This window comes from Anomaloglossus baeobatrachus, chromosome 2 (assembly GCF_048569485.1).
Source record: "Anomaloglossus baeobatrachus isolate aAnoBae1 chromosome 2, aAnoBae1.hap1, whole genome shotgun sequence".
Lineage (NCBI taxonomy): Eukaryota > Metazoa > Chordata > Amphibia > Anura > Aromobatidae > Anomaloglossus > Anomaloglossus baeobatrachus.
Window position 1 is genome coordinate 795,757,806 of NC_134354.1, and position 144,179 is coordinate 795,901,984.

At 50.9% G+C, this 144,179-nt stretch overlaps 4 protein-coding genes across 7 annotated transcripts; all 4 read right to left on the reverse strand.

Moving 5' to 3' along the window:
• Positions 1-19,131: 19,131 nt before the first annotated feature.
• Positions 19,132-65,075, reverse strand: LOC142290775 (olfactory receptor 51E1-like). 2 transcript variants are annotated; one of them, XM_075334772.1, is made up of 2 exons: positions 64,967-65,075; positions 19,132-22,585 (listed from the first exon to the last, which is right to left on the reverse strand). In XM_075334772.1, exon 2 carries the CDS (start codon positions 22,552-22,554, stop codon positions 21,586-21,588), a length of 969 nt encoding a protein of 322 aa, XP_075190887.1. In that variant the 5' UTR covers positions 22,555-22,585; positions 64,967-65,075; the 3' UTR covers positions 19,132-21,585. The 2 variants fall into 2 exon arrangements, with proteins under 2 accessions (XP_075190887.1, XP_075190886.1); XM_075334771.1 differs by lacking the exon at positions 64,967-65,075 and adding an exon at positions 25,437-25,846 and having other exon boundaries at positions 19,133-22,585.
• Positions 65,076-91,024: 25,949 nt separating this feature from the next.
• LOC142290112 (olfactory receptor 52Z1P-like) lies at positions 91,025-94,491 on the reverse strand. Its single transcript, XM_075334045.1, has 2 exons — positions 94,478-94,491; positions 91,025-91,967 (listed from the first exon to the last, which is right to left on the reverse strand). The coding sequence occupies exons 1-2, from the start codon at positions 94,489-94,491 to the stop codon at positions 91,025-91,027; spliced, it is 957 nt and encodes a 318-aa protein (XP_075190160.1).
• Positions 94,492-107,373: 12,882 nt separating this feature from the next.
• On the reverse strand, positions 107,374-108,315 carry LOC142290776 (olfactory receptor 52Z1P-like). Its single transcript, XM_075334773.1, has one exon. The coding sequence runs from the start codon at positions 108,313-108,315 to the stop codon at positions 107,374-107,376; it is 942 nt and encodes a 313-aa protein (XP_075190888.1).
• A 23,265-nt stretch (positions 108,316-131,580) lies between these two features.
• Positions 131,581-134,843, reverse strand: LOC142290777 (olfactory receptor 52Z1P-like). Of its 3 annotated transcripts, none has more exons than XM_075334777.1 (2): positions 134,596-134,843; positions 131,581-132,390 (listed from the first exon to the last, which is right to left on the reverse strand). In XM_075334777.1, the coding sequence occupies exons 1-2, from the start codon at positions 134,841-134,843 to the stop codon at positions 131,685-131,687; spliced, it is 954 nt and encodes a 317-aa protein (XP_075190892.1). In that variant the 3' UTR covers positions 131,581-131,684. The 3 variants fall into 3 exon arrangements, with proteins under 3 accessions (XP_075190892.1, XP_075190890.1, XP_075190889.1); XM_075334775.1 differs by having other exon boundaries at positions 131,581-132,382; positions 134,588-134,843; XM_075334774.1 differs by having other exon boundaries at positions 131,581-132,379; positions 134,585-134,843.
• Between the last annotated feature and the right edge of the window lie 9,336 nt (positions 134,844-144,179).

Consider the following 144,179-nt stretch of genomic DNA (forward strand, 5'->3'; position numbering starts at 1 on the left):
AGAAAGATGTATAGCAGAGTATGGGGAAGGTGGATGCTGAGGGTAAGATATCAGAACATAGGAAAGCTGGGTGCTGATAGAAAAAGGAATTTCAGATCATGGGAAACATGGGTGCTGAGGGAAAGAACCCAGTGTCAGCCTCATTATCCTGTACCCCGAGGGTCAGTGTACAGTTGGGGGGGGGGGGGGATCCAGTTCCAAACTTTGCATCGGGGCCCATTGAACTTAGTTATGCCACTGGCTGGAAGCTTTAGTAGGGTGTGGTCACCCCTCCAATAGGCTGAAGCCAGGAGCTGACGACTTCATCTGGACAGCACACACACCCATTCTGTCAGACTGTAAAGTACTACAGGTCCCAGACACCCCGACCCTAGTACAAACAGAGAGAAGGGAGCCAGCACGATCTGATCATATAAAAAGTGCAAATTCACGGATTATTCCAACTTTACTATAATACAAAATGAGATTTTTAGCAAATAATTGATGAATTCTTTGAGCCGCCCCGGCCAACGTCACGGCAAATCTCAATACGGGGGTCCTACTCTAAATTCTGTATTTCATGTGCCATGTGGCCTTCTAGATAAAAAAAATTAAAAGCACAACCATAATGGCGCACACATACCTGTAACCTGTATATACCGCTTCCATGTCGCAAAGAGAGGCCGCTGCGGATAAACGGCAGCCCAGGTCCCAGTGTGCGCAGCAGCCGCCACACGCCAGGACTATATCAGAACTGACCTTCTCAGTGCCAGACCAGCAACCATAAATAAAGGCGGAACAGGCCCAAGGATGGTGCTTAATTAACATTGCCTGTGGAAAAGGGCGAGGCAACTGAATGTGAACAGCTACCAACAGGAGTAATATACACATAGCAAAGTCAGGCGTGCATAGCATGGTGGTGGTCAGCCACCAGACCAATGTACCATAACTACAACCAGAGAGAAGGGACCCCCACCCTAGTGGCTGGACAGAGCCTGGTTCTGACATGTCCTCTATCACCAGCACCTCCCGCAGGGTGAACACGGCAGCATCTGATGACAGAATCAGACGTCGCAGGAGCAGGTTCTGGTGGAGATGTGACACCTTCTGACTGGACCCGGCCATGTGAAAGTCCCTTCAATGAATGATGTCTCCCGTATTGTTTTGGCCTCTTCCTTTCTTGATGGAGTACGAGCCCTTTATGGGCAAGTAGTCCCTGACTGAGGGCCTAGGTTGGAGGAGAAGGAATGGAGCGGTGCCCGGCAGCTGTTTTGTACCAAGGGGCACATGATTAAAGTTTGTTTAAAAAAAAAAAAAAAAAAAAAAAGAGGGATTGTGGAATGTGGCAGGGGGCGCCCTGGTTTTAATGGGCTGGTTAGGGCTTGGGCCCCTCCCCCTCCCCTGCATGGTGCTCACCCTATAGTTGGTGGGTTTATGGTTTAGCCCTTGGGCTTATAGGTTCCCCCACCCCCGTTATCTTCCTCTTCCGGCATCGGCTGACGAGAGCTCCCCACCCACCGTCCCTGTTTGTGGTTTCAATTTGCTAACGATTATGCTACAAGTCACAGCAGGCGGTATTTTCAACAGTTAAGGGACTGAGGACGCACATGCCCTCCAGGAGCTGGAGGTGCAACCATTTCGGTTCAAAGAGAGATGTCACTCACGTTTTGAGTGGAAGTTGGTTAAAACAAGTTTAAGGTTAAAATAAAGCTGTGGCCGACCCCGTCCACTAAAGGTTATGAAGTTGTAGTTTTTATTTCTGCGCCGGGACACATGGATACGGGTTGTGAGCTTGTTCATGTCATCAGTCTTGTGGATTATCTGTCTCCGGCCACAGAGCCGATGTTTATCTCAGATTATTCCAGAACGCGGGGATTTCCTGGCTCTTACGCTTTTATGGCTTCTCATGTAGAACATGGGACAGGATCTGCATCATTAAGGGCAAATGAGGAAACTGAAGAGATGCAATGTTTATGGCGTCATTACACAATGTCCCGATCCCCTGAACTCTGGAGCCCGTCCAGAGGAATCAGCAGCCGCCGCTCCGGGACTTTCCATAGTCAGGGGTCGGATGATCACTGCTCGAGCCCGTCCTTCCTATAGAAATATACAGACACCTCTGTTCTCCATGCCTCTCCTCACCCCGGCCATCCATGATGGGACATCCCTCTCCTAAAATACTCTGTGCTGCTTCAGGCTCTGCTCCTAGCTGCTGATTTAACATTACATAGTACAAATCATTATCCATAGGAAACTTAACAGGAGGATGTCCTGGAGGGGATGACTCAGCTCTGAGAGGGGCAGACATGCCAACAGGAAAGCCGGGGGGTCTGAGGGGCAAATAGTCACGAAAACTGAGACTTTGCTGCTACTGGAGATTATCCACAAATCTGCCGAAACTGTAATTCTGGCCAAAACCTCTCCAGATCCCAGAACATAACAAAAGTAGGGTGATAATGAAAATCTACTCAGCTCTCCCCGGCCCTGACCTGTCCCTCCACGCAACTTCCACCACCATCATTGGTCCTCTTCTGGGGCCTCTTGTCCTCTTCCATTTTTATTGATCATTTTCATCTTCGACATCAGTAAATAAGTATCACGTAAATGTGACGCCCTGGGCAAGCCAGGGGTCACAGGTCACAACATCACATGCACCCCACATTCCCTGCAGGTACACCTAGGCTAACCTAAAATCCTTGTTGCCTTCCTCCAGGGGCTGATGTCCACACCAGGGGGTGGGCCAGGCGGTCGGCTCCGCCCACCGAGGAGTTCACAGCCCTGGAGGCGGGAGAACCAGGCAGATAAGAAAAGATAGAGTTTGGAGGAGTGAAGTAGAAGGAAGTGGTAAAGGAGGACAGTAAGAGTGGCGACAGAAAAGGAACAGTTAAGAAAGCCTGAAGTTGGTCCGGGTGTGTGCCCCGGACAGTGACAGCAAGGTCAGCAGACGGCGGTGATAGTCTGCAGGGGGACTGCTTGGAGGTTGCTGGAAGGACCGCGGACGGGTGGTGACCCGGCGGTACCGGAGCAGTATACAAAGGACAGTCGGCACCAGGGCAGGGGCCTTTCGGATCCCGGCAAGGCTAGGAGTCGCCATAATTTGCCAAATCTGTCAGTGAAGGGGACCTCTGTCTCCTAACAACCAAGTCCCGATTGAAGGCAACAGTCCGACCGTTAAAGGGAGACACCGCCACCGCCAGGGCACCAGTTTCCCAGGGCCAGCGCCTGCGGGCAAGAGAGGGGCTCCTCCGGCCCATGTCCAGGTCGGGGAGCGGGTAACCGGTGGGAACCCATCGCTACCAAAAAGACTTTACATAGGTGCAGGGAAGGGATACCATCACTCCCGGGCCCCCATACAGAGCAGCGGTGGTGTTAACAAATCACCACAACCGTGGGTGGCATCACGGACAATAAACAATATCCCAACACCCAATCCCCTTTCACTCACGGGCGAGGAGCGCCGCTCGAGTCCCCGGGATCCGGCCCATCGCTCGAGCCACCGAGCAGCAGCAGCAGGCCGCAGCAGCAGCGGCAGCCGGACCCGAGCAGAGGGAGAGCGCGGCGTCCCCTCCTCCGCCCGCGACATAATGTCATGACCTTACGCCCACTGAGGCCTGGGGCCGAGAAGACCAATGTGAAGATGGAAAAGGACTGGAAGGGCCTAGAAGAGCCCCCAAGAACAGGACAGAAGCTGCATAGAGGGACAGGTGAGGAGATAGAGAGAAGTGGGCATAATATCTATATCTTTAATTCTTAACTTTTATGTTTAAGAAATTCAAAGTGAATCAGTTCACTCTTCTCTGGCCACTATGGCCTCCTCTGAGACACTTTCATGTGTCCTACCCCAGCAGCAGTCAAACTGATCGGATTCGGGGCTGCTGTGGCTCGAGGGTCTTTGGAACCGGGGGCTTGCGGCCACTCAAATCTAAAGGGGTATTTACAGGGGATGAATGTTCGTGACGCCACCTGCGGGTTGTAGTAAAGGGGAGTACCGCCGCTGCCGAAGTGAGTACCGGAGCAAATGATGCAGGGCAGCCAGGTGTCAGTCAATCCGCACGTAGGGAAGGCCCCGGATGGTGGGGGGAAGGAGGTATGGTGAACGGGTGCCTTGGCCTTGGGAAGCAGGGTGCAAGGGTCAGGTTACTCACTGCGGTAGTCTTGGTGTTGGATCATGTGGAATAAGCAGACACTCACAGATGGTAAACCAAAGTCACTAGGCACCGCAGTCTCTACGGGGGGAGCCCGTCCAGGTCCCGCTCCCACCAGTGTCACTTGGTAAGTCCGGAGCCCTGCCGCCATGCACAAATTGATTGACAGTTGTGGTCCTTTGGTTTGAAGCTTTCGGGGCCCCGCTACCCGTGTGTATGGTAGCTGTGCTCTTGGTGGCTGGCACTTGGGATTTCAGTGGGTTGTGTATTTTGGAGAACCCTATCCCCCCGCGTTGTGCTGATGCCTCCAATCTCTGAGCTCTTGGGGTAAGTTCATAAAGAGACTATCCTCCACAGGTGAATATCAGGTTACTTGAAGGTACTCCCCAATCTAGGGTCCTGTACCCCGCCGTGCTCGGTACCGGTATGGTGGCTGGGCTTTCTGATGCCAACAGTCCTCCTAGACTGCGTCTGTTACACTCATCTCCAGTGTTCCTAATACCGATCCCCGACTCCTGTGGTCCCGGACCACCGTTTTCGACCCAACCTGTCGCCTCCCTTGGAGCTCCAACTTTCCAGCTCCTCACTCTTTGAGGGCTACAACTCGACTCCTTGTCTCCCCTCCCACCAGTCTGCCTGATCCTAGGTGGGCGGACATGCTCCAATTTGACCAACCCACTGGTGTGTCTGTCCAGCCCTGGTGTGAGGTGTGGTTGGGATTTGTAGTGCGGATGTCAGTGACACTGTTGTTGGGAACCTGGAACCATGGGGGGTAGGCCCTGCACCCTTGGTGACAGGATGCAATTCCCTGTAGCACCCTGATGTATTCAGGGGCGCTACACATGCACTTGTATTTGCAGATGATCAAAGTGGAGTCTAATCTCCCCTCCTCTGGTGTCCAGTGATACAACCCGCCATGAATGGAGGAAACTGGGGCCTAACATAGAACAAAGCCATGGCCTAAAGGTAGAGAAGAGTGCTGGGAAGTGATTCAGGAGGAAAGGTGCAACCTCTGCATCCCGTATCAGACTTCACAAATGCCCTCAATGCTGCCTCATCCCAATGTGGAACATTTACATAGACGCCAGAAAAACACTAAAAACAGAGACTGTTTAGGCAACTAGTGAATCTAGGATGTCGTGACTGCGCATGTGTGGCACCCCTGAAGCTTCAGTCGCCACAGGGTACTGCACCTCACCAGAGGTTCAGTATTCATCCCGGGTAAGGAGGGGGTCATTGTCGGTAACCACCACAATCCACACAAGATGCAGTTAGTTCCCCTCCCACTGGGACTGGGTTAGGGTGCTAGGGGGTGGCCATCACGAGATATGGGTCCTCCTGCCCACTAGTTCAGCAACCCGGGGGTGGAACATGATAACAGGGGAGTAAGGCGACACACACGGACACTCAGACAGATAGACATGGACAGTCAGTCAGTGACGGGGAACAAGTGAGGTGTGGAGAGAAGACGGTCTCTGAGGAGAGAGCTGCGCCATAGCTCCCTCAGGACCAAGCGCATTGAACCAGGTGCGGAGCCCTAGGCTGGGTGGGTATGACGCTCCCCAGGGCTTTGGGGTACTCAGTCCCGAGCTGTATATTAGTGGGACAGATAACGGGGTAGCCGTTGCCCAACTTGCTCGGTTCCATGACCCCGGGGGTTGCTTAAAAGGGGTTTTGTACAAGGGAAGAATAAAATTAAAATGTTTTTCGTGACGCCACTTGCGGTATGCGGCTATATGGGGGAAGCCGCTGCTGCAAAGTCTCTCACTGCTGGGGCTGGTGGTATTGGGCAGCTTAGGTGTGATGGCTCTCCGCAAGTAGAGCTAGGCCCCAGAGGAGGATGATGGTGGTTGTAGTATATATGTACCACTCCACTCTCAGCAGCCAACACTGCTCGGATCCGTACCTTCAGGAGTGGTGGCTTGAGGGTCTCCAGACCCGGGGTTCTCATGGTCACTTCAATTGAAAAGGGGGTTGGACGTATATGTACGTTGTAAGTTCGTGACGCCACCCACGGTGTGTGGTGAGGTGGGACACCACCGCTGCTGTTATGGGGCACCCGGGGGAGATGTTGTGCAGCAAGCTGTTAACCCCTCCGTGGGCAGGGATGGTGACCCCGGGACCCGATGGCTCCAATGCAGGGGGAATGACGGCCGCAGGGGGGTGTTGGTGTACTCACTGTTGGAAACAAACACACGAGTCTCTGGTAAACTAAGATGATGGTGGCCGGTGCCACGGCCGGTTGTACTCAGGGTCCCCCAACCAGCTGGTGGTCTCTATCCTTTTCCTGCACTGTTTACGTAGAAAAGACTTCCCACTATAAAACGTAGGAGTCTGCTCCCGGCTGGATGTGGCCTAAGGAGCCGTGCCCGCAGACGCTGGACCATGGGATCTATGGACCTTGGCGGTGACCTCTTATCCGGAATCGGTGGGCTGTTGTCTTCTATGAGGGACTTTGGGTGGGACAGAACCTCTAGTCCTGGCCTCAATCGGTTAATTAACCAGCTCCAGTCGATTCTGGTTTCTGGCTTCAGGGTCCAAGTACCCCCTTTGTGCTACGGCTTCTGTCGGTTCCCTGTGTCGGTACCGGCAGGCTACAACCCTGGCCCGGTCCACCTCGGTTCCACCAAGCCGTCTTCCCGTCTCCTGCTGACGGAGACCACCGTCTGCCTCCTAGCTAATGGTACCAGGGCTCCAACCCTGGCACCGTTCAACTTGAACTCTCTCTCCTGCTGCTGGGACTACACCTAGCCCCAGCTACTCTCAACTTGAACTTCAACAGAATCTGTCTACTTTCCCGCCCTAGGCTGTCTAATCCCCTGGGTGAGTGTGCACCAACTGCCTGGCCACGCCCACTGGTGTGTCTATCTGTCCCTAAGGGGGTGACTAGGGTTTAATGGTTGGCTGAATGTTTCCTAGGTGTGGGAAGATGTTATGCAGGGGCCTAACTGTGACCACCTGGATTCTCCAGGGCGTCACATATAGATGCAGAGGTGTAGGAAGAATTCAGACAACACAGGGGCTGTGGTGTAACTTGCACTTTACTCACTGGTTTGGAGTTGCTGCTACCCGGCTGGTGCTGGTCTTTACCAATCTGGTATTCCCTTTGTTCCAGTGCCGGTGTAATGAACTGGTGAGCGTTACTTCCATGCACCCTGTTGTAGTTGGTGGGTCCCCGAGGTCTGGAGCGTTTTTGCGGTCCCCTCTTGTTGTCTCCGTCCTGGCCCGTACGTCAGGTAGCTTGAACCTCTCTTGTGTCGGACCTCTGTCCCATTCCCAGGTTCCCTCTCTGCTGCTGTGCCCCGGACACTAACTTCAGTGAGGTCCTTGATGGTCCCCTTACCGGGCAGATTGTTATCAGGTGAGCCAGAAGCGTCTTCCTGAACTAGGGCTCTGTACCCTGTCGGTGCTCAGTCCTATGAATACTCTCGCCGTACTCTCCCTGGCAACCGCACTCTTTATTACTCAGTAGTCACTTCACACTTTCCTGTCAGCACGTCAACTTCTGACTGTTTGTCTGTCTTTTCACTATCTATCTGACAAGATGTCTGTCGTCCGTCCATTCCACTGACTAGCCCCTCCTCCTCCCAGGTTTCTGACAAGTGGATTGGATGAGTCCCAACCAATAGGTGACCATCCATCAGCTCCATCTCTAGCCTGTTACCCAGTCTGGGGAAAAGGGCGTGGATTTGTGTGTGTTGTGGTGTTTACCGGCACTGGTCTTCCAGGAATCCGGGGTTAGATGTAGTACCCTGTGGCACCTGACGCTCAGGGGCGCCACATTTACTTCAAGTCCCACCAGCAGAATCTGTAGGGAAGAAGATTACAAGTCTTCTGGCCCACACAGAGTGCCCGGGGCACAGCAGCATGTAGAGCCAGGAGCTGTGACAAAAGAGCGGCACCAGTAAAGGCATACCTCCCAACTTTTCAAGAAAGGAAAGAGGGACAAAGTATGCGGCGCGTGCAGTGCGCCGCGGCAAATTTTGACCACGCCCCTAGCCACACCCCTAGCCACACCCATTTGGCAGTAAGGGTCATTCAGCAGATGCCCCGGACTGTTCATTCACATTCATAGCAGTCAGAATTTTTGTATATTTCTGTGTCACTATATGACATGTTGCTTATTTGTGCCTATCAATCCGTGGTCACACGTTGCATAAATTCTGTGTCTTTTTGTTTCTGTCTGCACCAAACTACACAATAACAATCTTCTCTGGTTTTTCCATTTTTGCTGCATTTTTTCTGCCTTTTCTCCATTATTTAATGTGTTTTTGGTTCAGATGTGAATCTGCGTTTTTAAGTGTTTTTATGTACAGAGAAGCTTTTTCCTGCACTTTTTTAAACTCCACATAGAAACCTCCAGAGAAACCCAGCGGCGTCTTTTCATGGAATCACATCCACTTTACTTGGACAATTAAACACAGCAGAATAAATGTGCAAAGAAACAGCAGAAAAAAATGCAGCATTTACACTACATGTGAACACGGACTAAATGTCCAAGCAAAGTGGATGAGACGTCCTGAAATCTCCGCCCCTGGTGCGTGGAAAGACGTCGCTGAACTGTGCGGATTTGGTGTTTTTTTCTTTATAAGCTTCAGGATTCACATCAGCAACAAACATGTATCAAATAAGGGGGACAATGTATAAAAAGTACCGCAGACACGCAATAATCAGAGAACATTGTTATTGCACTCGTGGCGCGGACACCTGCAGAAAAAAATGCAGCATTTACGCTATGTGTGAACACGGCCTCAGTGATACAGTTTTATTACATTTTATATGGGTTTTAATAAAGAAAAATAATAAATTGCGCCTTTTTTTTCCCGCCATTTACCGATCCCCATAATAATCTGATCGCTGTGTTGTTCAGGTCATTACGATTACAGGGACACCAAATATGTCCATGTTATTTGCTGATTTGTAATGTTTATTATTTTATAAAAAAGTGCAATAAAATTACATTATTCTATTTTTTTTATTATTTTTAGTAACTTTATTAGAAGAAAAAAAAATCCTCTTTTCCTCTCCCTGCAGAATACAGGAGATAGAGACGCTGCTGTGTACAATGGAGCTGTGTCCTGTGTAATCTGCTGTGTAAGAGGCTGCATTGTAGGTTCATTTATGTGAAATCCTCCCTCTGACATCATCAATCCTAGTGGCTCAACAGCTAGAGCAGCTAGGAAAGCAGGAGGCTGCAGGAGACAAGTTTTGAATGTTGCTGGTTTGAATCCAAGGTGGTGAAGATAAAAAAAAATTGTATTTGTATTTTTTTCCTCATTTCTTTATAGTAGTTTTATGGGAACAAATGAATCTGACTCTTTCACCAACATTGAGATACAGTATTTATCTATCTATCCCTCTATCTATCTATCCCTCTATCTATCTATCTATCCCTCTATCTATCTATCCCTCTATCTATCTATCTATCTATCTATCCCTCTATCTATCTATCTATCTCTATCCCTCTATCTATCTATCTATGATTCTATCTCTCTATCTATCTATCCCTCTATCTATCCCTCTATCTATCTATCCCTCTATCTATCTATCCCTCTATCTATCAATCTATCTATCCCTCTATCTATCTATCTATCTATCTATCTATCTATCTCTATCCCTCTATCTATCTATCTATCTATCTATCTATCTATCTATCCCTCTATCTATGATTCTATCTCTCTATCTATCTATCTATCCCTCTATCTATCCCTCTATCTATCTATCTATCTATCTATGATTCTATATATGATTCTATCTATCTATGATTCTATCTATCTATGATTCTATCTATCTATGATTCTATCCCTGTATCAATCTATTATCTGTCGTGTATCTATATATCCCTCTATCATCCATCCCTCTATCATCCATCCATCCCTCCCTCTATCCCTCCCTCTATCTCTCCATTCATCCCTCCATTCATCCCTCCATTCATCCCTCTATCCCTCCCTCTATCCCTCCATTCATCCATCCATCCCTCCCTCTATCCCTCCATTCATCCCTCCATTCATCCCTCTATCATCCATCCATCCCTCCCTCTATCCCTCCTTTCATCCCTCTATCCCTCCATTCATCCCTCCTTCTATCCCTCCATTCATCCCTCTATCATCCATCCATCCCTCCCTCTATCCCTCCATTCATCCCTCTATCATCCATCCATCCCTGCCTCTATCCCTCCATTCATCCCTCCCTCTATCCCTCCATTCATCCCTCCATTCATCCCTCCATTCATCCCTCTATCATTCATCCATCCATCCCTCTATCCCTCCATTCATCCATCCCTCCATCCATCCCTGCCTCTATCCCTCCATTCATCCCTCCCTCTATCCCTCCATTCATCCCTCCATTCATCCCTCTATCATTCATCCATCCATCCCTCTATCCCTCCATTCATCCATCCCTCCATCCATCCCTGCCTCTATCCCTCCATTCATCCCTCCCTCTATCCCTCCATTCATCCCTCCATTCATCCCTCTATCATTCATCCATCCATCCCTCTATCCCTCCATTCATCCATCCCTCCATCCATCTTTGCAGCTGAATAACCTGCTTCTGGTGTCTGCAGTATAGAGGTCAAGATAACAAAATCTTCCTATTGCTTTCAATACAGGCAGTAGCTCAGTGGTAAAGCTGCTGCCTTTGAAAAAATGAACTCACAGTTCCATGGGTTTGAGTCCCGGCCGCCCCGAAAATACAGAGCCGATGATAATTTAATATAATTTATTCACTCTACTGAGGGGAGGAGCCAGGACATCAGCTGTGAGCCGCGGGAGTGTGGGACAGCCCTGATAAATCGTGGCAGTCCCGCAGAATCCGGGATGGTTGGGAGGTATGGTAAAGGACTCGCGCTGCCTGCCATACGGGACAGGACCGGAGCCAATGCAAGGAAGAGGGACCCAGCGTAGCTTCAAGTCGCAGAGACCCACACAACACAGCGCAAGTAGGAAGGACTCACAGAGAAAAGCACCGTCTCTGACCTCTGAACTATCCGGGATCGACTGAAGCCCATGACAGCGGAGTCTGGCACTCCAGAGATGGTGACACTTCAGTGAGTAAAGAACTTTGACTGGAACCCATAGTCGTCCAATCCTTCTCGCGCCCTACCCTCGCTTTAGCTGCACAGCAGCAGGAGACTACTACGCCTGACCACCCTGGGGCCTGCGCTCTGCCTGTGGAGAGCTGCACCAACTGAGCTGCGCTACCATCTTCCCCAGAGGACACCTCCAGTGGTGGTTCTTATGTTAGCCGCAAACCACAGGTGGCATCACGAATACATACTCTATTCTCCCCTGTAAATAACCCCTCCGTCTTTATTAACACTGCCTGGGTCACAGAACCGGGCCTGGCTGCTGTGACATCACAAACCTCCCTACACCGGCCGGTAAAGAGTAAACTCCCAGACTCCCATGGGCGCGTCACATGCTGGATGCAAAATGGGAAAGTCTAACATCATAGAATGGTAGAGATGGAAGGTTCCTCCTGGGCCGTCATGTCCAACAGATATCTGTCCCCGCTCTGCTTGAAGACTTCCATTGATGGAGACCTCACCACCTCTCGTAGCCGTCTGTTCCACTCATTGATCTCCTCACTGTCAAAACGTTTTTCCTAATATCTAATCTGTGTCTCCTCCCTTTCAGTATCATCCCACTACTTTTTATCTTTCCTTTTGCACATGAGAATAGTGTCATGGGCGGCGGGGCGCGGCGCTCGCTAACGCTCGGGTCCGGCGCTGCTGCTGCTTGGTGGCTCGAGCGGTGGGCCGGATCCGGGGACCCGAGCGGCGCTCCTCGCCCGTGAGTGAAAAGGGGGTGGTTTGTTTGGGGATTTAGTCCGTGACGCCACCCACGGGTTGTGGTGAAGATGGGCACCACCGCTGCTGGTGACGGGGATCCCGAGAGCGATGGTAGGGAGCAGCTGGGATGTTGTTTTCCCCCTCCGTGGGTAGGGGTTGGTGGTCCCGGGGCCCGGTGGTGTGACGGGGAGGCAGGGTTGGTGAGGTGCAGGGTTGCAGGGACAGCGCGGCGTGGTGCCGGATGGCACTGTTGTACTCACTCAGACAGAAAGTCACAAAGTCTCCGGTAAACCAAACGGCTGGATGGACGGGTCCTGCAGCCGGTTGCAGTGTCTCTCCCCGAACAGGTGGTGGCGGCTGTCTTTCCCTGCACCTTTGTGTACTGTCTTGACTACGATGGATTCCCAACGGTAGTCCGCTCCCCGGTGTATGGATGCCGGAGGAGCCCGTTTTGCCTGCAGGCGCTGGCCCTTGGGTCTCTAGCCTGTGGTGGTGGCTGTAAACCCTCACGGTGTGGACGGTTGCCTTCTGACGGGACTTGGGTAGTTAGGAAACCCCTGGGATTCCTGTCACACTCGGATTTGACTGTTACGGCGGCTCTAAGCCTAGTCGGGGTCCCATGGCCCTGCCTGTGTGCTAGCTTCACTTTGCTCACCGGTTCGGTACCGGCGGGCCACCGCCCGACCCCGTTCCTATGGCTCCGCGTTGATCCACCACTCCTGCAGACGGCCACCACCATCTGCCAACCTTGCTGTCAGTGCCTGGGCTCCTACCCAGGCAAACGCAGACCTCTTCCTCCTCTCACTTTCACCTCCTGAACTCATCTGCTCCTTTTCCCGCCTCCAGGCCCGTGAACTCCTCGGTGGGCGGGGCCAACCGCCTGGCTCCGCCCCACCTGGTGTGGAAATCAGACCCTGGAGGGAGGCAACAAGGATTTTGTGTCTGACTAATGTAACTCTGGCACACTGAAGTAATTCAAGACATATGAAACCTTTCTTTTGAATGCTGAATCAATTTATTAGTGCAAAAAGTTGAGGATAATTCATCCAACGTTTCGACCGTATCTTATGGCCGTTATCAAGGACAAAATTATCTATATCAACAATGCGAAGATGTGCGCTCAATGATAAATGGACATCGCCATTAGGTATAATGGGATCAAAAAAATCGATCCTCACGTACTTATCAGTTGAAAATAAGAAAGATGGCTGAGACCTTTATTGCAGGACTGGGAGTAGCGCAAGTTTATAGTTGTTTCTGGTTTATTGGGCAGAAACCATAACAAGAGACACTAGTGGGAGTAATGTGATTCCCACACTAAGTGATTCTTAGTTACCTCCAAGTGAACAAATGCTTATTGCAGTGTTTCTGGACAATAGTTATCGGGTACTGCTATCATAGGAAATAGAGAACACATGTCCCTTTAAGACTCTGGAGAGATAAATAGGAACTCAAAAGCAAAGAATTGCTAGGTAGATTATGGAGGAACGAATCTTATAATGCTGATGTAGGGTATAGGCCCCTCCTCCAGCGGCTCCGTGGCGCAGACATCTTGTTTCCGCCCCCCCTTGGTACTTTCTCGACACTCCCTCTTTTGGGGCGGGGCTTTGCTTTTCGTGCCTCCTCTGCTTGGAGGAGACGCTCGAGCGGGAAAATCTTTGCGCCCAAGATGGCGGCACTTCAAATTTCTCGGCCGGATGCCGCCGGCGGGGACTGCAAGGCGCACTTCTACCGGTAGGTAGATGGGTAGGATCCTGTTCGTGACGCCAAGTTGTCGCAGGCGGCGGGGCGCTGCGCTCGCTAACGCTCGGGTCCGGCGCTGCTACTGCTGCTCGGTGGCTCGAGCGGTGGGCCGGATCCGGAAACCCGAGTGGCGCTCCTCGCCCGTGAGTGAAAAGGGGGTGGTTTGTTTGGGGATTTAGTCCGTGACGCCACCCACGGGTTGTGGTGAAGATGGGCACCACCGCTGCTGGTGACGGGGATCCCGAGAGCGATGGTAGGGAGCAGCTGGGATGTTGTTTTCCCCCTCCGTGGGTAGGGGTTGGTGGTCCCGGGGCCCGGTGGTGTGACGGGGAGGCAGGGTTGGTGAGGTGCAGGGTTGCAGGGACAGCGCGGCGCGGTGCCGGATGGCACTGTTGTACTCACTCATGCAGAAAGTCACAAAGTCTCCGATAAACCAAACGGCTGGATGGACGGGTCCCCCAGCCGGCTGCAGTGTCTCTCCCCGGACAAGTGATGGCGGCTGTCTTTCCCTGCACCTTTGTATACCCTCACGGTGCGGACGGTTGCCTTCTCACAGGACTTGGGTAGTTAGGAAACCCCTGGGGTTCCTGTCACACTCGGATTTGACTGTTACGGCGGCTCCAAGCCTAGTCGGGGTCCGATGGCCCTGCCTGTGTGTGCTAGCTTCACTTCGCTCCCCGGTTCGGTACCGGCGGGCCACCGCCCGACCCCGGTCCTACGGTTCCGCGTTGATCCACCACTCCTGCAGACGGCCACCACCGTCTGCCAACCTTGCTGTCAGTGCCTGGGCTCCTACCCAGGCACACGCAGACCTCTTCCTCCTCTCACTTTCACCTCCTGAACTCATCTGCTCCTTTTCCCGCCTCCAGGCCTGTGAACTCCTCGGTGGGCGGGGCCAACCGCCTGGCTCCGCCCCACCTGGTGTGGACATCAGACCCTGGAGGGAGGCAACAAGGGTTTTGTGTCTGACTAATGTAACTGTCTAGGGGTGGGTGTGGGCGTGGCCAACCGCCTGGCTCCGCCCCACCTGGTGTGGACATCAGACCCTGGAGGGAGGCAACAAGGGTTTTGTGTCTGACTAATGTAACTGTCTAGGGGTGGGTGTGTGTGTGTGTTGTCTGTGGCTACCTGGCTAGTCCAGGGAGCCAAAATAGCGCTGATCCCTCTACGGTGTGACAGCCCCTCGGGTATTTGTAGACCGCTATTAAGTCTCCTCTCACGCTTCTTTTTTGCAGCTAAACCTTCCCAGATCCTGTAACCGTTCTTCGTAGGACAAAGATTACAGTCCATGGATATAATATGATTATTTCTTTATAGTAGACACAAGGGAGCATCGGGATTCCACATATGGTGGATTCAGATCCTCATCAAGTGACATAAGAGTCAATCTATATATATAATTGCCTTATTCTGTCTCTCTTGCTCCAAAATTGTGTCACAGTGACAGTGTTGTTACAGTGACAACTGTCGGATTGGCCGCTGGGCTCGGCCTGGCCCCGCTCCCCCACGGATAGGCCGCTCTCCTCGGCCTGGCCCCGCCTCCCGCATGGATTATCCGTTCGCCCCGGCCCTCTGCACGCATCGCCCGCTCCAGCGTACACCGGCTCCCGGTACACATGTGCAGGGACCCGGCATACGCTGACACCTCGCTCTCTCGGCCCCGCCCCCGGCACACGTTGGCACGCTCGGCCCCGCCCCCGGCGGACATAACTTTGCGATGCTGGGATCGTGACTGAGCCGGTGTACGCTGGTAACCATGATACACATCGGGTAACTATAGGAAGCGCTTCCCTTAGTTACCCGATGTGTATCATGGTTACCAGCGTACACCGGCTCCCGGTACACATGTGCAGGGAGCCGGCATACGCTGACGCCTCGCCCGCTCACCCCCGCCCCCGGCACATGTTGGCACGCTTGGCCCCGCCCCCGGCGGCCCCAGCATGGGGGATGGAGCACGATGGGGGGTGCGCAGCATGGAGGATGGAGCATGATAGGGGGTGCGCAGCATGGGAGATGGAGCACGATGGGGGGTGTGCAGCATGGGAGATGGAGCACGATGGGGGGTACGCAGCATGGGGGATGGAGCACGATGGGGGGTGCGCAGTATGGAGGATGGAGCACAATGAGGAGGTTGCAGCATGGAGGATGGAGCACGAGGGGGGGTGTGCAGCATGGGAGATGGAGCACGATGGGGGGTGTGCAGCATGGGAGATGGAGCACGATGGGGGGTACGCAGCATGGGGGATGGAGCACGATGGGGGGTGCGCAGCATGGAGGATGGAGCACAATGGGGGGGTTGCAGCATGGGGGATGGAACACGATGGGGGGTGCGCAGCATGGGAGATGGAGCACGATGGGGGGTGTGCAGCATGGGAGATGGAGCACGATGGGGGGTGCGCAGCATGGGGGATGGAGCACGATGGGGGTGCGCAGCATGGAGGATGGAGCACAATGGGGGGGTTGCAGCATGGGGGATGGAACACGATGGGGGGTGCGCAGCATGGGAGATGGAGCACGATGGGGGGTGTGCAGCATGGGGGATGGAGCACGATGGGGGGTGCACAGCATGGGGGATGGAGCACGATGGGGGTGCACAGCATGGGGGATGGAGCACGATGGGGGATGCGCAGCATGGGGGATGGAGCACGTTGGGGGGTGTGCAGCATGGGGGATGGAACACGATGGGAGGTGCGCAGCATGGGGGATGGAGCACAATGGGGGTGCGCAGCATGGGGGACGGAGCACGATGGGGGTGCACACCTCCCCCCAAAACACACACACACCGCACAACACACCACACACACACACACTGGGAATCACAAACACCGCCCTACACAGACACCCACACGCACACAGACAACGCCACACACACAACAGCCAACACACAAACACCGCGGCATACACAAATATATGCACACACCGCGCAACACACACTGCATAAAACATACCTGCCCCCAAAACACACACACGCACTCCACACCCACACAAACCGCGCAACACACACAGCACCACACACACAGAACGCTGCAGACACACAGCGCTCCACAAAAACGCAACACACACAACGCAACACACATACAACACCACTCTCACACACCCCCACACCCAGACAACACCCAGAACATTTACAGCGCCCTACACAAACACTGGCAACTACACACAACATCTATATATATATAACATAAACCATACATTAACTACACAATAAATTCTAGAATACCCGATGCGTTAGAATCCGGCCACCTTCTAGTATATTAATAAGTGTCGTGACAACTGATTAATAATGATTCAGTGCTCTGGGTATATTTTAACATAGGGGTGAATAAAGGCCCCGCTCCATCCAGTTCCCCTTCCTCCACCAATTATACACTTCATCCAGGGCCGCCATCAGGGCATTACTACTGTGAAGAGAGGAGGCCAGGCCCGGGGTAAGTACTTAGCTTTATTAAGCCCCAGGCAGGCGGGCCCCTTTTCTTCACCAGGCCCCAGTCACCGCAGCAGCAGAGGGGCCCCACAGTGTCGCTTCACTACCAGACATGACTAATTTGCATGTGAAGGGGCGGAGCATGCAAATTAGCCATGTGCTGGAGTGGTGGCAGGGTCATTGGACCAGAGCAGGGCGTCAGGGTGGCGAGGACTCACTAAATCATCTACAATCGACAATGTTGTGTAGTGAGGAATCCTCCGCCCTGATATAAAGCTGTTATAGTGTCTGCCATTACTACCTCTTGTGGTGGCATTCCACAGTCTGACTGCTCTAACTGTAAAGAACCCTTTCCTATTTAGCTGCTGGAATTGCTTTCCTTTCCCCGCAGTGAGTGCCCCCTGGTCCTTATTCTTCTCTTTTGAAGGAATATGGGATATGGGATCCTGCGCCGTCCTTTATATTCACCACACATGTATTTATACATATAATGAGATCTCCTCTGAGACTTCTTTATTCTCCTCTCATCATACAGGCGGCCTCCATTCCTCATCACACAGGCGGCCTCCATTCCTCATCATACGGGCGGCCTCCATTCCTCATCACACGGGTGGCCTCCATTCCTCATCATAAGGGGCGGCCTCCATTCCTCATCATACGGGCAGCCTCCATTCCTCATCATAGGGGCGGCCTCCATTCCTCATCATAGGGGCGGCCTCCATTCCTCATTATACGGGCGGCCTCCATTACTCGACATACGGGTGGCCTCCATTCCTCATCACACGGGCGGCCTCCATTCCTCATCATACGGGCAGCCTCCATTACTCATCATACGAGCAGCCTCCATTACTCATCATACGAGCAGCCTCCATTACTCGACATACGGGTGGCCTCCATTCCTCATCATACGGGCGGCCTCCATTCCTCATCATACGGGCAGCCTCCATTACTCATCATACGAGCAGCCTCCATTACTCATCATACAGGCGGCCTCCATTACTCATCATACGAGCGGCCTCCATTACTCATCATACGGGCAGCCTCCATTACTCATCATACGGGCGGCCTCCATTACTCATCATACGGGCGGCCTCCATTATTCATCATACGGGCGGCCTCCATTACTCATCATACGGGCGGCCTCCATTCCTCATCTTACAGGCGGCCTCCATTACACATCATACAGGCGGCCTCCATTACTCATCATACGGGCGGCCTCCATTACTCATCATACGGGCGGCCTCCATTCCTCTTCTTACGGGCGGCCTCCATTACTCATCATACAGGCGGCCTTCATTACTCATCATACCGGCGGCATCCATTACTCATCATACGAGCGGCCTCCATTACTCCTCATACGGGCAGCCTCCATTACTCATCATACGAGCGGCCTCCATTACTCATAATACGGGCGGCCTCCATTACTCATCATACGGGCGGCCTCCATTCCTCATCATACGGGCGGCCTCCATTCCTCATCATACGGGCGGCCTCCATTCCTCATCATACGGGCGGCCTCCATTACTCATCATACGAGCGGCCTCCATTACTCATCATACGGGCGGCCTCCATTATTCATCATACGGGCGTCCTCCATTACTCATCATACGGGTGGCCTCCATTCCTCATCATGCGGGCGGCCTCCATTCCTCATCATACGGGCGGCCTCCATTACTCATCATACGGGCGGCCTCCATTCCTTGTAATCTAGTTGCCGCCTCTGAACTGACTCTAACTTCTGAATATCGTTTTTAAAATGTGGAGCTCAAAACTGGATCCCATATTCCAGATGTGGCCTTACAAGGTATTTTAAATTAGATGCACCACTTTGGTGGCGGCTGTGGGCTGTTATTGGAAGGCTAGGAGAAGCCCAATAACCATGGGATGTCCCAGCGTGAGAATACCAGCCCCCAGCTGTTTGGTTTATCTTGGCCGGTTATCGAAAATGAGGGGGACCGCACGCCATTTTTTGAAATAATTAATTTAAACAATCTTGAAAAAGGGAGTGAGTTCCCCTCTATTTTTGATAACCAGCAAAGGTAAAGCTGCCAGGTGAGGGTTATAGCCCCCAGCTGTGTGTTTTACCTGCATTGGTTATCAAAAATAGGGTGGGAGCCCACGTCATTTTTTTTTTTTTTTCAAGTGGTGCACTGGCCAATCACAGCCATGGTAATACTTGACATGGCTATGATAAGGCCAGACATGCCCACACCAGAGAAGCTTCCTAATCGACTGCTCTGCAACCTTTCTACAAGCTTTATTTGGATGGCAAGCCTGACCAGAAACCACATGTACAAGGAAAAGGATGTGTTTGTGGTTCAGCGCCGGACACTAGGTGTTCAGTGCAAACCCCAAACTTTACAGTTCGGGTTCACTCATCCCTACTGACAGCAGATAACACAGGCTTCACCATTCACAATAAGTGATGTCAAAGCTCACCTCCTCCTCCTTTCGCGTCAGGCTGTGTTCTCACTGCAGAGCCAGACAGGCAACCTGATGTCTCTTAGTTGTTCAGTCAGAGCTGGGCGTCGGCTGTTTAATGTGCCCAGCTCCTTTTTCCTGCAGGAGTTAATTCCTGCTGACCTCGGGTCCTCTGCTAGGAGCTCAGGCTGTCAATTGCCAATCAAAGTCATCTACTTCCTATATAAGATCCTGGATCTCACTACTCAGTGCCAATTATAGCTTCAGCATAAGCTCCAGCGATTCCGGTCTTGTTGGTGAACCTGTTTATGGTGATCTTTGTTGTGATATTGAGTGGTGTGAACCTTCCCCTGTTGTGCGTTACTTCATTCCCTTTTTTATTGTTCCCCTGTACACATATTGTCTCTCCTGTGTGTTTTAAGTACAGTGTACAAGTTTCCATTATCCTTTGTCCATGTCGTTTTGTGGTGTTTTGTTATTGTGTTTTCCATGCTGCCACAATAGTGGGGGAGATGAGGAGTAAGGTCAGGGCTCCAAAAGGAGTTAGGGTCATGCTGGGGGCTCAGACCTGGTTACCATCAAGCCTACCTCCAAGATAAGATTTTGTCTCTTTTGCGATCATTTAAGGTCGCTCCTGCCTGTCACATGCTGCGATGTCACTATCGGCGCCGGATGTGCGTCACAAAACCCGTGACCCCGACGATATATTGTTAGCGATGTCGCAGCGTGTAAATGGCCCTTTAGACCATCCGTGCAACCACCGTGTTTTTCAAAAAAATGTCTTGATAAACCAGACATATGTTTTTTACAGCACCTGTACCCGGATTGCAATCAATCTATGTGCTCTGATATACGGATCTTAAGTTTACGTTTGAAAAACATCTTCCAATATTGTATCAGGATGAGATATTATCAGATATTTTGGACAAAGGAGTTAAATTTGTCCCCAAGAGGGCTAGCAGTCTTGGTCATTTACTATCACCTAGTGTATATATAATTTGTTTACTTACGTTATGCTATGAGTAAGAACCCTTGTTCAGCTTGAAACGCGTAAACGCAATGATTTTAATTATTTGTACTTTTGTACACCAATAAAATTAATAATTATTTTATCAAGTCCGTGAATTTCGTGGAATTGGGATACTATATCTTCAAGTGCTGGATGAAACGTTTTTTCTTTGCTACAAGCTAGAGGTCTGAAGCCAGAAAGTCACATAAAGTATACTGGGGAAAAGCGGAGCCGAGGTCAGGGTACAAGGCAGAGGTCAGGAGCCTGGGAACAACGTCAGAGTCAGGGTCCTGGGAGGAGAGTGGTAACAACAACAGGTCCGGGGTACGAGGACAAGATCAAAGCACAAACGGGAGCCAGAGCACTTATTGCAGGCAGGAACAACAACTAGCGTCGTTCTGGTAGAGGTTGCTTCCTAATGAAGCAGAGAAATCAACCGGAACAAGGGACCTGGAGACAGGCCCCTCCTAACACCAGTACAGGAACCAAGGATGGGAAACCACCCATCCACCGGCACAAAATACAAAACAGAACACTGGCTCTGCTGGAGAGCAGAGCACCATGGGTCAGAACCATGACAGGAAGATTTCAGAATGGTGTAAGAAATCAGATCTTCTGACGTCAGTTTTGGTTTTGTGATGCAATTCAAGAGCTATAATTTTTTTTCCAAATTAAACAAAATATTGTCCATAAATTTTTCCATGACAAGACCACTTGTCCTGCACACCGCACTGAGGACTCCTGTAGAAGAGCGGTGATCTTTATGACTTAAGGTGCCCCTACAAATAAGAACAAAGTTGGCCAAACCTGATAGATTCTTTGGAACCATCTGTATACATTCTGACTGTACTCCAACAAATGACAAGAGTTGGGAAACAGCTAGTAAAGGTGGTGGGACATTTATGGAGAAAACAAGAGCCATTTTTTGGAAGACTTTCCTTTTCCAATTCTATCATTATTGGACTACAAAAACATCTCTAACATAACAAGTGACCACTGGGTCTATTATCCGCCTCTCGATATTGCTAAGTCTTCTCTGGAGGTCCATGATTTGGTCTCTTCCTCGATTAGATCAGATGTTCATGCCATTTTTCTCTTGGTGGATAATTTTACTATAAATCTTCTTTAGTCCATTGCGAATCTGTTTGGTTTTAATCCCATAAATTAAGGGGTTAATCACTGGTGGGAGGAGGAGATAGACATTCCCAAACAGAATATGAAGGTTTGGCGTTGTGCTGGTTTTGAACCTGTGTACGACGGACAGACCGATCAAGGGGATGTAGTAAATGAGGACGGCGCATATGTGGGCGGCACACGTGCTGAAGGCCTTCGTACTGGCCTCTTCCACCAGACCAAGTACTGCCTTAATGATCAACAAGTACGAAAAGGAGATGAACAGCGAGTCTATGCCCATGACCGAAAGGATGACAAGGAGCCCATAGATGACATTGACCCTGATGTCTCCACAAGCCAGGTTCATCACCTCTTGGTGCAGACAGTAGGAATGAGTCAAGACGTTATCCTTCCACTGTGGAAGCCTCTTGATGATGAGAGGGATGGGAACCATGAGCAGAGTTCCTCTCACCACAATCATTGCTGACATCTTACAGATTTTCTCAAGGGTTAGAATAGACGAGTATCGTAGAGGGTGACAGATGGCCACATAGCGATCTACAGCCATGGCCACCAAGATCCCTGACTCCAGTGCAGACAAGAAATGAATGAAGAACATCTGGGTAAGACACTTATCGAAACCAATCACCCTGTCATCCATCCAGAAGATCCCCAACATTCTCGGCATGGTTGTGGTGGCAATCAAAAGGTCTATCATTGACAACATGAAGAGGAAGATGTGCATGGGCTCATGGAGCTCTGGCTCCACCTTGATGATGTAGAGAATCGAGAGGTTCCCCATAACAGCAACGATGTACATAGAGATGAGAGGAAAACCCAACCAGAAGTTCAAGTGCTCCAGAGACGGGATCCCGCTGAGGAGGAAATCACTGGAGTTGCTGCAGTTGGCCGGAGCGATGGGCGACATGTCCTGTGTGCGGTTATAGAAGACGCATCTTCTGCAAGAGAGGAGAAAGTGCGACACAGATCAGTAGAAGGTCCTGGCAGTTGGTGTGACCTACAGGATGGTCCTCTGTGACATTGTAGACCACCAGGAACCAACGATGGCTTTAGGGACAATGATCACGTGTCACAAACATACATCGGGAGGCAATGGAATATTTCACATTTATTAATATATTGATAGAGAAGCCCATGTGATGCCAGCATTGTTCATAATTGGCATAAACAAACTGATACATCCACTGCTATAACCTGGGCATCTCCTGTATATAATTATATATGTACAGCCGGTATAACCTGGGCATCTCCTGTATATAATTATATATGTACAGCTGGTATAACCTGGGCATCTCCTGTATATAACTATATATGTACAGCCGGTATAACCTGGGCATGTCCTGTATATAATTATATATGTACAGCCGGTATAACCTGGGCATCTCCTGTATATAATTATATATGTACAGCCGGTATAACCTGGGCATCTCCTGTATATAATTATATATGTACAGCCGGTATAACCTGGGCATCTCCTGTATATAATTATATATGTACAGCCGGTATAACCTGGGTATCTCCTGTATATAATTACATATGTACAGCCGGTATAACCTGGGCATCTCCTGTATATAATTATATATGTACAGCTGGTATAACCTGGGCATCTCCTGTATATAATTATATATGTACAGCCGGTATAACCTGGACATCTCCTGTATATAATTATATATGTACAGCCGGTATAACCTGGTCATCTCCTGTATATAATTATATATGTACAGCCGGTATAACCTGGGCATCTCCTGTATATAATTATATATGTACAGCTGGTATAACCTGGGCATCTCCTGTATATAATTATATATGTACAGCCGGTATAACCTGGGTATCGCCTGTATATAATTATATATGTACAGCCGGTATAACCTGGGTATCGCCTGTATATAATTATATATGTACAGCCGGTATAACCTGGGTATCTCCTGTATATAATTATATATGTACAGCTGGTATAACCTGGGCATCTCCTGTATATAATTATATATGTACAGCCGGTATAACCTGGGTATCGCCTGTATATAATTATATATGTACAGCCGGTATAACCTGGGCATGTCCTGTATATAATTATATATGTACAGCCGGTATAACCCGGGCATCTCGTGTATATAATTATACATGTACAGCCGGTATAACCTGGGCATCTCCTGTATATAATTATATATGTACAGCCGGTATAACCTGGGCATCTCCTGTATATAATTATATATGTACAGCCGGTATAACCTGGGCATCTCCTGTATATAATTATACATGTACAGCTGGTATAACCCGGGCATCGTCTGTATATAATTATATATCTACAGCTGGTATAACCCGGGCATCTCCTGTATATAATTATATATGTACAGCCGGTATAACCTGGGCATCTCCTGTATATAATTATATATGTACAGCCGGTATAACCTGGGCATCTCCTGTATATAATTATACATGTACAGCTGGTATAACCTGGGTATCGCCTGTATATAATTATATATGTACAGCAGGTATAACCTGGGTATCTCCTGTATATAATTATATATGTACAGCCGGTATAACCTGGGTATCTCCTGTATATAATTATATATGTACAGCCAGTATAACCCGGGCATCTCCTGTATATAATTATATATGTACAGCCGGTATAACCTGGGTATCTCCTGTATATAATTATATATGTACAGCCGGTATAATCTGGGCATCTCCTGTATATAATTATACATGTACAGCCGGTATAACCTGGGCATCTCCTGTATATAATTATATATGTACAGCCAGTATAACCTGGGCATCTCCTGTATATAATTATATATGTACAGCCGGTATAACCCGGGCATCTCCTGTATATAATTATATATGTACAGCCGGTATAACCTGGGCATCTCCTGTATATAATTATATATGTACAGCCGGTATAATCTGGGCATCTCCTGTATATAATTATACATGTACAGCCGGTATAACGTGGGTATCGCCTGTATATAATTATATATGTACAGCCGGTATAACCTGGGTATCTCCTGTATATAATTATATATGTACAGCCGGTATAACCTGGGCATCTCCTGTATATAATTATATATGTACAGCCGGTATAACCCGGGCATCTCCTGTATATAATTATATATGTACAGCTGGTATAACCCGGGCATCTCCTGTATATAATTATATATGTACAGCCGGTATAACCTGGGCATCTCCTGTATATAATTATATATGTACAGCCGGTATAACCTGGGCATCTCCTGTATATAATTATATATGTACAGCCGGTATAACATGGGCATCTCCTGTATATAATTATATATGTACAGCCGGTATAACCTGGGTATCTCCTGTATATAATTATATATGTACAGCCGGTATAACCTGGCATCTCCTGTATATAATTATATATGTACAGCCGGTATAACCTGGACATCTCCTGTATATAATTATATATGTACAGCCGGTATAACCTGGACATCTCCTGTATATAATTATATATGTACAGCCGGTATAACCTGGGTATCTTCTGTATAAAATAATACACAGTGCCTTGAAAAGTATTTATACCCCATGAACTTTTCCACATTTTTTCGCGTTACAGCCACAAACGTAGATGGATTTTCTGTACACTAGCACTAAGTACAGGTATAGTACTTATCAAGTATCAAGTGTACAAGAGATGATACCGGGTTTCTCTAGTAATTTAAAAATATTAATCTGAAAATTGTGACGTGCATTTGTATTCACCCCCTAATCCTGTGTAATATCCTTACTGTGCAGAGGCAGCTAGTACACATCTCTCACAATACTTCATACCTATACAATTGTTGGGTTCTCCATCACTTCTTCACTTCGCTCTTCCCTCTCCATCAGGTCACCGGTGGTCCTCAGCCATCTCTCCGAAGTGTTGAGTAGACTTTTGGTTGTTTGGACATCAGACCTCCGAAGATGCCCAGTGCTGAAGATGCCCAGTTCAGAAGACGCTCAGTGCTGAAGACGCCCAGTGCTGAAGACGCTCAGTGCTGAAGACGCCCAGTTCAGAAGATGCCCAGTTCAGAAGACGCCCAGTTCAGAAGACGCTCAGTGCTGAAGACGCTCAGTGCTGAAGACGCCCAGTGCTGAAGATGCTCAGTGCTGAAGACGCCCAGTGCTGAAGACGCCCAGTGCTGAAGACGCTCAGTGCTGAAGACGCTCAGTGCTGAAGACGCCCAGTGCTGAAGACGCTCAGTGCTGAAGATGCTCAGTGCTGAAGACGCCCAGTGCTGAAGACGCTCAGTGCTGAAGATGCTCAGTGCTGAAGACGCCCAGTGCTGAAGACGCTCAGTGCTGAAGATGCTCAGTGCTGAAGACACCCAGTGCTGAAGACGCTCAGTGCTGAAGATGCTCAGTGCTGAAGACGCTCAGTGCTGAAGACGCCCAGTGCTGAAGACGCTCAGTGCTGAAGACGCTCAGTGCTGAAGACGCTCAGTGCTGAAGACGCCCAGTGCTGAAGACGCTCAGTGCTGAAGACGCCCAGTGCTGAAGACGCCCAGTGCTGAAGACGCTCAGTGCTGAAGATGTCCAGTGCTGAAGACGCTCAGTGCAGAAGATGTCAAGTGCTGGATCCACAGTGACGGCACAATGACATGAGCTCGGCACAAGATTGTGGGCGACTCAGGGGTCTGTACGGAGAACAATAGACTGTGAGATGTGCGGAGCTCGATGATAGAGAAAGAGGAAGTGGCTGAATATTATCTGATGGGAACGGACATTACAGCCAATCACTATGAGGAAACTGACCCTGTGCCAGCTGAGTGCCAGCCAAGAGCCCACACACCCCACACCCCCCCGCCGACAGGCACAGTGTGCTGTACAGAATGCCAACATTTTCACAAATGGCATATCTATTACTGCTGACTACCCACTGGTTTCTAAATCATATGTGACAGGTTGTCAGCCCCACTCCCTGGTCAAGACATCAGTGATCCCGTACTGGCTGATTGATCTATTGATCTCTATGTCCTCTCCAGACTCCTATGTTCCCTCCATACTCATCTGTACCACTTGGTCTACTCCTGTTTCCTTTTTCCTTTTCATAACTCCTCTTTACCTGTAAGACCTTTCTGTCTCCTTCCTACTCCTCTGTCCCACTTCATATTCCTCTGTCATCCACCATAGCTCTCTATCCTACTCCATATTCCTCTGTCGTGCACCAGACCTCTCTGTCCCACTCCATATAAGTCTGTCGTCCACCATAGCTCTCTATCCTACTCCATATTCCTCTGTCGTGCACCAGACCTCTCTGTCCCACTCCATAGTTCTCTGTTGTCCACCAGACCTCTCTGTCCCACTCCATATAAGTCTGTCGTCCACCAGACATTTCTATCCCACTCCATATTCCTCTGTTGTCCACCAGACCTCTCTGTCCCACTCCATATTCTTTTGTCATGCACCAGACCTCTTTGTCCCACTCCACATTCCTCTGTTGTCTACCAGACCTCTCTGTCCCACTCCATATTCCTCTGTTGACTACCAGACATCTCTGTCCCACTCCATATAAGTCTGTTGTCCACTAAACCTCTCTGTTCCACTCCATATTCCTCTGTCATCCTCCAGACCTCCCTAATCTACTCCATATTATTCTGTCATCCTCCAGACCTCTCTGTACCACTTCCCCTGTACCACTTCAAATTCCTCTGTTGTCCTCCAAACCTCTCTCCCCCTGTCCATATTTTCTGTCCTCCTCCAGACCTTTCCGTTCAACTCCATGTTCATCTGTTGTCCTCCAGATCCATCGGTATCACCCCATATTCCTCTGTCCTTCTCCATACCTCCCTGTGCCACCCCATAGCCCTCTGTCCTCCTCTAGACCTCTCTGCTCTTCTGCATATTTCTCTGTCATCCTCCAGACCTCTCTAATCCACTCCATATTTCTCTGTCCTCCCCCAGACCTCTTTATATGATTCAAAATTCCTCTGTCCTTCTCCAGACCCCTCTCTACTACTTCAAATTCCTCTATTGCCCTCCAAACCTCTCTTTTCCACTTCATATTGCGCTGTCCTCTTCCTCCTCTGTCCTCTTTTCAACTCCATATTAATTTGTTGTCCTCCAGACCCCTCTGTACCACTGCCTATTCCTTTGTCCTCCTCCAGACTTTTTTGTACCATTTCAGAGAGGTCTGGAGGAGGACAGAGGAATATGATCCACTCCACATTGCTTTGTCTTCCTTCAGACCCTCTCTATCCCAGGCCATATTCCTCTGTCATCCTCCAGACCTCTCTGCTCCAGTCCATATTGCTCTGTACTTCTCTAGACGCCTTAGTCATACACTATATTTCTCAGTCCTCCTCCAGACCTCCCTTTTTAACTCCATATTCCTCTGTCCTCCTCCAAACCCGTCTGTACCTCTCCATCTTGCTTTGTCCTCCTCCAGACTCCTCTGTCTGTGACGCCCTGGCAAAACCAGGTAGCCACAAAAGTGTCCACCCTCCTTGTCACCACCATAAACCCACACCCAGGTACAACACACAGCCATTAAAGCCTAGCCACCCCCTCATGATAATAAGGACACACCAGTGGGATGAGAACGCCCACCTAGGGGTCCTGAGGTGTCAGGGGTGCGAACACAACAGAACAGTTTTGACAACAGTCAAAGACAGTTGTAGTGGAGTTTGGTAGTGAAGCTGACTGAGAAGTGTAGTCAGGGGTAGGGGCCCTTGGACAACCCGGCTAGGTGGCAGACAGTGAACAGGGCCCGCCGGTGCCGACAGCGGGAATCCGGTCCGGAGGCCGTGCACAGACAGGGTACATGGACCCTAGGACGAGGAAGGTTGCATGCCCCTTGTTAATCAACCAGCAGAGGACGAGGTTTCAGGTCTTGTTCTCCAGAAGCCCAGAGAGCGAAACAGAAGCCCAACGCGGGGGATAGGGTGTCTATCAGAACCCACAGAGATCCCAAGGGTCAGATTTCGCGGGCCACAGCTCCCAAACATACACGGTACCGGGACTGGACTTCTCTGTTCCATGCGAAGTCGTCCGACAGAAGAGACAAACACAGAGTGCAGGAGGAAGGGACACCTGTTTACTAACCCGGGTGTGGGCCCCGAATAGACCCTCCTAAGGCAGCCGGTCACTGTCAACTTGGTTTATCTCTGGACTTGTGTGTGATTACTGAACTGTGAGTACACCATTTGTGACGCCCTGGCCAGCCAGGTGGTCACAAATAGAGCCCCTGCATTACACCAGTCCCTAACTAGGTAGCACCAGCCAACCACATAAAACCCTAGTCACCTCCCTCAGTGCTGGATGGACACACCAGGGGCCGAAGTCAGGCGGTTGGCCACGCCCACCGAGCAGTTCGGAGAGCGTGAGGCGGGAAAAGACGAGAGATCAGTATGAGAGTTGAGTGGAGGAGGTCAGGCCTGTGTGACAGGCCTGTGACTGACTGACAGGTGCCGGGGTAGGAGCCTGGGCACCTTTGGCTAGGAGGCATATGGAGGCCTCTGTCTGCAGGAGCCGGGAAGACGGCTCGGTGGAACCGTGGTGGATCGGGGCAGGGTAGTGGCCTGCCGGTACCGACCCGGGGAGCCGACTCAGAAACCGGAGCACAAGGGGGGTACTCAGACCCTGAAACGAGGTCCAGAAGCTACCGGACTGAGTTAATTAACTGATTGCGGGCTGGACTTGAGGTCCTTTCCCACCCAAAGTTCCTCATAGAAGACAACAGCCCAACGAGGAGGATAAGCAGCCACCGCCAAGGCTCAGAGATCCCACGGGCCAGCATCTGTGGGCAAATGGGCTCTTTCGGCCACATCAAGCCGGGGAGCGGACTCCTGAAAGTTGCAAGCGCAGGTAGTCCAATACTACAAAACAGGTGCAAGAGAAAGGCAGAGACCACCAACCGGGTGGAGGACCAGACTGCAGCCGGCTGCAGGCACCGACCACTTTCATCTTGGTTTACCAGAGACTCGAGTGTTTCATTCTAATAGTAAGTACACCAGTGCCCTCTGGCCGCCCATCTCCCTGCACCACCAAAGCACCCCCAATGGGTCCCGGGGCCACCATCGCTGCCCACGGAGGGGTTAACAACTTGCTGCATACCATCTTCCCTGGGTGACCCGGAACAGCAGCGGTGGTGTCCAACCTCACCACATCCCGTGGGTGGCGTCACGAACTTAACACGGCTCCGGCCGTACAACTGCGTCCCCAAACCACAAACAATTCCCTTTTTGATTGGAGTGACCGCAGGACCCCTGGGTCCGGAGACCTTCGAGCCACCCACTGAAGGTCCGGACCGAGCGGCTCGGCTGCCGCCGAGCACGGGGCAGTACACATTGACCCCCGGTCCAACCCGGCACACCACCTTCAGCAGCCATTACTCCCGTGTACCGACCATGGCTCCCGGGACTACGCCTCCCCTACCCGTGGAGGGGATCCCATCCTGCTGCCCCGCTACACCAGCCCCGGACGCCCCATCAACAGGCAGCGGCGGTATCACCATCCCTCACCGCAACCCACAGTTGGCGTCACCGACACAACAAAACCCCCAGTAAATATACCCCTTTCCGACGGTTGTGATGACGGACGGCCGTGCGAGTGACTCGCCCACCCCAGGGCTATGGGACACTCGGTGCCGGGCCGGACTAGTCCGGTGGTAGTCAGTGGTGGCTGGGCCCGGCTCCGTGGCCCTGGTGGGTGTCAGTAGGATATGTGGCTTGCTTGTTAATGGTTGTGTTCGTGACGCCACCTGTGGTATGCGGCTAATAAGCCGCCGCTGCTGTGTGAGGCCTCCGGGATGATATTATGGCAGCAATGGTAGTACTGCTCCCCACAGGTGGAGCAATGCCCGGGGCACAGTTGGTGCTTGTGAATGTCTATGCAGCGGAAATAACAGAGACCACTTCAAGGGTGCAGCTCAAGTTCTTTACTCACAGTTCTTGTCACAGCTGTAGGGACCCTCAGACTGCTGGAACCACTGTCAGGGACCTCCGCCGTTTCTGGGTGATTCAGAGAGTGGAAGCCAGTGCCCTTCTCTTAGTGTCTCTTTCCTCTGCTGTCTTCCTTAGCCTTGCCTTTGTTAGGATGGACCTGGCTTGGCCTCCACTACAGCCTCCAGGCTGGGGGGTCACCTGTCGGCTGATTACCCCTTTTCTGGAAGTCTGCTATGGGTTCTGGCCCTGGGAGTTTACAACGTTCCCTGGTCCTCGGTTTTTACTGTTTGGAGATGATTTTGCACTCCTCCAGTCTCTAGGGACCGTCCCCTGTCACAGCTTAGTCTCTCCACCGATGTGACTGTGGAACAGGCCACCGCAGCCTACAACTACCCGTGGCAGTTCTAGGGCCCTCTCCTTGGTACCTCTAGGCCTGCTCGTCATACTTCCAGGACTACCCGTGGCCCTGCGACTCCTTCTGTCTCCTACGTGGTGTCACCTGGACCTCTGGGTCCCAGGGTCTTCACCAGGAAGCGTCTCCTTCTTTCCTTCTTTCTTTCTTTCTTTCCTCCTTGCCTGCCTCCAGCAGGCCTCCTCCTCCCTCCTTTCTCTCGTTCTTCTCCTCCAACTACATGCTCACTCTCTCACTCCCTGAGGTAGACTGAAACTAACTTGACCTTCCTTTCTCTATCTGCTCTCTGTTGGCTCCTCCCACCTCCCCAGTTGCTAAGCTACCTCCCTATGGAAGCAGGGATGGGTCTTATGGCCCCTCCCACCATGCAGCATGGGGGTGTAAATGCCACTTTCCCTGGTCCCAGTATGTACCTAACAATGGGTGTAGTGTGGATTTACCAGGGGACCGGAGTTCACTCTCTTCCTCTCCCAGAATGGGGCATCACACCGCTGGTGGGGTGCAATGACCTGTGGCGACGGAAGCCTCAGGGGCGCCACACGAGCACGGATCTGGTCACCACTCGAGCCGCAGCAGCGAATCCGGATCCGAGCGGGCCTAGAGAAGCGGCACCGGCCCCCGCCCGCAACATGTCACTCTCCATATTGCACTGTCCTCCTCCAGACCCCTTCTGATTCTTATTCTGGGGTCTCAGTGATCAGTGACTTATATGTAAAAATATCCCCATTTACAAGGCTAAAGTGAGAATGAGTGGCCGGTAAGATCGGCGTGTCCGGTGTCTCATAGTCGCCGCCGTCACATGGACCCTCACAAGACTCTGCTCTCTGCTTTGTTTAGAGCTTGGTTTCCTCCAGATTTGTGACGAGAGCCCAGAGGTCACCACCGAGCTGTGGTGCCGCAGTCACATCATGGAGGATGAAGAGGATCCAGCAGCTCCTGAGAAGATCTAGTGACCTCCAGGCCCAAGGGAAGTAAGAGGCTGGAAAATATTGGCGGCCACACAAAATATTCACACCAAGGGCACAATGTGGCCATTCTCACTTAGGGGTGTACTCACTTTTGTTGCCAGTGGTTTAGACATTAATGACTGAGATGAGTTATTTACACTGCTATACAAGCTGCGCACTGACACTGCACATTGTATACAAGCTGCACACTGACACTCTACATTATATACAAGTTGCACACTGACACTGCATATTGTATACAAGCTGCACACTGAGACTGCGCATTGTATACAAGCTGCGCACTGACACTGCACATTGTATACAAGCTGCGCACTGACACTGCACATTGTATACAAGCTGCACACTGACACTGCACATTGTATACAAGCTGCACACTGACACTGCACATTGTATACAAGCTGCATACTGACACTGTACATTGTATACAAGCTGCACACTGACACTGCACATTGTATACAAGCTGCACACTGACACTGTACATGGTATATAATCTACACATTGTATCACAGGGTCAGTTCTGCAGCACTCTCCAAGGAAGAGATAGAGATAAATATTTACAGAAATGTGAGGGTGTACTGACTCTTGTGATATAGAGTGTGTGTGACAACATGGCCTCTGTCAGTGCTTAGCAGGGGTTACATTTCTTATAATTCAGCCAGACATGAAGACAGTTTGTTTATAGACGGGGATAAGCCCTCATTGTTCTACAAGACTCTTGTTGACGCATGTAATTGGCCTGGCTAATGAAGGCCAGACACACAGATAAATCAATTATGCGAACTTCCCATTGTATTACTTAGGGTACCTTCACACTTTAGCGATGCAGCAGCGATCCGACCAGCGATCTGACCTGGTCAGGATCGCTGCTGCATCGCTACATGGTCGCTGGTGAGCTGTCAAACAGGCAGATCTCACCAGCGACCAGTGACCAGCCCCCAGCCAGCAGCGACGTGCAAGCGACGCTGCGCTTGCACGGAGCCGGTGTCTGGAAGCTGCGGACACTGGTAACTAAGGTAAACATCGGGTATGGTTACCCGATGTTTACCTTAGTTACCAGCGTGTGTCGCCCTGGGCAAGCCAGGGGACACAGATAACAACACCACTACACCCCACACTCCAGGTAGGCACACCTGCTTAAAAGAAATCCTTGTTGCCTCCCTCCAGGAGTCTGTGATGCACACCAGGGGGTGGGCCAGGCGGTTGGCTCCGCCCACCAAGGAGCTCACAACTCTGGAGGCAGGAAGTTATCAGGCAGAACTGTCAGGGACATGAAGGAGTGAACAGCAGATTAGCCCAGGCAGGGCTTAAGTAAAGAAGCAGAGTAGCCCAGGCAGGGGCTAGAGGAAACAACCAGAAGTGAAAGTGAAGGAAAGGAAAGTGGAAAAGGAGGAAAGCAAGAAGTGGTGACAGAGCCGAGAGAAGGAGAAGCCTGAGAGCCCAGCTGTGTGTAGGGCTAGAACAGCAAGGTCAGCGACGGCGGTGACTGTCCGGAGGGGGACCGTTTGGAAGTTCCTGGAAGGACCCCGTTGGCTGTGTGCCCGGTGGTCTGGAGCAGTGTTCCGAAGGACAGTCAGCACCAGGGCAGGGGCCTCTCGGACCCCGGCAAGGCTAGGAGTCGCCCAATTTGCCGAATCCGTCAGTGAAGGGGACGCAGATCCCCCAGCAACAAAGTCCCGATTGACGGCAACAGCCCGACCATTACCGGGGAGACACCGCCACCGCCAAGGCACCAGTTTCCCCAGGGCCAGCGCCTGCGGGCAAAGTGTAGAGCTCCTCCGGCCCAGATTGCAGTCGGGGAGCGGGTAACCGGAGGGAATCCACCGCTACCATCAGTCAAACAGGTGCAAGGAAGAGAGACGTCACCGTCACCTACCGGGAGTGCAGGTGCAACCGTCTGTGGGACCGTCCTACCAGCCGTTGGTTTACCGTACAAACTGTGTCCGTGTCTCAGGCTGAGTGAGTACCACAGTGCCGCAAGGCATAGCGCTGCCCCCGCGTCCCTGCGCCCTCCAGGCCCTACACTTCACATCTCTTCACCGGGCCCCGGGATCACCAACCCCTACCCACGGAGGGGCAACACAACACCTGGCTGCTCCCATCACCATCCCCGGGACCCTCACACTGAGCAGCGGTGGTGCCATCACCACAACCGTGGGTGGCGTCACGAACTATAATCCCAACAAACACCCCCCTTTTCACTCACGGGCGAGGAGTGTCGCTCGAGACACCCCGGGATCCGGCCCGCAGCTCGAGCCACCAGGAGCAACTGCCGGACCCGAGCAGAAGGGGTGAGCGCGGTGTGCTGACACCCTCCTCCCCGCCCGCGACAAGCGCACACCACTTCCTTGCTTTCCTAGCTACAGTACACATCAAGTTAATTAACCCGATGTGTACAGCAGCTACATGTGCAGAGAGCCGGAGCCGGCAGCACAGGCAGCGTGAGAGCTGCGGAGGCTGGTAACTAAGGTAAATATCGGGTAACCACCTTGGTTACCCGATGTTTATCTTGGTTACAAGCTTACCTCAGCTGCCAGACGCCGGCTCCTGCTCCCTGCTCGCTTCATTTGTCGCTCTCTCGCTGTCACACACAGCGATCTGTGCGTCACAGTGGGAGAGCGCCTTTGAAGAAAACGAACCAGGGCTGTGTGTAACGAGCAGCGATCTCGCAGCAGGGGCCAGATCCAGTGTCATACACAGCGAGATCGCTAATGAGGTCACTGCTGCGTCACAAAAAGCGTGACTCAGCAGCGATCTCGGCAGCGATCTCGCTATGTGTGAAGCACCCCTAAGTGAATTGCTAGATGTGATGTAACTTACCTGTCTATCCTGTCTCTGGATATTTGAATATGGCTTGAAATTCATCCAATAAGAGCTCCGTCTTATCCACCAATCGTGAAGACCCCAATGGTCTGAATGGAGAGCTCAGGGGTATAAGAAGGACTGTCCATTGTCCGGGTAGACTTTTGCTACATGATACAATCTAGGCTCTGCGGATCTGATTGGAAAGCCATAACTGAACCTGGATTATAAAACTACATGGACCTCAGCATCGAATGCAAGGATTCGGCTGAGATATCAAGGACTACCTAAGGAAGGAATCCAGCTTGTGACAATCCAGTTACCTGTTACAGACTTTGCGGTCCTCAGCCAGCTTCCTAAATCTGGCGTTATTCCAGTCTCGATGGGTGCCCGCTGAAAGCGGGGTGCTGCTGGATTGGAGTAAATAGCCCTGGAAGCTCTGAGGCACGGACATTCTAATCCCTGGTGAGCCAGCGGAAGGGGGAGACTCTGTTGCCTGTTACATTTGTGAGTTTTGCTGGTTATGTGTTCTGTGCCGTTAATTGTTTGGGGATCCAATAAAGTCTAACTATTGTGGTTCCCTCATCCTGTGTTGTCTGAGTAGTGTTACGCCCACGGTTAAGGAGGCCGGCGTTCAGTTGGGATGAGCCCTGGGCCATTCTGTCTTTCTAAAGGCGGCCGGGCCAGCGGACGAGAGCACCCACTGAGCCCCGTGTCTCCACAGGAGAGCACCCACTGACCCCGGTGTCTCCACAGGAGAGCACCCACTGACCCCCATGTCTCCACAGGAGAACACCCACTGACCCCCGTGTCTCCACAGGAGAGCACCCACTGACCCCGTGTCTCCACAGGAGAGCACCCACTGACCCCCATGTCTCCACAGGAGAGCACCCACTGACCCCCGTGTCTCCACAGTGTGTGTTATGAGTTTATTAAGGGTAAACATGTATGAGTAATGTATATATTTGTAGGTGTATGTGTGGCGCCCCTGACCTGGTCAGGCACCACTGAGTACTGCACCTATGTTGGGTCAGTACAAAACAAGTAATCCCAGAGGCTGATTAGGGTGTGGATACACACAGACACTCAGTAACCAGGAACACACTGTCAGGGCCGGGCGGTCGGGCAGACCCAGGAGGTGGATCCACTGGGCCGAACTCTAAGATGGTGGTAGGGAGTCCGGTAGCTGAAGCACTGATGGGCAGCAGAACAGTCCGTGCAAGTGAAGGTAGCGGAGGAGTCCCTGGGACCACGGAGTCACAGATGGCAGTCCGGGTGACGTAGCTCAGGTTCGGAAGCCAAGATGATGTCAGGCGGGGTCCGGAACCTTTGGAGCAAGATGACGGGTCACCGCAGGGATCCGAGATGGTACGGACTGTCAGATGGCAGACGGACAGCGTGCGGGGCTCGGGATTCAGCAGGACTGGATGGCATGGCGGGATCAGCTCTAGAAGAGAGATACGTAAGTATGGCAGGAAAACACAAGGAGACCTGACTCCTAGCTCAGAAAACACGAAGATCAGGCCCCGCCCCCTTGGACAAGAACCCCCTTTATACCCCGTACCTGTCTAACCTCATTTCCTGTTAATGGGCGCTGGCCCTTTAAGAAAGGGTCAGTGACCGCGCGCGCGCCCTAATGCGCATGCGCGCGGCCCGGGTGCCAGAAGCCAGGGAAGGAGGCTGAGAGGAGGACGCAGGGGAGCCGGCCAGGGCCTGGGAGGACGTCGGGCGCCGGGATCGGCGGCCAGGGAGCCTAGGAAGGACGGGCACAAGAGGCTGGGACGCGGGGAGCGTGGCAGGTGAGCCGGGGAGCGGGACAGGAGACCCGGGAAGGGGAGCCGAGGACCCGGGGAGCGTGACAGTACCCCCCTCCCCACGCCCCCCTCCCCGCAACCGGGACATGAAGGCACGGATCAGAGGAGAGCCCACGTTCTCCCTGGGTTCCCAGGATCTATCCTCAGGACCATACCCCTCCCAGTCCACCAGGAAGAACTGCCGGCCACGAACAGTCTTCATGGCCACGATATCCCTTACCGCATAGATGTCGTCCTCAGCAATAGGAGGAGGAGCCGGACTGGCAGCAGCGGAGAAGGGACCAAGGAACACCGGCTTGAGTAGAGAGACGTGGAAGGAGTTGGGTATTTTCATCGTGGTCGGAAGCCTCAGTTTGTAGGAGACCTCATTGATCTTGCTGAGGATCTTAAACGGCCCGATGTAGCGAGGACCCAGCTTGTAGGAAGGTATCTTCAGTCGGATGTACTGGGAAGCAAGCCAGACCAGGTCACCAGGAGAGAAACACGGAGGGTCTAGACGCCTTTTGTCAGCGTGTTTCTTCATCCGCTGGGAAGCGCGCCCAAGGGACGCCTTGACAGAGTCCCAAATAGTAGCGAAGTCACGGGCTACAGTATCAGCAGCAGGGACATCCGAAGAAGGGGATATAGGCAACGGGACGGAAGGCTGCAGTCCGTAAACGACATGGAAGGGAGATTTGGAGGACGACTCACTGACGTGGTGGTTATGGGAGAATTCAGCCCAAGGCAGAAGCGTGGACCAGTCGTCGTGATGGGCGTTGACATAGTGACGTAAGAAGGAGGTCAAGATTTGATTGACCCTTTCCACTTGGCCATTAGACTGAGGATGGTAAGCGGAAGAAAAGTCCAGAGTCACTCCCAGATGTTTGCAGAGAGCCCTCCAGAAGCGGGAGGTGAACTGAGTTCCTCTGTCGGACACGATGTGGGAAGGAAAGCCATGCAAGCGGAAGATATGTTGTATATAGGCTTCCGCGAGTTCCTGAGCAGAGGGCAGTCCGGGCATAGGGACGAAGTGAGCCATTTTGGAGAACCGATCCACCACGACCCATATGACTGTGTGTCCGGATGATACTGGCAAGTCCGTAATAAAGTCCATCGCTATGTGTTGCCATGGAACTGAGGGTATCGGCAGAGGCAGAAGACGGCCATAGGGCAGGTGTTTGGGCGTCTTGTTCCTGGCACAAGAGGGGCAGGCAGAGACAAAGGCGGCAACGTCCGTGCGAAGGGATGGCCACCAGTAATGGCGTACAATCGCACCCCATGTTCTCTTCTGGCCTGCATGGCCGGCTGTTTTCGAGGCATGACCCCAGTGTAACACTTTTTGCCTGTCGGTCTCAGAGACATAGGTCTTCCCGGGTGGTATCTGGGCCAGAGTGACAGGGGCCACCGGAACAATCTTGCTAGGAGAGATGATAGGTTGGGTAGTCTCTTCCTCCTGCTCCAGAGGCATGAGAGACCTAGACAAGGCATCAGCGCGTATATTCTTGTCTGCGGGTCGGAAGTGAAGCTGGAAGTCAAACCTGGCAAAGAATAAGGACCACCTGGCTTGTCGTGGGTTCAGTCGCTGAGCGGACCGCAGGTATTCCAGGTTCTTGTGGTCCGTGTAGATAATCACAGGGTACACTGCTCCTTCCAGGAGGTAGCGCCACTCCTCCAGAGCCAGTTTGACCGCCAATAGTTCTCGGTCACCGATGGTGTAATTACGTTCAGGTGCTGAGAAGCTTTTAGAGAAGAAACCGCAAGTCACCATCTTCCCGGAGGAGGATTTTTGCATGAGCACTGCTCCGGCTCCTGAGGAGGAGGCATCCACCTCTAAGGTGAACTGGCGGTTTAACTCCGGTCGGTGGAGTACAGGAGAGGAGGCGAATGCTCGCTTCAGGGAGCAAAACGCGGCGTCGGCCGCAGGTGACCAGTCCTTTGGATTAGCCTCCTTTTTGGTCAGAGCGGAGAGAGGGGCAGTCAGGGCGGAGAAGTGAGGGATAAACTGGCGGTAGTAGTTGGCAAATCCCAGGAACCGTTGGATTGCCTTCAGTCCAGACGGGGGAGGCCAGTGGAGGATGGAGGAGACCTTCTTTGGATCCATCTGCAGCCCAGTACCCGAGATGATGTATCCCAGGAAAGGAAGAGAAGACTGCTCAAAGACGCACTTTTCATATTTGGCGTAGAGATGATTCTCTCTCAGTCTCTGTAGAACCAGCTTTACGTTCTCTCTGTGGGTCTGGAGGTCCGGAGAGAAGACAAGGATGTCATCCAGATACACTACTACACATACGTAGAGGAGGTCCCGGAAAATGTCGTTCACCAGTTCTTGGAATACGGCAGGAGCGTTACACAGACCGAAGGGCATCACGCAGTATTCATAGTGCCCATCGCGAGTATTAAACGCGGTCTTCCATTCGTCTCCAGAGCGGATACGAACTAGGTTGTAGGCACCCCGAAGATCCAGTTTGGTGAACACACGGGCTCCTCTGAGCCGATCGAATAATTCGGGGATGAGCGGTAGAGGGTACTTGTTTTTTATGGTAATCTGATTCAAGCCCCGGTAGTCAATGCATGGGCGTAGGTCACCCTCTTTCTTCTTAACGAAGAAGAAGCCTGCTCCCGCAGGAGAGGAGGATCTCCGGATGAATCCCTTTGCCAGGCTTTCCGTGATGTAGGTGGACATGGCCCTGGTTTCGGCTGGAGACAACGGATATATCCGTCCTCGAGGTGGTGTTGTTCCTGGGAGCAGGTCGATGGCGCAATCGTAGGGACGGTGTGGCGGAAGTACCTCGGACTCCTTCTTGTCAAAAACGTCCGCGAAGGACCAATAGGCCGAGGGCAGACCCGGTAGGTACTCAGGAACCGGAGGTCGTCGGACTGGTTGTATAGACTTTATACATCTTTCATGACAGGCAGAGCCCCAACGGGTGATTTCGCCAGTACCCCAGCTGACTGATGGTTCGTGTGTTCGCAACCAAGGAAGTCCCAGCAGGATTTGATGGGACATGTGTGGAAGAACGTAGAGAGAGATGTTCTCGGTGTGCAGAGCACCGATACGCAGTTCCACCGGCTTGGTGATCCAGGAGATGGTATCAGAGAGGGGTCTCCCATCCACCGAGGCAATCAGTAGGGGCTTCTCGAGTAGAGTAACAGGCAGCTGGTATTTGTCCACCGTGGCCTGCTGGATAAAATTGCCTGCTGCTCCGGAGTCGAGGTATGCCTCAGCCGTGAAGCGCGTCTCTCCTGTTGATACTTGTACCGTCCACATAACTGGGTCTGAGAGAGTCCCAGCACCTAGGGTGGCCTCTCCTACCAACCCTAGGCTTTGGAGTTTCCCGGCCTTTCCGGACAGGAGTGTAGGAGATGTGTGCCCTCTCCGCAGTAAAAGCAGAGGCCCTTGGCGAGCCGCTCTGCTCGACGTTGGTCAGACTGTCTTACTCGGTCAACCTGCATGGGTTCGTGGACAGGAATCCCAGCTGTTGATGACTGTGGCACAGAGGATTTCTGTGGCGGGGAGGAGTGCCGTACCGCACGTCGCTCACGAACCAGCTCCTTGGAGCGCTCCTGAAAACGAATGTCCACTCGAGTGGCTAGGGCAATCAGGGCATCTAGGGTGGAGGGCACGTCACGACCCGCCAACTCATCTTTGATGCGACTCGAAAGTCCTTCCCAGAAGGCGGCTGTCAGGGCCTCATTATTCCACCCGAGTTCAGAAGCCAAAGTGCGGAAACGGATGGCGTATTGGCCCACCGTCAGTGTTCCTTGACGTAGGCGGAGAAGTGATGAAGCAGACGCAGAGGCGCGTCCCGGCTCGTCAAAGGTACTGCGAAAGGCCTGCAGGAACTCTTGAAGATCCTTGGTCATGGGGTCCTCCTTCTCCCACAAGGGGTTCATCCACGCCAGTGCCTCGCCCTCCAGGTGAGACATGATGAAGGCGACCTTGGCTTGGTCGGAGGCAAACAGATGTGGCAGCTGCGTGAAATGAAGGGAACATTGGTTTATGAAGCCCCTGCAGGTCTTGGGATCTCCAGCATAACGAGGTGGTGACGCCAAACGGAGTCGGGAGGCATCCGACGCGGCTGCCACTGGTGCGGGAGCCGTGGATTGCCTAGTGGGGGACCTGGTTGCCGCAGGCGTCATTGATGCTTGTAACGTGTACAGGCGGGTGTCCACGGAGGTCATAAATTGCAGCATGCGGGTCTGGACTTCACGCTGGCGTTGGAGTTCCTCTTGCAGGGCCAATAGTGCTGCAGCGGGATCCATGGCCTGATCTTACTGTCAGGGCCGGGCGGTCGGGCAGACCCAGGAGGTGGATCCACTGGGCCGAACTCTAAGATGGTGGTAGGGAGTCCGGTAGCTGAAGCACTGATGGGCAGCAGAACAGTCCGTGCAAGTGAAGGTAGCGGAGGAGTCCCTGGGACCACGGAGTCACAGATGGCAGTCCGGGTGACGTAGCTCAGGTTCGGAAGCCAAGATGATGTCAGGCGGGGTCCGGAACCTTTGGAGCAAGATGACGGGTCACCGCAGGGATCCGAGATGGTACGGACTGTCAGATGGCAGACGGACAGCGTGCGGGGCTCGGGATTCAGCAGGACTGGATGGCGTGGCGGGATCAGCTCTAGAAGAGAGATACGTAAGTATGGCAGGAAAACACAAGGAGACCTGACTCCTAGCTCAGAAAACACGAAGATCAGGCCCCGCCCCCTTGGACAAGAACCCCCTTTATACCCCGTACCTGTCTAACCTCATTTCCTGTTAATGGGCGCTGGCCCTTTAAGAAAGGGTCAGTGACCGCGCGCGCGCCCTAATGCGCATGCGCGCGGCCCGGGTGACAGAAGCCAGGGAAGGAGGCTGAGAGGAGGACGCAGGGGAGCCGGCCAGGGCCTGGGAGGCCGTCGGGCGCCGGGATCGGCGGCCAGGGAGCCTAGGAAGGACGGGCACAAGAGGCTGGGACGCGGGGAGCGTGGCAGGTGAGCCGGGGAGCGGGACAGGAGACCCGGGAAGGGGAGCCGAGGACCCGGGGAGCGTGACACACACACAGCTTAGAGGGGACCCCTGGGCAGTCCCAGGGAGGGGGCATGGCCCTCGCATCCCAGCTAGTGGTGGGTGTGGGACTGGAGACAGGGAGTTGTGCAGTGGCAGCCGAAGGAGTAGAAGTGGAGTAACCGCGTCGGGAGGCTAGAGCAGAGGAGCAGGGCCCTGCCAGACACTGCACCAGTCAGTGGCTGCTGGCGGGGGTGAAAGGCTACCCTGTGGTGCCGCCTGAAAACCTCCTAGGGCAGTAGCAAGAGGTGGCTGAGTAAGGAGACTGCCGGTAGTCCAAGCCCGCACGGGGATACAGGTCCCCAGAGCAGTGAACCCATCTACTCGGCCTGCCAAACCTGCTGGTGAGGGCCCTTTATGTGCCTCACCAACCTACACAGAGTTTGCAGCTACAGCATCGACGAGGGGGCCCATAAGGAGGATTGAGCCAGGAGCCGTCTTACCTTGGTCTACGCTGCCAGCAAACGGGCCAGAAAGGGGAGAACGGCAGAAGCGACTTCCCTGGGTGATTCCAGCAATACTACAAGTAGGAGTCACCCCAAACAAGAAGGGCAAGGAAGGCGAGTCAGCAGTCACCCCTACATCAGCCGAAGGGATATCTGGTTCCACCTGGTTCATCATAGCATCGCCCGGGTTAACCCCTACCACCTGAAAGTGAGTAAAAACCCTGAAAGACTTTGCTGCTTGTGTGTGAGTTCTTCTGCGACCTGTGGTGCTACACACTTACACTGGGCCCTGGGGCCAGCCTCACTCTCGGGAGGCCACAACAACTGACTGCATCTACCATCAGCTCCAGGCGTTCCCTAAACTGCAGTGGCGGTCACTCCCCTGACCGCAATTACCGAGCGTGGCGTCACGATTCCCATAGAAGTTAACTTGACCTACCTGTGGCCAGAAGAATCCCAACACGTGGAGTCCCTGAGGCGACCTGAAGGTAATGCGGGGGCTCCACATCTGGCGTCACGAACAATATCAGGACTAGACCTGTTAAGACAGGTGACCATGTGCCTTGGTGGTCCGTTTGAAAAACGTTTGAAGCGCCGCCATATTGCCACCGCAGAAAGCGCGCCAAGAAACAACAGCAGCCCGCGCAAGAAGTAACCGCCCACGAAGAGGTGTGGCTACCCAGTGAACCCCTTCAGCGTTCTGACCTCGCGAGTGATGGGGGTGGATCTGACTTTACCCGGCGGAGATGTTCAAGGGTGGGGGAAAAGGAAGGAGAAGGTTCTAGTCTGCTGCAGGAAGTTAAGCTGAGAGGTTGCAGAAGGAACCTGGTGAGCAGCGACGACGCAGAGAGAATGGCGTCTGCACACGGTGAACCAGAACCAGGCTCCGCTGCCTGGTGGGACTGGGAGCTTGCCCAGTTCTGCGACCGTCTGCAAGCAAGAGTGATGCAGCAAGTAATGGAAGGGCGCTCAGAGCTCCGGGAGCTGGCTGTGGCGGTTCGGGCCTACAAGAGGTGCACCGCGCGACAAGTGTCACACCGGGAGGTGACCACCCAGACCCCGATGCTGATGCCTTTGGGTGAGTCCCACGTTGCCCCCGCCTGTTCGTGTAAGCTGACCCCGCCGGCGTTGCTACAACCTGAGGCCCCTGCGATGCCCGCCACAATCCCTGCTGCGACGTCCGGTGCAGAGATGTCCCGTCCGGCCAGACCAAACCAGGCCACAGCCACGCCACGTCCAGCCAGACCAGACCAGGCCGCAGCCACGTCCGGACAGACCAGACCAGGCCGCAGCCACGCCACGTCCGGCCAGCCCAGACCAGGCCGCAGCAGCGTCCCGTCCGGCCAGACCAGACCAGGGCGCAACGCCGTCTACCCCAGCCTGCAAAGCAGAGGCAGCCACCGCACCCCAGCCGCCGACTGAAAAATCGGGTCCTGCGTCCCCACCAAGAGAAGACCCTGTGTTCCTACAGCTTAAAGAAGAGCTGAATGCCCGCTACCCCAAAGACCTGGTGGACAGATACATAGTCTCCAGGCAGTTACCTGGACATGGAGTGGTCCAAGCAGCTGCCGTGGCTAGGAAGAGCCAACCACCCTGGCCCTCCGATGAATGTCCATCTCCAGGTCTGCTGCCGGAGCAACCAGAGGAGTGCTGCAGATTACTAAGGGGGAGAATAGACCTGGAGGCTGAAGTGCCGATCCCTGAACAGCCGGAGGAGGACGCAGCACCCTTTAAAATTGAGGGAGGCCCGGAGGTCGAGATGTTTCCCTACTCCCTCTGGGGAGAGGTCCCAACACCCCCTGCTGAGGAAGAGCTGACTATCTACATGCCCAGCCTGCACGTGACCTGGGAGCCTGCAGACAGCAAGGTGGCGGTAATTCGGAGGCCAGCCAGCAGACTACGGCGCCGAGGGAGAGCAAGACCACCCCCTGTGCAGCATTCCCCAGACAAGCAGAAGGAAGAAGTGATAGCCCGAGATCTGCAGGAAAAACAGTCCCTCAGAAAAGCCCAGCACCAGGTTAGAGGTCCTCTCCACTGTGGAGTGGTTGAGGAATTCAACCTGAAGACCGGCTATGGCTTCATAGTGGCGCCTGGCATGAAGGTGGGCATTTTTGTAAGTTGAAGGGATGTCCGGTCCCATCTGCCTAGAGTAAACCCTGGCCGTGATCTACACATGGGAGACCTTATAGAGTTTACCAGACACCAAGGCGAACGAGGCTGGTATGGACTGGATGTAGTGCCATGCCCAACGAGCTCCAGCTACAGCCCAGCAGCTTCTACCAAGTCCCCAAGGGTAACACCACAAGAAAAAGAAAAAGAACAAGACAAAGAACAAGACACAGATAAAGACAAAGAAAAAGATAAAGACACAGCAAGCACTACAGATGAAGACACAGAAACCTCCAGGTGTCAAAGCCCTACAGGCAAGAGCCCTGGTTGTGAGAGGAGGAGGTCCGTGTAAGCCAAGTAAAGTAAAGAAAGTTAAAGTTACCAGTTAAAGCAACGTTAAAAAGTTCAAGATGATGTGCCCACATGAACTGATGTGACAACTCGTTTACAAAATCTTTGCACCTGGTTTGTGCAATTTCTAAAGGACCATTAGGCTATGAACTGGCTATAGCCACAAACTCTCGCAGTTTATGAAAGTTTACCTTTTTGGTACCAACACCAGAGCACGCCTGTTTATGGGGCCTGGCTCTGCACCACCTGGAAGCATGCCTGTGATGGCGCTTGCTACCCTGAAGCTAAGAGCATGCCTGTTTATGGGGCCTGGCTCACCTACGACAAGGGAGCATGCCTGTTTATGGGGCCTGTCTCTCCACCACAAAGTGGGTACCCTGTCTGGACTGACCAAGAATGCCGCCTCTATACCCTGCCAGAAGTGGCCGAAGGCACGGCTCGACAAGGGAGGCTTACCCGTTAACCACCATACCAGGAAAGAAGATCAGAGGGTTTTGGGTGGGTTAATGGACTTGTGGGTGGAGGGTGGTGATGTATGGTACCTGGTGTGTTTTTAATGTTTTAAATATTTTCCAAGTTTGCACTTTAAATGTTATTGTCTTTACAGCCCGAGGACGTGCTCTTGGTAACTAAGGGGGAATGTGGCGCCCCTGACCTGGTCAGGCACAACTGAGTACTGCACCCATGTTGGGTCAGTACAAAACAGGTAATCCCAGAGGCTGACTAGGGTGTGGACAAACACAGACACTCAGTAACCAGGAACACACACAGCTTAGAGGGGACCACTGGGCAGTCCCAGGGAGGGGGCGTGGCCCTCGCATCCCAGCTAGTGGTGGGTGTGGGACTGCAGACAGGGAGTTGTGCAGATGCAGCCGAAGGAGTAGGAGTGGAGGAGCCGCGTCTGGAGGGTAGAGCAGAGGAGCAGGGCCCTGCCAGACACTGCACCAGCCAGTTGGTGCTGGCGGGGTAGAAAGGCCCTGTGGTGCCGCCTGAAAACCACCTAGGGCAGTAGCAAGAGGTGGCTGAGTAAGGGGACCACCGGTAGTCCAAGCCCGCACGGGGATACAGGTCCCCAGAGCAGGGGCCCATTCAGTTGACCTGCCAAACCTGCTGGTGAGGGCACTTTATGCACCTCACCAACCACACAGAGTCTGCAGCTACAGCAGCAACGAGGGGGCCCATAAGGAGGATTGAGCCAGGAGCCATCTTACCTTGGTCCATGCTGCCCGCAAACGGGCCAGAAAAAGGAGAATGGCAGATGCGACTTCCCTGGGTGATTCCAGCAATACTACACAAGTAGGAGTTCACCCCAAACAAGAAGGGCTAGGAAGGTGAGTCAGCAGTCACCCCTACATCAGCCGAAGGGATATCTGGTTCCACCTTGTTCATCATAGCATCGCCCGGGTTAACTCACCCCTGCCACCTGAAAGTGAGTAAAAACCCTGAAAGACTTTGCTGCTTGTGTGTGAGTTCTTCTGCGATCTGTGGTGCCACTGTACCGCCCCGCAGCCTCGGCTGCGGCCGCCGAGCCGCTCGGGTCCGTGCTCGTGTACTGCAGGTGGTGGCTTGAGCCTCTCACGGACCCGGGGATCACGTCGCTCTGAAAGGGGTAGTGGCGGTGCACGCAGGGGTTTGGGTGGTTGTTTGGTGGAATTGATAAAGTTCGTGACGCCACCCACGGGTTGTGGTGATTGTATGGTGGACACCAACGCTGCCGTTGACTAGGCCTCCCGGGGATGGTGTTATGCAGCTTAGTGTTAACCCCTCCATGGGCAGGGGGCGATGGTCCCGGGGGCCCGCGGGAAGGTGAGAACCGGGGTGCAGGGCGCAGGGTTGCGGTGCAGCGCGGTGCGGTGCCTGACGGCACTGGTGTACTCACTCTGACTTAAGATAACGGAGTCTCTGGTAAACCAAACGGTAGAATGGACAGGGCCCACAGCCGGCTGCGGTGTTCTCCCTGGATGGGTTGGTGGCGGCTGACGTTCCCCTTGCACCGATGTTATGTTGTGAATGACTCCTGTGCCTGGACACTGGTAGTCCGCTCCCCGGCGTGTAAGTGTCGTGGGAGCCTATTTGCCCGCAGGCGCTGGCCCCTTGGATCGCTTGCCTTTGGCGGTGGCACTTATCCGGGATGGTTGAGCTGTTGCCGTCAATTGGGACTTGGGTGGGAATGAACCCCTGAGGTCCAGACCGCAATCAGTAAATTTGACTATCCGGGCGGCCTCTAGCCTAGTTGGGGTCTGAGTACCCTGCCTGGTGCTTGGCTCCAATCGGCTCCCTGGTTCGGTACCGACGGGCCACCGCCCGATCCCGGTCCTATGGTTCCACTGACTGTACACCAACTCCTGCAGACGGCCACCACCGTCTGCCGAGGTGCCTGGGCTCCGACCCAGACACCTAAACAGTCCGTGGCAGGCCTGGTCCCAGGTCTGCCCTTGACTTTCCCTCCTCACTCCTTCACTGTCTGCTCACTGACTCTCTGTCTCTCCTACTGTCTATTGTGTTTTCCCGCCTCCAGGCCTGTGAACTCCTTGGTGGGTGGAGTCAACCGCCTGGCTCCGCCCCACCTGGTGTGGACATCAGACCCTGGAGGGTGGCAACAAGGATTTTTTGTGTGACTGGTGTCACCTATCCGGGATAGGGGTGTGTGTGATGTTGTGTCTGTGACTACATGACTAGTCCAGGGTATCACACTGTTGAGGAGGACCTTTTTATCAAATGCTTAATTAACCTCTTGACAAGGGATTGTGGGAAATATGTCGATTTGCCTTACATAATTCAGGTTTCAGATCATACACATGACACAGATTTAAAGATGGCTGCCATTTCCTGTTCTCCACACCTTGCTTGGAATGCAAGGAATGTCCAGATGAAAGAAGACCACCATATAAGGGAAGACCCCTGGTCAAGCTACAGGACCAACCCACAGATCAGATGACATCACAGACCAAACCATCAGCATGGATCCACTAAATGACGTCCCTCCCATCGTCATGGTTTCATCCACTGGTCAGACCCGCCCAGCAACAGCAACACGGATCTCCCCATTCGCTAGCCCATGAACTGTCCCACTAAATGTGCATATCTGAACTTGTGTACGCCCCTAGTCTATATCAAGAGGACGCATGAGTCTCCTCAGTCTGTTCGGTGCCATCTTTACTGTGACCAAGAAGAGACTTCATATCCGACTGTGTCTGGCGTGAATTCTTTTACGCATGCACTTGGTATATACCAATTCGGCCAGGCAGTAGGCAACTAGTGATCTCTGGTTAAGAGTTCACCTTAACAACACTACACACTTACACTGGGCCCTGGGGCCAGCCTCACTCTCGGGAGGCCACAACAACTGACTGCACCTAACATCAGCCCCAGACGTTCCCTAAACTGCAGTGGCGGTCACCCCCTGACCGCAAATACCGAGAATGGCGGCACGATTCCCATAGAAGTTAACCTGACTAACCTGTGGCCAGAAGAGTCCCAACACGTGGAGTCCCTGAAGACCCTGAGGCGACCTGAAGGTAATGCGGGGGCTCCACATATAATGTATGTGAGTGTATATTAGATGAGATGTCAGTAGATGGGGAGCAGTGACTGACCCATGCTCAGTATTGGGGATTGCACAGTGTGATCACTCACATATAGCAGCATTATAGTCTCTACTGGAGGTATCATCAGAGTATAATCCATTCTGGGATTTTCTAATCCTCCCCTTCCTATGTGAGGGGAGAGTCGCAGCTGTATCCTCGTATGTCCCCCTGTGTCACTTCTGATGAAATCTGCCGAGAATCCACCGGGAATGTTTCCAGTGATAGAGAATAGAAGAAATGGAGACTGCGAAGGGGGAGATATCATCAAGGCCCAAGGTTTGCTCCATGCCCAGAGGGCTCCATAACCCCACTGCATAGAGGTCCATATGTCATATCCTGCTGGTTACTAGCCACCATGTGTATCCCTGTGTATTACACCCCTGTATACAGACACTGTCGTCACCGCGCTCATTACCCCACTATATAGAGGTCCATATGTCATATCCTGCTGGTTACTAGCCACCATGTGTATCCCCGTGTATTACACCCCTGTATACAGACACTGTCGTCACCGCGCTCATTACCCCACTATATAGAGGTCACCTATGTCATATCCTGCTGGTTACTAGCCTCCATGTGTATCCCTGTGTATTACACCCCTGTATACAGACACTATCATCCCCGCGCTCATTACCCCACTATATAGAGGTCACCTATGTCATATCCTGCTGGTTACTAGCCTCCATGTGTATCCCTGTGTATTACACCCCTGTATACAGACACTGTCGTCACCGCGCTCATTACCCCACTATATAGAGGTCACCTATGTCATATCCTGCTGGTTACTAGCCTCCATGTGTATCCCTGTGTATTACACCCCTGTATACAGACACTGTCGTCACCGCGCTCATTACCCCACTATATAGAGGTCACCTATGTCATATCCTGCTGGTTACTAGCCTCCATGTGTATCCCTGTGTATTACACCCCTGTATACAGACACTATCATCCCCGTGCTCATTACCCCACTATATAGAGGTCACCTATGTCATATCCTGCTGGTTACTAGCCTCCATGTGTATCCCTGTGTATTACACCCCTGTATACAGACACTGTCATCACCGCGCTCATTACCCCACTATATAGAGGTCACCTATGTCATGTCATATCCTGCTGGTTACTAGCCTCCATGTGTATCCCCGTGTATTACACCCCTGTATACAGACACTGTCATCCCCGCGCTCATTACCCCACTATATAGAGGTCACCTATGTCATATCCTGCTGGTTACTAGCCTCCATGTGTATCCCTGTGTATTACACCCCAGTATACAGACACTATCATCACCGCGCTCATTACCCCACTATATAGAGGTCACCTATGTCATATCCTGCTGGTTACTAGCCTCCATGTGTATCCCTGTGTATTACACCCCTGTATACAGACACTATCATCCCCGTGCTCATTACCCCACTATATAGAGGTCACCTATGTCATATCCTGCTGGTTACTAGCCTCCATGTGTATCCCTGTGTATTACACCCCTGTATACAGACACTATCATCCCCGTGCTCATTACCCCACTATATAGAGGTCACCTATGTCATATCCTGCTGGTTACTAGCCTCCATGTGTATCCCTGTGTATTACACCCCAGTATACAGACACTATCATCACCGCGCTCATTACCCCACTATATAGAGGTCACCTATGTCATATCCTGCTGGTTACTAGCCTCCATGTGTATCCCTGTGTATTACACCCCTGTATACAGACACCGTCATCACCGCGCTCATTACCCCACTATATAGAGGTCACCTATGTCATATCCTGCTGGTTACTAGCCTCCATGTGTATCCCTGTGTATTACACCCCTGTATACAGACACTGTCGTCACCGCGCTCATTACCCCACTATATAGAGGTCACCTATGTCATATCCTGCTGGTTACTAGCCACCATGTGTATCCCTGTGTATTACACCCCTGTATACAGACACTGTCGTCACCGCGCTCATTACCCCACTATATAGAGGTCACCTATGTCATATCCTGCTGGTTACTAGCCTCCATGTGTATCCCTGTGTATTACACCCCTGTATACAGACACTGTCATCACCGCGCTCATTACCCCACTATATAGAGGTCACCTATGTCATATCCTGCTGGTTACTAGCCTCCATGTGTATCCCCGTGTATTACACCCCTGTATACAGACACTGTCATCCCCGCGCTCATTACCCCACTATATAGAGGTCACCTATGTCATATCCTGCTGGTTACTAGCCTCCATGTGTATCCCTGTGTATTACACCCCTGTATACAGACACTATCATCCCCGCGCTCATTACCCCACTATATAGAGGTCACCTATGTCATATCCTGCTGGTTACTAGCCTCCATGTGTATCCCTGTGTATTACACCCCTGTATACAGACACTATCATCCCCGTGCTCATTACCCCACTATATAGAGGTCACCTATGTCATATCCTGCTGGTTACTAGCCTCCATGTGTATCCCTGTGTATTACACCCCTGTATACAGACACTGTCGTCACCGCGCTCATTACCCCACTATATAGAGGTCACCTATGTCATATCCTGCTGGTTACTAGCCTCCATGTGTATCCCTGTGTATTACACCCCTGTATACAGACACTATCATCCCCGCGCTCATTACCCCACTATATAGAGGTCACCTATGTCATATCCTGCTGGTTACTAGCCTCCATGTGTATCTCTGTGTATTACACCCCTGTATACAGACACCGTCATCACCGCGCTCATTACCCCACTATATAGAGGTCCATATGTCATATCCTGCTGGTTACTAGCCTCCATGTGTATCCCTGTGTATTACACCCCTGTATACAGACACTGTCATCCCCGCGCTCATTACCCCACTATATAGAGGTCACCTATGTCATATCCTGCTGGTTACTAGCCTCCATGTGTATCCCCGTGTATTACACCCCTGTATACAGACACCGTCATCACCGCGCTCATTACCCCACTATATAGAGGTCACCTATGTCATATCCTGCTGGTTACTAGCCTCCATGTGTATCCCCGTGTATTACACCCCTGTATACAGACACTGTCATCCCCGCGCTCATTACCCCACTATATAGAGGTCACCTATGTCATATCCTGCTGGTTACTAGCCTCCATGTGTATCCCCGTGTATTACACCCCTGTATACAGACACTGTCATCCCCGCGCTCATTACCCCACTATATAGAGGTCACCTATGTCATATCCTGCTGGTTACTAGCCTCCATGTGTATCCCCGTGTATTACACCCCTGTATACAGACACCGTCATCACCGCGCTCATTACCCCACTATATAGAGGTCACCTATGTCATATCCTGCTGGTTACTAGCCTCCATGTGTATCCCCGTGTATTACACCCCTGTATACAGACACCGTCATCACCGCGCTCATTACCCCACTATATAGAGGTCACCTATGTCATATCCTGCTGGTTACTAGCCTCCATGTGTATCCCCGTGTATTACACCCCTGTATACAGACACCGTCATCACCGCGCTCATTACCCCACTATATAGAGGTCACCTATGTCATATCCTGCTGGTTACTAGCCTCCATGTGTATCCCCGTGTATTACACCCCTGTATACAGACACTGTCATCACCGCACTCATTACCCCACTATATAGAGGTCACCTATGTCATATCCTGCTGGTTACTAGCCTCCATGTGTATCCCTGTGTATTACACCCCCGTATACAGACACTGTCATCCCCGCACTCATTACCCCACTATATAGAGGTCACCTATGTCATATCCTGCTGGTTACTAGCCTCCATGTGTATCCCTGTGTATTACACCCCTGTATACAGACACCGTCATCACCGCGCTCATTACCCCACTATATAGAGGTCACCTATGTCATATCCTGCTGGTTACTAGCCACCATGTGTATCCCCGTGTATTACACCCCTGTATACAGACACTGTCATCCCCGCGCTCATTACCCCACTATATAGAGGTCACCTATGTCATATCCTGCTGGTTACTAGCCTCCATGTGTATCCCTGTGTATTACACCCCTGTATACAGACACTGTCATCCCCGCGCTCATTACCCCACTATATAGAGGTCACCTATGTCATATCCTGCTGGTTACTAGCCTCCATGTGTATCCCTGTGTATTACACCCCTGTATACAGACACCGTCATCACCGCGCTCATTACCCCACTATATAGAGGTCCATATGTCATATCCTGCTGGTTACTAGCCTCCATGTGTATCCCCGTGTATTACACCCCTGTATACAGACACCGTCATCACCGCGCTCATTACCCCACTATATAGAGGTCACCTATGTCATATCCTGCTGGTTACTAGCCTCCATGTGTATCCCTGTGTATTACACCCCTGTATACAGACACCGTCATCACCGCGCTCATTACCCCACTATATAGAGGTCACCTATGTCATATCCTGCTGGTTACTAGCCTCCATGTGTATCCCTGTGTATTACACCCCTGTATACAGACACTGTCGTCACCGCGCTCATTACCCCACTATATAGAGGTCACCTATGTCATATCCTGCTGGTTACTAGCCACCATGTGTATCCCTGTGTATTACACCCCTGTATACAGACACTGTCGTCACCGCGCTCATTACCCCACTATATAGAGGTCACCTATGTCATATCCTGCTGGTTACTAGCCTCCATGTGTATCCCTGTGTATTACACCCCTGTATACAGACACCGTCATCACCGCGCTCATTACCCCACTATATAGAGGTCCATATGTCATATCCTGCTGGTTACTAGCCTCCATGTGTATCCCTGTGTATTACACCCCTGTATACAGACACTGTCATCCCCGCGCTCATTACCCCACTATATAGAGGTCACCTATGTCATATCCTGCTGGTTACTAGCCTCCATGTGTATCCCCGTGTATTACACCCCTGTATACAGACACCGTCATCACCGCGCTCATTACCCCACTATATAGAGGTCACCTATGTCATATCCTGCTGGTTACTAGCCTCCATGTGTATCCCCGTGTATTACACCCCTGTATACAGACACTGTCATCCCCGCGCTCATTACCCCACTATATAGAGGTCACCTATGTCATATCCTGCTGGTTACTAGCCTCCATGTGTATCCCCGTGTATTACACCCCTGTATACAGACACTGTCATCCCCGCGCTCATTACCCCACTATATAGAGGTCACCTATGTCATATCCTGCTGGTTACTAGCCTCCATGTGTATCCCCGTGTATTACACCCCTGTATACAGACACTGTCATCCCCGCGCTCATTACCCCAGTATATAGAGGTCACCTATGTCATATCCTGCTGGTTACTAGCCTCCATGTGTATCCCCGTGTATTACACCCCTGTATACAGACACCGTCATCACCGCGCTCATTACCCCACTATATAGAGGTCACCTATGTCATATCCTGCTGGTTACTAGCCTCCATGTGTATCCCCGTGTATTACACCCCTGTATACAGACACCGTCATCACCGCGCTCATTACCCCACTATATAGAGGTCACCTATGTCATATCCTGCTGGTTACTAGCCTCCATGTGTATCCCCGTGTATTACACCCCTGTATACAGACACTGTCATCACCGCACTCATTACCCCACTATATAGAGGTCACCTATGTCATATCCTGCTGGTTACTAGCCTCCATGTGTATCCCTGTGTATTACACCCCCGTATACAGACACTGTCATCCCCGCACTCATTACCCCACTATATAGAGGTCACCTATGTCATATCCTGCTGGTTACTAGCCTCCATGTGTATCCCTGTGTATTACACCCCTGTATACAGACACCGTCATCACCGCGCTCATTACCCCACTATATAGAGGTCACCTATGTCATATCCTGCTGGTTACTAGCCACCATGTGTATCCCCGTGTATTACACCCCTGTATACAGACACTGTCATCCCCGCGCTCATTACCCCACTATATAGAGGTCACCTATGTCATATCCTGCTGGTTACTAGCCTCCATGTGTATCCCTGTGTATTACACCCCTGTATACAGACACCGTCATCACCGCGCTCATTACCCCACTATATAGAGGTCACCTATGTCATATCCTGCTGGTTACTAGCCTCCATGTGTATCCCCGTGTATTACACCCCTGTATACAGACACTGTCATCCCCGCGCTCATTACCCCACTATATAGAGGTCACCTATGTCATATCCTGCTGGTTACTAGCCTCCATGTGTATCCCCGTGTATTACACCCCTGTATACAGACACTATCATCCCCGCGCTCATTACCCCACTATATAGAGGTCACCTATGTCATATCCTGCTGGTTACTAGCCTCCATGTGTATCCCCGTGTATTACACCCCTGTATACAGACACTATCATCCCCGCGCTCCATTACCCCACTATATAGAGGTCACCTATGTCATATCCTGCTGGTTACTAGCCTCCATGTGTATCCCTGTGTATTACACCCCTGTATACAGACACTGTCATCCCCGCGCTCATTACCCCACTATATAGAGGTCACCTATGTCATATCCTGCTGGTTACTAGCCTCCATGTGTATCCCCGTGTATTACACCCCTGTATACAGACACCGTCATCACCGCGCTCATTACCCCACTATATAGAGGTCACCTATGTCATATCCTGCTGGTTACTAGCCTCCATGTGTATCCCTGTGTATTACACCCCTGTATACAGACACTGTCATCCCCGCGCTCATTACCCCACTATATAGAGGTCCATATGTCATATCCTGCTGGTTACTAGCCTCCATGTGTATCCCCGTGTATTACACCCCTGTATACAGACACTGTCATCCCCGCGCTCATTACCCCACTATATAGAGGTCACCTATGTCATATCCTGCTGGTTACTAGCCTCCATGTGTATCCCTGTGTATTACACCCCTGTATACAGACACTGTCATCCCCGCGCTCATTACCCCACTATATAGAGGTCACCTATGTCATATCCTGCTGGTTACTAGCCTCCATGTGTATCCCTGTGTATTACACCCCTGTATACAGACACTGTCATCACCGCGCTCATTACCCCACTATATAGAGGTCACCTATGTCATATCCTGCTGGTTACTAGCCTCCATGTGTATCCCCGTGTATTACACCCCTGTATACAGACACTGTCATCACCGCGCTCATTACCCCACTATATAGAGGTCACCTATGTCATATCCTGCTGGTTACTAGCCTCCATGTGTATCCCTGTGTATTACACCCCTGTATACAGACACCGTCATCACCGCGCTCATTACCCCACTATATAGAGGTCACCTATGTCATATCCTGCTGGTTACTAGCCTCCATGTGTATCCCTGTGTATTACACCCCTGTATACAGACACCGTCATCCCCGCGCTCATTACCCCACTATATAGAGGTCACCTATGTCATATCCTGCTGGTTACTAGCCTCCATGTGTATCCCCGTGTATTACACCCCTGTATACAGACACTGTCATCCCCGCGCTCATTACCCCACTATATAGAGGTCACCTATGTCATATCCTGCTGGTTACTAGCCTCCATGTGTATCCCTGTGTATTACACCCCTGTATACAGACACTGTCATCCCCGCGCTCATTACCCCACTATATAGAGGTCACCTATGTCATATCCTGCTGGTTACTAGCCTCCATGTGTATCCCTGTGTATTACACCCCTGTATACAGACACTGTCGTCACCGCGCTCATTACCCCACTATATAGAGGTCACCTATGTCATATCCTGCTGGTTACTAGCCTCCATGTGTATCCCCGTGTATTACACCCCTGTATACAGACACTGTCATCCCCGCGCTCATTACCCCACTATATAGAGGTCACCTATGTCATATCCTGCTGGTTACTAGCCTCCATGTGTATCCCTGTGTATTACACCCCTGTATACAGACACCGTCATCACCGCGCTCATTACCCCACTATATAGAGGTCCATATGTCATATCCTGCTGGTTACTAGCCTCCATGTGTATCCCCGTGTATTACACCCCTGTATACAGACACTGTCATCCCCGCGCTCATTACCCCACTATATAGAGGTCACCTATGTCATATCCTGCTGGTTACTAGCCTCCATGTGTATCCCCGTGTATTACACCCCTGTATACAGACACTGTCATCCCCGCGCTCATTACCCCACTATATAGAGGTCACCTATGTCATATCCTGCTGGTTACTAGCCTCCATGTGTATCCCTGTGTATTACACCCCTGTATACAGACACCGTCATCACCGCGCTCATTACCCCACTATATAGAGGTCCATATGTCATATCCTGCTGGTTACTAGCCACCATGTGTATCCCCGTGTATTACACCCCTGTATACAGACACTGTCATCCCCGTGCTCATTACCCCACTATATAGAGGTCCATATGTCATATCCTGCTGGTTACTAGCCTCCATGTGTATCCCCGTGTATTACACCCCTGTATACAGACACTGTCATCCCCGCGCTCATTACCCCACTATATAGAGGTCACCTATGTCATATCCTGCTGGTTACTAGCCTCCATGTGTATCCCTGTGTATTACACCCCTGTATACAGACACCGTCATCACCGCGCTCATTACCCCACTATATAGAGGTCCATATGTCATATCCTGCTGGTTACTAGCCACCATGTGTATCCCCGTGTATTACACCCCTGTATACAGACACTGTCATCACCGCGCTCATTACCCCACTATATAGAGGTCCATATGTCATATCCTGCTGGTTACTAGCCACCATGTGTATCCCCGTGTATTACACCCCTGTATACAGACACCGTCATCACCGCGCTCATTACCCCACTATATAGAGGTCCATATGTCATATCCTGCTGGTTACTAGCCACCATGTGTATCCCCGTGTATTACACCCCTGTATACAGACACCGTCATCACCGCGCTCATTACCCCACTATATAGAGGTCCATATGTCATATCCTGCTGGTTACTAGCCACCATGTGTATCCCCGTGTATTACACCCCTGTATACAGACACCGTCATCACCGCGCTCATTACCCCACTATATAGAGGTCCATATGTCATATCCTGCTGGTTACTAGCCACCATGTGTATCCCCGTGTATTACACCCCTGTATACAGACACCGTCATCACCGCGCTCATTACCCCACTATATAGAGGTCCATATGTCATATCCTGCTGGTTACTAGCCACCATGTGTATCCCCGTGTATTACACCCCTGTATACAGACACTGTCATCCCCGCGCTCATTACCCCACTATATAGAGGTCACCTATGTCATATCCTGCTGGTTACTAGCCTCCATGTGTATCCCTGTGTATTACACCCCTGTATACAGACACTATCATCCCCGCGCTCATTACCCCACTATATAGAGGTCACCTATGTCATATCCTGCTGGTTACTAGCCTCCATGTGTATCCCCGTGTATTACACCCCTGTATACAGACACTGTCATCCCCGCGCTCATTACCCCACTATATAGAGGTCACCTATGTCATATCCTGCTGGTTACTAGCCTCCATGTGTATCCCTGTGTATTACACCCCTGTATACAGACACTATCATCCCCGCGCTCATTACCCCACTATATAGAGGTCACCTATGTCGTATCCTGCTGGTTACTAGCCACCATGTGTATCCCTGTGTATTACACCCCTGTATACAGACACTGTCATCACCGCGCTCATTACCCCACTATATAGAGGTCACCTATGTCATATCCTGCTGGTTACTAGCCTCCATGTGTATCCCTGTGTATTACACCCCTGTATACAGACACCGTCATCACCGCGCTCATTACCCCACTATATAGAGGTCACCTATGTCATATCCTGCTGGTTACTAGCCTCCATGTGTATCTCTGTGTATTACACCCCTGTATACAGACACTGTCATCCCCGCGCTCATTACCCCACTATATAGAGGTCACCTATGTCATATCCTGCTGGTTACTAGCCTCCATGTGTATCCCTGTGTATTACACCCCTGTATACAGACACTGTCATCACCGCGCTCATTACCCCACTATATAGAGGTCACCTATGTCATATCCTGCTGGTTACTAGCCTCCATGTGTATCCCTGTGTATTACACCCCTGTATACAGACACTGTCATCACCGCGCTCATTACCCCACTATATAAAGGTCACCTATGTCATATCCTGCTGGTTACTAGCCTCCATGTGTATCCCTGTGTATTACACCCCTGTATACAGACACTGTCATCCCCGCGCTCATTACCCCACTATATAGAGGTCACCTATGTCATATCCTGCTGGTTACTAGCCTCCATGTGTATCCCCGTGTATTACACCCCTGTATACAGACACTGTCATCCCCGCGCTCATTACCCCACTATATAAAGGTCACCTATGTCATATCCTGCTGGTTACTAGCCTCCATGTGTATCCCTGTGTATTACACCCCAGTATACAGACACTGTCATCCCCGCGCTCATTACCCCACTATATAGAGGTCACCTATGTCATATCTTGCTGGTTACTAGCCTCCATGTGTATCCCTGTGTATTACACCCCTGTATACAGACACTGTCATCCCCGCGCTCATTACCCCACTATATAGAGGTCACCTATGTCATATCCTGCTGGTTACTAGCCTCCATGTGTATCCCTGTGTATTACACCCCTGTATACAGACACTATCATCACCGCGCTCATTACCCCACTATATAGAGGTCACCTATGTCATATCCTGCTGGTTACTAGCCTCCATGTGTATCCCTGTGTATTACACCCCTGTATACAGACACTATCATCACCGCGCTCATTACCCCACTATATAGAGGTCACCTATGTCATATCCTGCTGGTTACTAGCCTCCATGTGTATCCCCGTGTATTACACCCCTGTATACAGACACTGTCGTCACCGCGCTCATTACCCCACTATATAGAGGTCACCTATGTCATATCCTGCTTGTTACTAGCCTCCATGTGTATCCCTGTGTATTACACCCCTGTATACAGACACCGTCATCACCGCGCTCATTACCCCACTATATAGAGGTCACCTATGTCATATCCTGCTGGTTACTAGCCTCCATGTGTATCCCCGTGTATTACACCCCTGTATACAGACACTGTCATCCCCGCGCTCATTACCCCACTATATAGAGGTCACCTATGTCATATCCTGCTGGTTACTAGCCTCCATGTGTATCCCTGTGTATTACACCCCTGTATACAGACACTGTCATCCCCGCGCTCATTACCCCACTATATAGAGGTCACCTATGTCATATCCTGCTGGTTACTAGCCTCCATGTGTATCCCCGTGTATTACACCCCTGTATACCCCCGTGTATTACACCCCTGTATACAGACACTGTCATCACCGCGCTCCATTATGTGTATCCCCGTGTATTACACCCCTGTATACAGACACTGTCATCACCGCGCTCCATTATGTGTATCCCTGTGTATTACACCCCTGTATACAGACACTGTCGTCACCGCGCTCCATTACGTGTATCCCTGTGTATTACACCCCTGTATACAGACACTATCATCACCGCGCCCCATTACGTGTATCCCTGTGTATTACACCCCTGTATACAGACACTGTCATCACCGCGCTCATTACCCCACTATATAGAGGTCACCTATGTCATATCCTGCTGGTTACTAGCCTCCATGTGTATCCCTGTGTATTACACCCCTGTATACAGACACTGTCGTCACCGCGCTCATTACCCCACTATATAGAGGTCACCTATGTCATATCCTGCTGGTTACTAGCCTCCATGTGTATCCCCGTGTATTACACCCCTGTATACCCCCGTGTATTACACCCCTGTATACAGACACTGTCATCACCGCGCTCCATTATGTGTATCCCTGTGTATTACACCCCTGTATACAGACACTGTCGTCACCGCGCTCCATTACGTGTATCTGACTCGCCCACCCCAGGGCTATGGGACACCCGGTGCCGGGCCGGACTAGTCCGGTGGTAGTCAGTGGTGGCTGGGCCCGGCTCCGTGGCCCTGGTGGGTGTCAGTAGAATATGTGGCTGATGACTTTAAGTTTGTGTTCGTGACGCCACCTGTGGTATGCGGCTAATAAGCCGCCGCTGCTGTGTGAGGCCACCGGGATGATGTGATGGCAGCTATGGTGGTACTGCTCCCCACAGGTGGAGCAATGCCCGGGGCACAGTTGGTGCTTGTAAATGTCTATGCAGATGAAATAACTGAGGCAACTTCAGAGGTGCAGTTCTAGTTCTTTACTCACAGTTCTCGTCAGGGCAGAAGGACCCTTGGACTGCTGGAACCTCTGTCAGGGACCTCCGTCTTCTGGGTGATTCAGAGTGTGAAATCCGGTACCCTCTCTCTTAGTGTCTCCTTCTCTGCTGTCTTCCTTAGCCTTGCCTTAGTTAAGATGGACCTGGCTCGGCCTCCACTACAGCCTCCAGGCTGGGGGGTCACCTGTCGGCTGATTACCCCTTTTCTGAAGGTCTGCTCTGGGTTCTGGCCCTGGGAGCTTACAACGTCCCTGGGCCTCGGTTTTTACTGTTTGGAGATTGTCTTTGCACTCCTCCAGTCTCTAGGGACCGTCCCCTGTCGCAGCTGGATCCCTCCACCGATGTCACTGTGGACCAGGCCACCGCAGCCTGCACCCCCGTGGCAGTTCTAGGGCCCTGCGTCCTTGGTACCCCTAGGCCTGCTCGTAGTAACTGTCAGGACTACCCGCGGCCCTGCGACCCCTTCTGTCTCCTACGTGGTGTCACCTGGACCTCTGGGTCCCAGGGTCTTCACCAGGAAGCGTCTCTTTCAGTTCCTCTGCTCCTGGCTGACTTGGAGCTTTCTTTCCTTCTTTCTTTCTTTTCTTTCTCTTCCTTGCCTGCCTCCAGCAGGCCTCCTCCTCCCTCCTTTCTCTCGTTCTTCTCCTCCAACTACATGCTGCTTCTCTCACTCCCTGAGGTAAACTGAAACTAACTTGACCTTCCTTTCTCTATCTGCTCTCTGGTGGCTCCTCCCACCTCCCCAGTTGCTAAGCTACCACCCTATGGGAGCAGGGATGGGTCTTACAGCCCCTCTCAGCATGCAGCATGGGAGGGTTGCCTGCCACTTTCCCTGGTCCTGAGTGTCCCTAGCAATGGGTGTAGTGTGGATTTACCAGGGGACCGGAGTTCACTCTCTTCCTCTCCCAGAATGGGGCATCACACCGCTGATGGGGTGCAATGACCTGTGGCGACGGAAGCCTCAGGGGCGCCACATATCCCCGTGTATTACACCCCTGTATACAGACACTGTCGTCACCGCGCCCCATTACGTGTATCCCTGTGTATTACACCCCTGTATACAGACACTGTCGTCACCGCGCCCCATTACGTGTATCCCTGTGTATTACACCCCTGTATACAGACACTGTCGTCACCGCGCTCTAATATGTGTATCCCCGTGTATTACACCCCTGTATACAGACACTGTCGTCACCGCGCTCCATTACGTGTATCCCCGTGTATTACACCCCTGTATACAGACACTGTCGTCACCGCGCTCATTACGTGTATTCCTGTGTATTACACCCCTGTATACAGACACTGTCGTCACCGCGCTCCATTACGTGTATCCCCGTGTATTACACCCCTGTATACAGACACTGTCGTCACCGCGCTCATTACGTGTATTCCTGTGTATTACACCCCTGTATACAGACACTGTCATCACCGCGCCCCATTACGTGTATCCCCGTGTATTACACCCCTGTATACAGACACTGTCATCACCGCGCCCCATTACGTGTATCCCTGTGTATTACACCCCTGTATACAGACACTGTCGTCACCGCGCCCCATTACGTGTATTCCTGTGTATTACACCCCTGTATACAGACACTGTCGTCACCGCGCTCTATTATGTGTATCCCCGTGTATTACACCCCTGTATACAGACACTGTCGTCACCGCGCTCCATTACGTGTATCCCTGTGTATTACACCCCTGTATACAGACACTGTCATCACCGCGCTCATTACCCCACTATATAGAGGTCACCTATGTCATATCCTGCTGGTTACTAGCCTCCATGTGTATCCCTGTGTATTACACCCCTGTATACAGACACTGTCGTCACCGCGCTCATTACCCCACTATATAGAGGTCACCTATGTCATATCCTGCTGGTTACTAGCCTCCATGTGTATCCCCGTGTATTACACCCCTGTATACCCCCGTGTATTACACCCCTGTATACAGACACTGTCATCACCGCGCTCCATTATGTGTATCCCTGTGTATTACACCCCTGTATACAGACACTGTCGTCACCGCGCTCCATTACGTGTATCTGACTCGCCCACCCCAGGGCTATGGGACACCCGGTGCCGGGCCGGACTAGTCCGGTGGTAGTCAGTGGTGGCTGGGCCCGGCTCCGTGGCCCTGGTGGGTGTCAGTAGAATATGTGGCTGATGACTTTAAGTTTGTGTTCGTGACGCCACCTGTGGTATGCGGCTAATAAGCCGCCGCTGCTGTGTGAGGCCACCGGGATGATGTGATGGCAGCTATGGTGGTACTGCTCCCCACAGGTGGAGCAATGCCCGGGGCACAGTTGGTGCTTGTAAATGTCTATGCAGATGAAATAACTGAGGCAACTTCAGAGGTGCAGTTCTAGTTCTTTACTCACAGTTCTCGTCAGGGCAGAAGGACCCTTGGACTGCTGGAACCTCTGTCAGGGACCTCCGTCTTCTGGGTGATTCAGAGTGTGAAATCCGGTACCCTCTCTCTTAGTGTCTCCTTCTCTGCTGTCTTCCTTAGCCTTGCCTTAGTTAAGATGGACCTGGCTCGGCCTCCACTACAGCCTCCAGGCTGGGGGGTCACCTGTCGGCTGATTACCCCTTTTCTGAAGGTCTGCTCTGGGTTCTGGCCCTGGGAGTCTACAACGTCCCTGGGCCTCGGTTTTTACTGTTTGGAGATTGTCTTTGCACTCCTCCAGTCTCTAGGGACCGTCCCCTGTCGCAGCTGGATCCCTCCACCGATGTCACTGTGGACCAGGCCACCGCAGCCTGCACCCCCGTGGCAGTTCTAGGGCCCTGCGTCCTTGGTACCCCTAGGCCTGCTCGTAGTAACTGTCAGGACTACCCGCGGCCCTGCGACCCCTTCTGTCTCCTACGTGGTGTCACCTGGACCTCTGGGTCCCAGGGTCTTCACCAGGAAGCGTCTCTTTCAGTTCCTCTGCTCCTGGCTGACTTGGAGCTTTCTTTCCTTCTTTCTTTCTTTTCTTTCTCTTCCTTGCCTGCCTCCAGCAGGCCTCCTCCTCCCTCCTTTCTCTCGTTCTTCTCCTCCAACTACATGCTGCTTCTCTCACTCCCTGAGGTAAACTGAAACTAACTTGACCTTCCTTTCTCTATCTGCTCTCTGGTGGCTCCTCCCACCTCCCCAGTTGCTAAGCTACCACCCTATGGGAGCAGGGATGGGTCTTACAGCCCCTCTCAGCATGCAGCATGGGAGGGTTGCCTGCCACTTTCCCTGGTCCTGTGTGTCCCCAGCAATGGGTGTAGTGTGGATTTACCAGGGGACCGGAGTTCACTCTCTTCCTCTCCCAGAATGGGGCATCACACCGCTGATGGGGTGCAATGACCTGTGGCGACGGAAGCCTCAGGGGCGCCACATATCCCCGTGTATTACACCCCTGTATACAGACACTGTCGTCACCGCGCCCCATTACGTGTATCCCTGTGTATTACACCCCTGTATACAGACACTGTCGTCACCGCGCCCCATTACGTGTATCCCTGTGTATTACACCCCTGTATACAGACACTGTCGTCACCGCGCTCTAATATGTGTATCCCCGTGTATTACACCCCTGTATACAGACACTGTCGTCACCGCGCTCCATTACGTGTATCCCCGTGTATTACACCCCTGTATACAGACACTGTCGTCACCGCGCTCATTACGTGTATTCCTGTGTATTACACCCCTGTATACAGACACTGTCGTCACCGCGCTCCATTACGTGTATCCCCGTGTATTACACCCCTGTATACAGACACTGTCGTCACCGCGCTCATTACGTGTATTCCTGTGTATTACACCCCTGTATACAGACACTGTCATCACCGCGCCCCATTACGTGTATCCCCGTGTATTACACCCCTGTATACAGACACTGTCATCACCGCGCCCCATTACGTGTATCCCTGTGTATTACACCCCTGTATACAGACACTGTCGTCACCGCGCCCCATTACGTGTATTCCTGTGTATTACACCCCTGTATACAGACACTGTCGTCACCGCGCTCTATTATGTGTATCCCCGTGTATTACACCCCTGTATACAGACACTGTCGTCACCGCGCTCCATTACGTGTATCCCTGTGTATTACACCCCTGTATACAGACACTATCATCACCGCGCTCTATTATGTGTATCCCTGTGTATTACACCCCTGTATACAGACACTGTCGTCACCGCGCTCCATCATACAGAGGTCCTGGCTCCAATTCACCATTTTCATTTTTTTAAGTGACTTTTCTTTTTATCCTTGAGGTTGTGATATTTGTTGGGGGGTTTTGTGCCATATTTATGACAATGAACGTCTATAAGGCAGAGGTGGATTAATTGTGAGAAAACATAACCGGAACGATCTTTACATTTTAAGATGCGCTCAAAAATATGTGAAATGTGTGGCAAACAGAAGTCCCCCCGGGGGTGTGAGGGGTCAGGATGGAGAACGTTTACCCCCAAATTTTTAAAAAGTGTCATATAATGAATCGGCCGCAGGTCTGTAACTTACAAAAACCACAGTCCCAATGGGGACAGAGGAGTCAACAGTCGAAGAAGTAACAAATAGACGGAAAAAGAGAAAATCCAGCCTGAAAAATCAGATACAAAGTGTGCAGACATGAATGTGTCCCTGGGTGTTAATATGTGAGTATATAGTGGCTGAGTTGGCTGCGGTCACTCGAGGGCATTATTGGGGTCCGCAGTGTCAGTGGTGGGTGCTCACCTGGGCTCCTCGCTCTCCTCCGTCCAGGCTTTATCCGGCAGATGTGCCGAGATCCCAGCCCTGGAGCATTTATAGTCCAGCACTGAGCACTGGGAATTACGGCCGCCACTTGTGGAGCGTCCAGGGAAATCTCCCACAGGATAAACAACATTTCAGATGTCATCTATTTCGGGAAGACCTCCGGGGTCATAGACTGGGAACGAAAGATAGAATGGTCATTACTGGTCTAGGATGAATCCTGCAGAATGGAAGGAACAATATAATAATGAGAATATAGTAATTAGCGGTAATTATTGTCTCTAATTGTGACAACTGTTCTTTTAGAAATGTGGACGAGAGGTTGTCAATTAGTAATGTGATTGTACTCCTCAAACCCTCCCTCCATTAATCATCCACATCTCATGAGATCCTCCTCCTGTAAAGCGGGGGCTCAGGGTGGTAGTCGCAAACGAGGGATTCCCTCTTGTAGTTGTTAAAAGATGTAGCGCCCCTCAGACTTCAGTTGCCACAGAGGTACTGCATCTCAGCCAGAGGTGTGGTGCTCCATCCTGGGAACAGAAGAGGTCATCCACCGGTATGCACACAAAACACACAACACTCTAAATTAGCAGCTCTCCACCGGGTCAGGGTTAGGGCTCAGTGCCATTAATACTATGTATAGCCACCACTGGTGATGACACCTCCTTCCCCCTAATCCGACAGGGCCTGGGGGTGGAGTCTAGTTAGTGAAGAGATACTAGTGTCAGAGAGTCGAGAAGGAGCAGTGGAGGAGTGAAGACCTGTGGTCTGGAGCTGGTGCAACTCTTCCCAGGCACAAGATAGAAGGGGTCGTAGAGACCACAGGGAGTACGCCAGACTCCCATGGCCTCTTTCCACATACAACGTATTGGAGTGGAGGGACTTGACCGCCGAACAGGGACTGGTCCCTAGACTAGAGGAGAAGAACCAACGTACTCCGCTACTAAAACCAGAGGCTGAGGGCGAATCTAGTACCAAAGCCAAACCCGCACACAAATCCGCTGGAAGGTGACCACATAGGGCCAAAGGGACTAGACCGACAGGCTCCCCTTGTGAAGGATCCGTGGACACCGGCTCAGGGCACTGTGTGCGCAGGCGCGGGACAGGAAGGCGAGAAGTCAGCGCAGGAAGACGATCATGGAAGGTACATAAGAAGGGTGCACCAGTCTTGACCTCTGAATACCCGGGATCGACTGGAGCCCATCACTGTGAAACCCAGCACTCCAAAGGCGGTCACTGACTAGTCGTGTTACCTTGGAACCTGTTACAGTGAGTAAAAACCTTGAGACTGCATACATGTGTGGCTCCGCTATTCGCCAGTGCCCCTGCCATCGCCTACTACTACCCCTATCTGTCCTGGGGCTCAGGTCTACCTGTGGAGAGCTATACCAGCCAAGCTGTGTCACAATCTGCCCCAGAGGTCCCATCCCACAGCGTCGGCTATCTCTGGCCGAGTACCACAGGTGGCATTGACACATCCACGCGGTCTGTGGGTTATCCATCACCGGGCCGTGGTTCTTCTCCTGGGTCGCCGCGGTGGCCTCGCCCGGGTCCGTGACCCTGGCGGTATCAATAAAGCTGGGGGATTGGGGACGATGGGAGTAGTTATTCGTGGTGCCACCTGTGGTGTGCGGGTACAATGGGAGCCACCGCTGCAGAGGGTCTCTCTCTTCTGAGGCGGATGGTAACTCAGCTTGGGTGTTGCAGCTCTTCACAAGTAGAGCTTGGCCCCAGGGAGGATGTTGGGAGTAGTAGTCGTTAATTGCGCAGGGGTGCGATGTTGAGAGCGCCGGCAGTAACAGGACGACACAGAGAGAGCAGTTTAAGTTCTTTACTCAGTGAAAGCACACCGCTGTTGGAGTGCCGGGTTGCGCTGTGATGGGCTTCAGCCCAACCCGGATACTTCGGAGGTCGAGGCTGGTGTTTCCTTCTGTGCATCTCCTTTCAACGGTTTCCCTCCACCCAAGCTCCTGGGCCATGGAACTGGTCACGGGTGCCTTCTGCACTCCCTGCTAACCCTGGGATTCTCCTTCTTTCCTAAGAACCTAGGTCGAGCTTCCAGCTCCAGACCACAGGCCGCGAACCATCCGTGTCTTTGCTTGTCTCCTCCTGAGTGCGACTTGGCACTTGCTGCGCCCGGAGCTGACTGACTTCTGAGTGTGTTGGCGCCTAACTACCCCTGTTGGTGCCCCACCTCCCAGGTTCCTGAACTAGTGGGCAAGAGGTCCCATACCTCATGATGGCCACCCCAGCACCTACCCAAGCCCAGTCCCAGTGGAAGAGCTCCCGTGTTATGTGTTGGTTGAGTATGTTGTTAGTGGTTAACCGGCGACGACCTCCTCCATATCCGAGATTAATACTGCACCTCAGGTGAAGTGTGTCGCGGGCGGAGGAGGGGACGCCGCGCTCTCCCACTGCTCGGGTCCGGCTGCCGCGGCCTGCTGCTGCTCGGTGGCTCGAGCGATGAGCCGGATCCCGGGGACTCTAGCGGCACTCCTCGCCCGTGAGTGAAAGGGGGTTTGGGTGTGGGGATTGTTTATTGTCCGTGACGCCACCCACGGTTGTGGTGATTGAGTGTACACCACTGCTGCTCTGGCTGGGGATCCCGGGAGTGATGGTGTGGAGCAGCCAGTTGTTGTGTTGCCCCTCCCCGTGGGTAGGGGTTGGTGATCCCGGGGCCCAGTGATGGGGTTGGGATGGTGGGCAGGCGGGTAGGGGGCCTGTGGAGGTGCAGGGGCAGCGCTGTGCCGTACGGCATGGAGGTACTCACTCAGCCAGTAAACACGACACAGTTCTCGGTAAACAAACGGCTGGTTGGACGGGTCCCTCAGACGGTTGCGCTGCTGATATCCCCTGCAGTTGACGGTGACGGTCTCTTCCCTGCACCTATGTGTTGTTGTTTGGTTGCGATGGGTTCCCACCGGTAACCCGCTCCCCGGCCTAGATATGAACCGGAGGAGCTCCACTCTTGCCCGCTGGCGCTAGCCCTGGGAAACCGGTGCCTTGGCGGTGGCGGTGTCTCCCCTTAACGGTTGGACTGTTGCCTTCAATCGGGACTTGGTTGTTGGGAGACAGTCGTCCCCTTCACTGACGGATTTGGCAAATTATGGCGACTCCTAGCCTTGCCGGGATCCGAAAGGCCCCTGCCCTGGTGCTGACTAATCTTCGTATACCGCTCCGGTACTGCCGGGTCACCACCCGTCCACGGTCCTTTCGGCAACCTCCAATCAGTCTCGCCTGCAGACGGTCACCGCCGTCTGCCAACCTTGCTGTCTCAGTCCGGGGCACACACCCGGACTAACTTCAGGCTTCTTGCTGTCACTACTCCTACTTTCCTCCTTTACCACTTCACTTCACTTCCTTTTACTTTCAACTCTCAAGCTAAACTGCCTGGTTTTCCCGCCTCCAGAGCTGTGAACTCCTCGGTGGGTGGAGCCAACCGCCTGGCCCACCCCCTGGTGTGGACACCAGCTCCTGGAGGAAGGCAACAAGGATTTCTGTTTGACTTAGGTGTACCTGCAGGGAATGTGGGGTGCGTGTGGTGTTGTGACCTGTGACCCCTGGCTTGCCCAGGGCGTCACATTCCCCCTTAGCAAAATGCAGACCGTCCTCGGGCTGCCCGTCCAACACCGGTTTTATTTTCCTTTTGTTTTCTGTGAAAATATGAAAAACGGTAACATATGTACAACTTATGGCATCATCCCACATCGGGAGGTTCAATTCTTAAACGTTGCAAACGGTTTACAGTTATGGTCTCCGCTCTCTCCCACCCAAGTAACCTGGCCCTGATGCTGCCCCTAAAGCCCAGGCAGCACCCCTTGACCCCAGTCCAGCACAAGTTACCCGAGCGGGATCTGTCCTTCCCCTCCAGAGGGTAGCCACCGGTTCCTGTGGTGGCTGGGCCCCAGCCGGCTCTACTGCGGGCCCTCCCTCCAACCTGCCTCTTCGAAGGCGGTAACTGCGGAAACGGTAACGGTAAAACAACTTATTTACATGCCACTTAACGTTTGTAGTTGCCCTGCAAGTTCACGGGCTTGTCCATAGAAAGTTCTCCATGCAACTTGTTAAACGGTCCCCACAGGGACAACGGTGCCGGCAACGGCCGGTTTTATAAAATCACGGTGAATCAGGTGACTGTTCGGTTATCATCTTATCATCATCTTTTTCAAACTTGCAAACAAAACTCAGACAAACACCTTCCCCCCCCCCCCCCCATTCATTTAAAGGACGGTCTCCCTGTACCTAAGTGGGGGTCTACCTAGGTTGGGACGGGTGGACCTCCGGGGTCCGGTGTAAGTAGGGCTAAGCGGTGGGGTAGAGGAAACAATCAGTTCCTCCTCCCTGCTATCGTGTAGGGTAGGCGGAGGCATAGGGGAGTTAGGTACAGGTTCATCCCTGGGCACTGGTACTGACTCACGGCTGACCGCTTCTATCACTTCTTCATCCACGGGTTGTGGGAACAGTATCACTGGGAGAATCACCGCGCCGTTCTGTGTAGGCCAGTCTGCTGGGATGTCTCCCATCGCAGTGTGGATCACCTCTTTCGCCTTATCCGCTGGTAGGGGAACCGGTACTTCTGCCGCCGCTCTTAAGGCTGGTGGGCACCTTTTCAGATGGTCCCGGGAAACTGTGGCCAAAGTGCCTCCTTGGTCACGACTGATTTGGTAGGCCTTCCCATCTTCCCATCCTGTGGGCTGTATGACGTACGGGTTCTGTTCCCATTGATCATTCAGCTTGTGGGTTCTCCTCTTCCGCTTCAGTACGACATCTCCGGGCTGAAAATGGCCAGCAGACGCCTTTTGATTAAAGCGCTGCTCCTGCAGTTCCCGACTCCGACTTAAGTTCTTCTCGACATATTCTTGAATCTGCCGGTATTGTGCTCTCCGCCGAGTTTCCCATTCAGCTGTCGAAGGGAGTGCTTCTGGGGCCTCCAACCCCATTTCCAGGTCCACCGGCAGGCGGCCGGGGTGGGCCTTCATCAGATATGCTGGGGTGCACTTTGTTGAGCTGGACGGGATATTGTTGTACATATCATAGTTACATAGTTACTAAGGTTGAAAAAAGACCTAGGTCCATCTAGTTCAACCTTCCTCCACCAGTTCTACATTTGGTCACTGTCATTTATAACCAACAATGTTGTGTACTGAGGAAATCATCCAGCCCTTTTTTGAAAGCTGTTATAGTATCTTTCATTACTACCTCTTGTGGTAGGGTAGTCCACAGTCTGACTGCTCTAATTGTAAAGAACCCTTTCCTATTTAGCTGTTGGAATCGCTTTTCTTCCACTCGCAGTGAGTGCCCCCTGGTCCCTAGTACTGTCTTCGGAAGAAATAAGTCATGTGCCAGTCCTTTATATTGACCACACATGTATTTACAGTTAGGTCCAGAAATATTTGGACAGGGACACAAGTTTTGTTATTTTAGCTGTTTACAAAAACATGTTCAGAAATACAATTCTATATATAATATGGGCTGAAAGTGCACACTCCCAGCTGCAATATGAGAGTTTTCACATCCAAATCGGAGAAAGGGTTTAGGAATCATAGCTCTGTAATGCATAGCCTCCTCTTTTTCAAGGGACCAAAAGTAATTGGACAAGGGACTCTAAGGGCTGCAATTAACTCTGAAGGCGTCTCCCTCATTAACCTGTAATCAATTAAGTAGTTAAAAGGTCTGGGGTTGATTACAGGTGTGTGGTTTTGCATTTGGAAGCTGTTGCTGTGACCAGACAACATGCGGTCTAAGGAACTCTCAATTGAGGTGAAGCAGAACATCCTGAGGCTGAAAAAAAAGAAAAAATTCATCAGAGAGATAGCAGACATGCTTGGAGTAGCAAAATCAACAGTCGGGTACATTCTGAGAAAAAAGGAATTGACTGGTGAGCTTGGGAACTCAAAAAGGCCTGAGCGTCCACGGATGACAACAGTGGTGGATGATCGCCGCATACTTTCTTTGGTGAAGAAGAACCCGTTCACAACATCAACTGAAGTCCAGAACACTCTCAGTGAAGTAGGTGTATCTGTCTCTAAGTCAACAGTAAAGAGAAGACTCCATGAAAGTAAATACAAAGGGTTCACATCTAGATGCAAACCATTCATCAATTCCAAAAATAGACAGGCCAGAGTTACATTTGCTGAAAAACACCTCATGAAGCCAGCTCAGTTCTGGAAAAGTATTCTATGGACAGATGAGACCAAGATCAACCTGTACCAGAATGATGGGAAGAAAAAAGTGTGGAGAAGAAAGGGAACGGCACATGATCCAAGGCACACCACATCCTCTGTAAAACATGGTGGAGGCAACGTGATGGCATGGGCATGCATGGCTTTCAATGGCACTAGGTCACTTGTGTTTATTGATGACATAACAGCAGACAAGAGTAGCCGGATGAATTCTGAAGAGTACCGGGATACACTTTCAGCCCAGATTCAGCCAAATGCCGCAAAGTTGATCGGACGGCGCTTCATAGTACAGATGGACAATGACCCCAAGCATACAGCCAAAGCTACCCAGGAGTTCATGAGTGCAAAAAAGTGGAACATTCTGCAATGGCCAAGTCAATCACCAGATCTTAACCCAATTGAGCATGCATTTCACTTGCTCAAATCCAGACTTAAGACGGAAAGACCCACAAACAAGCAAGACCTGAAGGCTGCGGCTGTAAAGGCCTGGCAAAGCATTAAGAAGGAGGAAACCCAGCGTTTGGTGATGTCCATGGGTTCCAGACTTAAGGCAGTGATTGCCTCCAAAGGATTCGCAACAAAATATTGAAAATAAAAATATTTTGTTTGGGTTTGGTTTATTTTTCCAATTACTTTTGACCTCCTAAAATGTGGAGTGTTTGTAAAGAAATGTGACAATTCCTACAATTTCTATCAGATATTTTTGTTCAAACCTTCAAATTAAACGTTACAATCTGCACTTGAATTCTGTTGTAGAGGTTTCATTTCAAATGCAATGTGGTGGCATGCAGAGCCCAACTCGCCAAAATTGTGTCACTGGCCAAAGATTTCTGGACCTAACTGTATACATATAAATGAGATCTCCTCTGAGACGTCTTTTTTCTAAGCTAAACATATCTAACTTTTTCAACCTCTCATCATACGGGCGGCCTCCATTCCTCATCATACGGGCGGCCTCCATTCCTCATCATACGGGCGGCCTCCATTCCTCTCATCATACGGGGACGGCCTCCATTCCTTGTAATAGTCTAGTTGCCCGCCTTTGAACTGACTCTAACTTCTGAATGTCCTTTTTAAAATGTGGAGCCCAAAACTGGATCCCGTATTCCAGATGTGGCCTTACAAGTGATTTATAGAGGGGTAACAATACGTTGGGATCACGGGATCTAATCTCTCTTTTTATACACCCTAAAATCTTGTTTGCTTTAGCAGCTGCTGCTTGACATTGATGCTGCTGCTCAGCTTATTTGTAATGAGAATCCCCAAGTCCTTCTCCTGTTCTGTAGTCCTGAGTTTACTTCCATTTAATGTATACGCAGCTATAGGATTACTCCGTCCTAGGTGCATTACTTTACATTTATCAACATTAAATCTCATTTGCCAAGTATCTGCCCATTCTGACATCTTATCCAGATCTTTTTGTAATATTATACTATCAAGTTCAGTTTTTAATATCCTACATAGTTTGGTGTCATCGGCAAAGACTGACACTGTACTATCAATCCCATCCACAAGGTCATTAATAAAGAGATTAAAAATAATTGGTCCTAGCACAGATCCCTGTGGCCCCCACTGCTCCCAGTACAGATCCCTGCGGTCCCCACTGCTCCCAGTACAGATCCCTGCGGCCCCCACTGCTCCCAGTACAGATCCCTGCGGCCCCCACTGCTCCCAGTACAGATCCCTGCGGCCCCCACTGCTCCCAGTACAGATCCCTGCGGCCCCCACTGCTGACTATGGCCCATTTAGAGAATGTTCCATTTATGACTACTCTTTGTTTCCTATCTTTTAGCCAATTCCTTACCCAGTTGCATATTGTGTCCCCTAGTCCTTGCTTCTGGAGCTTTAGTATAAGGCTATTATGTGGTACAGTATCAAATGCCTTTGCAAAGTCCAAATAAATCACATCAGCTGCATTACCAGTATCCAGGTTTGCACTTACCCCCTCCGTATCCAGGTTTGCACTACCCCTACCAAGTCGGGTAGCTTTTCCGGCCACAGATTCCGCTCTTCCAGCGGTAACGTCTTGAGGAGTCCCAGGACCAAGTGATTCATCTTCTCACACATGCCCTTGGTCTGGGCATGGTAAGGGGTGGTCCGGATCTTCTTACAGCCGTACAACTGGCAGAACTCGTGGAACACCTCCGCTTCAAAAGCCGGGCCTTGGTCAGTAAGCACCTTTTCTGGATATCCATGTGGTCGGTAGAAATAAGCCTGGAACGCTCGAGCGGCAGTTCGACCAGTTAGGTCCTTGACTGGGACAACCACCATGAATCTTGAATAGTGGTCTACGATGGTCAACGCGTAGGCGTACCCACTTCGGCTGGGGGTGAGCTTGACATGGTCTAGGGCGACCAGTTCCAGCGGCTGATGTGTGATGATCGGGTGTAGGGGCGCCCTCTGGCTGGCCTCGTCCTTCCTCCTCAGCGTGCAAGGACCACACTCTCGGCACCAGAATTCTACCGACTCCCGTATCCCACTCCAGTAGAACCGCTCTCTCAACAGCATCTCCAGCTTTTTCCACCCGAAGTGTCCGGCACCATCATGGTATGCCCGCAAAACAGTAGCCACATCAGCTTGGGTAATAACCAACTGGCAGATTTTCTCATGAGTCTTCAGGTTGATCAGCTCACGGTACAGCTTCCCTTGATGTAGATACAGCCGTTTCCGTTCCTTCCACAAGCGCTGGGCTTCAGCTGGGGCGGCAGGGTCCATCCCAACGGCACCTTGTTCCACCAGGGTCTTGACAAGGCGGAAAGCCGGCGCCTGGTTTTGAGCTTCCTGCCACTCTTGACTGGGCCGTGGGTCCAGGTCCACCCGTTGTTGGTGTACATGTACCTTCTCAGTTGGTGGCTGGTGAATTGCAGGCAACTCGATCTCCTCGAGGTCGTCATCCTCGCACCCTTCTTCTGACAAATGGGGCATTCGGGAGAGTGCATCAGCATTAATGTTGACACGACCAGCTCGGTACTTGATGGTGAAGTCATAGTTGACTAGCCGGGCCACCCACCGCTGCTCCAACGCGCCCAACTTGGCCGTGTCCAGGTGAGTCAACGGATTGTTGTCCGTGAAAGCGGTGAATTTTGCTGCAGCCAAGTAGTGGCGGAACCGCTCTGTGATAGCCCATACCAACGCCAGGAGCTCGAGCTTGAAGGAGCTGTAGTTCTCAGGGTTCCTTTCAGTTGGCCGAAGCTTCCGGCTAGCATAAGCAATCACTTTCTCCTTCCCATCCTGGACCTGGGACAGGACTGCTCCTAATCCCACATTGCTGGCATCTGTGAAGAGGATGAATGGGCAGCCATAGTCAGGATACGCTAGGACCTCTTCTCCGGTCAAGGTCGCTTTCAGCTGGCAGAAGGTTTCCTCATGCTTTTCTTCCCACACCAGTGGGGCTCCGATGGGTCTACCACCTTTGGTCTGTCCCACGAGGAGATCTTGCATGGGGGCAGCCATCTTTGTGTACCCTTTGATAAAGCGCCGGTAGTACCCCACCAGACCCAGAAACTGCCTTACTTCCCTCACTGTGGTTGGTCTCGGCCAGCCTTGGATGGCAGTGATCTTCTCAGGGTCGGGGGCGACACCTTCTGCACTTACCACGTGCCCCAGGTACTGCACTCTGGGTTTCAGCAGGTGACCCTTAGAGGGCTTCAATTTCATCCCGTATTTGGCAAGGGACGCGAACACCTCGGCCAGGTGCTCCAGATGGGCTTCATATGTCTGGGAGTACACAATCACATCATCCAAGTACAATAGGACGGTCTCGAAGTTTAGGTGTCCCAGACAGCATTCCATCAGCCGTTGGAAGGTTCCTGGGGCATTGCACAGCCCGAACGGCATGCTATTGAATTCACAGAGCCCCATCGGGGTGGTGAAGGCGGTTTTCTCCCGGTCCTCCGGTGCCACTGCCACTTGCCAGTATCCACTGGTAAGGTCAAGGGTAGAGAAGTAATTTGCAGTCCTCAGTGCGGCCAAAGACTCTTCAATACGGGGCAGCGGATAAGCATCTTTATGCGTTATCTGGTTAATCTTCCGGTAGTCCACACACATCCGCATGGTACCATCCTTCTTCTTGACCAGCACCAACGGGGCAGCCCAGGGACTACAGCTGTCCCGAATAACCCCTGCCTCTTTCATGTTCCTCAACATATCTTTGGCGCACTGATAATGCGCAGGGGGAATAGGCCTGTACCTCTCTTTGATAGGGGGGTGCTCACCGGTGGGGATGTGGTGTTGGACCCCTTTAATCCGCCCAAAGTCTAAGGGATGTTTGCTGAAAACTTGCTCATACTCCCGCACCACCCTGTACACCCCCTCTTTGTGATGTGTAGGGGTATCATCAGTGCCCACATGTAGCTGTTGGTGCCATTCATTTAACTCCCCTTGAGGCGGGTGAGTGCTGGCAGTAGGTGGAGAGACTGAGGGACTGGCTTCGTGGATGGTGTGGGGGTCCAGGGTGAGCAGCTTGGCAATGGTGGCATACCGGGGAAGCCTGACTTCTTCCTCCCCACAATTCAGCACCCTCACAGGCACTCTCCCCTTCTTTACATCTACCACCCCTCGGGCGGCCATTACGGTGGGCCAGTGTTCAGAGGGCATGGGCTCTATCATGGCAGGGTAGTCACGCCCCTGAGGCCCTACCGCCGCTCTACACCAAATCATCATCTCACTCCTAGGGGGTACAATCAATGGGGCAGCATCCATCACTCTCACTCCACCAATCTCTCCTCCTGTTGAGTTCACATGTTGGCGGTACATCAGGGCTCGGATCTCACGCTGCACAGCTCTCTGCCGGCTTCCCGCCGCCGTGGCGGCCACCTGCTGCAGTAGGGCCAACACATCACCCATGCAGTGCTCCATCACATTGGTTCCCAGCACTATCTTCGGGTTATGGTCACTGGGTTCGTTCATAATCACAATCATACCCTGGTGTTGCAGTTCAGCTCGCCCCACAGTCATAGCCACTTGTTTATACCCCACTTGGGTCAATGGGAGTCCATCAGCGGCAATCAGTGTTATACTAGTATCTGGGGGTGCCAGCTCGTCTGTCCCCCAATACCGCTGGTATAAGGTGTATGGTATGGTGGTTACCTGTGATCCAGTGTCCAAGAGAGCCATCACCGGGATGCCGTCCACAGCCACGGGAATGATGGGACGGGCACCTATATACCGGTCCCGCCAGTCTGGAGGGCCACGGGGTTCTACTCCTGAGGATTGGCCCGTGGCCCCAGGGGTTGCTCGTTTAACAGGCACTGTCGGAAGTAATCAACAAGAAATGAATAATTGGGTCCATATTATTAAACACCTATATATATGAAGGGTCACCAAAAGAGAGCACAAAAAGAAGAAAGAGAGACCTTCAACCATACATGATTACCGCACCAATATCATAATAAATCCAGGAAAATTCCATTTCATGATCATAAGGTGCAATTTAATTCACATATAACAATACAATTTACCAATAGATTTAAAGGGATGTCATTTGGACACACAAAGTGCAGAAGTGCCTGTAAAAAATCACACCCAGGGAGGCGTGCCTGAAAAGGCAGATCCAGGGGTTTAATAAACCATAACATGCATGGGGATTATTGTAATTGCAAGCATGCAGTATTCTGTAGTACAACCATTGTATACAATTACATTACATCAGGTTAGCTGAGCATAAGATAATAACCACTATTCAGCAATCACAGCTCATGATAAAACATGATAACAGAATGGAACATTATCCTTGCATATGAGAAAGTGCATACAGAACAAGCTATTATCTCCATGTATGGAAAGGTGCTGTCACAGCCTGAATCATAGCCATGGCAATTGGGAAACAATAAGCTCCCTTGTGAATATAAGAGGCTGGACCGGCAGATAGGATAACCTACCACAGTAACCCCAGGACCTGGTACAGACACACCACCCTGCACCTCGACGCGTTTCGCTGTCGCTTCGTCGGGAGGTGCAGGAGTGATGTGAGTGGCTGCTATATATCTATATATATAGCAGCCACTCACATCACTCCTGCACCTCCCGACGAAGCGACAGCGAAACGCGTCGAGGTGCAGGGTGGTGTGTCTGTACCAGGTCCTGGGGTTACTGTGGTAGGTTATCCTATCTGCCGGTCCAGCCTCTTATATTCACAAGGGAGCTTATTGTTTCCCAATTGCCATGGCTATGATTCAGGCTGTGACAGCACCTTTCCATACATGGAGATAATAGCTTGTTCTGTATGCACTTTCTCATATGCAAGGATAATGTTCCATTCTGTTATCATGTTTTATCATGAGCTGTGATTGCTGAATAGTGGTTATTATCTTATGCTCAGCTAACCTGATGTAATGTAATTGTATACAATGGTTGTACTACAGAATACTGCATGCTTGCAATTACAATAATCCCCATGCATGTTATGGTTTATTAAACCCCTGGATCTGCCTTTTCAGGCACGCCTCCCTGGGTGTGATTTTTTACAGGCACTTCTGCACTTTGTGTGTCCAAATGACATCCCTTTAAATCTATTGGTAAATTGTATTGTTATATGTGAATTAAATTGCACCTTATGATCATGAAATGGAATTTTCCTGGATTTATTATGATATTGGTGCGGTAATCATGTATGGTTGAAGGTCTCTCTTTCTTCTTTTTGTACTGTCGGAAGTAATGCCCAGGCTTACGGCACTTGTAGCAGGTTAAAGGCCTGTTCCGTGAGTTGTTAGCACTCCTCCACTGCATCCAGGGAACATCCTCAGGGCTGTTGGCTAGCTGTATCCTGGGTGGAGGCTGGGATCTGGTCAAAGGTTGGAGTGCAGCGAGAATCTTGGCGAGGTCTCCGTCCATGCGGCGGACCTGGGCTGCTAGTTCCTCCATTGTGCTGCTGGAAGCTGCAGGTCTTGAAGAGGCTGGTGGAGCAGGGGCCACCACGACGGGGGCTGTCTCAATGGGCCACGAGGTTGGCTCCGAGATTTCCGAAGCTGGGGGTTGCAGTGCTTTAATGGCCCGTTCCTTTAACACGGCAAAGTCCACATCAGGGTGTTCCAGGGCCCACAGCCGGAGCTGCTTGCGATCCTCAGAGGAATTCATCCCCTGCACGAATTGCTCTACCAGCATCTTGTTGCTGTCCGCCTCATTGATGGTATCTACCCGCTTTAGGGTGCGAAGAGCGGTTTGCAGGCGTAAAGCGTAGTCCCGAATGCTATCCACAGGCCGTTGCCGGCACTGGTAAAACTGCATCCTCAGCTCAGCTTTGGTACGGGTCTCAAAGGCAGTCTGTAGCTTCTCAAATATGGTGGCTACAGAGAACCGGTCCCCTTCGGCCCAGGTCTCCGCTTCCTGCTCAGCCGCGCCGGTTAGCTGGCCCAGCACTACCGCTACACATTGCTTATCAGTTAGGCGGTACAATTCTAAAAGCGGATTAAGCTTTTTCCGGAAGACCTGTAAAGCATCAGGTTTCCCGTCATACTGCGGTAGCCAGGCATAGGGCAAGGAGAACGGCATCACCTGGGCGAGAGCGGGGGCCGCGGCACCTCCCGCCAGCGCAGCCGGGACCTGGGCAGGCCCATTCCCATCCACGGGTGCCCCTGCGGTTGTGACCGCCGCTCCTCCCGCGGCTCCGTCGGGCGCAGACATCTTGTTTCCGTCCCCCTTAGCTTCTTTCCGGCCCCTCCTCTATCGGGGGCGGGGTTTTGGCCTTCACGCCTCTGCTACTCGAGAAGACGCTCGAGCGGGAACTCTTCGCGCCAAAGATGGCAGCTTCTGAAATTTTCCGGCCGGACACCTCCGGCGGTAACAAGGCGCACCTCTACCAGACGGCAGAGCGGTAAGATCCTGTTCGTGACGCCAAGTTGTCGCGGGCGGAGGAGGGGACGCCGCGCTCTCCCACTGCTTGGGTCCGGCTGCCGCGGCTGCCGCGGCCTGCTGCTGCTCGGTGGCTCGAGCGATGGGCCGGATCCCGGGGACTCTAGCGGCGCTCCTCGCCCGTGAGTGAAAGGGGGTTTGGGTGTGGGGATTGTTTATTGTCCGTGACGCCACCCACGGTTGTGGTGATTGAGTGTACACCACCGCTGCTCTGGCTGGGGATCCCGGGAGTGATGGTGTGGAGCAGCCAGTTGTTGTGTTGCCCCTCCGTGGGTAGGGGTTGGTGATCCCGGGGCCCAGTGATGGGGTTGGGATGGTGGGCAGGCGGGTAGGGGGCCTGTGGAGGTGCAGGGGCGCAGGGGCAGCGCTGTGCCGCACGGCACGGAGGTACTCACTCAGCCAGTAAACACGACACAGTTCTCGGTAAACAAACGGCTGGTTGGACGGGTCCCTCAGACGGTTGCGCTGCTGATATCCCCTGCAGTTGACGGTGACGGTCTCTTCCCTGCACCTATGTGTTGTTGTTTGGTTGCGATGGGTTCCCACCGGTAACCCGCTCCCCGGCCTAGATATGAACCGGAGGAGCTCCACTCTTGCCCGCAGGCGCTAGCCCTGGGAAACTGGTGCCTTGGCGGTGGCGGTGTCTCCCCTTAACGGTTGGACTGTTGCCTTCAATCGGGACTTGGTTGTTGGGAGACAGTCGTCCCCTTCACTGACGGATTTGGCAAATTATGGCGACTCCTAGCCTTGCCGGGATCCGAAAGGCCCCTGCCCTGGTGCTGACTAATCTTCGTATACCGCTCCGGTACTGCCGGGTCACCACCCGTCCACGGTCCTTTCGGCAACCTCCAATCAGTCTCGCCTGCAGACGGTCACCGCCGTCTGCCAACCTTGCTGTCTCAGTCCGGGGCACACACCCGGACTAACTTCAGGCTTCTTGCTGTCACTACTCCTACTTTCCTCCTTTACCACTTCACTTCACTTCCTTTTACTTTCAACTCTCAAGCTAAACTGCCTGGTTTTCCCGCCTCCAGAGCTGTGAACTCCTCGGTGGGCGGAGCCAACCGCCTGGCCCACCCCCTGGTGTGGACACCAGCTCCTGGAGGAAGGCAACAAGGATTTCTGTTTGACTTAGGTGTACCTGCAGGGAATGTGGGGTGCGTGTGGTGTTGTGACCTGTGACCCCTGGCTTGCCCAGGGCGTCACAGGTGCACTGCCCTGTGGCGCCTGAAACCGCAGGGGCACCACATACCCCGACAGCGAATCACAGTACGTCCGTGGGCTGTTAAATAAGGCATTACAATGGCAACTGCAAAATTTGTGTAAGCAAAAGAATAATAACAATTCTTCCCTTTATGGGAGGCATGGTTTCGTGAACGTTACAACTTTCTATATATTTCACATTTGTCACATAAAACCATTTGACACTGTAAATGCAATCAACATTAGTTCTCAATATAAAACCTTCACTTTGGGGCAATAGACATTCCTCCCTTAACAAAACTTTCACTTGTGCATAAAATGTTTTCCAATTTACATAAAACTTTTCCACTTTGTATTCAAGTGCAACAGATTAGCAGCAACAACAACATTATGGGGGACCTGCCCTGAACCCCCAACGTAGGCTCTGGGTGTGCTCAGAGCATTACAGACCCTGCTTCTCCCCTTCAGCACAGCGACAGGTTTTCGGGTCTTGTTAATTCTGGTTCAGTGCACAACAGGTGCAAATTATTTACAAGTAAAGTCCTGGCCATACCAAGTCCGATGGCCCAGCCGTCCACTTCAACACTTATCAAATACTTCTATATTTATTTAACCATTATGTGGGGAGGGGGATTCCGAATGACAGTCTACCACCTCTCGGCAGCATCCCACCTTGAGACCTTCCGGGGCTTCAGGTAATCCATGGGCAGGATGGTCTGAGTCCCCTGATACTGGGACTCACCCTTCTGCTTACAACCACACATGTCTTTCATGCGCCAGTATATTCTGGAGCCAGGTTCCAAGGTCCAGGTTCCCTGGTCATAGGTGGTACTCGACGTGTTGACAGTGGGTCCCTGGTCTGGCACATCCCTTGGGCAATACTCCAGGGGACCTTTCCTTAAAGGTTGAATCATGAGCACTTTTCTCCGCTGTCCATTACCATGCTCCAGGTACAGGAAATTCCAACACTGGGTTCCCCAGGGAGCCGGATAGGCCAAGGGCAACCTGGTGAGAGTGTTACGGTTCCCGTTTCTGGGGATCTGCATGTCTCCTTATCCTTTGCTGTGGTCTGGCTATGCTATATCTTGGTCCCAGGTCTGTGTGGCGCTGGAGACTATGTTCTGATTCCATGCTACTGAGCATGTGCGAGCACTGGAGACTAAGTCCTATCTTGGAGCCACTGCACATGTGCAGGTGACATCATCGCTGACACGAGGTCACATGTCTCTGACACATTCTAAGCCGATTGGCCGCTGGTCATGTGCTTATGACGCTTTGCTCTGTGATAGGCCAGCGTGACCTCATTGCTGACGATTCTCGCAGCGGATTGGCTGGTGTCCTCCATCTTGGATGAGGCACGGAGTCTATATAAGACCCTGACTCACGCTGCTCGGCGCTCAGTCCTCTTGGTTCCTGCATAGGAGTAGACGCTCTATGCATGTCCCTTGCGGCACCTATTCTATCTAGGTGAGCGTTATCGGTAGGGTAACGCTCTTGTACCTTGCAGCTTATGCTGTGGTCCGTATCCTCGCACCTTAGTGGAGCGGACATAGGCAGGTGCTTGCTGCACATGGTCTGACTGGGCCTTGTGGTTCTACTCTGAGGTGAGCGCTATCGATAGGGTAGCGCTCCTGTACCTTTCAGCCGTACTGTTGTCCGTGTCCTCGCACCTTAGTGGAGCGGACATAGCTGGGTTAGGTGGTCGTTGCCTTCTAGGGTAACGCTCCACTACGCTGCCTCCTGCAGCAGTCCGTATCCTCGCACACTAGGGGAGCGGTCATAGGCAGGAGTTTCAAGCTAGCAGCCTTGCTGCTGTCCGTATCCTTGCACCACAAGTGGAGCGGACATAGGTAGGTGCCATATTGCACACACTACACTTAAGGCTGCTTTACACCAGACAATCTATCGTGCGATAGATCGTCGGGGTCACGGTTTTTGTGACGCACATCCGGGATCGCTGGCGATGCCGGCCTGTGTGACACCTCCTAGCGACGCAGTATCGCTCACAAATCGTGAGTCGTGTACTGCTCGCTAGGTTCCATATTATCGTTTAATTTAGTTGTTCATCGTTTCCGTGGTAGCACACGCCGCTCTGTGTGACACCCCGGGAACGATGAACAGCAGCTCACCTGCGACACGCGGCCACCGCCGGCTCTGTGAAGGAAGGAGGTGGGCGGGATGTTTACGTCCCACTCATCTCCGCCCCTCCGCTTCCATTGGCCGGCGGCCGTGTGACGTCGATGTGACGCCGAACGTCCCTCCCACTCCAGGAAGTGGACGATCGCCGCCCACAGCGAGGTCGTACGAGAGGTAAGTATGTGTGACGGGGGTTACCGACTTTGTGCGCCACGGGCAGCGATTTGCCCGTGACGCAAAAAGGACGGGGGCGGGTACGATCGATTGTGGAATCGCACAATCGGTCGTACCGTGTAAAGCAGCCTTTAGTCTCTGTGACTGTTAACTGAGACAGGTGCTTTCACGCTCACAGACTGTGAGACTTCTTTGCACTTTTATGTTGTATTCCTCACTCTTTTGCATTTCCACTCCTATGTTATGATAAGAGGTAGTCGCTGTGACTTAAACAGTATCCGCCGCTATTGGTCTTGGTGACACTGTGATGCAACAGTGTCAGTTCCGCTTTGGTGGTACAGGTTTTCCCTATCCTCTGCCATACTCTGCAGCAGAGCTCTGCACAGTGGACCCTGACTGTCAGATAGCCTTCCATTCCCTTATTATCCGACAGCCCCCATAATAGAGGCATGTAATGGTTACAACTCCCCCGGGCTCTACGGTGACCATGTTTCCAAAGTGCAGTGCGGTGAGATCAACACTTCAGGTGTTGCGACTACGATCGCTGGGTCAACCTGATCCTTGTTCTCCACCGACATCTTCAGCCAATCCTCCTATTCCTGGCAGCCAGTCCTCTCTTCACGCGCTTCGCTGGATCCCTCCCACAAAGACACGCCCCTCTTTGCCCGTGCTGTGCAGTTAATGGCGACAGTTGTTTTCAATAAACGTTTTGCACAGTCTTTGAGACGCACAGTACCAGTTGTTGCGGGCATGAAATCATGTTCGTGAGGCCAAGGTGACGTGCCCACGGGGTCTGTGGGTTACCCGTCACCAGGCCGTGGTTCTTCTCCTGGGTCGCCGCGGAGGCCTTGTCCGATTATGTGACCCCAGCGGTGTCAATAAGGCTGGGAGATTGGGGACGATGGGAGTAGTTATTCAAGACCACCTGTGGTGTGCGGCTATAATGGGAGCCGCCGCTGCTGAGGCTTTCTCTCTTCTGGGGTGGATGGTAATGCAGCATGGATGTTGCAGCTCTCCACAGGTAGAGCTAGGCCCCAGGGAGGATGTTGGGAGTAGTAGTCGCCTATGGTGCAGGGGTACGATGTTAAGAGCGCCGGCACTAACGAGACAACACAGAGGGTGCAGTGTAAGTTCTTTACTCACTGGAAGCACACCGCCATTGGAGTACCGGGCTGCACTGTGATGGGCTTCAGCCGATCCCAGATACTTTGGGTCGAGGCCGGTGTTTCCTTCTGTGCATCTCCTTTTCGATGGTTTCTTTCCATCTCAGTTCCTGGGCCGTGGAACAGGTCACGGGTGCCTTCTGCACTTCCCGCGAACCCTGGGATCCCCCTTCTTTCCTAAGAACCTGGGTCGAGCTTCCCGCTCCAGACTACGGGCCCCAAACTATCCGTGTCTTTGCTTGTCTCCTCCTGAGTGCGACTTGGCACTTGCTGCGCCCGGAGCTGACTGACTTCTGAGTGTGTTGGCTCCTAACTACCCCTGTTGGTGCCCCACCTCCCAGGTTCCTGAACTAGTGCGCAAGAGGTCCCATACCTCATGATGGCCACCCCAGCACCTACCCTAGCCCAGTCCCAGTGGAAGAGCTCCCGTGTTATGTGTTGGTTGAGTATGTTGTTAGTGGTTAACCGGTGACGACCTCCTTCGTATCCGAGGTGAATACTGCACCTCCGGTGAGGTGCAGTACCCTGTGGAGCTTGAAACTGCAGGGGCGCCACATACCCCCACAGCACATCACAACACGTCCATGGGCTGTAAAATAAGGCATTACAAAGGCAACTGCAAAATATGTGTAAGCAAAAGAATAATAACAATTCTTCCCTTTATGGGAGGCATGGTTTCGTGAACATTACAACTTTCCATACATTTCACATTTGTCACATAAAACCTTTTGACACTGTAAATGCAATCAACATTAGTCACTGTTTTTCCAAGATAGCCTTGTATGCGATTTGATTCATACGTCCTTCACAAAGATGTTTGTTGAATTTTCTTTACCTAATTTTCAGCTTTGCCCAACACCTGTATATGGAGATAAGGTATGCACACCAGTGACTATGTAAGGGGAATACATGGAATAGCAGAAACTGATGTGTGAATACTGACATGAAAAATTCAATAGCTATATGTAAGAGTGAAATGTGAAAAATGGAACCTGCATTACTGCCATGAATATATGAATCAAGAGAAATTTAGCTACTGAATTGATCAATGCAATAGACCCCAACACTACGCCAAAGTATTTCTCTACGTTGGGGTCCCTAGCTTGTGTGTGTCCTCTCATGCAGTTAAAAAACTTACCGTGTATGGGAAGCTGAGACCCAGGCTATATATACGATGTGGATTGGCAATAGGTGTGTGTGGGGAGGGTTCACAAACGAAAAACTACTAACAAATAAGGAATAACGTTTGGAACTCCATTCTAAGTCCGAACTGGGTGCAAAAACCTAAAAAAAAATCACTATGGGGAGATAAGGTATGCACACCAGTGACTATGGAAGGGGAATACATGGAATAGCAGAAACTGCTGTGTGAATACTGACATGAAAAATCCAATAGCTATTTGTAAGAATGAAATGTGAAAAATGGAATCTGCATTACTGCCATGAACATGTGAATAAAGAGAAATTTAGCTACTGAATTGATCAATGCAATAGAGCCCCAACACTACGCATGAATTTTTCATGTCAGTATTCACACAGCAGTTTCTGCTATTTCATGTATTCCCCTTGCATAGTCACTGGTGTGCATACCTTATCTCCCCATAGTGATGTTTTTTTAGGTTTTTGCACCCAGTTCAGACATAGAATGGAGTTCCAAACGTTATTCCTTATTTGCCCAACACCTGGTCTTCTAATGTTTAGACAAAGACCTGGAGAGGTGTACAAGCCACAGTGTTTTGCACCCACTGTGAAATTTGGTGGAGGATCGGTGATGATCTGGGGATGCTTCAGCAAGGATGGAATTGGGCAGATTAAACTTTGTGAAGAATGTATGAATCAAGGTTATCCTAGAAAAACAGTTCTTTCTGCTCAGGAAATGTTGCCCAACTGTGAGGACTGTTTTTTCCAGCAGGACAATGCGCCATGCCACACAGCTAGGTCAATCAATGTGTGGATGAAGGAACACCGCACCAAAACCCTGTCATGGCCAGCCCATTCTCCAGACCTGAACCCCATTGAAAACCCCTGGAATGAAATCAAGAGGAAGATGGATAGTCACAAACCATCAAACAAAGAAGTGGTTACATTTCTGCACCAGGAGTGGCATAAGGGCACCCAAAAGCAGTGTGAAGACTGGAGGAAAGCGGCCAAGACGCAGGAAAGCTGGGATTAAACATCATGGTTATTCCACAGAATACTGATCTCTGAATCTTCCTGAGGTAAAACATTATTAGTATTGTTGTGTGTAAATGATGATGACCTTGTTTTCTTTGCATTATTTGAGGTGAGAGTGCTGTGCATTCTGTGCAGTCTGTGCATTATGTGAGGTGAGAGCGCTGTGCAGTCTGTGAATTCTGTGCATTATGTGAGGTGAGAGCGCTGTGCATTCTGTGCAGTCTGTGCATTATGTGAGGTGAGAGTGCTGTGCATTCTGTGCAATCTGTGCATTATGTGAGGTGAGAGCGCTGTGCATTCTGTGCATTCTGTGCATTCTGTGCATGTTTCTGTTATATTCACCATTTCTCATTTTCAAAAAATACTAAATTTATTGCTTGGAAATTCGGAGACGTCGTCAGTAGATTATAGAATAAAAAACAATTTACAGATTACTCAAAAATGTAAAGACAAAACTCAGAATGGAAAATTTGGAAGTGGTCTCTTAATTTTTGCCAGAGCTGTATATTTGGGGTATGGCAATATGTTGGATATGTGGGCAGTAGAATGACCAGATTGGAATTGGTTATAGATGAAACACTAGGTCTAAATCTTGGAAGAACTAACAACCAAGAAGAATGTTCTCCTGAATAAAGCTCCATGGGCACAAAAGATGGATTACAAAGACAAAAGGGAGGTGTCAAGGAGCACCTGGATGTAACACCTTAGACCTAACCTTAGATATAGCCCTACTGAACATCAAAGTGTGTGAATTTAGGTGGAACCAAACCAGCCCAATCCTCTGCCGATCGATCCACTCATCTCTACTTCTAACCAAAGTGAAAAGCATATCCCAAAATAAGGTGCTATTAGAGGAGGAGAGTCCCATGGAAAGATTTTAGAAGAACATCTTTCCAGAAAGATGATCTTGATTATATAGTATTATATAGTTTGTAAGATTGTAAATTACAGGACATGCAGAGGTAGGACGGCAGATAGTGATTGATCTTATCTACTCTAAAGTGGCAGAACAACTGTGAGTACTCCTCATGGTTGAAACCTTAGAGAGAGCTAAGGGTAAATAATGGACAAATGGCCCCAAATCTAGAGACTGTGCTAGTGGACTTACTGCAAGTTTGGCCTCTGACCCTTCCTGGCAGGGAAAGCACCAACTCTGATGCAACAGGGATCCACATGGTGACATGGAACCCTAACCCAAAACAGCTCCAGAAGAACTCTCTCTTAGGCCTCTGCCACACTCACGTGAAAATCACGCACGTACCGAGAGACACGTATTTCCCCTGCGTGTTGCGTGCAGGTAAGTACGTGTCTCTGGTACGTGCGGGCCACGTGTGTTCTACGTGTGCTATCCGTGATAGCACACGTAGAATCGGTAATTATCATACTCACCTGGTCCTTCCTGCTGTCCGCGCTGCTGTCCGTGGTGCTGATCCTCGGTCTCCAGCCCTCCCGTCTCCTCGCTGCTGCTGCTGTCAGGCAGTGAAGAGAATATTAAATGAGAGTAATGAGCGGCGGTCGGCAGCAAGAGGCAGCAGCGGCAGAGACAGGAGGGCTGGAGAAGGTGAGTTAATGTTTTGGGTTTTTTTCACTGACACGTGTGTTTTCTCCGGCGCGTGTCACACGGGACCGCATCCACACTACACCCGTGTGGTACGGGTGCGGGCCGTGTGACACCCGTTCTGCCGGAGAAAACACTAACATGTCAGCGCTTTGAAAAACGCACACACATACAAACGCACACAGACACACGTTCCGTGTGGTTTTACGTGTGTGTGCCTGCTACCATAGGGTAGCATTGCTTAACGTGTCTCTGTGCCGCCGGTACGTGTAAAAAATGACAAACACGTACTGGCGGCACGGATGTGTGTCGCAGGCCTTATGGAGAAGAACCTGTTTGGCTGATTTCCTCAGTGGCTTGGCTGCCTTGACTTGTAGGGTTCCTACATCCTTTAGTTTCAGAGATGGCTTGCGTTTTTGTAGAGGAGAGATCTGTAACCATTTTCCTTATTTTTGTTATCCTCCAGACCTCCTATAATGGTCTCCACATGGAGAGATGGATTTCTCAGGAAAATTGTAACAATATATGGAATGTTTAGAATTGTCCATTAGTAACAATAGAAACAGCCGAGTAAGGCTGAGTGCACATACTGCCTTTTTTAGCGTTTTTTTATGCATTTTTTCTTGCAGATTTTAATCAGTCTTTCAAGGGAAAATGACATCCCAAAGTCTATGAGAATCCTGAAGTGCTGGCACACGTTTCAGATTTTGTCCTTGCAGATTTTGGTGCAGAAAAAAATCTGCACAAAACAATTCCCCTATCAATTATTTCTGCGTTTTTTTCCCAGTGTTTTTCTTATCACAATGCATAAAGAAACCGCATCGAAAAACGCATCAAAAAATGCAAAACTGCTTCAACAAACGAGCGCTCTTTTTCTGCAGCTTTTTATCTTCCAAGAGATGCAGTTTTTGATGCAGAAAATATGTCCCCAAGTCTGCAACATGGGAACATACCCTAAAAGTGAGAAAAACACTGAGGAGGAAAAGTGAAGATGTGACGCCCCAGGGGTGGTGATCCTGTTCGTGACACCAAATGAAGATGTGACGCCCCAGGGGTGGTGATCCTGTTCGTGACACCAAATGAAGATGTGACGCCCCAGGGGTGGTGATCCTGTTCGGGGACGCCACAGGTCTTGTAAAGTCTGGCAACAGGTAATGTCAGTTATTTTAAATGTGTCGTGACGCCACTCACGGCTTGCGGTCAGTAATATGAATGACCGCCGCTGCAGGTTTTGTGAGCTTCTGGGGCTGATGGCTTCTGCAGCCAGGTGATGTAGCCTCCCATGAGTGAGGCAGGCCCCAGGGGCTCAGGTGAGCAGGGTAGCAGGGTCCAAAATAACAGAGACTGAGTCCGAAAGTCTTTCAACTGTTTTTTACTCACTTTCAGTTGTTGCTGTGAGCTCACCCGGGCGATGCAGCGATGAACCAGGTCTCCTTCAGGCCAGTCTGAGGGTCACTGTTAGCTCGCCTTCCTAGCACTTCTGTTTTCGGATAACCCCCTGACTTGGAATACCTTAGGGGTCTATCCAGGGAGTCGCAACTGCCTTTTCTCCCCTGTGTTTGGCCCGTTTGCCGGCAGCATGGACCAGGTGAGATGGCTCCAGGCTCTGTCTCCTTATGGGTCCCTGAGTTGCTGCTGAGGCTCGGACTCTGTGAGGTTGGTGAGGTACATGTAGTTCCCCTCACCGGCCAGGTTTAGCAGATAGTTAAACTAGAGTCTCCTCTAGGGACCTGTTCCCCGTACGTGCCTAGTCACCGGGAGCACCTTCTCTCTCCGCGTCCTCCACCAAGTGACCGTTCTCCCCCACTAACTGTCACTACACTCGCGCAGGGTCTGACTAGTGGCCGCGTGCGTCACCCTGGCAACCGCCGCTCACCACTACCAGACTGGCTCTCCTCCGCCTTTCCTGACAGCCTCTGCACTCTAGCTCCCAGCCCCTCCGCTACACCCCTTGATAAGAATTGAAGGCCAGCCTCCTCTAGAGACTGCACAAGTGTCCCATCTACTGGTGTGGGAGACCTGGATGCTATGTGTCTGAGCGTACACACTCTATTCCAGCCTTTGGATTACCTGGAAGTACTGTCCCAGCATGGGTGTAGTACTCAGTGGTGCCTGACCGGGTCAGGGGCGCCACATTAAAAACCAAACGTGTCGGTGTCCTAATTTTCAACCACAGCTGTGGAGCGTTTGTGGGGAGGGTCTGAATACAGGGCCATAAATCGGACATAACGCGATGTAATCTGTGTAGCCGCGCCGGGGCCCTGTGGGATCAGGGGGCCACATCACCTCTGTCACAGACACAGGCCGGGCTATCATGGGCTCTCGGACATCAGGGGCCCCGTGTTCGGCTCCTGGGCCCCTCCTGGCTGCCGCCCCTGTTATTTCTTCTTATTCCTGGTAATGATAGGGAATATTCGGCACTGACCTGCGCAGCACAGAGCCCGAGCCGCGTCCTGGGCTTCACCCCGATCTCATCCTCTGAGGTGTCTGTCACCGGCGCCTCCGGGGCCTCAGACAATCTCGCTCCTTACAGCGCGCGCGTTTTATAACCTGGATATAAACCACTGGGAGCGGTGGAGCTACGGAGAACCTCACAGCGAGCGCCAGGGACGCGGCATGTTAACCCTCGTGGTGCTGAACTCCATGACTATTAGGATAGAGACGTTTCACTACAGTCCCCTTATATCACAGGATAATGGCACAACGCTGCCCCTTCTTCCTGAAAAAGAGGTTCTGCAGCAGCCGGGGTGTGTATTATACCGCACCGTGATGGAGATGCTGCAGATTTATTACGTCTGATCCCACATCCCCTGGTCGGCTCCTCGGTCATATTAACCTCTCGCCCCTCATATGTGACCTCGGTACACGTCAGTGACGTAGATAAGCAGCAATGCTCATACCAGCTGTCAATCATCCCTCCTGGAATATCCATATTATTAGCTAGATTTGTCTTCATCTTTCTCTGTCAGTCTTCACGGCTTTTTCTTGCATTTTATTCATGCATCAGGGAGCTCAGGATGTGCAGATTGTTGGATCCTTGCAGGCCGGTGGGTGATTGCTGCAGGAGCAGATGTCCCCGACAGTAGGCCCGGATGCTCTGTGCACTTAGACTTTTAGCTCCACCAGGGGAATGAGGACGATACACTATACATCTCGAGCCTTTATTGGTGTATATGTGCTGAACGCGGGGCTGAGGTCATATTCTATGATATTGCGGTGTGGACTTTGATATAACGAATAAACATACCCAGCGAAACACAGACTGTGATTTATTACTCACCCTCTACAATGGCGGAGACACTGGATTATATAATAATGATAATAATAACTACAGATATTTACTCTTTAGTTTCTTTTTTCTTATTTTCATGTATGTAATGGTGGCTTGAGGACCTAGAATAGTGCTTGTCATAGTTCACTCAGTCCACCACATGGTTCTCAGTACATGAGGCCTCATAGGAGATGACGCATCCCATGTGTGATGAGATTATGGACTCGGGATGGTACAAGTATAAAATTTATAGTACTTATAATATTGATATGATGCCTAATGGGACTTTCTCCACATCTTTCCTCTTTGGCCATTCGAGGTGAAGCATCTCTAAAAGGTTCCGATCTTCTGGCCAAGATTGAAGACAGAGAAGGAATTTCTCCTCTTGTTCTTACACACCATGATGGCCAACCTGTTTCTTATCTCTTTGGTTTTGATTCCATAGATTATGGGGTTCATCATTGGAGGGATGATGACGTAGAGATTGGCCAGTAGGATGTGAGCAGATGGAGGGATTTTACCTTGGCCAGCCCGGTGGGCAATGAAAGAAAAGAAAGCCGGTATGTAGAAGAGAAGGATGACGCACACATGAGATATGCTTGTATGGAAGGCCTTTGATCGAGTCTCAGAGGACGGAAGGCTCATAACTGTCCTAATGATAACCCCGTAGGACACAGCGATGAGGATCATGTCTACTCCTGTGGAGGAAAATGCAGCCACCAAGCCATAGACACTATTGACAGTGATGTCCGCAGTGGCCTTGCGTGCCATTGCTATGTGTTCGCAGTAAGTGTGAGCGATTGTGTTGCTTTCATTATATGGAAGTCGATTGAGAAGAAGCACGAGAGGAGTGATGATACAGAAGGCCCTGATAATGGCTACAAGTGATGTCCTCCTGATGAATGAAGCTGTTATGGTGGTTGTGTAGGTCAGCGGGGAGCAGATAGCAATGTATCGGTCATAAGCCATGGTCAGAAGGATGGACGACTCTATAACAAAGAGGTAATGGATGGAGAAGATCTGAATTAGGCAACAATCAAAGAGAATTTCATGAGAATTGAACCAGAATATACTGAGGGTCTTTGGAACGGCAGAGGAGCTGAGAAGAATGTCCGTGGCCGTCAGCATCGTCAGGAAGATGTACATGGGCTGGTGGAGATGCTCATTGGTGGCAATGACGATCATTAACGTGGAATTACCAAACAAAGCGATCACATACATGATGGAGAAGGGGATGGAGAGCAAGAGATGCAAGTCCTCCAGGCCCGGGATTCTGTCACGCTCCCCGGGTCCTCGGTTCCGCTCCCCGGGTCCTCACCCCCGCTCCCCGGCTCACCTGCCACGCTTCCCGCTCTCCAGCCTCCGGTGCCCGTCCTTCCCAGGCCCCCTGGTCTCCGATCCCGGCGCCCGACGGCTTCCCAGGCCCTGGCCGGCTCCCCTGCGTCCTCCTCGCAGCCTCCTTCCCTGGCTTCTGGCACCCGGGCGGCGCGCATGCGCATTAGGGCGCGCGCGCGGTCACTGACCCTTTCTTAAAGGGCCAGCGTCCATTAACAGGAAATGAGACTAAACAGGTACAGGGTATAAAGGGGGTTATTGTCCAAGGGGGCGGGGCCTGATCTTCGTGTTTCCTAAGCTAGGAGTCAGGTCTCCTGGTGTTTCTGTGCATGTACTTACCTATCTCTCTCGTAGAGCCGTGCCTGCCTCGCCATCCAGTCCTGCCGTATCCCGAACCCCGAACGCTGTCCATCTGCCATCCTGACAGTCCGCACCATCCCGGATCCCTGCGGTGACTCATCACCTCGCTCCAAAGGTTCCGGACCCCGCCTGACATCATCTCGGCTTCCGAACCAGAGCTGCGTCACCCGGACTACCACCCGTGACTCCGTGGTCCCAGGGACTTCTCCGCTATTCTCGTGTGCACGGACTGTTCTGCTGTTTATAGTGCTCCAGCTACCGGACTCTTTACTACCATCTAGGAGTTCGGCCCAGTGGATCCACCTCCTGGGTCTGCCCGTCCACCTGGCCCTGACAGTAAGATCAGGCCATGGATCCCGCTGCAGCACTAGCAGCCATACAGGAGGAACTCCAACGCCAGCGTGAGACTCAGACCCGCATGCTGCAATTCATGTCTTCTGTGGACGCCCGCCTGAACACGCTACAAGCGGCAGTTACGACTTCAACATCCCGGGCTTCCACTAGTCAAGCCACGGCTCCAGCTCCTGTGGCGACTTCTTCAGATACCACCAGACTTCGGTTGGCTTCACCACCCCGGTACGCCGGAGACCCCAAGACCTGCAGGGGATTCTTAAACCAATGCTCCCTCCATTTCACGCAGCTGCCGCATTTGTTTGCCTCCGACCAAGCCAAGGTCGCCTTCATCATGTCCCATCTAGAGGGTGAGGCACTGGCGTGGATGAACCCCTTGTGGGAGAAGGGGGATCCTGTGACCACGAACATCCAGGACTTCCTGCAGGCATTCCGTGGTACCTTCGATGAGCCCGGACGCGCCTCCGCGTCTGCTTCGTCTCTTCTCTGCTTACGTCAGGGGACTCTGACGGTGGGTCAATACGCGATCCGGTTTCGCACCCTGGCCTCAGAACTAGGGTGGAACAACGAGGCCCTAACCGCCGCCTTCTGGGAAGGACTCTCAGGGCGAATTAAAGACGAGCTGGCGGGTCGTGACGTACCGACCACCCTAGATGCCCTGATTGCCCTAGCGACTCGAGTGGACATTCGCTTTCAGGAGCGATCCAAGGAAGCGTCCCGTGAGAGACGTCCGGTACGGCATTCCCCTCCTCCGCAGAAACCCTCCGTACTTCAGTCATCGACAGCTGGGGCTCCCGTCCACGAGCCCATGCAGATCGACCGAGTGCGTCAGTCTGAACAACGTCGAGCAGAGCGGCTCGCCAACGATCTCTGCTTTTACTGCGGTGAGGGCACACACCTGCTACGCTCCTGTCCAGAGAGGCCGGGAAACTCCAAAGCCTAGGGTTGGTAGGAGAGGCCACCCTAGGTGCTGGGACTCTCTCTGACCCGGTTACATGGACAGTGCAAGTGACAACGGGAGAGACGCGGTTCACGGCTGATGCCTACCTCGATTCCGGGGCAGCAGGCAATTTCATCCAGCAGACCACGGTGGACAAGTACCGGGTGCCTGTTATTCCACTCGCCAAGCCCCTAGTGATTGCCTCGGTGGATGGGAGACCCCTCTCTGACACCATCTCCTGGATCACCAGGCCGGTCGAACTGCGTATCGGTGCCCTTCACACCGAGAACATCGCTTTCTACGTCCTCCCACACATGTCCCACCAGATCCTGCTGGGACTTCCATGGTTGCGGACACACGAACCATCAGTCAGTTGGGGCACTGGCGAAATCACCCGATGGGGCTCTTCGTGTCATGAGAGGTGCCTAAAGTCCATACAACCCATCCGACGACCTCCGGTTCCAGAGAACCTACCGGGGCTGCCCTCGGCCTATTGGTCCTTTGCAGATGTTTTTGATAAAAAGGAATCCGAGGTACTGCCGCCACATCGTCCATACGATTGTGCCATCGACCTGCTCCCAGGAACAACACCACCACGAGGACGGATATATCCTTTATCTCCAGCCGAAACAAGGGCCATGTCTGCTTACATCTCAGAGAGCCTGGCAAGGGGGTTCATTCAGAGATCCTCCTCTCCTGCTGGAGCAGGTTTCTTCTTTGTCAAGAAGAAAGAGGGCGACTTACGCCCATGCATAGACTACCGGGGTTTGAATCAAATCACCGTAAAAAACAAGTACCCACTGCCGCTCATTCCCGAATTGTTTGACCGGCTTAGAGGAGCTCGTGTGTTCACCAAGCTGGATCTTCGGGGTGCTTACAATCTGGTCCGCATCCGCTCTGGTGACGAATGGAAACCGCGTTCAATACGCGCGATGGACATTATGAATACTGCGTGATGCCCTTCGGCCTGTGTAACGCTCCTGCCGTCTTTCAAGAACTGGTGAACGACGTGTTCCGGGACCTTCTCTACATCTGTGTGGTAGTGTATCTAGATGACATCCTTGTCTTCTCTCCGGACCTCCAAACCCACAGAGAAAACGTACAGCTGGTTCTACAAAGACTGAGAGAGAATCGTCTGTACGCAAAGTATGAGAAGTGTGTCTTTGAGCAGTCTTCTCTCCCCTTCCTGGGGTACATCATCTCTGATACCGGACTGCAGATGGATCCCAAGAAGGTCTCCGCCATTCTCAACTGGCCTCCTCCTTCTGGACTGAAGGCAATCCAACGCTTCCTGGGATTCGCCAACTACTACCGCCAGTTTATCCCTCACTTCTCTGCCTTGACTGCTCCTCTCTCCGCCCTGACTAAGAAGGAGGCTAATCCAAAGGACTGGTCACCTGCGGCTGACGCCGCGTTTGGCTCTCTGAAGCGGGCATTTGCCTCCTCTCCTGTACTTCACCGTCCGGAGTTAAACCGCCAGTTCACCTTGGAGGTGGATGCCTCCTCCTCAGGAGCCGGAGCAGTGCTCATGCAAAAGTCCTCCTCCGGGAAGATGGTGACTTGCGGATTCTTCTCCAAGGGCTTCTCAGCGCCTGAACGCAACTACACCATCGGTGACCGAGAGCTCTTGGCAGTCAAACTGGCTTTGGAGGAATGGCGCTACCTCCTGGAAGGGGCAGTGTACCCCGTGATTATTTACACGGACCACAAGAACTTGGAATACCTGCGGTCCGCTCAGCGACTGAACCCACGGCAAGCCAGGTGGTCCCTATTCTTTGCCAGGTTTGATTTCCAGCTTCACTTCCGACCCGCGGACAAGAATGTACGTGCTGATGCCTTGTCCAGGTCTTTCATGCCCATGGAGCAGGAGGAAGAGACTACCCAACCCATCATTTGTCCTAGTAAAATCATTCCGGTGGCCCCTGTCACCCTGGCCCAGATACCGCCTGGGAAGACCTATGTCTCCGAGGTAGACAGGGAAAAAGTGTTACACTGGGGACATGCCTCGAAAACAGCCGGTCATGCTGGTCAGAAAAAGACATGGGGTGCGATTGTACGTCATTACTGGTGGCCATCCCTTCGCACGGACGTCGCTGCTTTTGTATCCGCCTGTTCCTCTTGTGCCAGGAACAAGACGCCCAAACACCTCCCATATGGCCGTCTTCTGCCTCTGCCGATACCGTCAGTTCCGTGGCAACACATAGCAATGGACTTTATTACGGACTTGCCATTGTCCTCCGGACACACAGTCATATGGGTCGTGGTGGACCGGTTCTCTAAAATGGCCCATTTCGTCCCTATGGCTGGACTGCCCTCTGCTCAGGAACTCGCGGACGCCTTTATACAACACATCTTCCGCTTGCATGGCTTTCCATTACACATCGTATCCGACAGAGGAACTCAGTTCACCTCCCGCTTCTGGAGGGCTCTCTGTAAACATCTGGGAGTGACTCTGGACTTTTCATCTGCATACCATCCTCAGTCTAATGGCCAGGTAGAGAGGGTCAATCAAATCTTGACCTCTTTCTTACGTCACTATGTTAACGCCCATCACGACGACTGGTCCGCTCTTCTTCCCTGGGCTGAATTCTCCCACAACCACCACGTCAGTGAGTCCTCCTCCAGCTCTCCCTTCCATGTCGTTTACGGACTTCAGCCTTCCATCCCATTGCCTGTATCTCCTTCTTCGGATGTCCCTGCTGCAGATACAGTAGCCCGTGACTTTGCAACCATTTGGGACTCTGTCAAGGCGTCCCTTGGGCGTGCTTCCCTGCGGATGAAAAGACACGCTGACAGGAAACGTCTGGACCCTCCGTGTTTCTCTCCTGGAGATCTCGTCTGGCTTGCTTCCCAGTACGTCCGCCTGAAGATACCATCATACAAGCTGGGTCCTCGCTACATTGGGCCGTTTAAAGTCCTCAACAAGATCAATGAGGTCTCCTACAAGCTACAGCTCCCGGCCACGATGAGGATACCCAACTCATTCCACGTCTCCCTGCTCAAGCCGGTTTTCCTTGGTCCCTTCTCCGCTGCTGCCAGTCCGGCTCCTCCACCTATTGCCGATGACGACATCTATGCGGTAAGGGATATCGTGGCCATGAAGACCGTACGAGGTCGACAGTTCTTCCTGGTGGACTGGGAAGGGTATGGTCCTGAGGATAGGTCCTGGGAGCCCAGGGAGAACGTGGGCACTCCTCTGATCCGTGCCTTCATGTCCCGGTTGCGGGGAGGGGGGCGTGGGGGGGGGGTACTGTCACGCTCCCCGGGTCCTCGGTTCCGCTCCCCGGGTCCTCACCCCCGCTCCCCGGCTCACCTGCCACGCTTCCCGCTCTCCAGCCTCTGGTGCCCGTCCTTCCCAGGCCCCCTGGTCTCCGATCCCGGCGCCCGACGGCTTCCCAGGCCCTGGCCGGCTCCCCTGCGTCCTCCTCGCAGCCTCCTTCCCTGGCTTCTGGCACCCGGGCGGCGCGCATGCGCATTAGGGCGCGCGCGCGGTCACTGACCCTTTCTTAAAGGGCCAGCGTCCATTAACAGGAAATGAGACTAAACAGGTACAGGGTATAAAGGGGGTTATTGTCCAAGGGGGCGGGGCCTGATCTTCGTGTTTCCTAAGCTAGGAGTCAGGTCTCCTGGTGTTTCTGTGCATGTACTTACCTATCTCTCTCGTAGAGCCGTGCCTGCCTCGCCATCCAGTCCTGCCGTATCCCGAACCCCGAACGCTGTCCATCTGCCATCCTGACAGTCCGCACCATCCCGGATCCCTGCGGTGACTCATCACCTCGCTCCAAAGGTTCCGGACCCCGCCTGACATCATCTCGGCTTCCGAACCAGAGCTGCGTCACCCGGACTACCACCCGTGACTCCGTGGTCCCAGGGACTTCTCCGCTATTCTCGTGTGCACGGACTGTTCTGCTGTTTATAGTGCTCCAGCTACCGGACTCTTTACTACCATCTAGGAGTTCGGCCCAGTGGATCCACCTCCTGGGTCTGCCCGTCCACCTGGCCCTGACAGATTCCCAGCAAGATGAAATAATCAGGGTGGAATACGCTCATGTTTGACATCATTACCGGCAGTCACGTTGGGAAAGGTTTCCTGCATCTAAAAACAGAAACATTAATGATACAAAGTGGATAAATGGAAACCGAGACGTAACCACCCACCAGCTCCATGTGTATCACCACGCTGACTTACGAGAGAGTGCAGAAATGAGATGAATCTCTGAGGTCTCCACTAGATTACTTCAGAGATCCATCAATGTAGATGTTTCCCAAAAGCTCCAAGAAATTGACCAATGTTGGAGCTTGTGCTGGAGCAGATGTCACTTTCCTCTTAAGACCAGGACATCTATAGTAAGAAGGTTAATCTCTGAGATCTGCACAAATCAGAGCAGTCACATCTGCTGCATGGTCACGTTCTCTGGTCGACACCAACATTTTCATCTGTACTCAACCACATCATGTGATGAAAAATATGTGCACCCCCGAATCTCAAACCAATATACACTGAATAAAAATATAAACACGGCACTTTTGTTTTTGCTCTCATTTTTCAAGAACTGAACTCAAAGATCTAAGACTTTTTCTATGAACACAAAAGATCTTTTTCTGTCAAATATTGTTCACAAATATGTCTAAATCTGTTACTGAGATAATCCATCCACCTCACAGGTGTGACATATCAAGATGCTGATTGGACAGCAGGATTATTGCACAGGTGCGCCTTAGGCTGGCCACAATAAAAGGCCACTCTAAAATGTGCAGTTTTATCACACAGCACAATGTCACAGTCAAATGTTTTTCTGAATATCCACCAGAGCGGTTACCTGTGAATTGAATGTCCATTTCTCTACCATAATCCGTGTCCAAAGGCTTTTCAGAGAGTTTGGCAGCACATCCAACTGGCCTCACAACCACAGACCATGTGTAACCACAGCAGCCCAGAACCTCCACATCCAGCATCTTCACCTCCAAGGTCTTCTGAGACCAGCCTCCTGGAGAGCTGCTGCAACAACCAGTGCAAAACCAAAGAATTTCTGTCCAAACTGTCAGAAACCGTCTAATGGAAGCTCATCTGCTGCTCGATGTCCTCATCGGGGTTTCCACCTGACTGCAGCTCATCTTCCTCATTGGGGTCTCCACTTCACTGCAGCTTGTCGTCTCCATCGGGGTCTCCACCTGACTGCTGCTTGTCCTCTCATCAGGATGTCCACATGACTGCTGCTCGTGCTCTCATCAGGATCTCCACCTGACTGCAGCTTGTCGTCCTCATCAGGATCTCCACCTGTCTGCTGCTCGTCCTCCTCATCAGGGTCTCCACTTGACAGCAGCTTGTCGTCCTCATCGGGGTCTCCACCTGACTGCTGCTTGTCCTCTAAACAGGATGTCCACCTCACTGCAGCTTGTCCTCTCATCAGGATCTCCACCTGACTGCAGCTCGTCCTTCTCATCAGGATCTCCACCTGACTGCAGCTCATCCTCTTTATCGGGGTCTCCACCTGACTGCTGCTCATCCTCTTTATTGGGGTCTCCACTTAATAGCAGCTTGTCGTCCCCATCGGGGTCTCCACCTGTCTGCTACTCGTTCTCTCATCGAGGGCTCCACCTGACTACAGCTCGTCATCTTCATCTCGGTCTCCACCTGTCTGCTGCTTGTCCTCCTCATCGGTGTCTCCACTTGACTGCAGCTCATCATCTTTATTGGGGTGTCCACCTGACTGCAGCTCGTCATCCTCATTGAGGTCTCACCTGACTGCTGCTCATTGTCCCCATTGGGGTCTCTACCTGTCTGCAGCTCGTCCTCCTCATCGGGGTCTCCATCTGTCTGCAGCTCGTCCTACTCATCGGGGTCTCCACCGGACTGTAGCTCGTCCTCCTCATCGGGGTCTCCACCTGACTGCAGGTCGTCATCCTCATCGGGGTTTCCACCTGACTGCAGGTCGTCATCCTCATCGGGGTCTCCACCTGACTGCAGCTCATCGTCCTCATCGGGGTCTCCACTTGACTGCAGCTCATCATCTTTATTGGGGTGTCCACCTGACTGCAGCTCGTCATCCTCATTGAGGTCTCACCTGACTGCTGCTCATTGTCCCCATTGGGGTCTCCACCTGACTGCAGCTCGTCCTCCTCATCGGGGTCTCCACTTGACAGCAGCTCATCGTCCTCATCGGGGTCTCCACTTCACTGTAGCTTGTTTTCTCCATAGGGGTCTCCACCTGACTGCAGCTCGTCATCTTCATCAGGGTCTCCACCTGTCTGCAGCTCATCCTCCTCATTGGAGTCTCCACCTGACTACTGCTCATCATCCTCTCCACCTGTCTGCAGCTCGTCCTCCTCACCGGGGTCTCCACCTGACTGCAGCTCGTCATCCTCATCGGGGTCTCCACCTGACTACTGCTCATCATCCTCTCCACCTGTCTGCAGCTCATCCTCCTCATTGGAGTCTCCACCTGACTGAAGTTCATTGTTGTAACCGACTTGAGTGTTCAAATGTTCACATTCGATGGCGTCTGGCATGTTGGAGTGGTTGTTCTTCATGGATGAATCCCATTTTTCACTGTACAAGGCAGATGGCAGACTGCGTGTTCGGTGTTGTGTAGGTGAGGAGTTTGCTCATGTGAGCATTGTGGATGGAGTGGTCCATGGTGGCCGTGGGGTTATGGTATGGGCAGGCGTATGTTGCGGACAATGAGCATAGGTGCATTTTATTAATGCCATTCTGAATGCCCAGAGATCCTGTGATGAGATTGTGGTCATTGTTGTGCCTTATCCATTACCATCACCTCATGGTGCAACCAATAATGCCCGGCCCCATGTTGTAGGAGCTACACACAATTTCTGGTAGCTAAAACATCCCAGGTCTTGGCACGGCAGCATAGTCACCAGACATGTCCCCTATTCAGCATGTTTGGGGGTCTGGATCAGTTCATGCCAATATCCAGCATCTTTGCACAGACATTGAAGAGGACTAACGATCCACAGGCTACAATCACCAACTTCATGAACTCTATGTGAAGGAGATGTGAAGCATTGTGTGAGGCAAATGGTGGTCACACCAGATACTGACTGGTTTTCGGACGGCTCAGGACTCTACAATACTGTAAATCTGCACATTTTAGAGTGGCCTGTTATTGTGTCCAGCCTAAGGCACACCTGTGCAATAATCCTTCTGTCCAATCAGCATCCTGATCTGTCGCACCTGTGAGGTGGATGATTATCTCCGCCCAGAAAAGTGCTCAGTAACAGATTTACACAAATTTGTGAACAATATTTTCATTTCTTTTCTCCTCTTCTTCTCAGAGCCATAACTTTTGTACTTTTCAGTCAGTATAGCAGTATGATGGCTTGTTTTTTACAAGATGAGTTGAACTTTTGAATGACCTCATTCATTCTGCCCCATATTGGACTTTAAAATAGGAACAAAAATCCAAGTGCCGTGACAATGAAAAAAAAATGCAATTTGACGATTTCTTTTTTTTGGGGGGGGGTGTTATTTACCATGTTCACTAGATGGTAAAACTAGATGCATACAGCTGCACACTAAAAAGCCAACAGTGTTTAAGGGAACAATGACATTGCATTACTGCTATAGGAATATATGAAAAAAGAGATATTTACTGCATGTATTTGCCAATGCATGTGAGCCCAGTCACCACGGCAAGGTGATCTCTGTAAACTGAGAACCTAACTTGAAATTCCACTATCTGGGTTAAAAACATCGAGGCTGTATTCAAATCCTTTAAAGCAGGAGTCTAGCTGCCCAGACATGGATGTTTTTAACCCAATAGTGAAATTTCAAGTTAGGTTCCCGGTTTACAGAGATTACCTTGCCGTGGTGACCGGGCTCACATGCATTGGCCAATACATAAACTAAATATCGCTTTTTTCATTTATTCCTATTCCAGTAATGCAATACCAGAGTTCCCTTATACATTGTTGGCTTTTTAGTGGGCAGCTGTATGCATCTTGTAGTTACTATATTTTGTCAGCTAGCACCTATTCACACTTGTTCAATCTGCGGGGTCAGGGTTTTTTTTTAAAATATATGTAGATGGTAAAACTGACCTGGTAGTATGATTTTCCAGGTGAGTATGAGTTCATGGACACCAAACATGTATAATTTTACTTTTATCTAATGAAAAATTCTGAAGTTTGTAAAATGAAAAACTGAAGAGGCCGCAATGAGGCTGGATCTAAACCCCATTCACACCTGTGGAGAGATCTGAAAACTGGGAGAGAAGAAAAGAGGAAAGAAGACAAGAGAAGAGAGGAGAGGAGAGAAGACACCTTCAGATATGAGAGACCTGGAGCAGTTTATAAAGAAGAGTCTGAGATTCCAGGTGAGAGGAGGAAGAAGCTGTGGAGGGTTATAGAGGGCGACTGATGGAAGGATTTTATTCCAAAGGGCGCAGCCAAATATTAAGAGGAGGGGACAACTATTCTGTCCCCTTTCTGCAGTTTTGAGTGAAATTATCTCCAATTTGCTTTTTTCTATTTAGTTTTTGGTTGTCCCATTACACACTAAGGAAATTGTGGCTCCGGTGCCGTCCTATGACCCTTTAACAATGCTTTACTTACAGTCACTAAGCTTTTCATTACGACCTATGACTATGGAGATGACATGACCGGCTGCTGGATTTTATTTGCACTTGGTGTGCCTGAAGATCATCACATCACTGATCTGTGGAGAATGATTTCCCCGTATTGAGGATCTGAGATTCTCCCAATGACGACCAATAATGGGAAACCTACATGAGGAATCTCCCGATTGCACCGGGGCGTCCCCCAGAATCTACGAGCTCTTTCCATGTAAGATTGGATTCTGGGTCCGATCTCCCGCTTTTGCTGTTATTACGATTAGGAACATTGGATTAAAATGTGTTTCCCAAATAACAACACATTCAAGAAGTAACGCCATCATTTCTTCACCGACATTCTGGAAAACAGGAAGACTTCTTCCAACACGAAGACCTAAAAGAAGAAATATCGAGATAGGGAGTAAAAATCCTAAAAGTCGGAGGCTGGAACTGTCAACTCTGGGAAATGTCCGGGGATGAGACGGTGGAGGAGGCTCTGATGTATCTAAGCTTAGATACACTGGAGTACAATGTCACCCATGTAGATACACATTATCCATGATCTTCTAGGTGGAGCGATGTACACAGGATGGCTCTACACATTATGGGTGGTAATGGACAACATTGTGTCAGGTCAACCACTGGAGCCCGTGTCATCCTTGTAGGACTATCACATAGGACTAGATCTGCCCTTACATTACGATGTGTGGTGTCCATGACATACATGAAGCTACATCTACTATAGACGGGGCCAACACACCACAGATACTAAGAGTTACAAGATGTCACATAAAAGTCCAGAACTCAAACCCTGGATGTGATCACCCGGAGGAGACTCACCGGAGACGGAGCTGAGGCTGCTGGAGCCGACGTCTTACTGCAGTGACTTTCCCAGGAACCTTACAACTTATATACGTCACCTGCGATCACTCACCTGGGACCGATGGGAAAGAGGAGCAATTAGCTCTAATTATCCGACGTCCTGAGGAGAAACCAGCTTATTTCACCTGCTGTAGATAGACCTATACATATAACAAACAGCGGGCGAAGTATTAAACACGTCACCAATTTTCTAAGTAAATATATGTCTGAAGGTGCTATTGACATGAATTTCTCACCAGATGTCGGTAACAACTCATCCAATCCACATACCAAAGTAATCAAATCATAGATGTCTTTAAATTTAGTGATGTGTAATAATGAGAACGGACACAGGGAAAAGTATTGAGCACTATGGAAAGTCATGGCAAAAGCTGAAATCTATCAGTAATTAGGGAGCAATCTTGCGACTTAGTGAATAATAATAGCAGCTCGTTCCACTGATGGCCGATAAAATGGTGTCTCATTACCAAGATGCCACACAAGAAACATCTCATGATGGGTAAAACCAGTGAGCTGTCTGAAGATCTTCACAACCTTATTGTTTTAAAACATACTGATAGCATATCTTCCTACTCCGTCAACTTTTCCAAATGTTTTCATGCTACACACACAAACTTCAATGTATTCTATTGGGATTTTATTTGATATATAAACACTACGTACAAATACTTGTGAAGTGTAAAGGATGATGCGTGCTTTACTGTAGCTAGATTTTTATATTTTCAAAAACTTCACTTTTGCTGCTTTAATGGAGAAATAGAAGATAAAGCAATTAGATTTGCTGCTCAACCCCCCCTCTACAGATAATAGAGATCTTTTTACTGACCAGCCCTGTAATAGTAATGAGATGACTCTGCTGACCCTGCCCTGTAACAGTAATGAGATGACTCTGCTGACCCTGCCCTGTAATAGTAATGAGATGACTCTGCTGACCCTGCCCTGTAATAGTAATGAGATGACTCTGCTGACCCTGCCCTGTAATAGTAATGAAATGACTCTGCTGACCCTGCCCTGTAATAGTAATGAGATGACTCTGCTGACCCTGCCCTGTAATAGTAATGAGATGACTCTGCTGACCCTGCCCTGTAATAGTAATGAGATGACTCTGCTTAGCCAACCCTGTAATGATAATGAGATGACTCTGCTGACCCTGCCCTGTAACAGTAATGAGATGACTCTGCTGACCCTGCCATGTAACGGTAATCAGATTATTCTGCTTAGCCCACCCTGTAATACTAATGAGATGACTCTGCTGACCCTGCCCTGTAATAGTAATGAGATGACTCTGCTGACCCTGCCCTGTAATAGTAATGAGATGACTCTGCTGACCCTGCCCTGTAATAGTAATGAGATGACTCTGCTGACCCTGCCCTGTAATAGTAATGAGATGACTCTGCTGACCCTGCCCTGTAATAGTAATGAGATGACTCTGCTTAGCCAACCCTGTAATGATAATGAGATGACTCTGCTGACCCTGCCCTGCAACAGTAATGAGATGACTCTGCTGACCCTGCCATGTAATGGTAATCAGATTATTCCGCTTAGCCCACCCTGTAATACTAATGAGATGACTCTGCTGACCCTGCCCTGTAATAGTAATGAGATGACTCTGCTGACCCTGCCCTGTAATACTAATGAGATGACTCTGCTGACCCTGCCCTGTAATAGTAATGAGATGACTCTGCTGACCCTGCCCTGTAATAGTAATGAGATGACTCTGCTGACCCTGCCCTGTAATAGTAATGAGATGACTCTGCTGAACCTGCCCTGTAATAGTAATGAGTTGACTCTGCTGACCCTGCCCTGTAATAGTAATGAGATGACTCTGCTGACCCTGCCCTGTAATAGTAATGAGATGACTCTGCTGACCCTGCCCTGTAATAGTAATGAGATGACTCTGCCCTGTAATAGTAATGAGATGACTCTGCTGACCCTGCCCTGTAATAGTAATGAGATGACTCTGCTGACCCTGCCCTGTAATAGTAATGAGATGACTCTGCTGACCCTGCCCTGTAATAGTAAGGTGATGACTCTGCTGACCCTGTCCTCTAATAGTAATGAGATGACTCTGCTGACCCTGCCCTGTAATGGTAATGAGATGACTCTGCTGACCCTGCCCTGTAATGGTAATGAGATGACTCTGCTGACCCTGCCCTGTAATGGTAATGAGATGACTCTGCTGACCCTGCCCTGTAATAATGATAAGATGACTCTGCTTAGTAATGGTAATGAGATGACTGTTGCCCCTGTCCTGCAATGGGTTAAGTTACTGCTCTGTGTCTCGGGAGCGTCAGCTGTAGCCACGCCCCCACAGAACGCTGCCTTGAGTAATAGCGCTGATTTCCTCCCGGGGGTGGGGTGCAATGTGCAGGTGCCTGGAAGGTTCTCCACAGGTTGGGGAATCTGGTTGTTATTTCATTCTGGGGCATATCGTAATTCCCTGATGTGTCTGACAAAATTCAATATTATTAGGTCCTCCAAGGTTACAACCTTCCATGGTTGGACACTCTCTTTAGGGCCCCAGTGCCACCACATAATCTTCCTCTATGGTGTGTGACGCCCTGGCCGGGCCAGGTAGTCACAGATAGGGCCCCGCATTACACCAGTCCCCTAACAAGGTGACAGCAGCAAACCATTTAAACCCTAGTCACCCCCCTCAGTGCTTGATGGACACACCAGGGGGCAGAGCCAGGTGGTTGGACACGCCCACCAAGGAGTCAGGATGGCCTGAGGCGGGAAAAGAAGAAAGTAGATCAGTTTGAGAGTTCAGTGGAGGATGTCAGGCCTGTGTGACAGGCCTGTAGCAGACTGACAGGTGCCAGGGTAGGAGCCCGGGTACCTTTGGCTGGGAGGCAGACGGAGGCCTCTGTCTGCAGGAGCCGGGAAGACGGCTCGGTGGAACCGTGGTGGACTGGGACAGGGTAGTGGCCTGCCGGTACCGACCCGGGGAACTGACTCGGAAACCGGAGCACAAAGGGGAGTACTCAGACCCTGAAGCTAGGTCCAGGAGCTACTGGGGGCTAGCTAATTAACTGATTGCGGCCAGGACTATAGGTCCTGTCCCATCCAAAGTCCCGACTGAAGGCAACAGCCCAACGAGGGGGATAGAAAGCCATCGCCACAGCAGAGAGATCCCACGGGCCAGCGTCTGTGGGCAAAGGGCTCCTCAGGCAACCACAAGCCAGGGAGCGGACTCCTGAAGTTGCAAGCGCAGGTACTCCACCATCACAAAACAGGTGCAGGAGAAAGGCAGAGACCACCAACCGGGTGGGGGACCAGACTGCAGCCGGCTGCAGGCACCGACCACCATCAGCTTTGTTTACCAGAGACTCGTGTGTTTACTAATAGTGAGTACACCAGTGCCCTCCGGCCGCCCATCTCCCTGCACCGCCCAACTCTCCCCAACGGGTCCCGGGGCCACCATCCCTACCCACGGAGGGGTTAACAACTTGCCGTGCAACATCTCCCCCTGGTGCCCCGTAACTGCAGCGGTGGTGTCCACCTTCACCACATCCCGTGGGTGGCGTCACGAACTTAAACACAGCTCCAGCCGTGCACCTATGTCCCCACACCGCCAACCCCTTTTTGATCGGAGTGACCACAGGATCCCCGGGACTGGAGACCCTCGAGCCACCCACTGAAGGTCCGGACCCGATCGGCTCGACTGCCGAGTACGGGGTGGCACAGGTGCGTTTGCCTTTTTTCTATGCACCTTGATACTTATGTTTGGGGAAGTGACTAGAACATGTATCTGTCTTCGGAGTTACAGTTCTCTTGCAGACAGCATCAGGCTTTCGTCAAGGATTTCCTTGCATTTTGCTGCTGTCTTTTTACCTTCCCAATGCTTCTTAGATGTTCTTCAGAAGAGAATCACCACAACATGGTAGTGTCCTCTTTTCGGGTGCATGAATGACATTGTTACTTAAAAGGATGGCTCAGTATGGTTCTAACCAACAAGGACTTTAATTTATTGTTCAATGACTGTCTCAGAGTCATTGGCCTGTGTTCTGGTTGCCTTTGTACAGCTAGAAAACCTGATAAGAGTAGAGTCGTGTACCTTAGGGGTTCACCACCATTGCGTTTATAAAAAGAAAAAACATAACATTTTTCATACCCTAAAAAAGCCGAGTAATATATTCCCCTTAAGTTGTAATAAACAGTGGAGATCCATCTATTAGGAGATATTGAGCTTCGATAGTCTCATCATTCTCAGGATACTATCTCTCATGTTGATCTCTGATTCATGCTCGACAGAACATGGCCACCACCCGCTGTCTGATCTCTCTCATCTTCACCCCGTAGATGATTGGGTTCATCATTGGAGGGACAATGACATAGAGATTGGCCAAGAGGATGTGGAACTGGATAGAGATGTATTTATGGCCAACTCTATGGATTATGAAGGAGAAGAAGGCCGGTATGTAAAAGAGGATGATGACACAGACATGAGACACACATGTATTGAAGGCCTTGAGACGAGCTTCTGAAGACCGGAGTCGGAGAACAGCCTTGATAATGACAACATATGAAACGACAATGAGAATCATGTCTACACCAGTGACACAAGCGGCCATGGTGAGCCCATACACCACATTGACCAGTATATCGGCAGTGGCCAGCCGGGCCATGGACATGTGCTCACAGTACGTGTGCTCTATCACATTGCTGCCCTCATATGGTAATCTTTTAAGCAGAAAAACAAATGGAGTTATGATGCAAAAACTCCTGAGAAGGGCAAAAATTATAATCCTCCTAATGAATGATCCAGTGATGGTGGATGTGTATGTAAGGGGGTGGCAAATGGCGTAGTATCGATCATAAGCCATGGTCACCAAGATGGAGGACTCTGTCGCAAAGTTGAAATGAATAAAGAACGTTTGGACAATGCAACCATTAAAGGAGATTGCGTGAGAGTTAAACCAGAAGATGCAGAGAGTCTTGGGTACTGTGGTGGAGCTCAGGAGGACATCACAGGTGGCCAGTATCACCAGGAACAGGTACATGGGCTGATGGAGAGTCTCATTTCTTCCAATGACCAAAATCAAGAGGGAGTTTCCAAAAAGATCCATGATGTACATGATGCCAAAAGGGATGGAGAGCAGGAGATGTGATTCCTCCAGACCAGGGATTCCCATCAGGAGGAAGTAGTCTGGGTGGAAAGTGCTTGAGTTTAACATTTTCATCTAAAATTTCATACTTCTGGTGCCCTGTAAAAAAAGATGGAAGAAGATGGAGTTACCGGGACACATTAATGTTTAGGTACTATGAGGCAGAATGAGGACAGCATGGAAGAATCTTCTATATGATGGGAACAGATTAAAGATGCTCAGACATTAATTTAACACCCAATACAAGTCTGCTATTCAACAACTCACCTGTCCCTGAGGAAGAAGTGTCACCAAAGTCACCTGAGAACATTGAGTAGAAGAATCAACGTGTAAAGTGGACAACCTGAGAAGATTGAGTCACTTCCGCGATATTCACTGTGGAGAGGTCAGAGACTATCACAAGATGGAGTTTGGACAAAACCTGAACTGGGAAACATTTCAGAGAAATCAAGATTTAGTACGTAACAAGACACCTACCTTAGATCACAATAGTAATATCTTATTATTAGAATTGTCCACCAAGTAGGCCAAAAAGTCAAGAAGACAAAAATGTTGACCATTCAGAAGGAGATATTGATATGTAAGGTCAAAGTACAGAAGATCCCTAGAAGATCCAAGTAGAATCCAGTAGCACCGTGTATAATTCTCCACATTTTGTCCATAAAGATTGTTTAGATATTTTTGAATTTGTGCTTTTCTAGATATTGTCCACTAAGGGAGAATTGAAAGCCACTTTACACACAGCAACATCGCTAGGACCTGTCACACATACCTGCCTAGCGACATCGGTGTGGCCGGCGAACGCCTCCTTTCTAAGGGGGCGCTTCGTGCAGCGTCACAGCGGCGTCACTAAACGACCGCCCAATAGAAGCGGAGGGGCGGAGGTGAGCAGGCGTAACATCTCGCCCACCTCCTTCCTTCCTCACTGACAGCGGCCGCAGGTACGATGTTGTTCCTTGTTTCTGCGGTGTCACACATAGCGATGTGTGCTGTCGCAGGAACGACGAACAACCTGCGTCCAAAAGGAGCAACGATATTTGAGATTAGAACGACGTGTCAACGATCAACGATATGGTGAGAATTTTTGATCGTTAACTGTCGTTCCTGCGTTTCACACGCAACGACGTCGCTAACGAGGCCGGATGTGCGTCACGAATTCTGTGACCCCAACGACATCTCATTAGCGATGTCGTTGCGTGTAAAGTAGCCATAAGTCGTCAGTAGAGATGAGCAAACCTCCCAAGGTTCGGTTCGTGTTCGTCAAATTTACCTGTGTTCGCTAAACAGTTCAATGAAGATATCCAAAGCCACCCTGTGTGACAGTATCTGTGATTGTTCGGAATCACACACAATGTCTGCATCTTTATAGTGGTGTCAAAATAAATAAATAAACAGGGTCCCCCCATATTGTGATACCCAGCACAGATAATAAAGCAGATGGCTACAGGCTGCAGCCCTCAGCTGTTCACATTATCACATTAAATTGGCTGTGGATCAACATTCGAGGGATCCTGTGAAAACACGGGGGTCAGTGGGTGCTCTCTGTGGAGTCACAGGGTTCAGTGGGTGCTCTCCTGTGGAGTCACGGGGGTCAGTGGGTGCTCTCCTGAGGAGACACTGGTAAGTGGGTGCTGACCCAGCCGCCTTTACGCCTTTAGAAAGTCCGCATGGACCATGGCTCATCCCAACTGAACGTCTGAATTCCGTACCCGTGGGCAGAACACTACTCAGACACCACAGAGTGCGGGAACCACAATAAATAGACTTTATGGGATCCCCAAAAGTCAAAGGTATATAACACAAAACCATGCAAACCACACGATGTAACAGGCAACAGAGTCTCACCCTTCCGCTGGCTCACCAGGAAGTAGAATATTCGGGCCCTCGGAGCTTCCAGGGCCACATACACCAAACCAGCAGCACCCCGCTTTTGGAAGGCACCCACTAAGAATAGGATAGTAACAAGCATAGGAAGGTTCACGAGCACAGCGAGGTCCAAAGCCAGGTAAACAATCATCCACAACCTGGGTTTCTTCCATCCGAATCCCAGGATCCTTGGGGGTGCTCCTGCACAATATAATCCAGTTTCAGATTCCCTAAGTGCCTAGTCTGGGTAATGGACCTCCAACTGGGATCGAAACCCCTAGGTTTCAGCCATGTAGAAAAAGAACAACCTGGTGACTCTGTGCTATTTCTATTTGTCTTAGTTAAAACTGTTATTTAATGTTTTTCATGCTTGTCTCTGCTGCCATCTACTGGTCAGACTTTTCAGCTCCTCTGTTTCCTTTGCCCAGTCCATGGGAGTGTCTGATGACCCTCTTGTATCACTTCCTGGGATGTTCATTCCAGCCAGAGCTTTTGTGAGAGCAAGATCCCTTATAGGAGCTACTAGAAGCAAATTCTTCTGACCACGTAGTAGCTACAGAGGCAAGCATCACTGGAAGATTTCAATGCCTGGTACTTGGATTACTGCACTCTGCATGTCCTGACCTTTGGAGAAAATAAACCACCATTGTTTCATCTCAGCATGTGCATGTTTCACTCTGGAGCGCTCTGGTCCTGTCTGCCCCACCTATAGGAAAAACGAAGGTAAGATTCTCACAACCTCTCACAACTACGCACCTTCCATCACCTTTAAGTGGGGACAGAACAGTCAGAAGACTGCTTAAGAGCTCAATACCCCGGCTACAGATCCCTAAGAGCCCTGTAACGGCCCATGTAATCTGCCTAGCAACAAGCCTTGTGCACTAGTCTGCCTGCACAGTGCATGCCTGGACAAGCCTAAGGGGAAGCTCTCCCATCTGCTACATCCCGTATCACCTCTGCCTGCATTGTAAAGGACAGTTTATGCACCTGCTGTTTCCCTCTTGCTATACCCCTTCTATAGACTTGCAGTACATTATACCCCATTACTGCACATCGCTGCACTGCGAACCCCAAGTTTTACTGAAGACACCTTGGGAATCTCATCAGGGAGTCCTTGCAGAGCTGCACAACGATTTTTGGACCCCTATTCAAAAGTCAAGTTTCTTAAAGAGACAGTACACCTTAAATCAAAATGGCTGAAAAAGACCTTGGACAGTTCCCCACTGCTGAAACAGAGCAAATACAATCTGATACTGTCCATTATGAAGCCCAGGAGGCAGAGCCCATGCTTTCAGCAGACCAAGTTGTCCGACCGAAGCGCTCTTCTAAACCCACGATAAAGGCCGCTGAAAACTATCACACTATGAAAGATGAGTCATGTGAACACCTGGAAGAACAGTGGGAACGAGTCACCTATTACATGCCAAGACTTGAATCCTCATCAGGTGATGCCGCATGCTTACAAGCCGCTCTGGAACGGCTGAACACAGCTCATGAAAGATACAAGAGACTGTCAACAAGGTACATTACCTTTCTAAAAGACTCTAAAATTGATGAAGCGCTTTCAGACCTGAGCAAGTCAGAAGAGGTAAACAAGGAAAGAGATGCCAAGGTGCAAGATGCCATAGACAAGGCCGAACACCGTATCTCTCACCAGCAAGAAACCAGATCACACCGATCAACCTCATCTAGACGTTCCTCTCGGTCATCCGGGTCATCATCCTCAAGAAGCTCAGCCCTGAGCGACAGGATACTAGAGGCCCGCATAAGAGCAGAGGAATCCAAGGTGAGACGTTCCTTCACAGAAAGAGAAGTAGAGGAAGAAGCCAAAAGGACAGAAGCAGAAGCCCTTGCAAAAGCAGAAGCCGCTAAAGCAGAAGCCCATGCAAAAGCAGAAGCTGCTAAAGCGGAAGCCAAAAGGGCAGAAGCGGAGGCTCGGATAAAGATTCTTCGGTCACAGATGGAAGAGGAAGTTGCGCTAGCTAAAGTGAGACTACTTGAGCAAGCATTGATCCAAGGTCCTGATCCAGCTCACTCGCCACCACTGGAAGCAGACAATCCAGTTGATCGCACAAGAGACTATGTACTGAATCAGTTACCTGTAGCAACCCCGGTTTGCAGTACCATCCAAGCCGACAACACCGAAACCTCCAACTTACCTCTACCAGTGCCAGTACCACCTAAAGCACCCGAGCAAATTAATAACAGTCACCAAGAGGTGCCCTCTCAAACACAGCCACCACAGCAAGATGGCAACCAAGTGTTTCCTGACCCACTTCCACAGCTCAAGCAGCGGTCATCAGAATCTACAGAGGCTAAACCACAGCTCAACCCTGCAGCAACGTCATTTTACCCGGGAACATCTCATCCATTCATGCCAGGCAGCCCATACGCCCCAGGGGCATCACGAGTCGTCGTGGCAACAAGTGGTGAGAAATCAGATATGTCTGAGTTTGCCAGGTTCATGGTGAGCAGAGAGCTAATCAACACTAGTCTCACGAAGTTCGATGATCGTGCAGAGAGCTACAGGGCCTGGAAAGCAACTTTCAAGGCAGCCATCGCCAATCTCAACTTCACTGCGGAACAGGAGCTCGACCTCCTGATCAAGTGGTTGGGCCCAGGCTCTACAAACCGTATCAAGAGCCTCAGAACCGTCTATGTGGGACAAGCAGAAGCAGGTCTCGCTGCTGCATGGCAGAGACTGGAACGCACCTTTGGCAGCGCAGAAGCAATAGAGAAAGCCCTATTCAAGAGACTGCAGGACATCCCAAAGATCAACCTTAAAGAAGTCCACAAGCTTCAAGACCTAAGTGATCTGCTCATGGAGCTGGAGCTCGCCAAAAGAGATCCTCGTCTGTCTGGGCTGTGCTACCTGGATACAGCCCATGGAGTGAACCCAATCGTGGTGAAGCTGCCATACAGTCTGCAGGAGAAATGGGCAACGTCAGTCTCAAGGTACAAAAGAATGCATGACGTCACCTTTCCCCCATTTATTCAGTTCTGCAAGTTCATTGACGAGCAGGCCCAGATGAGGAACGACCCCAGCCTCGACTTCCTAGAGTTCAACACTTCGGCAGCCGCAACATCATCATCAAGGTATGAAGGTGCCATACATAAACGCAGAGACATTAAGAACACTGTGAGTGTCAGGAAGACTGAGCTACCATCACCTGCAGCACGCACAGATAAACAGAACACCATCTCATCACGAGATAAGTCTTTCAATCAAGAATGTCCCATCCATAAAAAACCGCATTCACTGAACAAGTGCAGAGGGTTTAGATCTAAAACCCTACAGGAGCGCAAGAAAGTCCTCACAGAGCTTGGGATCTGTTTCAAATGCTGCGCATCACTTGAGCACATGGCCAAGGACTGTAAATCCATCGTCAAGTGTGAGGAGTGTCATAGCGAAAAACACGTTTCAGCCATGCACCCAACCCAGCTAGCTAGAGATACACCGGCTGCAGTCACCACCACTCCCACTCCAAGTCATGGCGGGGAGCCCAAGAATCAGACTGACACCACCACAGCCGTCTCCTGCTCATGCTCAGCGGTATGTGGAGAGGGCCAAACACAGAAATGTTGTGCCCGAATATGCCTCATCAAGGTTTATCCCGAGGGACATCCAGAAAAGGCAATGAAGGTGTATGCCATCATAGACGACCAAAGCAACCGGTCCCTAGCAGGAACCAAATTCTTTGAAGCCTTCGGAATTAATGGACCATCAGAACCCTACACCTTGAACACCTGCTCAGGTCGCATTGAGACTAGCGGCAGAAGAGCCCAGGGATTCATTGCTTCTCCTATCAATGGGAAGACTGAAATACCTCTACCAACGCTCGTTGAATGTGACCAAATACCCAGCCACAGGAATGAAATTCCTACCCCAGAAGCTGCATTTCATCAACCACACCTAAGACACCTCGCTAGTGTTATCCCACCTCTGGACAATAACGCAGAGATTCTACTCCTGCTCGGCAGAGACAATGTAAGGGTACACAAGGTGCGACAACAGTGTAATGGGCCTGACTATGCACCATACGCCCAGAGACTGGACTTGGGATGGGTAGTCATAGGAAATGTGTGCGTTGATCGATCAGAAATTAATTCCTTCAAGACTTATGTGCATGGAGATGGGCGCACAACCTGCTTAAAGCCATGTCCTCATCACTATGAAGTGAAAGAGAAGTCTCCAGACACAATACAGCTACCTGACATCGCTTCTTCTCTGCATATCGACAACTTGGGAAGATCAGTCTTTCTCACAACCAAGGACGACGATAAAGTATCCTTGTCAGTAGAGGACAGAGAATTCATCGGAATAATGGACTGTGAGTTTTCTAAAGACAAAACCAACCATTGGGTCTCTCCATTACCCTTCCGATCTACCAGGGTAAGACTCCCAAACAACCGAGCTCAAGCTCAGACCAGATTTAACTCTCTTCAGCGTTCTATGAGCAGCAAACCTGAAATGAGAGAACATATTGTTGCCTTTATGGACAAAATATTCCGCAACAACCACGCAGAACCTGCTCCATTCTTGAAGAAGAACGAAGAGTGTTGGTATCTGCCTTCATTCGGTGTATACCACCCACGAAAACCGAATCAAATCAGGGTTGTCTTCGACTCCAGTGCCAAACATGAAGGCGTATCCCTTAACGATGTTCTCCTCACAGGTCCTAACCTAACAAACAACTTGGTAGGAGTATTGCTGAGGTTCAGAAAAGAGCTTGTCGCCATCACTGCCGATATTGAACAGATGTTCCACTGTTTCCTAGTCAGAGAGGACCACCGCAACTTCCTCAGATTTCTGTGGTACAAGGATAATGACACCAATAAAGAGATGGTGGAATATCGTATGAGGGTCCACGTGTTTGGAAACAGCCCTTCACCCGCAGTTACAACCTATGGTCTCCGGAGAACCGCATTAGAGGGAGAGTCTGAGTATGGAACAGATGCCAGAGGCTTTGTTGAGAAAGACTTTTATGTAGACGATGGGCTCAAATCACTACCCACCGAGGAAGAAGCCATTGATTTGCTCAAAAGGACTCAAGGCATGCTGTCCCAGGCAAAACTCAGGTTACACAAAATTGCTTCCAATAGCCTGACCGTAATGAGAGCCTTTGAGTCGGGTGATCACGCCCCTGGATTCAAGGACATTGACTTGGGGCTAGACAGTCCACCCGTGCAGAGGAGCCTGGGCATCAGATGGGATCTTGCAGCCGACTCCTTCGGATTTCAAGTAAGTTGCTCAGACAAGCCATTCACAAAACGTGGTGTCCTCTCTATAGTGAACAGCTTGTTCGACCCACTGGGATTTGTGACGTTTATCACTATACAAGGCAAATCCTTGCTGAGACAATTCTCTGAAACCGTCAAGGACTGGGATACCCCACTCCCTTCTGACAAACAGCAAAAATGGGAAGCTTGGAAACAGTCGTTGTGTGGGTTGAACAACATCCACATCCCAAGATGTTATCTCAAAATCTCCCTCACCTCTAGCATAAAGAAGGAACTGCACATCTTCTCAGACGCCTCCACAGAAGCTATAGCAGCAGTTGCATACCTGAAAGTGACAGACCCCAACGGACAAAACTACGTTGGATTTGTATTTGGCAAGGCGAAGCTGGCCCCGAAGCCCGACCATACCATTCCCAGACTGGAACTCTGTGGCACCGTTTTGGCAGTGGAAATTGCCGACTTCATACGACAAGAACTGTGTGTCGAAATAGATGAGGTCCAATACTACACTGACAGTAAGGTCGTTTTAGGTTACATCTACAATCAATCAAGACGATTTTATGTGTACGTCAGTAACCGCATTGAAAGGATCAGGAGATCCTCCAAACCAGAACAATGGCGTTATGTACCATCTGAACTGAATCCAGCAGATCACGCAACTAGACCTATGTCTATAAGTTCCTTTGCTAACTCCTCTTGGCTTACGGGTCCAGAGTTCCTGCTGAGACAGTCAGAAGAAGGTGTCCAGGAAGCCTTCAGCATCCTAGATCCAGAAAACGATCCAGATGTCCGAGCTGAAGTCAATACCCTGGCCACCAGTGCAGAAAAAACTTCCAACCTCGGTTGCCAACGTTTTGAACGTTTCTCCAGCTGGATGAGGCTCGTCAGGACTGTCGCTAGGTTAGTGCATATCGCCAGATGCTGTCGTACTGACCTTAAAACCAAAGACTGTCATCGCTGGCATGTCTGCCACAAAGCCCTTTCTGCTGAGGACATCTCCCATAGCGAGTCCCTCATAATACGCCACCTCCAACAGAGTGAATTCGCCATAGAATGGAAGTGTTTATACAACAAACAGCAGATTCCATTAAGAAGTCCTCTCGCCAATTTAAACCCAGTCATCGACAGTTTCGGCTTACTGAGAGTTGGTGGTCGTTTAAATCAGGCTCATCTTGGAGTTGCAGAACAAAATCCTCTCATCATTCCCAACAAACACCATGTTACAGTCTTGCTGATCCGACACCACCATGAAAAGACTGAACACCAAGGCAGGCAAATTACAGAAGGTGCTTTACGGTCTTCAGGCCTCTGGATTATTGGAATGAAGAGACGTGTAGCACAAATACTACACGATTGTGTGCACTGTCGTAAAGCGAGAGGAAAACAACTGTACCAGCAAATGGCTGACTTGCCTACAGACAGACTTTCCACAGAGCCACCTTTCACCTACGTGGGCCTAGACGTTTTCGGACCATGGATGGTGTCCACACGCAGAACTCGGAGGCCAAGCAAACAGCAAACGGTGGGCTGTGCTATTCACCTGCATGAGTGTTCGAGCCGTTCACATTGAGGTGTTAGAGTCCATGGATACCTCCAGCCTAATCAATGCCTTGAGAAGGTTCCTTGCCATCAGAGGACCAGTGAAACAGCTGAGGTCTGACCGTGGAAGCAACTTCGTCGGTGCATGTAGAGAACTGAACATCGACGCCAAACCTATCCAAGATCAGTTGGCAGAGAAAGGTTGCACCTGGATCTTCAATCCCCCTCACAGTTCTCACATGGGAGGCTCCTGGGAGAGGATGATCGGGATTTCACGCAACATCTTGAACTCCATGCTAATGGACGTCAATTCCTCAAGACTCACACATGAGACTCTAGTCACTCTTTTAGCTGAAGTCTCAGCCATTATCAATTCAAGACCCCTTGTGCCGGTGACCATGGATCCAGAAACACCAACCATATTAACTCCTACTATTCTCATTACCCAAAAAACTGACAACGCGGTAATGCCCAGCGGAGAGTTCACCCACGCGAACACTTATCAAAAACACTGGAAACGGGTTCAATACTTGGCTGACTACTTCTGGAACTGATGGAGGAAGGAATACCTCACCATTCTTCAGGGAAGAAAGAAGTGGCGACATCCCAAGCCGAACCTCAAGGAAGGAGACCTAGTCCTCATGAAAGATCAGAGCACAGAAAGGACTGACTGGCCTATGGGACTAATTACTAGGATACTGCCTAGTCAGGATGGCAATGTTCGGAAGGTGGAGCTAAAGGTCATCAGGAAAGGTGAGACGAAGACCTTTGCAAGGCCAATCCACGAACTTGTTCTGCTTTTGCCCATAGAGAGCGACCCTACAGGATGAACGCTACCGGACCTGAACTTTGAGCCATCCTTCTTGTTTTGGACTCAATTGAGCTTGTTTTTGCATTTAACATGCCTTTCCTTTCAGGTTGTATTATGGACTCAATAGTGAAATCCCCAAAGTGAATTTCAGACAGGGAGTGTGCTGTTTCTATTTGTCTTAGTTAAAACTGTTATTTAATGTTTTTCATGCCTGTCTCTGCTGCCATCTACTGGTCAGACTTTTCAGCTCCTCTGTTTCTTTTGCCCAGCCCATGGGAGTGTCTGATGACCCTCTTGCATCACTTCCTGGGATGTTCATTCCAACCAGAGCTTTTGTGAGAGCAAGATCCCTTATAGGAGCTACTAGAAGCAAAGTCTTCTGACCATGTAGTAGCTACAGAGGCAAGCATCACTGGAAGATTTCAATGCCTGGTACTTGGATTACTGCACTCTGCATGTCCTAACCTTTGGAGAAAATAAACCACCATTGTTTCATCCCAGCTTGTGCATGTTTTCACTCTGGAGTGCTCTGGTCCTGTCTGCCCCACCTATAGGAAAAACGAAGGTAAGACTCTCACAACCTCTCACAACTACGCACCTTCCATCGCCTTTAAGTGGGGACAGAACAGACTCCAACAGTCCCTTTTTATATATCCCGGGCACTCATTCCAGGGAATGTGGTCTCACCGGATTGGTGGAAAAAGGCTGTGCTCTGTTTGGGTGTCATTTCAATCCGCATAGGCAATTCTCATCTGAGTTAGGTAGACAGAGCGACTGGGGGACGTTACAGTGCCTTGCGAAAGTATTCAGCCCCCTTGAATTTTTCAATCTTTTGCCACATTTCAGGCTTCAGGCATGAAGATGAAAAATTTAAATGTTCTGGTGAAGAATCAACAACAGGTGGAACACAATTATGAAGTTGATTGATATTTATTGCTTATTTTAAACTTTTGTAAAAAATAATAAACTGAAAATTGGGGCGTGCAATATTATTATAAATATGATAATGTTAAAGCTGACAGTTGGAAGCTGGTATTCTTTACCTGGGAAAACCCATGGTTATTGGGCCCCACCAGCCTAAAAATAGCAGCATGCAGCCCAGAATTATCACATCCATTAGATGCAACACTACTGGTGCTTACCCTGGCTCATCCAGATTGCTCTAGTGCGGTGGCAAATGAGGTAATATAAGGGGTTAATGACAGCTAAGATTTGTCAACAAATGACAGCTGCCATCAAGCTCTAAATTTGTGATGGGGAGGGGTCTATGAGACCCCCCATTATTAACCCTGTTAGTAAAAAGAAATAAAATATAAACACCGAAAAAATCCTTTATCTGAAATAAAATACAAAGAAAAACATCCTCTTTCTCCAATTTATTAACCCACCAAACACCCAGGTGCAATATAATCCGCACAAGGTCCCATGAAGATTGGGGCTCTGCTACATACTGAAGTCCCAGTGCTCGTGCACAGTACAGAACGTGACCGCCCGATGCAGCTTCAGGCAGACACTGACTGAGCCGAAGCTGTGAGCGCTAACATGATTAGGTTTATCTGCGGTCACAGCTGCAGGTTCCCATGCTACTCCACCTATGACTGCAGGTAACCTGACCTTAAGTGACCTCACCTCAGGTGACTTGATTTCAATCAGACCCGCATCTCCTGGCAGAAGACATGTTTTTTTTGCCAAGAGACACAGATTTGGTGGCCTAATAAATTGGAGAAAGAAGATGTTTTTTTTTTATTTAAAATTCAAACTTGCTGCAGTGCCCGGCATTGTCCAGGATAGTAACTAAGTGTCTCGATCTCTCTCCCACTCTCCCTCACTGTCTATCTCTCTCCCACTCTCCCTCTCTGTCTGTCTCTGTCTGTCTCTCTGTGTCTCTCTGTTTTTGTCTGTCTCTCTGTCTCTTTATGTGTGTGTCTCTTTTTGTGTGTGTCTCTTTCAGTGTATGTGTGTCTTTTTCTGTGTGTGTGGGTCTCTGTGTGTATCTTTCTCTGTCTATAATAGGAGTCTATAATAACAGATCTCTTCCCAGCTCCATTGACTTTAATATAAGAATGTTTTCTTGTGAATAACTGTAAAGCGCGGGGTTAAATTATCCTGTCAAAACATAGTCTATGACGTTCCCTGACTCACATGAGGTGGCTTTGCAAAATGTTGTGATTGTAAATGTGACAGTGCAAATTCCTTTAGTGGACACACACACACAGACACTGTGCTATACGCACACACACACACACACACACACACACTGTGCTATACGCACACACGCACACACACACACAGACACTGTGCTATACGCACACACACACACACACACACACACACACTATGCTATACGCACACACGCACACACTGTGCTATATACACACACACTCAGCTTTATATATTAGATAAAGGATTTTTTCAGTGTTTCTTTTTACTTAAAGTAATAGTAAAGGGGGGGCTCATAGACGCCTCTCATCACTAATATATGGCTTGGCCTGCACCCCAGTGTTCATCCAGTGTGATCCTTGCTACACTAGAGACTTGTTTGTCCCAGTGTCCATCCCTGCCCGGGGTCAGCTACCACAGTCACGGTCTCTTCCCTGGGAGTGGCAGCTGGTGTCTGCCTCGCGGAGGACGCTTAGTCAAGCCCCTCCCACTAAAGGGTAGCCCGGAGTCACCATGTGGTCCAGTGGGTCTACTCCTGCTCAGCGGTGAGTGTTAGAATGAGGACTGTAACTCGAGAAAGAACAGAGAAGTCCTGCCTCTTAGAATATGATGACACAAAAAATGAATAATTGACAAATATATATAAAGAGCGGTAAACCATACGTATAGGTATAAACAATAAACAATGTGTATATATTGTCGCATCGACCTTCAGAACAAAGATAACAAATCATTGATGATGAAAGTAATAAAAAAATCCAAACCTGGTGTTTGCTGCTCATCTGTCCTCCATAAAGGGGGAGTAAGAGGTGATGAAAATGTCACCAATCACAATTCGAAAATGGGGAAAAATTACATCTAAACTTAAAAGCCGTAAGAAAATTGTGTTATAAAATAATTGCACCTGAAACTAATCAGCCTTTAGGTGTAACGGGTCCAGAGAAAGCACGGTGTGGATCAGCGGTGGAGCTACTCACCAGAACGGAGCGGCGAGGCCGGAGGAGGAGGAGGAGGCTTAGACACCTGAAGGCTCACCTCCTTTATATCCAGTCTATGGGCCTCAGAGGCCGAGTCTCCTGGAGGAGAATATTAACTGAGGACAAAATCAAATAATAGGAAATAATGAATCGTGCAGAACATTCGTTCTTAATTATAGATGAGGGAATATTTCAGATTTGTTTTGTGCAGATTCACTGGAATCATCTGGAAAGTTCACTTTGGTCTGAATTAATTCTGTCCAAATCGAAAAATGCCCCCCATTCCCCAAAGCATAAATAAAGAACTAGGGAAGGGATAAAAAATACTAAACAATTGTACTCACCTGTCCCCGGCCCACCCCTCACCTATCCTGACACTGCAGCTTCTCACCAGTTGCCCATGTGGTGCCCTGGACTATCCAGGTAGCCACAGACAAAACACTCACACCCCCCCACCCCCCAGACAGTTACATTAGCCAGACACAAAACCCTTGTTGCCTCCCTCCAGGGTCTGATGTCCACACCAGGTGGGGTAGAGCCAGGCGGTTGGTTCCACCCACTGAGGAGTTCACAGGCCTGGAGGCGGGAAAGGTGTCAGTTGAGTTGAGTACAGGAAGTTGAAGTGAGAGGAGGAAAGTGGAGAGTGTCTGGGTTGGAGCCCAGGCACCGACAGCAAGGTTGGCAGACGGTGGTGGCCGTCTGCAGGAGTGGTGGATCAACGCGGAACCGTACGACCGGGGCTGGGCGGTGGCCCGCCGGCACCAACTGGGGAGCGAAGTGAAGCTAGCACATACAGGCAGTGCCTTCGGACCCCGACCAGGCTTGGAGCCGCCGACAAAGGTCATATCCGATAGTGACCGAAACCTTAGGGTTTCCTAACAACCAAAGACCCGTTAGAAGGCAACCGTCCGCACCGTGAGGGTATACAGCCACCGCCACAGGCTAGAGACCCAAGGGCCAGTGCCTGCAGGCAAAACGGGATCCTCCGGCATCCATACACCGGGGAGCGGGCTACCGTTGGGAACGCATCGTAGTCAAGACAGTACACAAAGGTGCAGGGAAAGACAGCTGCCATCACCTGTCCGGGGAGAGACACGGCGGCCGGCTGCGGGACCCGTCCATCCAGCCGTTTGGTTTACCGGAGACTTTGTGACTTTCTGTCTGAGTGAGTACAACAGTGCCATCTGGCATCGCGCCGCGCTGTCCCTGCAACCCTACACCTCACCAGCCCTGCCTCCCCGTAACACCACCGGGCCCCGGGACCACCAACCCCTACCCACGGAGGGGGAAAACAACATCCCAGCTGCTCCCTATGTAACGGGGGCAGGGGGCGCCTCGGGGGGTGTAGTCGGGTCCCCTCGCCTTGTGGGCCGCGGGCTGAACCCCGGCCCGGCCGTTACTTGCAAAACAGGTTCCTTCTGTGCTCTCCAGCTCCTTCTTCACTTTCAGGAAAGAGACAATTGCAGGCAGCGGGTAAACCAAACACCGATTCATTAAACAAAGCTTCCATCTTTCTGTTTGCAGCAGGCTTACTTTAGTACGTTACAAGTTACAAGTCCTTTTCTACAAAAACGGTTTCCTTTTTCTCTACGGGCACTTTTCTTTGCCTGCAGGGGCCAATTGTTATCTCCCTAGCAGTGGTACTCCTATCCCCTTCTCTTCCCTCCTAGGCTGCCCTGCCCCTTCCTTCCCTGTCACTGTTACCAGGGGAACCACTCACTACACTGGCACCTAGGAGGGGGGAAGAACCGTACATAACACATAACATGGTACAATGTGCCACCATACTCCTGTGGCGTCTTCAGGGGGGGATTCTCTTTCCCGGTTCGGGGGTCCGACTACCCCTTACATTCCTCCCCTCTTTAACCTCAGCCTCCTGGCGAGGTTCCGCACCTGCAAGACAACGCATATGGAAAACACACACACGTTTCTTCAGCAGTATTCTTTTTCTTTCTTATCAATAAAAAACATTTTAAAACTAACGTATCAAAGCACACCAGATTGGCACACAAGTCCGGTGCCCGGAGTCCCTCCAGGGGAGCTCCCGGTCTTGGCTGATCTTCTGCCCGGAGGCTCTCCTCAAGCGCTCCCGGTCTTAGATGAGCCGCGACCAACAGAAACAAAAGGGTTCTTTACTTAACAGTCGCGGGAGAAGTCCATGCATAGTCCCTGCATTCTTCTATTCCCGGGTTCAGTTCTTTTAACGTAGCTTTAACCATAAACACTCACCGGTTTCCAACAGTACCGGCTTTCGACAACAAACAGATCTTTTTCTTCCGGATGATTAACCCTCACGCTGGGTGGTATGCACGCAGCCATTCAGCCCGCTGGGCCCTCACAGATTCGGAGAGGGATTGTCCAGGTAAGCAGGGTAGCCTGTGGAACGGCTCGTAACATGGCTGTGGCTCCGGTACTTCTTTCTCCGATTCGGCCCAAACTCCGCCCCCGGCTTCACTCACCGGGTCCATGCTGTGCTGGCGATGCCTTCTGTTTCTTGCAGCGCCGCCCACATCTCCGGACCTCTGCAGCTTCTTGGGGCCGGTACCTCCCCTCTTTGGGCGGTGCACTCCGCTCACTCTGGGCTTCTTCCTCCGCCCAGGCCAGCCCAGCACTTTTCGTTTGGCGCCAAATTTTCGCGCCTTAAGTAAACCCATGAAAACGGCCGCCATCTTTCCGCCATTTTGTGGCCCGTACAGCACATCAGGCACCACTTGGTCATCTTCACAGTTTCTGGTCGGGGTCTCTCGCATGCGAGGCCGATCCTGCCGACTACGCCAAAATGTAACGGGGGCAGGGGGCGCCTCGGGGGGTGTAGTCGGGTCCCCTCGCCTTGTGGGCCGCAGGCTGAACCCCAGCCCGGCCATTACTTGCAAAACAGGTGTGTTGTTGGGGCAGAGTGTGGATGCATGGGGCCCATTCATGACAGCGTTCCTTCTGTGCTCTCCAGCTCCTTCTTCACTTTCAGGAAAGAGACAATTGCAGGCAGCGGGTAAACCAAACACCGATTTATTAAACAAAGCTTCCATCTGTCTGTTTGCAGCAGGCTTACTTTAGTACGTTACAAGTTACAAGTCCTTTTCTACAAAAACGGTTTCCTTTTTCTCTACGGGCACTTTCCTTTGCCTGCAGGGGCCAATTGTTATCCCCCTAGCAGTGGTACTCCTATCCCGATTTTAGTCCAGCCCTTTCCCAGGGATTTGAATTGAACTAGGGGACGGCTCCAGTACTCACTACCGGCTCCGGATTAGCTCCAACTTCTCCGCTCCACTGCCACAGCACCCACTCCTGCACTCTTCCCCGGCACTTCTCAGCTTTCTCCCATGTTACATCTCACAGCACACTGCCCTGCATTCAGAGCCCAACCCCCCTTCTCTTCCCTCCTAGGCTGCCCTGCCCCTTCCTTCCCTGTCACTGTTACCAGGGGAACCACTCACTACACTGGCACCTAGAAGGGGGGAAGAACCGTACATAACACATAACATGGTACAATGTGCCACCATACTCCTATGGCGTCTTCAGGGAGGGATTCTCTTTCCCGGTTCGGGGGTCCGACTACCCCTTACACCTACCCTCGCTCCCGGGATCCCCGTCACCAGCAGCGGTGGTGCCCATCTTCACCACAAACCGTGGGTGGCGTCACGGACTAAATCCCCAAACAAAACACCCCCTTTTCACTCACGGGCGAGGAGCGCCACTCGAGTCCCCGGATCCGGCCCACCGCTCAAGCCACCGAGCAGCAGCAGCGCCGGACCTGAGCGTTAGCGAGCGCAGCGCCCCGCCGCCCGCGACAACTTGGCGTCACGAACAAGATTAGAACCAATCTACCTACTGGTAGAAGTGCGCCTTGCAGTCCTCGCCGGCGGCGTCCGGCCGAAAAATTTGAAGTTCCGCCATCTTGGTTGCGAAGATTTCCCGCTCGAGCGCCTTCCCCTGAGTAGGGAAGGCGCGAAAGCGAAGCCCCGCCCCCAACAAGCGGAAGTGCTAAAGAGAACCAAGGGGGGACGGGTGAAGAATGGCAGCATGTAACTAGCACTGCAGATTGCAGGGACTCCAGGACTCTTCCGAAACCCGTTCCTGGACCCAGCAGCAAGATGTGCCAGGAGCTCCAGGCCACGGCCACTCCATGATGGCGGAGTGGATGTCGGAGGTGAAGGGCCTGGTTGCAACAGTGCGGGCATATGAAGTGGAGGTAGTCTCCGAGGAGCGGGTAAGCGACCCACGCCCCTATGTCCCCGAGGGAACGGCCGTTGCGGCTGAGGGGCCCGGCCTGTTGCCGTCCACCACGCCACCTCCCTCACTGCCCCTGCCCGCGGCCAGCTCTCCGACCGACCCATTACCCCTGCCACTGGTAGCGGAGCCCGCAGCATCTGTGGGAGAGGGCCCAGACCTGCGACCCCCGGGCCTTACCTTTGTCACCGCCCTGGCACCCATCCCGGCTGCGACGGAGATGACGACGGCCCCGGCAGTCCGCCCGGCCACAGCGGAGGCGATCCTCGACCAGAGGCCAGCACCGCAAGTCCCGTCGACCGCCCCCAGACCCTGGGCCTCGGCTGAGGCACGGCGGGGATGCAGCTGCCAGGAGGCAGAGCAGGCCACGTCACAGAGGGGTCCCTCATTACCGAAGGTACCGGTCGTAGCCGGCACGAAGGGACTCTGTCTGGGCCCATCCCCCACACCGCCTGAACCGGAGCAAGCAGAAGGTTCTCCACACCGGGAGCGGCAGCAACAGCAGCTGTGCCGCGGGACTGCTGTTTAAAGATGAGGAAAAGAAGAACCGTTGTCCCCGTTGGGACCCTCAGCACTGTGTTTCAGTTAAATATGTGAGTGAATGAAAATTAATCAGTCCGAAAAATCACCTGATTACCGTCCGAAAAGAAGAACCGTCCCTGTTGGGACTGGAGTTGTCCTTGTTCAGTTAACCCCCTCCATACCGACATGAGAAGCCCCTCATGAACATGGCCGAGAACTTGCAGGCCACCCACGAACTGGTGGGTTTGTAAATAATGTTGTGGGATGGATACCGTTGCCGCCTCCGGAGAGGCAGATTGGAGGAAGGGCCCACAGCAGAGCAGGCTGGGGCACGGCCACCACCTGGACTGGTGGCGATCCTCCGGGGTCAGGGGTCCCCCTTGGACGTGGGGTCCCCTGAAGTGACAGTCGAGTGCGAGTTACCGTACCCGTTCCCGCTCGGGCAGCCTGAACCTGGACTAGGGTCAAGGGGTGCTGCCCACTTCTTAGGGGCAGCATCAGGGCTAGGTTGCTTGGGTGGGAGAGCGGAAGACATCCATCCGTCCGTCAGTATTAAAAATGTTTATATGTGCAACGTTGAAGTGACCAAAAGAATGCTTATGTTTTAAATGTTTACCGTTACCATGTTATTTATATTTTTGCAGTTTGAAGAATAAAACCGGTGATGGATGGGCAGCCCGCGGACGGGCTGCATTTTACCAAGGGGGAATGTGGCGCCCTGGACTATCCAGATAGCCAGAGACAAAACACTCACACACCCCCACCCCCCAGACAGTTACATTAGCCAGACACAAAACCCTTGTTGCCTCCCTCCAGGGTCTGATGTCAACACCAGGTGGGGCGGAGCCAAGCGGTTGGTCCCACCCACCGAGGAGTTCACAGGCCTGGAGGCGGGAAAGGTGTCAGTTGAGTTGAGTACAGGAGGTTAAAGTGAGAGGAGGAAAGTGGAGAGTGTCTGGGTTGGAGCCCAGGCACCGACAGCAAGGTTGGCAGACGGTGGTGGCCGTAGGACCGGGGTTGGGCAGGGGCCCGCCGGTACCGACCGGGGAGCGAAGTGAAGCTAGCACATACAGGCAGGGCTTTCGGACCCCGACCAGGCTTGGAGCCGCCGACAAAGGTCAAATCCGATAGTGACCGGAACCTTAGGGGTTTCCTAACAACCAAAGACCCGTTAGAAGGCAACCGTCCGCACCGTGAGGGTATACAGCCACCGCCACAGGCTAGAGACCCAAGGGCCAGCGCCTGCAGGCAAAACGGGCTCCTCCGGCATCCATACACCAGGGAGCCGGCTACCGTTGGGAACCCATCGTAGTTAAGACAGTATACAAAGGTGCAGGGAAAGACAGCCACCATCACCTGTCCAGGGAGAGACACTGCGGCCGGCTGTGGGACCCGTCCATCCAACCTTTTGGTTTACCGGAGACTTTGTGACTTTCTGTCTGAGTGAGTACAACAGTGCCATCCGGCACCGCGCCACGCTGTCCCTGCAACCCTGCACCTCACCAGCCCTGCCTCCCCGTCACACCACCAGGCCCCGGGACCACCAACCCCTACCCACGGATGGGGAAAACAACATCCCAGCTGCTCGCTACCATCGCTCCCGGGATCCCCATCACCAGCAGCGGTGGTGCCCATCTTCACCACAACCCTTGGGTGGCGTCACGGGCTTAATCCCCAAACAAACCACCCCCTTTTCACTCACGGGCGAGGAGCGCCACTCGAGTCCCCGGATCCGGCCCACCGCTCGAGCCACCGAGCAGCAGCAGCAGCGCCGGATCCGAGCGTTAGCGAGCGCAGCGCCCCGCCGCCCACGACACCCACCCCTTAGCTATCCTGATACTGCAGCTTCCCACCAGTTGCCCACCCCTCACCTATCCTGACACTACAGCTTCCAACCAGTTGCCCACCTCTCACCTATCCTGACACTGCAGCTTCCCACCATTTGCCCACCCCTCACCTATCCTGACACTACAGCTTCCCACCAGTTGCCCACCCCTCACCTATCCTGATACTGCAGCTTCCCACCAGTTGCCCACCCCTCACCTATCCTGATACTGCAGCTTTTCACCAGTTGCCCACCCCTCACCTATCCTGATACTGCAGCTTCCCACCAGTTGCCCACCCCTCACCTATCCTGATACTGCAGCTTTTCACCAGTTGCCCACCCCTCACCTATCCTGACACTGCAGCCTCCCACCAGTTGCCCACCCCTCACCTATCCTGACACTGCAGCCTCCCACCAGTTGCCCACCCCTCACCTATCCTGACACTGCAGCTTCCCATCAGTTCCTTTGCTCATTTTTAGTCTTCGATCTTGTTTTCTTCAGTCTTCTCATGTTCAGTCTTTTTGTTTTCCGTCTTCTTGTCTTGGATGTTCTCATCTTCAGTCTTCTACTCTTTAGACTGCTCACTTTTGAAAATTCTGGTCTTTGGTCTTCAGTCTTCTTGTCTTTGGTCGTCTCATCTTCAAGCTTCTATGGGAAATCTTCTGATACTGACTAGACCTTATGACGAAGTCATGTGGGACCAAAGATGAGAAATATAGAAGACCAGACATGAGAAGACAGGGGAGTAATTATTTATTTTAACCCCTTCTTGGTCTCATGATTATTATACTGTGGGGTCAAGAGGAGCACTTTTCTGTTGGACAAAATGTATTTAAACCGAATCTGACCAAAATAAATTTCAGAAGATTGAGAGTTAATTTTCTACATATTTTTTAAAATCTTGATTCTATTAAAAGGATAAAGCGCACATAGGGTCTTATCATAAATCACACAGTGGGTAAAGAATCGTCAGATACTCGCCCCTGTGGTTGTGTGAAGCACAACCAACAGACAAGCATAAGACTAGCAACTGCGGCCACTGACAAGGATTCGGTCCAAAGAAAAAACAGAGTGGTATGAGGAGAATAATATCTTTATTCTTCCAGTCATTACACTAAGCGTTTCGGGGATATGTGCTTACCCCTTCATCAGGTGTTTAAATGACCATCATCAATGAGGAAAGATATTATTCTTTTACCGGAGTCTGGACCTTCTTACTGGCGAGCGGATCTCCTAATACCACTCTCTTTTTCTTTGGACTGGATTTTTTAAAATCTCTAACATATTCAATTAGTTTTGCATCTTTGCTCATCTCTTCTCGCAATGTGTGCCTTGGTCTTCTCCCTGATAATCTGCTGGGGTAGTACTACTACAACACATTTCAGACCCTGGATCAGATCCTGAAATAAATTCATATCAGAAACAAAAAAAAAATTCAGACCCCAGACGTGGCCTCCCCATATACTTACGCTGCAAATTTGTTTTTCTCTCGCCACCATATTATACACAAGGTCTTTATGTCGGCAGTGTTGGGTTGTTGTGTGTGCAGGAATATGTAAGGAAGTCAGAACAGCAGCAGACCCAAATGGATAAAAAAGTGTCCCTGGGAGAACATCACCATCTGCTGGACTAAGGAACCACCTGGAACTGATGAGCAGCACACCTGTTCCTTCAGGAGAAGAGGTTCAGGGAGACACCGGGTCAGGTGGTTCTTGTGGCGCAGCAACAATTATAAAAGCTCTGTACATCAGAGAAGAGGTGGAGTTGGTGCTAAACCAAAGAAGGAAGCAGATGTGGAACCAGAAGTGCGGAATGTTCATCGTCCTACTGGGAATGCAATTAAGCCTATTGATCAGTAGGCCAGAACGTGTCACCTGCAAGAAGTAACTCCTGAGCCCAGACATCGCTGGGTAGTATGAGTATGGGGTGACCAGACATTGCCAGTCAAAACCCTCAGTTCAAGACTACAAGGTTAAGTCCTGAAGGGACTGGTTCTTTATAGCTGGTGGCACATAATAGACATTAGAACTCTGACTATAGTATAACTATCGGCTAGCAGTTATACAATAATGCAGTTAGACATTGATTATCTGTATTAGCAGGTGCTCAGTAAATAAGTATTCCTACATAGCTCCTGTTTCCTTTGAGTACCTGTAACCCATTGCATTGATTCTCGATTGATCCATACTGTGCTATATTCTAATTTGTGTAATAAATCTTATTTGTGAGTGATCGCTGTGTTGTCCTCGTTTGTGCTGTTGCATCTTTAGAACCTGTTCTTCAAATCCACCACATCCCAATGATGGCATCAGAATCTACTGGAGTGGCCCTCACAGATGAAGAGGAGCCGAGAAAAATGGCATGGGACATTTCCAATCTTATTAGTCCAGCAGATAATTGCTAATTAAAAAAAGTTAAGTGTCTAAAGTGTCTGGGTAACGTCCTTAAAGAATTAACATCTGTTTCATTTTTGGCTAAATTGATGTCACGGACGTGTTGGTGGATGCGTGCCTTCAGCTCCCTAGTTGTGAAGCCGACATAAATAGGAGAGCATGGGCATGTCGCATTATAAGTCTTTGTCCTTGTTGTACAAGAAATACTGTGGGTGATCTTAAACGTTTTGGTACCGGTTGAGTTGGTATATTCTGTAGCAGTATCTACATTCGGGCATGCCACACACTTCACACAAAAAACAAAAAGCAGCACCAAATGTGCACTACAGCACTAAACATTCCAAACTGTACTTATTTTAAAAATTTTTGAGATTTTTTGGCAAAAAATTGCAATTTTTTGCCAAAAATCTCAAAAATTTTTATAATAAATACAGTTTGGAATGTTTAGTGCTGAAGTGCACAATTGGTGCTGGCTTTTTGTTTTTTCTTCATTGTATTGGTCGGTGGTTGACCTCCACCTTGCTTTGCACCCCAATTTGGGATGTATTCCATCTGTCTAGATTTTGGCGGTTGGTGACTGTTCACATTAAGCCATCAGGCTTTGTCCACAGGCTATTTACTTCATGCAGCATTTGCTTGGACCTGTCCCGCCCACAGCCATGACTCAGTCATGGGTACGGGATTGAAATAGACCAGGTGAGTGCTGCTAAGAGCAGTTCTACTATTCATACGTGAGGCCGTAGGGCACATTTTATAAAAATATTTTAGTGTAGGACTGCCTCAAATGAGATTTGCCGTGACGTGGCGAGGCAGCTCAAGAAATTGCAATTTTTTGCCAAAAATCTCAAAAATTTTTATAATAAATACAGTTTGGAATGTTTAGTGCTGAAGTGCACAATTGGTGCTGGCTTTTTGTTTTTTCTACACTTCACACAAAGCCTACATCCCCAATTAGATCGTACTGTTGATCAAAAAAGGTTTTTTTTGAGTGGGTTGTTAATGACTAGATGTTAGGAAATCCCCAATATTCCGTCCACATCTGGCCGTAATACTGATCGATTACAATAATAACCTCAGCACTCAAATGGACAAGAGAAGATCTGAGAATTTTTAACATTTTTTATTTGATAAACTGCAAAAAAGTGCACAAAAGGTATAGCAAACCCGACGTTTTGGCTTTACAAGCCTTTGTCGAGGTTTTGCGTGGAAAGAAAGAGGAGAAACGAGTCACAGGCGAACCGCCAAGCAAAATAATTTCAGAGGTGCCACATTTTTGCAGCACAGAAGGTTCAACCAGGGATCAAGGAATACAGTTTTGGGGGAAATAGTGCCACTGCCGGTGAGAGCCTGGGGAGGAGGAGACGTCCTGGTGGAGCAGTGGTGGCAATGGAGACAGTGACGGCTGTGCCGGGTGGACACATGGGATATCTTTATTCTTTATGCAAGTATTAGTTCTGCTATTTGCTACCATGCTACTAATGCCAACATTTATGCGCGGTACGTCCATGTTGATGAAGCCTATAAATAAACCAGTTCTTCATATTTCTTTCAGGACACGTGGAAAGCACACGCCTGTGTATTTATTGGTTTTCTCCGGCCATAAACTGAATTTGAGAAACTTTTAAATTACAGTTGTTGAAAATTATGAAACAATATTCTGTGTTTTTTTGCCTTTTCTTTCCAAAAACACTGTCTTCCAATCTATGGTTGCATTTGATTTTGCAGCTTAGTCCCATTCTAGTAAATACAGGACAAATCCTATTGTCAAGAGTGTCATTATTTTTATTAAAAAAAGCTGATTATGGTCATACCCTTAGAGATTCATTTATTGTGAGTTTCATGTTGGGCTACAACAGTCTTATAGGTCAGTGGTGGTTATCTTTCATGCTAATCTCCGAGACATACTCAACATGGCCACCACCCGCACTCTGATCTCTCTCGTCTTCACCCCATAGATAATTGGGTTCATCATTGGAGGGACAATAACATAGAGATTGGCCAAGAGGATGTGGAACTGGATAGAGATGTATTTATGGCCAACTCTATGGATTATGAAGGAGAAGAAGGCCGGTATATAGAAGAGGATGATGACACAGACATGAGACACGCATGTATTGAAGGCCTTGAGACGAGCTTTTGAAGACCGGAGTCGGAGAACAGCCCTGATAATGACAATATATGAAAAAATTATAAGGATCATGTCTACACCAGTGGCACAAGCCGCTATGATGAGCCCATACACCACATTGACCAGTATATCAGCAGTAGCCAGCCGGGCCATGGACATGTGCTCACAGTACGTGTGCTCTATCACATTGCTGCCCTCATATGGTAATCTGTAAAGTAGAAAAGCAAATGGAGTGACGGTAAACACACTTCTGAGAAGGGCGAAAATTAAAATCTTCCTAATTAAAGATCCAGTGAGGGTAGACGTATATGTTAAAGGGTGGCAAATGGTGTAGTAGCGATCATAAGCCATGCTAACCAAGATGGCGGACTCTGTCACAAAGTTGAAATGAATGAAGAACGTTTGGACAATGCAACCATTAAAGGAGATTTCGTGAGCATTAAACCAGAAGATGCATATGTCGCGGGCGGAGGAGGGGACGCCGCGCTCTCCCACTTGCTGCTCGGGTCCGGCTGGCACTGCGGCCTGCTGCTGCCGCTGCTCGGTGGCTCGAGAGATGGGCCGGATCCCGGGGACTCGAGCGGCGCTCCTCGCCCATGAGTGAAAAGGGGTTGTTTGGGTGTGGGGATTGTTTATTGTCCGTGACGCCACCCACGGTTGTGGTGATTTGTTGGCACCACCGCTGCTCTGTATGGGGATCCCGGGAAGGATGGTATGGAGCAGCCAGTTGTTATGTTGCCCCTCCGTGGGTAGGGGTTGGTGATCCCGGGGCCCAGTGATGGATTGGGAGGTGCAGGGCCTGGTGGGCGCAGGGACGCGGGGGCAGCGCTGTGCCTTGCGGCACTGAGGTACTCACTCAGCCTGAGACGATGACACAGTTCTCGGTAAAACACTCGGCTGGGAAGACGGTTCCCACGGACGGCTGCACTTGCTTTCCCCAGTAGGTGACGGTGACGGTCCCTCTGTCCTGCACCTAAGTTGATATTGGTTTCGATGGGTTCCCACCGGTAACCCGCTCCCCGGCTTGGATATGGACCGGAGGAGCCCTACTTTGCCCGCAGGCGCTGGCCCTGAGAAACTGGTGCCCTGGCGGTGGCGGTGTCTCTCTTCAATGGTTGGACTGTTGCCTTCAGTCGGGACTTGGTTGTTTGGAGACAGACGTCCCCTTCACTGACGGATTTGGCAAATTATGGCGACTCCTAGCCTTGCCGGGATCCGAGAGGCCCCTGCCCTGGTGCTGACTGTCCTTTGTATACTGCTCCAGACCGCCGGGCCACTACCCGTCCGCGGTCCTTCCAGCAACCTCTGAGCAGTCCCTCTCCAGATTGTCACCACCGTCTGCTGACCTTGCTGACACTGTCCAGGCACACAGCCACGGACCAACTTCAGGCTTTACTACTCTTTCCTTTTTACTCGACTTCAGCTTCACTTAGCTCCTCTACCACTATCTTGCTTCCTCTCACTTTCACTTCCCTGACTTCACTCTTCTCTGTTGTTTACTCCTTCACCTCCCTAAAGGTCCAGTCACACTAAGCAACTTACCAGCGATCCCAACAACGATAGGGATCGCTGGTAAGTTGCTAGGAGGTTGCTGGTGAGATGTCACACTGCGACGCTCCAGCGATCCCACCAGCAACCTGACCTGGCAGGGATCGCTGGAGCGTGGCTACACGAGTTGCTGGTGAGCTCACCAGCAACCAGTGACCAGCCCCCAGCGCCGCGTGGAAGATGCTGCGCTTGGTAACTAAGGTAAATATCGGGTAACCAACCCGATATTTACCTTGGTTACCAGCGCACGGAGCTACACGTGCAGAGAACAGGGAGCAGCGCACACTGAGCTCTGGCTCCCTGCTCTCCTAGTTACAGCACACATCGGGTTAATTACCCAATGTGTGCTGCAGCTAAATGTGCACAGAGCAGGGAGCAGCGCACACCGCTTAGCGCTGGCTTCCTGCTCTCCTAGTTACAGCACACATCGGGTTAATTAACCCGATGTGTCCTGCAGCTACATGTGCACAGAGCAGGAGCCGGCACTGACAGTGAGAGCGGCGGAGGCTGGTAACAAAGGTAAATATCGGGTAACCAAGGACAGGGCTTCTTGGTTACCCGATGTTTACAGTGGTTACCAGCCTCCGCAGAAGCCGGCTCCTGCTGCCTGCACATTTAGTTGTTGCTGTCACACACAGCGATCTGTGCTTCACAGCGGGACAGCAACAACTAAAAAATGGCCCAGGACATTCAGCAACAACCAACGACCTCACAGCAGGGGCCGGGACATTCAGCAACAACCAACGACCTCACAGCAGGGGCCAGGACATTCAGCAACAACCAACGACCTCACAGCAGGGGCCGGGTTGTTGCTGGATGTCACACACAGCAACATCGCTAGCAACGTCACAAAAGTTGTTCATTAGCAGCGATGTTGCTAGCGATGTTGCTTAGTGTGACGGGGCCTTAACTGTTCTGCCTGCTTCTTCCCGCCTCCAGGGCTGTGCACTCCTCGGTGGGCGGAGCCAACCGCCTGGCCCACCCCCTGGTGTGAACATCAGCCCCTGGAGGAAGGCAACAAGGATTTTGGGTTAGCTTTGGTGTTCCTAACTGGGGTGTAGGGTGTGGTGGTGTGATGACCTGTGACCCCTGGCTTGCCCAGGGCGTCACACATAGAGTCTTGGGTACTGTGGTGGAGCTCAGGAGGACATCACAGGTGGCCAGCATCACCAGGAACAGGTACATGGGCTGATGGAGAGTCTTATTTCTTCCAATGACCAAAATCAAGAGGGAGTTTCCAAGAAGATCCATGATGTACATGATACAGAATGGGATGGAGAGCAGGGGATGTAATTCCTCCAGACCGGGGATTCCCATCAGGAGGAAGTAGTCCAGGTGGAAAGTGCTTGAGTTTATCATGTTCATCTAAAATTTCATACTTCTGGTGTCCTGTAAAAAAAGATGGAAGAAGATGGAGTTACCGGGATCGGGACACATTAATGTTTAGGTACAATGAGGACAACATGGAAGAATCTTCTATATGATCGGAAACACTCACCTGTCCCTGAGGAAGATGTGTTACTGAAGTCAACTGAGAACATTGAGTAGAAGAATCAAGGTGCAAGATGGACAACCTGAGAAGATTGGGTCACCTCCACGATGTTCAATATAGAGAATTCAGAGACTATCACAAGATGGAGTTTGGACAGAACCTGAACTGGGAAACATTTCAGAGAAATCAAGATTTAGTACCATAACAGGACACCTACCTTAGATCACAATAGTAATATCTTGATTATTAGAATTGTCCACCAAGTAGGCCACAAATTGAAGAAGAAAAATGTTTTGAGCATTCAGAAGGAGATATTGATATGTACAGGGCCGGATTATAGGCGGGGCAGACGGGGCTCCCGCCCAGGGGCCCCCACCACAAGAGCTTCTGAGGGGGCCCCCACCACCATCAGTGTGGGCGCCATTTTATTAACGCCGCAGTGTGGTTCAGGACCGCACTGTACCAGAATTTCAATCCCGGCCGTCACTTTTCTGCAGACACGCCCACTGCACGCTCTGTGGGCTGTGTCTGCTAGGATGACGTCACCGCGCACCTGTTGCTGCTTCTAAGTTCCTGCCGTAGAGGAGCTTGTGGGAGGACCGGAGGTCTCAGTGGATCCCGGTAAGTATGAGGTCATTAATCATGGTGCCGGCCAGGCAGGAGACTGCAGTGAGGAGGGAGCAGGACGCCGCTGATAACAACAGACCGGATTCCATAGTGTCAGCGGCAGCTCTGCCCGGGATCAGTGTGAGTTATTGCAGGAGTGTGAACTGCAGCAGATCAGGTCGGGCTGTCAGTGCCGGGTCATCGGCCTCATCCCTCCCCTGCAATAACTCACACTGATCTCCAGCACAGACATCACTACACAGATCCTGCACTGATCACATCTGAGCCTGCAGCACACATTATACTATATGGCCCATATTACATATAGAATATGTGAGGTTCTGTAGGTCCAGGTGTGATCAGTGCAGGGCATTGTATATCTGTGTACATGGTATATCACATCCAGTGTACAGAGCAGTGTGATATACTGTGTACACACATCAGATGGTATATAATAATGTGTATATTCTATAACATCTGGTGTCTGTATCACAGTAAACCAGGTCAAATGCCGGGGGGGCCCACTCGCGGTGGCAGGAGTGGCGTAGCGCTAGTAAGGGGGGCCCGGTGCCCGCGCTGCCTCCCCCCGCCGAGGATCGCGCTTTCAATTGTATCGGCATCGCAGCTGCCGATACAATTGAGAGCAATGATGAGATGGAGCGGCGCGCTCTCTCTCATGATTCTCCTCGCTGTGTCTGTCGGCATTCTGACAGCTCTGCCGCAGAGCGTGGTGACGTGATCACTGCGCGCCTGCTGAGAGGTCAGAGAAAGCGACAGCAGTGGACGCGCTGAGGAGACCGGAGGAGCGGGGGAACGAGGAGAAGTGAGTATGTACAATCACTGTGGCCAGACGACCATGGGGGTGCATTAAATGATATGGCGGTTGTATACTACATGAGGATGCCTAATGCTATCTGGTTCTGCACTGTGCTATATAGGGGCTGTATACTACATGAAGGTGCCTAATGCTATCTGGTTCTGCACTGTGCTATATATGGACTGTATACTACATGAAGGTGCCTAATGCTATCTGGTTCTGCACTGTGCTATATAGGGGCTGTATACTACATGAAGGTGCCTAATGCTAGCTGGTTCTGCACTGTGCTATATAGGGGCTGTATACTACATGAAGGTGCCTAATGCTAGCTGGTTCTGCACTGTGCTATATAGGGGCTGTATACTACATGAAGGTGCCTAATGCTATCTGGTCTGCATTGTGCTATATAGGGGCTGTGAACTATGTGAGTGTCTAATGCTATCTGGTTCTGCACTGTGCTATATACGGGCTGTACACTATATGAGGATGCCTAATGCTATCTGGGTCTGCTTTTTGCTATATACGGGCTGTATACTACGTGAGGATGCCTAATGCTATCTGGCTCTGCACTGTGCTATATAGGGGCTGTGTACTATGTGAAGGTGCTTAATATTATTTGGTCTGCTCTGTGCTATATAGGGGCTGTGTACTATGTGAGGATGCCTAATGCTATCTGGGTCTGCACTGTGCTATATAGGGGCTGTGTACTACATGAGGGTGCCTAATGCTATATGGGTGTGCATTGTACTATATGGGGGCTGCATAGTGCCATATGGGGGCTGCATAGTGCCATATGGGGGCTGCATAGTGCCATATGGGGGCTGCATAATGCCATATGGGGGCTGCATAATGCCATATGGGGGCTGCATAGTGCCATATGGGGGCTGCATAGTGCTACATGGGGGCTGCATAATACTATATGGAGGACTATGGGAGCTTCATAACACTATATGGAGGAATATGGGGGCTGCATAATACTATACCCCCAGAGTTGTATGTCCTCTACACCCCAGAGCTGTATATCCCCAGAGCTGCATGTCATCCCCCCACCTTAGAGCTCTTTGTCCCCCCCACCTCAGAGCCACTGCCCCCCTCTAGAGCTGTATGCCCCCCATTGCTATGTACCCCTTTCCTCAGTAATATGGATGTCCCCAGCCTCTCTTGTGATATATATACAGCAGTGTTAGTGTTCTCTATGTGCGGCCATGTCTGTTAAGCCAGCTTTACACCTTACAATTAGGTGTGCGATCTCGTATGCGATGTGACACGCCCAGGTCGCATATGCGATTGAATGAGATTGCACGTAGGTCGTTCATTTGCTGTCACACGAGCGTTAGTAGTCTATGTTAAATTGATCAATTTTGTGTGCGATCCTTTAGATCATGTGTTCTGTGACGTATGCATTGGGCACCTTTTTTTTTTTATTTATTTATTGACTTGCCAAGCGTGTGTAATGTGTAGGGATGCGTTTTTACTATGTCATCTGCCATTCAGCTCTGCTACATGGCCGCTGACAGCAGCCACAGACAGCCATGTAGCAGAGCTGAATAGCCGCTAACAGCAGACACAGACAGCCATGTAGCAGAGCTGAATGGCCGCTGACAGCAGACACAGACAGCCGTGTAGCAGAGCTGAATGGCCGCTAACAGCAGACACAGACAGCCATGTAGCAGAGCTGAATGGCAGATGACAGCAGACACAGACAGAGCCATGTAGCAGAGGTGAATGGCAGATGACAGCAGACACAGACAGCCATGTAGCAGAGCTGAATGGCAGATGACAGCAGACACAGACAGAGCCATGTAGCAGAGGTGAATGGCCGATGACAGCAGACACAGACAGCCATGTAGCAGAGCTGAATGGCAGATGACAGCAGACACAGACAGCCATGTAGCAGAGCTGAATGGCAGATGACAGCAGACACAGACAGAGCCATGTAGCAGAGCTGAATGGCCGATGACAGCAGACACAGACAGCCATGTAGCAGAGCTGAATGGCAGATGACAGCAGACACAGACAGAGCCGCACTGTCAGAATGAACTCGGGTGAACTTCACCCGACTTCATTGTCATGCTGCGGCTCTGTCTGTGTTGCGTCCTGATTAGCGGTCACCAGTGAAGGACTCACCGGTGACCGCTAAACTCCTGAGTAACTGAATTGAGCAGCCCTCTCTCATATACTCACCGATCCCCGGCGCTGCACGGCATTCACACTGCTCCGGCGGCTTTTACTGTTTTGAAAAAGCCGGCCGCCCATTAAACAATCTCGTATTCCCTGCTTACCCCGCCCACCGGCGCCTGTGATTGATTACAGTGAGACACGCCCCCACGCTAAGTGACAGGTGTCACACTGCACCCAATCACAGCAGCCGGTGGGCGTGTCTATACTGTGTAGTGAAATAAATAATTAAATAATTAAAAAAAACGGCGTGCGGTCCCCCCCAATTTTAAAACCAGCCAGATAAAGCCATACGGCTGAAGGCTGGTATTCTCAGGATGGGGAGCTCCACGTTATGGGGAGCCCCCCAGCCTAACAATATCAGCCAACAGCCGCCCAGAATTGCCGCATACATTAGATGCGACAGTTCTGGGACTGTACCCGGCTCTTCCCGATTTACCCTGGTGCGTTGGCAAATCAGGGTAATAAGGAGTTATTGGCAGCCCATAGCTGCCAATAAGTCCTAGATTAATCATGTCAGGCGTCTATGAGACACCCTCCATGATTAATCTGTAAATTACAGTAAATAAACACACACGGCCGAAAAAATCCTTTATTGGAAATAAAAAACACACACATATACCCTGGTTCACCACTTTAATCAGCCCCAAAAAGCCCTCCATGTCCGGCGTAATCCAGGATGCTCCAGCGTCGCTTCCAGCGCTGCTGCATGGAGGTGACCGGAGCTGCAGAAGACACCGCCGCTCCGGTCACCTCCACACAGCAAATGAAGACAGCCGCGCGATCAGCTGAGCTGTCACTGAGGTTACCCGCTGTCACTGGATCCAGCGGTGGCCGCGGGTAACCTCAGTGACAGCTCAGCTGATCGCGCTACTCACCTCAGTTGCTGACTGGAGCTGACCGGAGCGGCGGTGAGTAGCGCGATCAGCTGAGCTGTCACTGAGGTTACCCGCGGCCACAGCTGCATCCACCGCTGGATCCAGTGACAGCGGGTAACCTCAGTGACAGCAGCTGATCGCGCGGCTGTCTTCATTTGCTGTGTGGAGGTGACCGGAGCGGCTGTGTGTGCTGCAGCTCCGGTCACCTCCATGCAGCAGAGCTGGATGCGACGCTGGACCATCCTGGATTACGCCGGACATGGAGGGCTTTTTGGGGCTGATTAAAGTGGTGAACCAGGGTATATGTGTGTGTTTTTTATTTCCAATAAAGGATTTTTTCGGGCGTGTGTTTATTTACTGTAATTTACAGATTAATCATGGAGGGTGTCTCATAGACGCCTGACATGATTAATCTAGGACTTATTAGCAGCTATGGGCTGCCAATAACTCCTTATTACCCCGATTTGCCAACGCACCAGGGTAAATCGGGAAGAGCCGGGTACTGTCCCAGAACTGTCGCATATAATGTATGCGGCAATTCTGGGCGGCTGTTGGCTGATATTGTTAGGCTGGGGGGCTCCCCATAACGTGGAGCTCCCCATCCTGAGAATACCAGCCTTCAGCCGTATGGCTTTATCTGGCTGGTTTTAAAATTGGGGGGAACCGCACGCCGTTTTTTTTAATTATTTAATTATTTATTTCACTACACAGTATAGACACGCCCACCGGCTGCTGTGATTGGGTGCAGTGTGACACCTGTCACTCAGCGTGGGGGGCGTGTCTCACTGTAACCAATCATAGGCGCCGGTGGGCGGGGAAAGCAGGGAATACGAGATTGTTTAATGGGCGGCCGGCTTTTTCAAAACAGTAAAAGCCGCCGGAGCAGTGTGAATGCCGTGCAGCGCCGGGGATCGGGGATCGGTGAGTATATGAGAGAGGGGGATAGACTGACATGGACAGAGAGTGAGGGACAGAGATAGTGACGGACTGACAGAGATTAGTGAATGACAGACATTGTGAGGCGCTTTTCAGCTGCGCTCTGAAGCGGACCTTTTTTAAGCTGCGGTGCAGAGCGCACACCTGCGCACATAGCATCAGACACCAAAATCGTATGAGGGATGTCACACGTTACAATTGACTAGTTTCGTACTACCAAACGTCCAATGTATGAGGAATAAACGACGTGTATGCGATCACCGTATTTTCGTTCAATATCGATCGCATGTAGGTTTCACACGCAAATACGTCACGAACGATGCCGGATGTGCGTCACTTACAACTTGACCCCGACGATGGATTGAAAGATCTATTGAAGTGTGTAAAGCGGGCTTTAGTGTCAGCCACCAATCAGCGTGGCACAGACACATGCCCAGGAGGAGTTGGATGGAGACAAGCGGGGAGGTGAATGAGGCTGTTGCCGGCTTCCCAATATTAAAAATTAGATAAAAATGTGTCTGTGTGTGCATGTGTGATGTGTATCTATGTGTCATCTATGTATGTCGGTGTGTATGACTGTGTCTAGATTTATGTCTGTTTATATGTGTTTTTGTGAATTTGTCTTTAAATATATACTGTATGTGTACGTATGCCTGTATGTGTATGTACAGTGTCTGTGCATGTCTGTGTGTGGATGGGGCCCACTGAGACTCTTTCGCCCAGGACCTACAAAAACATGGAGCCGGCCCTGCGTGTACCAGTCATGTATTCTCCTGTACACTGTACAGGGGCGTACCTTTGGGGGGCATGCGGCATATCTGCCCCTGCACAGCAATCAGGGGGGCACCATTGGAAAATGTGAGGCAGCAGTATGGTGGGAGAAAATTGTAAGTGGACAGTATTGGGAAAGAAAAGTGTGAGGGGCATAGTATAGAGACTGGGTAGTGGGGGAGGGGGGATAAGCAGTATAGAGAAGGGGCAGTATGGTGGGCAGTGTGAGGGCACAGTATGGAGGGCACAGTATGCTGAGGAGGGGGAATGTGAGATTGAGGTGCAGTATAGTGACTGTATAGTGAAGGAGGTAGGCAGTATAGAGAAGGGGCAGCATGGGGGCCAGTGTGAGGGCACAGTATGGAGGGCACAGTATGCTGAGGAGGGGGAATGTGAGATTGAGGTGCAGTATAGTGACTGTATAGTGAAGGAGGTAGGCAGTATAGAGAAGGGGCAGCATGGGGGCCAGTGTGAGGGCACAGTATGGAGGGCACAGTATGCTGAGGAGGGGGAATGTGAGACTGAGGTGCAGTATAGTGACTGTATAGTGAAGGAGGTAGGCAGTATAGAGAAGGGGCGGCATGGTGGCCAGTGTGAGGGCACAGTATGGAGGACACAGTATGCTGAGGCGGGGGAATGTGAGACTGAGGTGCAGTATAGTGACTGTATAGTGAAGCAGGTAGGCAGTATAGAGAAGGGGCAGCATGGTGGCCAGTGTGAGGGCACAGTATGGAGGGCACAGTATGCTGAGGAGGGGGAATGTGAGACTGAGGTGCGGTATAGTGACTGTATAGTGAAGGAGGTAGGCAGTATAGAGAAGGGGCAGCATGGGGGCCAGTGTGAGGGCACAGTATGGAGGGCACAGTATGCTGAGGAGGGGGAATGTGAGACTGAGGTGCGGTATAGTGACTGTATAGTGAAGGAGGTAGGCAGTATAGAGAAGGGGCAGCATGGGGGCCAGTGTGAGGACACAGTATGGAGGGCACAGTATGCTGAGGAGGGGGAATGTGAGACTGAGGTGCGGTATAGTGACTGTATAGTGAAGGAGGTAGGCAGTATAGAGAAGGGGCAGCATGGGGGCCAGTGTGAGGGCACAGTATGGAGGGCACAGTATGCTGAGGAGGGGGAATGTGAGACTGAGGTGCGGTATAGTGACTGTATAGTGAAGGAGGTAGGCAGTATAGAGAAGGGGCGGCATGGTGGCCAGTGTGAGGGCACAGTATGGAGGGCACAGTATGCTGAGGAGGGGGAATGTGAGACTGAGGTACAGTATAGTGACTGTATAGTGAAGGAGGTAGACAGTATAGAGAAGGGGCAGCATGGGGGCCAGTGTGAGGGCACAGTATGGAGGGCACAGTATCCTGAGGAGGGGGAATGTGAGACTGAGGTGCGGTATAGTGACTGTATAGTGAAGGAGGTAGGCAGTATAGAGAAGGGGCAGCATGGGGGCCAGTGTGAGGGCACAGTATGGAGGGCACAGTATGCTGAGGAGGGGGAATGTGAGACTGAGGTGCGGTATAGTGACTGTATAGTGAAGGAGGTAGGCAGTATAGAGAAGGGGCAGCATGGGGGCCAGTGTGAGGGCACAGTATGGAGGGCACAGTATGCTGAGGAGGGGGAATGTGAGACTGAGGTGCAGTATTTATATCTAAATGCTACAGTTCGTGCTCTACTGTTATGGTTAAAATGTTAACGTTATTGGGCCCCCACCAGATTTTCTGCCCAGGGGCCCCCACCAACCTTAATCCGGCCCTGGATATGTAAGACTAAGGACAAAGTAATAAAGTACAGAAAATCCCTCACCAGTAGAATCCAGTAGCAACAAGTATAATTCTCCACACTTTGTCTATTAACATTTTTTTTTTTACATTATTAAACTTGTGCTTTTCTAGATATTGTCCACCAAGGGAGAACTGAGTCGTTAGCCATCGGTCTGTGCCCATGGACCTCTGCCCATAGTGACTGAAACAGATTATTGTCCCATCTGCTCCTCATACTCTGTCTATTTGATGAGGCTTTCTGAGCTTCTCATTTCAGGAACCACATTGGGGAATTCAGAAACCTCTGCAGTTTTGGGGAAGGTCAGATGTCCTTGACCCTTTAGACCTTTCATGTTAAGAATCTTCAGTTTTCTCTCCAGGCAACAACATACATTTGTGTCTATACCACAAAGACCCTGAGAACAACTCCCCATATTACATTATCCTGGACCCATGTGAGACTGACGTGTGGGTGGGATTCTCTCACCTAAAGATGACACTAATAATCAGAAGAATCGCATAAGGTATCATTATTACTCCACAGAACTGATGAACCCTTGAAGGAGAAAAGAAGAGTTTTGGTGCATGATAGGACTTGTATCCTCCTCACACCTGGAGCAACTGCAAAATCCACCTGATTGCAGGACCCTGCTTACCAAGGGCATACTGCTAATGAGGACTGTAACTGTAGAAGGAATGAAGAAGTCCTGCCTCTTAGAATATGACACACAATAAACTAATCATTAAAATATCTATAAAGAGCAGTAAAACATAAAACAATGTGTATATATTGTTGCATTGACCTTCAGAACAACGCTAATAAATCGTTTATGATGAAAGTAATAAAAAAAAATCCAAACCTGGTGTTTGTTGCTCATCTGTCCTCCAAAAATGAGGAACAAGAAGTGATGAAAATGTCACCAATGACAATTCGAAAATGTGAAAAATTGCAGCTAAACTTAAAAGCCGTAAGAAAATTGTGTTATAAAATAATTACACCTGGAACTAATCAGCCTTTAGGTGTAACGGGTCCAGAGAAAGCACGGTGTGGATCAGCGGTGGAGCTACTCACCAGAACGGAGCGGCGAGGCCGGAGGAGGAGGAGGAGGAGGAGGAGGAGGAGGAGGAGGAGGAGGAGGAGGCTTAGACACCTGAAGACTCACCTCCTTTATATCCAGTCTATGGGCCTCAGAGGCCGAGTCTCCTGGAGGAGAATATTAACTGATGATAAACTCAAATAATAGGAAATAATGAATCGTGCAG

Bases quoted from the DNA above. Each gene is read 5' to 3' on its own strand.
- LOC142290775 (XM_075334772.1), bottom strand. From the start codon at position 22,554: ATGTCGCCCATCGCTCCGGCCAACTGCAGCAACTCCAGTGATTTCCTC.
- LOC142290776 (XM_075334773.1), bottom strand. From the start codon at position 108,315: ATGAAAATGTTAAACTCAAGCACTTTCCACCCAGACTACTTCCTCCTG.
- LOC142290777 (XM_075334777.1), bottom strand. From the start codon at position 134,843: ATGAACATGATAAACTCAAGCACTTTCCACCTGGACTACTTCCTCCTG. The intron at 132,391-134,595 runs TCTATGTGTGAC...CTCCGCCCGCGA, and splicing joins TCCACCACAGTACCCAAGAC to CATATGCATCTTCTGGTTTA.